The sequence below is a fragment of the Momordica charantia genome (genome assembly GCF_013281855.1).
Source record: "Momordica charantia cultivar OHB3-1 chromosome 8 unlocalized genomic scaffold, Mcharantia_2.0 BLBB01000008.1, whole genome shotgun sequence".
NCBI lineage: Eukaryota > Viridiplantae > Streptophyta > Magnoliopsida > Cucurbitales > Cucurbitaceae > Momordica > Momordica charantia.
This window is the reverse complement of record NW_028275166.1, coordinates 13,099,382-13,208,557: the sequence shown is the minus strand read 5'-3', so window position 1 is coordinate 13,208,557 and position 109,176 is coordinate 13,099,382. Positions and strand designations below refer to the sequence as shown.

At 38.1% G+C, this 109,176-nt stretch overlaps 5 protein-coding genes, 2 long non-coding RNA genes and 1 pseudogene across 7 annotated transcripts; 4 read left to right on the top strand and 4 right to left on the bottom strand.

The window, feature by feature from the left end:
* Positions 1–13,629: 13,629 nt before the first annotated feature.
* On the top strand, positions 13,630–16,758 carry LOC111019966 (mitochondrial outer membrane protein porin of 34 kDa). The gene is made up of 6 exons (XM_022296494.2): positions 13,630–13,821; positions 13,913–13,980; positions 14,622–14,732; positions 15,648–15,734; positions 15,902–16,110; positions 16,209–16,758. Exons 1-6 carry the CDS (start codon positions 13,773–13,775, stop codon positions 16,513–16,515), a joined length of 831 nt encoding a protein of 276 aa, XP_022152186.1. The 5' UTR covers positions 13,630–13,772; the 3' UTR covers positions 16,516–16,758.
* A 12,881-nt stretch (positions 16,759–29,639) lies between these two features.
* TRX2 (thioredoxin 2) lies at positions 29,640–31,140 on the top strand. Its single transcript, XM_022301968.2, has 3 exons — positions 29,640–29,876; positions 30,011–30,133; positions 30,826–31,140. Exons 1-3 carry the CDS (start codon positions 29,712–29,714, stop codon positions 30,955–30,957), a joined length of 420 nt encoding a protein of 139 aa, XP_022157660.1. The 5' UTR covers positions 29,640–29,711; the 3' UTR covers positions 30,958–31,140.
* Positions 31,141–34,596: 3,456 nt separating this feature from the next.
* Positions 34,597–41,022, bottom strand: LOC111024325 (uncharacterized). Its single transcript, XM_088127792.1, has 4 exons — positions 40,334–41,022; positions 36,664–37,248; positions 35,988–36,273; positions 34,597–34,904 (listed from the first exon to the last, which is right to left on the bottom strand). The coding sequence occupies exons 1-4, from the start codon at positions 40,937–40,939 to the stop codon at positions 34,879–34,881; spliced, it is 1,503 nt and encodes a 500-aa protein (XP_087983918.1). The 5' UTR covers positions 40,940–41,022; the 3' UTR covers positions 34,597–34,878.
* Positions 41,023–55,886: 14,864 nt separating this feature from the next.
* LOC148209558 (uncharacterized) lies at positions 55,887–57,622 on the top strand. Its single transcript, XR_015792988.1, has 2 exons — positions 55,887–56,427; positions 57,297–57,622. It is a non-coding gene; the product is annotated as an uncharacterized LOC148209558 (long non-coding RNA).
* Positions 57,623–62,148: 4,526 nt separating this feature from the next.
* LOC148209557 (uncharacterized) lies at positions 62,149–64,876 on the bottom strand. Its single transcript, XR_015792977.1, has 3 exons — positions 64,135–64,876; positions 63,991–64,047; positions 62,149–62,491 (listed from the first exon to the last, which is right to left on the bottom strand). It is a non-coding gene; the product is annotated as an uncharacterized LOC148209557 (long non-coding RNA).
* A 753-nt stretch (positions 64,877–65,629) lies between these two features.
* LOC148209556 (uncharacterized) lies at positions 65,630–66,237 on the bottom strand (annotated as a pseudogene).
* A 14,800-nt stretch (positions 66,238–81,037) lies between these two features.
* LOC111024318 (Tetratricopeptide repeat (TPR)-like superfamily protein) lies at positions 81,038–92,244 on the top strand. The gene is made up of 2 exons (XM_022301969.2): positions 81,038–83,326; positions 92,051–92,244. Exon 1 carries the CDS (start codon positions 81,248–81,250, stop codon positions 83,300–83,302), a length of 2,055 nt encoding a protein of 684 aa, XP_022157661.1. The 5' UTR covers positions 81,038–81,247; the 3' UTR covers positions 83,303–83,326; positions 92,051–92,244.
* On the bottom strand, positions 88,531–90,867 carry LOC148209555 (uncharacterized). Its single transcript, XM_088126910.1, has 3 exons — positions 90,775–90,867; positions 90,520–90,675; positions 88,531–90,354 (listed from the first exon to the last, which is right to left on the bottom strand). Exons 1-3 carry the CDS (start codon positions 90,865–90,867, stop codon positions 88,531–88,533), a joined length of 2,073 nt encoding a protein of 690 aa, XP_087983036.1.
* Positions 92,245–109,176: the final 16,932 nt, after the last annotated feature.

Below are 109,176 nucleotides of genomic sequence, written 5' to 3'. Positions count from 1 at the left end.
TTCGTTTATAAGCAATCTTCAGCATAGTTTTTTTACTTGGTACTTTTGAAACCTCAATTTATAAAATTCCAACTTTATTCTCCTTCATAATTCTGTTCTTTGTTAAGTGAGACTTGTGATCGTGCATAATTATGGAATAAAACGAGTTTTGCTCCCTTCAGCTCGAAAGACAAAGGGTAATGTTCGTTCGGATTACACTTCTCATTTACATCTTGTTCTTCAATTGTTCTTTCTCAAATCATGTTTCCTTTTTGCAAAATATTTATATTTTGGTTTTACTTCAAAATTATCTCATGTTTTTACTTTCAATACCGTTTTGGAGGTTAGGGATAGTGTTATCTCAATGATATGATGATGCTTACGTTCAACAATACCATTTTGTTAAGGTATGTAAGCACAAGATTTTTTATATAAGATGCCATGAGAAATAAATAGAGAATTGAATTTATCATTTACAAACTCTCCCTCATCTCCAGAATATAATGACCTTTGAGGATAAGAGATTTTCAACTAAAGGCTAGACTTGACAAATATATGATACATATCAAATTTATGATTAAGATAAAAAAAACCAAGTATAGCGAGCCAAATCATCCACAAAAGAAACAACGTATATTTATAGTCATTAATGTAAATTTCAAGGGCAAGGTCCCATACGTCAGAATTAACAATATGGAGAAACAACAGTATAAACAAATATAGAGAAAGGTAATTTTTTTCATTTTACCATTTAAACAATGTCCACAAAAACATTTATTTAAAGTAGAGCATGTAAACTATGAAACATGGACACACATTCTTTTTAAGTATTTATGTCGGATACAGATACGTCCGGACACGTGCTATACACGTGTCCGACATGCAATTTTGCATATTTGATTTTTTAAAAAATTAATTTGAACACAGGTGGATACTGTTTGGATACTAGAAAAGACACGTGAGTTGTGTGTTGTTTCCTAAGCCCAAAATAACAAGCCCGATCTGAAGCCCATAAACAATTTTAAAAGAAAAAACTTAAAAATTCATTGAATAAAAAACAAAATAAACCCTAATCCCCACCCATTTCAATCGTGACCACACAAAAACCTGTCAATGCAAAAACCCATCAAATGAGAAAAAGTTGTCGCTGCCATCCTTTGCCACTATCGTTGCTGTCATTGCTTGCCTTTGCCGTTATCGCCCTTACTGTCGTCGATAACTTTGGAGTCATAACAAGAGGTTTGAGACCTCTCTATTTGTGTGAGGTATAAAAACTTTAATCCAACTTATTTTTTCTTAAAATTGCTAATGGGCTTCAGAGTGGGTCAATCAAATTTGGAGGCTTAATTTTTAACGATGATGTCATGAGGATGTTATGGAAATTTGAGAGGATAGCTTTAGTCGTTAATGTTTCTTTGCATTGGTCCTTTTGAACTTTGTTTGTAACTTTTGTTGAAGGTTAGATAATGTGTTTGTAATTGACTTGATATTTATGCATTTTAGTTGAGTACATTTTAGCATTTTTTATGTTAAATTATATATCGTAAAGATATATATATATATATATATATAACGTATCCCTCACGTGTTCGTGAGCCGTGTCCCGTGTCCATGTCTGTGCTTCTTAGATGGTAAACGTGGAAAACGAATAACATAATGCAGCACATCAAAACAAGGTTGACCTAGCCTATTATGCTACAAGGAAGACAAGAAAATCGTACTAACATGAGAAATGGGCCACTGGTTGCAAGTGAAGTTTTGGAACAGAGTGATGAGCTTGTTGAAGGTGGAATGGGGTACAATCCATTCACACTAGGTCTTTGGAAAAACATGTGGCCTGAAGTTTTGTCTTGGATGAAGAAGTGATCAAAGTCGAAAACTATAATGCAATTATTGTCAATGCAAAGTCTATGGATAGATAACAAATTTTCAAAATGGTAGGAACAAAAAATAAGTTAGAAAGAGAAAAATTAGAAGATAAAGTGCGGAGAATGCCACAACCTGACTCAAATTGGAAATAACATGAGCATTACAACCTGAATTTGTAAGCCACGCAGCAGAAGAAACACCGGAGATAAATTGTTTATTTTGATAGGTGGCAAGCTGCATGCGTAGATGGATATCGACCTTGGTAATCGAAATTCATCCTATTGTAACAATCTATGACAGAATGACCTGGGCGATTACATATTTGATGAAAAGTTTGTCCATGAGTAGATGAATATTAAAGAGGACTAAACTGAGAACCATTGGAGATACGCCCACGACGTTGATTACTAGAAAAATATCTGTTGGCTTTTTGGCCTTAATCTCAAATTAATTAATTTTAATTAATTAATTGATTAATGTTTTGATGATAACAAACTTAATTTTATTTATTGACATTTTTTTGTATTTTAAAGTATCCACAGTGTAGAGTTCGTTACAACGATTCCAACGACTGTTAGATCATCCAAATCAGAGCTCAAACGGAGAAGTTACGATCGAAACAAATTGAAATGAAAAATACCCGAGAAGATGACGTGGGCAGTTCGTAAGCTGACAAGTGACAAGCTTCTTTTTAAAGTATATATATATATATTGAAAAAAAAAGAAAAAGATTAAAAAAAAAAGTCAAAAGTTACCATCGATAACTTTGTTAAAAAAAAAATTGAAAACTTTACCGTTTTCACACACACACATATATATATATTATTATTATATATATAATTAAAATAACTTGTCACATCTCTTTATATATATATAATATATATATATCTATATTTTATCATTATTATATATATATTATTCTTAATTTATTTTTTTTCAAAATTATCTCAACCCTTCATTTTTAATGATTAAGATCTAATGGTTCAAAATTAAACTTGATTTTTTTACCATTTTCTTCGCTCTATTTAAACTAAACTTCTTATTCAAAATTATACAACAATTCTTTTATTCTCAATCCTCCATAACTTCAAAATTCTCATTTTGCTAATCTCTCCAAGTTCTCAATTTTTCTTTCCATCTTATTTGTGAGAGAAATTTTATTGTTGTGAGGATTGAAATTTTTGTGAGCTCAAATTTGTATATTTACTCTATTTGAGAGTTTGTAAGTGTGTGTTTCAAAATCTCCAACTCATTGTAACGGTGTGATCCTCACCGTGGAGAGGATCGTCTTTGCTCTTGTGAAGAGCAGTGTACCGGTTTGACTCCTACCGTGAAAAGAGTCAGAATTTCAATTTACAACCCAAGAGGTGCTTGGGAAGTGGAGTAGGACAGTTGTGCCGAGCCACTATAAAAATTCCCGTTGTCAAATTTCTCTAACCCTCTCTCTTATTTATTTTTGCAATTAATCTTAGAATTTTATTGTTTGCTTTAAATTTCTCTTGTTTTCCTTAGAATTTATTTTATCTTACTTTGTTAAAATTGTATATTTCAAAAAGTGTATTATTTTTGTTTAAATTGGGCCTATTTATTAAAAAGTTTATATTTTGTTAATTAAACCCTATTCACCCCTCTAGGGTTGCCATACCGATCCAACAATATCTACCACGATGGCCTTGAATGCTAGAAAAATACCGACCATGACCATTACTAGAAGTAGATGACTTGCCTCGTGTAACATTAGTTACGCTATTGTGAATTTTGAGATGAGGAAAAGACTCATCGGGTTTGTACTGTTTACTGATGGCTGATTCTTGGAAGAGGAGTAGGATATGTGTAATTCTTTAAAGGAGATCAGTTGAGATCAAGTTCGAATTGATGTGTAGAAGTTGTTATATTCGACAAAAAGAGCCATTTCGGGCATAAATCAATAGGTCCTCATTGTTAACAACTACGAATACATTTGGAAGCTTATCCTTTATTTCTTTAATTCGTTTGATATAACCACTAATAGACGCATCTAATTTTTTGGAAATCGATTGGAGATTTGTCTTGAGATTGACCACGTTAGTGCTACTGCTCGAGAAGTAATGTTTCTCAAGAACTTTCCAGACCTGCTTCAAGGTATTACTTCCAACAACAAAGACTAAAGTAGTCAGTGAGAGTGTGACATGGATCAATATCATAAGAGCTTAATCTTTGACAATCCAGTTATTGAATAGTGGATTCACTTGAGAAGAATTTCAGATGAAGATTCTACTGAAGTAGTATAGAAATGTTCTAGTTGCACCACAGATCCATCAATAATCTCGAAGAGTTTATATGTCTTCAAGCTTGTTATGAGTTGAAACTTCCAGAGGATGTAATTCGACGAATCCAGTCGAATTGAAATCAAAATACAGATGTTTGATAGCAAGAAAATTGGCAAATGTAGATCTCCAACTGAAGAATTCGTAATCTGTGAAGAGGTACCACGAGACGAAGACAATGCCATTGAAGAACGAAGAAGATATGTGGAAGAATTTTTTTTTTTTATAAGATCAATTTGACACATGTCTTGAAGTCTCATACCATATGACAATTTACAACAAGTGAATCTAATATAATTGATAATTAGAGTTTTACGTTACAATCTATTTATAATAAGGCTATTAATACTAACTATACAAAGAATAACTCTTTGTAACAACCTATCAACAGAATAATTAACAATACTAACTATTTTGGACAAAAGAGAAGATAAACAATTTGCAGTAAGATGTTTTGTAAAGAGATCGATAAGTTGAGACTCTGTAGGAACAAAACGAAGAGAGATGTCACCATGAACAACATGCACTCAAATAAAATGATAATCAATCTCGATATGTTTCGTACGCACATGAAAAAATGGATTATTGGCAAGATGTATAGACGTGACATGAAAGGTTTATTTGTTAATTTAAATATTTTTTATAAATTTTTATTTTTTAATTTTTTTATAAATATTCATTGACAATAACATTTTATCGTCAACTTTTTTATCGATATTGAATCTCGATATTTTTATCACATCGCATTTAAAACTTTAATTTTAGTCTCCAGGTAAAAAAGTATTTTAATTTAGTCAATTTAGTAATTTATATATTAACATCTTTTAATTTGGTATTTTTGAGAATGTTAAAATTTCCTGATTATAGACTTACATTATATAATAATTAGTTGAGTGGTATAAATTTATTATAAATTTAGAGAGAGAAAAAAAGTTATATAACAGATAAAAATTTCTAACTTGTTTTCCAAATTTCTTAAGAAATTGGTAGATCCGTTGAGTGTTTTTTCTCCAACTTTTTTTCTTTAAATTTATCAATATTGAAATATTAAAAAATAAGAAATTAAATATTAAATTTATCAATAGCAATAAGGAGTAAATTGAAAAAAAAATCTCAAATATTATGGACTAAATTATATATGGTTTAAATATTATTTTGTCTGTACACATTTGATTTTAGTTCATTTTGGTCGTTGTACATGTAATTTTTGTTCATATTAGTCCATGTATTTTCAAAACACCCATTTTGGTTCCTGTATTTTTTAAAAGTGATCATTTTGATTCCTATTTGCATAATTTTAATACAAATTTTATACATAATGGAAACCTTTTAATACAAAATACATGGTTGCATTCCAAAAAGTTATTGAGGGAAGTCTCATCTAAAACTATATTGAAAAAAATGAGATAAAAAGGAAAATGAGTGGATCAAAATGGTCACTAGGGACTAGAATGCAATTATTTGAATATTTTTATTTGGAGATTTTTCTCCCTCCAAAAAAATGTATAGTTTTCTTAAATGTTAAATATCTAATTTTTAAGTTTTTGTTTTATATAATGATAGTTGTAATTTCTTGATGCATATAGATAACAACTAAAATGCAATTATAATATTTTAAATTAAATAAAAAAATATTTCATTATTTAAAATAAAGTTACAAATAAAGAAGAATACATGTAAATGGATAATAAATAAAATCTAATTATAAAAAAGATGACAAAATAATCTATCAAAATGGTTGATCAATAAAATCAAGTTATGATAATAAAAAATAATTATTTAATTATTTCAAATAAATTTCTAAATAAAAATAAAATATCAATTGTTTGGGGAAGGGAATACCCTGGACACGTGGATGACCCCTATTGGTGCTCCAAGATGGCTCATGAGTCATGCCCAGCTCGGATAGCCGAGGTGGCCGCCACTAACGTCGACAAATGCTAAGTATGAGGGCCGAGGTGAATCTGGCCCAGGTCTGACCTACCAGGGAGCTCGGTAGGGGCCGATGTGAGCAACTGTCTGCGGCGTGATTATCGGGCGTAACCGTCGGTCCCGAGATTACCGGGTGTAAACGGCCTTACCGGGTACTGCCGGGATGATTCCTGCCGACTTCCGGACAAGGAATGACTAAACTTGGCAACCGGGATGAGTCTTGCCGCTTACCGGGCCAAGACTAGCTTTTTCTCACTTACCGGGTGCCCACCGGTACTTTAGGATGTCACCCCGAGCGTCGGGATGTCATCGGGCTTCACTGCTCACTTGGGCACGCATACCGAGAACCGACCCATGTGCTTGTCTTAATGATCGGGACCTTCCGGACATCCAGCCATCCGGACACTATCGTGGCACGACGACTCTTGCGCTCGTACCGTGTCGTTTGAGCATACCGTACCGCATAGGGACCCCCGTGGTGCAACCTCCGACACATGGACCGAGGCGCAATGCCGGCACACCCGTGCCGCCCGACACTGTCCTCGAGTTTTCTATCCTCGACGAAAGTCGCCCAAGACACTCGTATTGTACACGCTCGCCCTCGCCATGACACACGCATGTGCCATGGGGTGGCTCACTTAGGCCCTGAAATGGCCCAGGGGTGGTGGAGAGCCAACACCATGCCTCCCCCTAAGGTACATTCTAAGGCAAACTTGACTTGGCAGGCATGAACGTCGAAAGTGGCGAGGAATCACTCGCCAACGTAGAGTGCACGTTTGAACTCCGATTGACACGAAACTTGGCGTGCTTACATATCTCACTAATATGCATCTAACTTTAAAGCCGCTCGTCCAAACTCTTGACGGAACCCCAACTTCTAGCGTCGTAGCCCGGGGCCCCAACTGGCCCCCGTTGAGCTTGTCACCGACACCACTGACGTCGCCTTCGCTTTGCATTCTGCATATGCCTTCTCTAGGCATTCTTGAGCACATCCATATGGTGTGATAGGTGATGCACCATCCTCCTTGGTCGCATCACAGCACTTCACTCTCGGCCCTTGACATGGCCCGATGGGCGACATATGCTTGTCGCTGACACTTGCACACTACGTGGGCGTCACAACCTACTCTCTACTAGTATGGTTGTGACACGGAGCCGGGGTCCTATTGCTCGGACCAGGGGGCGAGCGATTTGAGTATGTCTTGCGGTTCGGCTTCCGGACTTCTAACAACGAGGCTGAGTATGAAGCATTTATTGCCGGCCTGCGAATCGCTCGAGCATTGGGGGCCTCTTGTGTTAAGGTCCTCAGTGACTCCCAGCTAGTTGTGAGCCAGATCAAGGACGAGTACCAAGCCAAAGACACCCGAATGGAGAAGTATTTGGGCAAGGTCAGATCGCACCTCGCCCAGTTTCGAACTTACGAAGTAAGCCGGATTCCGCGAGCAGAAAATTCTAATGCTGACGCCTTGGCCAAGTTAGCATCGGCGTACGAGACCGACCTGGCCAGGTCGGTCCCCGTCGAGATCCTCGATAATCCCTCGATCTTAGAGCCAAATCTGATGGAAATCGGCGCTCCAGAATCCTCATGGATGGACCCGATCGTGGACTTCATTAGGGGCAACTCACCACAAGACCCCAAGGAGCGCAGAAAATTGGCAAGGCGGGCAGCTCGGTTCGTGGTCCGAGATGGGGCATTGTACCGACGTGGCTTTTCCCTGCCTCTATTGAGATGCCTAACCCCTGAAGAGGGCCTGTACGTCCTCAGAGAGATCCACGAAGGAGTGTGTGGCAATCACTCGGGCGCCCGGTCGCTGTCAGCCAAAGTGATCCGACAAGGATACTATTGGCCGACCCTCAGCCAAGACGCCAAGAAGTTCCTTAGAACTTGCGACAATTGCCAACGCTACGGAACCATAATCCACCAACCTCCCGAGCTGCTCACCCCCATCTCGGCCCCGTGGCCATTCGCGCAGTGGGGGGTAGATATCATTGGTCCTTTCCCTTTGGGCAAGGGCCAGACCAAGTTCGCTGTGGTTGCTGTGGATTACTTCACCAAGTGGGCCGAGGCCGACGCGCTCTCCCACATAACGGAATCCAGGGTCACGTCCTTCGTATGGACGAATATCATATGTCGCTTTGGTATACCGCAGGCCATAGTGACAGACAATGGGAAGCAGTTTGACAACGCCAAGTTCAAAGACTTTTGCAGCAAACTTGGCATAAGTCATCTTAGCTCGTCCCCCGCACATCCGCAAGCAAATGGCAGATGGAGGCAGTCAACAAGATCATCAAGCGAGGCATCAAACTTAGACTGGACTCCAAGAAAGGCAGGTGGGCCGAGGAGCTACCAGAGGTTTTATGGTCGTACCGGACCACCCAACGAGAGTCGACGGGTGAGACCCCGTTCTCCCTGGCCTTCGGCTCCGAAGCTGTAGTCCCGGTTGAGATTGGCATGCCATCTGACAGAGTAGAGCATTACGAGCCTACGACAAATGAGGAAGAGCTGCTCCTCAACCTCGACTTGTTGGAAGAAAGAAGAGCAATGGCCCAGCTACGCCTGGCGGAATATCAGGGCAGAATGGCCAGACATTACAATGCCCGCGTTCGACCTCGGGCCTTTCAGGTCGGACATCTGGTCTTAAGAAGGGTCCAAACGCATGTGGGTGCCCTTGATCCGGCCTGGGAGGGCCCATTTGAGATCAAGGGCATAGTCCGACCTGGGACGTACATATTGGCCGATCTGAAAGGAGACGTCCTCGCGTACCCGTGGAACGCGGAGCACCTGAAGCGTTATTATCCTTGAAATGCCAAAAGGAGTTTCAATGAATCTGTAAAGACTGTTCCAAAAGAATTATGATCGGAATAAATGTGATGATTTAATTTCATGCTTCCGAGTTTGACCAGAAATTAAATGGGGGCCACGGACTCCCACGCGATCACATTCCAGCAGTTGGTTCAAATTCAATCCTCCGAAGCCTAAGGGTATGAGGTGCGATGCCAAAACCACTGACGAACTTAAAATTCAAACCTTCAAGGCAAAGGGGCGATGTGAAAAGTTCAAAATGATCAAGCCTCCGAACTTGGGGGTACGAGGAACGATATGAAGAATAGCTACGGACTTACAATTTTAGCCTTTTAACCTTTTTTAAGTTAAGGGTGAAATGTTAAAAATCCAGAGTTGGTGCAATGTATTGAACATTAAAAGATTCAAACTCAAACTTACAACTATTTTAACTGAAGGCGCGACCTCAAAGGTAAGAGGTGCGAGGTGACATTGGCTGCAGTTCAGGGAAAAGGCAAAGAAATGAAAGATGTTGCCGACACCAAAGTGAAATCGAACAAAGCTTCTTCATTAATGGAGAGCAGAGCCAAGGCTTATAGACCTTGCAGCTCTGCCCTGACAAGCAGAAAACAAAAGAAAAGGGAAGAAGGACAGCGAAAAGCCTCGTGAAGGGTGGTCGCCTAAGAGCCTGCTTGAGGAGCGCCCTCTTGAGTGGCGCCGACCTGGTCCTCTTCGAGATCGGAGTAGTCAGAGTCCAGATCTCTGAAATACTGATCCACCAACGCTTGGGGGCCAGACGTGCCGCCAGGCCCAGACGCCCACTTCTCGGCATACCTCCTTTTCAGACCGCTGAGATCGATCTGAAGGTCGGGCATGTCGGAAGCAATGCCCTTCATGAGGAACTTGAAGCCCGCGTCAGAAAAGTCTTTGGCAAATCCATCGAAGTCAGGATGTTGCCTAAACGATTCCTCCAATAGGACTCCATTGCTGAGGCGCTCCTTCGCCGTCTCCAGCTCGGCAGTCGCATGCTCCAGCTCCTTATCCTTCGCTTCAAGCGCCTGGAGCATGTCGTCCTTCTCCTTCAGGAGCTGGATCTTCTCCTTCTCTAAGCCCCTGGTGATAGCGTGGGCAGCTTGGAGTTGGGCCTTGCGCCTGTCCTCTTCCTTCTTCAGCAGCTCGGCCTGGGACTCCACCTCGGCCTTCAAAATCTCCACCTCAGAGTGAGCCTTCAGCAGCTCATCCTTCATGGTGGAGGAAGCAGCCTCCAAGGCAGTAGAGAACTCCTCTTTCTCCCTCGCTGCCAGAACTTCCCTCCCATCCAGCTCGGCCTTTACAGCCAGAGCCGATTGAATGGAAGCAACGAACGCCTGAGAAACGGTACAAGGAAAAAGTTAGACCGAACTACCTGTTGGGCGAAATTAAGCAAAAATGGGGACACTAGTCTTACCTCGGTGGCGTAATCGATGGTCCTCTGCAGAACGGACCCAGGGTCGCTCACAAATTTGGACGCCCTCCTTAGGCAGCGGTCCAAACTTGCGCTGAGATGCGGGACACCTGGTCCCTCACCCCGGAACTTGACGGCTCAACTCTGAACCGTGCCGTCACGTCGGACGTCCTGCCCATTCTGGCTGCAGGATCGTCCACCCGATCTGCGAAACTTGCAGGTAAGACCCTGCAAGCTCCGACCTCCGAGGGGGAGATCGCCTTCTTTTTCTTCCTTCTTCGCTTCAGAGGGGCTTCCTCCCTCACCTCCTCGCCCAAAGGCGGGGCGTCCACCGCCTCGATCTGATCCCTGGGGCGCTTCTCCCTCGAGGGACCCCCAGAAGACTCCAGCTCGATCACTGGCTGGATCTTCCGAGGCAGGCCCTGCCACGGCAGGGGTGGTAGGTTTCGAACTCTGGGCGGCCTCAAGAGCATGGGCTCAGCCCTTGGACTTGCGCTTCACGCTGCTTGCAAACCCGCAAACCATGGCTGCAAAATAAAAATAGGGGTCATCACAAGGTTAGAGGAAAAAGGGGTGAGGCAAGCTCGGCATACCAAGTTCAGAGTTCGGCCTTGAGGATTCAATGGGACGAACTGCAGGGTTGTAATCTAGCAGCCCGGACTCAAGCAGCAGCTCGTCGGTCACCAGGGTTCCGACCTTCCTACTCCTCGGAAAGCGCTCCTTGTAGTATTTCAGCGTGTCGAAGGAGGCTTGCGTAAGCTCGGGGACTGGTCGGATTGAAACTGCACGAAGACAAAATCCGAGTTAGACCTGAATGACAGAAGAAAATTACGAAAAGCAAGAACTACTCCGTACCTAGGTTCCCAAACCTAGTGGGGACGTCAAAGAAGGAACGACCTGACTCGTCCTTTGCGAGCCATTCCCCGGAAGCGTAGAACCACTTCCTCACCCATCCCTTGATGGAGGTCGGCCCCTTAACTATACCGCCTGCACCTTTCCTTGCGCACATATAGAACCGACCGGGCTTCTTAGCTATCCTCTTCGCTTCGAAGCACGCGAGGAGCTGGTCTACGTCCAACAGCTCGGCCTCCTCACTATCCCAAGCTCGTAGCCAAAAAAGGATGGCCAAAGCGAAAATGACACCCCACCCATTGGGGGCCACTTGAGCCGGAGCCAATCCAGTCCGGAAGAGAAATTCTTGGACAAAAGGGTGAAGGGGAAGTCTGAGGCCGTACTCAAACATTTTGAAGTAGAGAGTGACCCATCCCTCTGGAGGATTGTCAGCTCTCTCCCCCTCCTCCGGAAGCCTGAGGAGGATGTTCTCAGGGATAGCGAACCCCCTACGAAGGGATCCGAGGTAGTGCTCAGGTATCCTAGAAGGGTATTCCAAACCCTGACCTGAAGTGGAGGCGTCCCTATCCTCCCCGTCATCGGAGAATCTAAAGTTTTCTACCTCCTCGAGCTCGGACTCTAACCTACGAGCTAAATCGGATCCTAAGTTGCTGCTAAAAGAGGACGACATGGCAACTACGTTCGAAAGAGAGAGGGAAGAGACCGACCTACCAAGGGTTCGAGCTGCCTTCAGATCGAACTCCAAGAATTCAGGGAACGTAAGGTATGATCTGAAGGATTGGGGCATTTATAGCCCGTCGGAAGAATTTCCCCACCGTACACGTGTAATCAACGAGCGGCTAGGATCCTCCCTGAGATCCGAAGCGTCGGAATATTTGAATATTCTGACGATAAATCTTCAGCGACGGTTGTATTTTCCCACGAATAGGAAGTCGCCACGTGTCCAAAGCAAGTCGAATGAACTTCTCTGCCAGGTCGAGATCGGACCAGACAGAGAGGGGGCCAACGTTTGGGGAAGGGAATACCCTGGGCACGTGGAGGACCCCTATTGGTGCTCCAAGATGGCTCATGAGTCATGCCCAGCTCGGATAGCCGAGGTGGCCGCCACTAACGTCGACAAATGCTAAGTATGAGGGCCGAGGTGAACCTGGTCCAGGTCTGACCTACCGGGGAGCTCGGTAGGGGCCGATGTGAGCAACTGTCTGCGGCGTGATTATCGGGCGTAACCGTCGGTCCCAAGATTACCGGGTGTAACCGACGGTCCCGAGATTACCGAATGTAACCGTCGCGAGATTAGCGGGACTACCACCCATAAGTAGAGGACCTCACTCCCCGATCAGGTACGATGATTTCTGGCCTCGAACTAAACTGGGAATCCGACCTATACTGACTTGATCGTCGGAGTGCTCACCTTTTTGTGCAGGTCCGCCCAAGTGTTCAGGTCGGTCCGGAGTCCGAGTTCGAGCTGCAATCTGGAACACACTGTTGTGCATATCTTTGCATAAACATCAATAATGAACTCTAAACTATAAATATTCTCTAAACTAAAAGAACCAACAAATTTAGTATGGAGAGAGAAAAATATACAAATGAATGGAGATGTAGAGAGAAATATAAAATTGTCGTATAAAAAGAATAAGAGAGAGAATGTATTGGGGGGGGGGGAGTTGTACGTTAGTTTTTTCTTTTATAATCACAACTAATGGTCAAATTAACTTATACTTTTTTTTTTAAAAAAAGGTCAAATTAACTTATCATTTTAAATCTCACAGCTAACGTTGCATTTGACATTTGGAATTGAACAGAAATGATTTCAAATTTCAAGATTTCAAAAGATGGAAATAATTTTGAATTCTTAATTGCGTTTGGAACCAAATTAATTTGAAATCATTGAAATTAAAATTTATTATTTGGATGTGTACGAGAAATGAAAATGAAAATTTAAGAATGTGATCTGCCAAAGCGAGCATAATTCAACCGTAATTGATATATATTTTCAACAAAGAGATTGTGAGTTCGATCCTCCACCACACATATTATACTAAAAAAAATTTTAGGAATGTGTCCAAATTGAAAATTTTATACTCAACAATATAATAAAATAATTTAGTTTAAATATATAAGTTGTTCTCATTTTTTGTTAATTTCACGTACTGTATTGATTATTATTACATCATTTTTGCAATTTTCCCTCGCCTTTCCAAATTTGCCTGAAAATTGCAAATGAAAAATAAAACAAAAAGTATAAATATTATCCGAATTATTTAATAAAAAAAATATTATCCGAATTAATTACATCATTTATTTCGACAAAATATTATCATTATATCTCTCGAAGAAATAAAAAGAAATCAACGGTCAGAAAGGCTCCGTGGAGTCCCATCACTCACAAATCCAACGGTCACAACATATCTTCCACATTCACCGAAGAAAATCAACTGACCCAAACAAAAAAAAGAAAAGGAAAAAAGGGGGATGAAATTAGGGTTTCGAAGGTGTATATGAGAGCCACCGAATGTTCCACCCATTTTCAGCTGCTTTGGGGAAGAGGACTATCGTTTTCCTTTCGGAATTTTCATTTTGAATCTTTCATTTTCCATTTGAAATCATGGGAAAGGGTCCCGGTCTCTACTCTGATATCGGCAAAAGAGCCAGAGGTTATTGATTTCTTCATCTTCGTTGAATCTTTCTTTCATTTTGGTTGATTTTTCTTTGAATCTTGTTGTGTTCTTCTGTCTTCTTTGGCAGATCTTTTGTACAAAGACTACCAGAGCGACCACAAGTTCACCATCACCACCTACTCCCCCACTGGAGTTGTGAGTTCATCTTTCCACTCGCTATCTTTAATTTCTGGATCTGTGTTGAGGTCGAAGTTACTGCGGTGCATATAATTTCCATCGGTCGATGAATCGTAAAGAAAGAAAAAGGAAGAATAAAAATAAGTGAAAATAAGCTTCTTAATTCAACTTTTTCGTCACTGTTCTTATAATGATTTCGAAGGTGCTATAAGAACTTATTATAGCCTGCTTTTTTTTTTTAATTTTATATTTGGGTTGGGTTTTGATTCTTTGAGGCAACGAATGTAGGATTTTCTTTCATTTTGATGGTCATTCACAAATGCACTTGCACTGCCACTCTATTTTTGGTGTATTTTTAGAAATTGTAACTGCCCTAATTTTTTGGGACATGTTAAAGCCTGAAGGGTGAATGATGAGATTGCTTTGCATTTTATTGTGTTGCGTGCCCTAATCATTATCGACAGTGATTCTGAATTCTTTTGCACCAGAGTTTGTTTGAATTAATTTAATCTTCCATACACATATTCCAGAAGTTCCATTTCCGACTTGCTAGCTTAATAGATATTTATACCAAGTATTTTAGGAAGCAACTTGGATAATTTTTTCCTCTCCTGTTACATGCTTTTGCTTATTACTTGTTTATGTCTTTCTATCTGCAGGCTATAACATCTTCTGGAACGAAGAAGGGTGACCTATTTTTAGCTGATGTTAATACTCAGCTGAAGAACAAGAATATCACAACTGATATCAAAGTTGACACAAGCTCCAATGTAATCAATTTTTATTGAACTTTTATACTTTACTGCATCCCTCTACTTTATATTTTTTTTACTTATCTATCGTACTTGTATGTCTCTCTCTCTCTCTCTTCCTCCATCTCTCCATTACTTCTTCAACTTCCGTAGTTTTTTCCACTAGCCTGTCAAGAAATTTAGAAGATTTACTAGGTGTTGTATCATTGTTGTTTCATGTTTATATCTGGATATCTAGGATTTTCATAATTCAAGAAAGTCCTCTGAAATGTCTGAATGGACTATTGAAAGAGCATGTGAATTGTTCACAATCAAGAATTGTATGAACATGTATAGCTCTTTGAACCAGAAGAGTATATCAATTAAAATATCCAACATAGAATATAATATCTGAAGCAAGTGTTTGTCTTGCTTCCTTGTTTGTCTTGCTTCCTTTTGGGGAAGCTAGACAATTGTTTTTTATCCTTTTTGGCTCGTTCCGTCCCTTTGCGCTTTTATTGAATAGAATAAGCTATCATCATTCCTCATAGGTTGGTCCATTTTGATGTGGAATGCAAGACTACCTAGCTTTGTAGCTCTTGTTGTGTTGACGATCTGAGAAATGCCCTTCTGCTTCTATATATTGTTTGAGGCTGTTCCTACTGGATGTAGTAATGATATTTATTTGGGACTGAAAGCTTATTGGGCTTGTGTTGTTTGTAATTAGGGAGAAAAAGAGTACCCCTGCTGTAATTGCTTCCCTCCAACCCCACCTCCACCCACCCACACAATAATTTTGATAAATATGAAATTCTATGATTCTATCTGAAGGTAAGATTGTGAATGCCTTTTTTAATCACTGGTATTTGGTGGTGAAGTTTTATGTTCCTTATGTATTATTTGTCATTTTTTCTTTTGTGCAATTGGGGTGACTTGTGTTCTGAAATTTTGTAGCTTGTCACAACTATTACTGTTGATGAACCTGCTCCTGGATTGAAGGCAATATTTAGTTTCAAGGTTCCTGATCAAAGGTCTGGTAAGGTGAGTGATCAATAATGTGTTTTAGTATCAGGATATTGTTTTTTGATGGAGTTGTACGTTTTCCTTTTGGTTCTGAGCTGAAGAATGTTCTAAAATAGTTATAAAACAGGTAGATAAGCATCACCCATCTGATTTCTGATTTCTGTTTTCTGTTTTTGGTGAAATAGGTGGAACTGCAATATTTGCATGATTATGCAGGAATCAGCACAAGTATTGGGTTGACAGCCAATCCTATTGTCAACTTTTCTGGTGTTGTTGGAACGAATCTTCTTTCCCTTGGTACCGATCTTTCATTTGACACCAAAACTGGAAACTTCACCAAAGTTAATACCGGACTGAGCTTCTCCAACGCAGACCTAATTGCTTCCCTGACCTTGTAAGTTTTTCAGTTCTCTCTCTTAAAGGGTGCATCATGTGTTGATTTTTGCTCTTTTGGTGCAATACTAAAGGCATTGTGTCCAATTCATGACTCAGGAATGACAAGGGTGATACATTGAGTGCATCATACTACCATTTGGTGAACCCTTTGACTAGCACGGCTGTCGGTGCGGAGGTTGCTCATAGCTTTTCCTCCAACGAGAATACCATAACGGTTGGAACCGTACATGCACTAGATCCGCTGACCACGGTGAAGGCTCGGGTGAACAACTTCGGCAAGGCAAGTGCTCTTATCCAGCACGAGTGGCGTCCGAAATCATTCTTCACTGTATCTGGGGAGGTAGACACCAAAGCAATTGAGAAGAGTGCAAAGGTTGGACTAGCTTTGGCCCTCAAGCCATGATAGGACATTTTAGTCGCTATGGCCGGAGGAATTAAGGTAGGGCTTCTGGTACGTAGCCAACTTGTTTGTCTAAACTTTTGATGATACGATGTTGATGTCACTCCAGTTGTTTCGGGTTGTAGAAATAAATGTTAAGATGATGGTGTCATAGACAACCTATTTGGTACCCTTTTTTTGGCACTCTGAATCAGGGCCCTTTTGAAACCAAGGCAGATGAAACTTGTTGAGGAGATTTACCATTGAGATATTGTTCCAATTTTTTTTAATGCCTCTGTATTCCATTCAAGCCCCCACCCGCAAAAAAAGAAAAAGAATAGAGAATAAACGTTCTACCACTGTACTGCTGGTTTTTCCAACAGTTGGATTTTGATGCCTTTTGTAATTGCTTTAACAGAAAGCTCATATTCATTATATCTTGGAATAGGGGGGTTCAATTAACCTGACAATCCAAACATTAAACCTAATCCTTGAAAAGATTTGGTTTGGTTTGGTTTGGGTTGGTTTTTGGAAGGATAGAAAAATTGGTAAGTTGGGTTGGGAGAATTTTTGGTTGGTTTAGTTTGAACCGACCTATATAGTAATAAAGAAAATAAATGATTTGGGTTGTTCGCTCCTTCCTCCCTCCCCCGGTCTCCCTTTTGCTCGTCTCCCCTTCTCTCCATGGCTAACTTCTTCGTCACAGTAGAGAATGATTCAATTGAAATTACTCTCCCTAAAATAATGATTCAATTGAAATTACTCTCCCTAAAATGATTTTAAAATGAATATATTATTTTTCCTTTTTAATTCTTGTATTACTTTTATAATTCCTCAAGTCCATCAAACCCAATACTTCAAGCCCAATATGAAAACTCTACTTCAAAATCAAACCTCTACCTTAATTTTATTTATATGGTATAATTTGAATGGTTGGATTAAAGTTTGATTCTTAATTAAAGATTCATTGGATTGAAAAAACTAACACATCTAAAATATCGTAATTGTATTTAATTAAAATTTATACTATTCTATAAAACAAAAAATTTATATTTTTATTAAGAATTAAAAATATATTAATAAATTAAAGGTCGAGGACGGGTGGTTACCCACAAGAACCCCATCCCGTCCTATCCTGACCTGTTGCCAACCTTAGGTCCGACCAACTTGAATTTTTAGGTTGATTCAAAATATATCTCTAACCCGATTCCACACAACTAGTGTACTCTCGTAGCTGTCCCTACAAAGAGATAGCATTACTCGTATTTCTTTGGTTGGTTAGGCCTTACACAATGGTTTCTTCTTTATTTTTTACTCTAATGAATATCAACGAATGCGGTTAAATAAAGCTTTTAAACATAAGTAAAATAAAAATATATGCGGACATTGTAAATATAATGAGAGAAAACATAGAAATATTGGGTTATCCATTTTAATAAAATTACATTTTTCCACAATTATTAAAAATTTCATATTTTGTATAATACAATAGAATAAAAATATTAACCATGTTGGATGCGAATTTGGACCTGCCATGTGTCACGGTAAGAGAGGTAAGCCGATTTGACGTAAATTCCTAAGGATTGTTCAGGTCAGCGGTTACGGACCGAACTAAGAGGACGAGCCGACCTGAACGAAGTCCGTAAACATGTCTCTTCCGAACCCGACAACACGCCGTATTTTTAGGGTGTGTCAGATTTCCTGTCGGGCACAGTTTCTATAAATAGAAACCTTAGCCTTAAATGCAAGGTACGCAATCCTAGATATACTCGGCAAGTTAGCTCGGACCAGAACTGACTTGCTCGTCGGAGTGCTAACTTTGTTTTGCAGGTCTCAAGAGTGTTCGGAGGGGATGCTGAGCAGCTGGCCGTAGTTCGTCCTGACCGTTCCGATCTACTTCGTACCTGAGCTCACCAATTTTGAGCTCAAACAAACCACATCCCAAAGACCACGAGTTTCGATATTTTTTTTAACATTTTTTTTGTAATGAAAGAAGAAAAGGTTCTTCCCCATATTTTTTAATGGATAGGTCATCGTCGGACGTCCAGTCCAACATTCTTTAGAAAGCTTTCTTTTAACAGAGATATTTGTCAAATAAATTTCCAACTAGAGTTGCTTCTGGGCATCATCACCTCATCCATAGAGGGTGTTGTCTTTTTTGACCCATTGTTTCCGCCTTACATCCTTCCCCACTCGATGTTTAGAAAATGCCTTCACATATCTATGATCTAAGAGGGAGCAATTTGGGTTGCCAATCAAACCGATACATTGGTATTGTTTATGCAAAGATGTGCACAACAGTGTGTTCCTGGTTGTAGCTCGAACCCGGCCTCCGGACCGACCTGACCACTTGGGCGGACCTGCACAAAAAGGTGAGCACTCCGACGATCAAGTCAGTATAGGTCGGATTCCAAGTCTAGTTCGAAGCCAGAAATCATCGTACCTGATCGGGGAGTGAGGTCCCCTACTTATGGGTGGTGGTCCCGCTAATCTAGCGACTGTTACATTCGGTAATCTCGGGACCGTCGGTTATATCCGGTAATCTCGGGACCGACGGTTACGCCCGATAATCACGCCGCAGACAGTTGCGCATCTCGGCCCATACCGAGCTCCCCGGTGGGTCGGACCTGGGCCAGGCTCACCTCGGCCCTCACACTTGGCATTTGTCGGCGTTGGTGGCGGCCATCTCGGCCTTCCGAGCTGGGCATGATTCATGAGTCATCTTGGAGCACCAATAGGGGTCTTCCACGTGTCCAGAGTATTCCCTTCTCCAAACATTGGCCCCCTCTCTGTCTGGTCCGATCTCGACCCGGCAGAGAAGTTCATTCGACTCGCTTTGGACACGTGGAGACTTCCTATTCGTGGGAAAATACAACCGTCGCGGAAGATTTATCATCGGAATATTCAAATATTCCGACGCTTCGGATCTCAGAGAGGATCCCAGCCGCTCGTTGATTACACGTGTACGGTGGCCAAATTCTTCCGACGGGCTATAAATGTCCCCAATCCTTCAGATCATACCTTACGTTCCTTGAATTCTTGGAGTTCGATCTGAAGGCAGCTCGAACCCTTGGTAGGTCGGTCTCTTCCCTCTCTCTTTCGAACATAATTGCCATGTCGTCCTCTATTAGCAGCAACCTAGGATCCGATTTAGCTCGTAGGTTAGAGTCCGAGCTCGAGGAGATAGAGAACTTTAGAATCTCCGATGACGGGGAGGATAGCAACGCCTCCACTTCAGGTCAGGGTTTGGAATACCCTTCTAGGATACCTGAGCACTACCTCGGATCCCTTCGTAGGGGTTTCGCTATCCCTGAGAACATCCTCCTCAGGCTTTCGGAGGAGGGGGAGAGAGCTGACCATCCTCCAGAGGGATGGGTCACTCTCTACTTCAAAATGTTTGAGTACGGCCTCAGACTTCCTCTTCACCCTTTTATCCAAGAATTTCTCTTCCGGACTGGGTTGGCTCCGGCTCAAGTGGCCCCCAATGGGTGGGGTGTCATTTTCGCTTTGGCCATCCTCTTTTGGCTTCGAGCTCGGGATAGTGAGAAGGTCGAGCTGTTGGACGTAGACCAGCTCCTCGCGTGCTTCGAGGCGAAAAGGATAGCTAAGAAGCCTGGTCGGTTCTATATGTGCGCAAGGAAAGGCGCAGGCGGTATAGTTAAGGGGCCGACCTCCATCAAGGGATGGGTGAGGAAGTGGTTCTACGCTTCGGGGGAATGGCTCGCAAAGGACGAGTCAGGTCGTTCCTTCTTTGACATCCCCACTAGGTTTGGGAACCTAGGTACGGAGTAGTTCTTACTTTTCGTAATTTTCTTGTCATTCAGGTCTAACTCGAATTTTGTCTTCGTGCAGTTTCAATCCGACCAGTCCTCTAGCTTACGCAGGCCTCCTTCGATACTCTGAAATACTACAAGGAGCGCTTTCCGAGGGGTAGGAAGGTCGGAACCCTGGTGACTGACGAACTGCTGCTTGAGTCCGGGCTGCTAGATTACAACCCTGCAGTTCGTCCCATCGAATCCTCAAGGCGGAACTCTGAACTTGGTATGCCGAATTTGCCTTCCCCCTTTTTCCTCTAACCTTGTGTTGACCCTTGTTTTTATCTTGTAGCCATGGTTTGCGGATTTGCAAGCGGCGTGAAGCGCAAGTCTAAGGGCCGAGCCCATGCTCTTGAGGCTGCCCAGAGTTCGAAACCTCCCACCCCTGCCGTGGTAGGGCCTGCCTCGGAAGATCCAGCCCCGGTGATCGAGCTGGAGTCTTCTGGGGGTCCCTCGAGGGAGAAGCGCCCTAGAGATCAGACCGAGGCGGTGGACGCCCAGACCGAGGCGGCGGACGCCCCGCCTTTGGGCGAGGAGGCGAGGAGGCGAGGGAGGAAGCCCCTCTAAAGCGAAGAAGGAAGAAAAAGAAGGTGATCTCTCCCTCGGAGGTCGAAGCTTGCAGGGTTTTGCCTGCAGGTTGGGCTGATCGGGTGGACGATCCTGCGGCCAGGATGGGCGGGACGTCCGATGTGACGGCGCGGTTCAAAATTGAGCCGTCAAGTCTCGGGGTGAGGGAGCAGGTGACCCGCATCTCAGCTGCGAGTTTGGACCGCTGCCTAAGGAGGGCGTCCAAATTTGTGAGCGCCCCTGGGTCCGTTCTGCAGAGGACCATTGACTACGCCGCTGAGGTAAGACTAGTGCCCCATTTTTTGCTTGATTTCGCCCAACAGGTAGTTCGATCTAACTTTTTCCTTGTACCATTTCTCAGGCGTTTGTTGCTTCCATTCAATCGGCTCTGGTTATAAAGGCCGAGCTGGATGGAAGGGAAGCTTTGGCAGCGAGGGAGAAAGAGGAATTCTCCGCTGCCTTGGAGGCTGCTTCCTCCACCATGAAGGATGAGCTGCTGAAGGCTCACTCCGAGGTGGAGACTTTGAAGGCCGAGGTGGAGTCTCAGGCCGAGCTACTGAAGAAGGAGGAGGACAGGCGCAAGGCTCAACTCCGAGCTGCCCACGCCATCACCAGGGGCTTGGAGAGGGAGAAGTTCCAGCTTCTGAAGGAGAAGGACGACATGCTCCAGGCGCTCGAAGCGAAGGATAAGGAGTTGGAGCATGCGACTGCCGAGCTGGAGACGGCGAAGGAGCGCCTCAGCAATGGAGTCCTGCTGGAGGAATCGTTTAGGCAACATCCTGACTTCGATGGATTTGCCAAAGACTTTTCTGACGCGGGCTTCAAGTTCCTCATGAAGGGCATTGCTTCCGACATGCCCGACCTTCAGATCGATTTCAGTGGTCTGAAAAGGAGGTATGCCGAGAAGTGGGCGTCTGGGCCTAGCGGCACCCCTGGCCCCCAAGCGTTGGTGGATCAGTATGTCAGGGATCTGGACTCTGACTACTCCGATCCCGAAGAGGACCAGGTCGACTCCATTCAGGAGGGCGCTCCCCCAGCAGGCTCTTAGGCGACCACCCTTCACGAGGCTCTTCGCTGTTCTCCCTCCCTTTTCTTTTTGTTTGTAAGTGTCAGGGCAGAGCTGCAAGGTCTATAAGCCTTGGCTCTGCTCTTCATTCAATAAAGAGACTCCCATTCGCTTCTACTTTGTTGTTAGTGACCTCTTTTCTTTGCTTTTCCTTTGAACTGCAGCTAATGTCATCTCGCACCTCTTTACTTTTGAGGTCGCGCCTTTAATTAAAATAATTTGAAAGTTTGAGTTTGAATCTCTTAATGTTCAACACATTGCACCAACTCTGGATTTTTAACATTTCACCCTTAACTTAAAAAGGTAAAAAGGCTAAAATCCGTAGCTATTCTTCATATCGTTCCTCGTATCCTTAGGCTTCGAAGGATTGAATTTGAACCAACTGCTGGAATGCGATCGCGTGGGAGTCCGTGGCCCCCATTTAATTTCTGGTCGAACTCGGAAGCATGAAATTAAATCATCACATTTATTCCGATCATAATGCTTTTGGAACAGTCGTTACAAATTCATTGAAAACCCTTTTGGCATTTCAAGGATAATAACGCTTCAGGTGTTCCGCGTTCCACGGGTGCGCGAGGACATCTCCTTTCAGATTGGCCAATACATACGTCCCAGGTCGGACTATGCCCTTGATCTCAAATGGGCCGTCCCAGGCCGGATCAAGGGCACCCACATGCGTTTGGACCCTCCTTAAGACCAGATGTCCGACCTGAAAGGCCCGAGGTCGAACGTGGGCATTGTAATGTGTGGCCATCCTGCCCTGATATTCCGCCAGGCGTAGCTAGGCCATTGCTCTTCTTTCTTCCAACAAGTCGAGGTTGAGGAGCAACTCTTCCTCATTTGTCGAAGGCTCGTAATGCTCTACTCTGTCAGATGGCATGCCGATCTCAACCGGGACTACAGCTTCGGAGCCAAAGGCCAGGGAGAACGGGGTCTCACCCGTCGACCCCCGTTGGGTGGTCCGGTACGACCATAGAACTTCTGGTAGCTCCTCGGGCCACCTGCCTTTCTTGGAGTCCAGTCTAAGTTTAATGCCTCGCTTGATGATCTTGTTGACCGCCTCCACCTGCCCATTTGCTTGCGGATGTGCGGGGGACGAGCTGAGATGACTTATGCCAAGTTTGCTGCAAAAGTCTTTGAACTTGGCGTTGTCAAACTGCTTCCCATTGTCTGTCACTATGGCCTGTGGTATACCAAAGCGACATATGATATTCGTCCATACGAAGGACGTGACCCTGGATTCCGTTATGTGGGAGAGCGCTTCGGCCTCGGCCCACTTGGTGAAGTAATCCACAGCAACCACAGCGAACTTGGTCTGGCCCTTGCCCAAAGGGAAAGGACCAATGATATCTACCCCCCACTGCGCGAATGGCCACGGGGCCGAGATGGGGGTGAGCAGCTCGGGAGGTTGGTGGATTATGGTTCCGTAGCGTTGGCAATTGTCGCAAGTTCTAACGAACTTCTTGGCGTCCTGGCTGAGGGTCGGCCAATAGTATCCTTGTCGGATCACTTTGGCTGACAGCGACCGGGCGCCTGAGTGATTGCCGCACACTCCTTCGTGGATCTCTCTGAGGACGTACAGGCCCTCTTCAGGGGTTAGGCATCTCAACAGAGGCAGGGAAAAGCCACGTCGGTACAATGCCCCATCTCGGACCACGAACCGAGCTGCCCGTCTTGCCAACTTTCTGCGCTCCTTGGGGTCTTGTGGTGAGTTGCCCCTAATGAAGTCCGCGATCGGGTCCATCCATGAGGGTTCTGGAGCGCCGATATCCATCAGATCTGGCTCTAAGATCGAGGGATTATCTAGGATCTCGACGGGGACCGACCTGGCCAGGTCGGTCTCGTACGCCGATGCTAACTTGGCCAAGGCGTCAGCATTAGAATTTTTTGCCTGCGGAATCCGGCTTACTTCGTAGGTTTGAAACTGGGCGAGGTATGATCTGACCTTGCCCAAATACTTCTCCATTCAGGTGTCTTTGGCTTGGTATTCGTCCTTGATCTGGCTCACAACCAGCTGGGAGTCACTGAAGACCTTAACACAAGAGGCCCCCAATGCTTGAACGACGGCCGGCAATAAATGCTTCATACTCAGCCTCGTTGTTAGAAGTCCGGAAGCTGAACCGCAAGGCATACTCAAATCGTTCACCCCCTGGTCCGAGCAAGAGGACCTCGGCTCCGCACCCCTTCTCATTGGAGGATCCGTCGACATAGACTATCCAAGGCAGGTCGAACCCGCTCAGCTCGGAAGGTGGTGTGAGCTCGGCTATGAAATCTGCCGCTGCTTGCCCTTTCAACGCAGTTCTGGGTTCGAACTGGATGTCGTACTCACTTAGCTCTATTGCCCACTTCATTAGGCGTCCGGAAGCTTCCGGCTTGTGGAAGATGCTTTTAAGAGGCGAGTTAGTGAGCACCACCACCGTATGGGCTTGGAAGTATGGTCTAAGTCGTCGGGCCGAGGTGACCAAAGCGAGAGCCAACTTCTCCATCTGAGGGTATCTAGTCTCGGCTTCGGTCATAGCCTTGCTTGTGTAGTAGACCGGGTTTTGCCGCGCTTCCTCTTACCTGATTAGGGCCGAGCTGACGGCACTGTCAGACACTGCTAGGTACAATTGGAGCTTGTCCCCCGACATAGGCTTGGCAAGCAAGGGTGCCGAACAGAGGTAGTTCTTCAATTGCTGAAACGCTTGCTCGCACTCCGCCGTCCATTCAAACGGCCCTTTCTTTCGTAAGACCTTGAAGAAAGGGAGGCACTTGTCCGTTGACCTTGAAACAAACCGGTTCAGGGCCGCAATCCTGCCATTGAGGCACTGAAGCTGTTTCAGCGTTTTAGGTGCCTCCATCTCGATAACGGCTTTAATCTTTTCGGGGTTCGCCTCGATTCCCCGGTTGTTTACCATGAAGCCAAGGAATTTTCCCGAGGAGACTCCAAAGGTACACTTAGCAGGGTTGAGCTTCATTTGATATGTCCTCAGAACCTCGAAGGCTTCGGCCAGGTCGGAGAGATGCGACTTAGACTGCTTGCTCTTGACAAGCATGTCGTCCACATACACTTCCATATTCCGGCCGATCTGCTTGGCGAACATTTTGTTCACCATTCTCTGGTAGGTCGCTCCTGCGTTCTTTAACCCGAAGGGCATGACCTTGTAGCAGTACAGACCTTGGTCTGTTATGAAAGCGGTATGACCTTCATCTGGGACATGCATCTTGATTTGGTTGTACCCAGAGTAGGCGTCCATGAAAGTGAGCAGTTCGTGCCCGGCTGTGGCGTCCACGAGCTGATCGATCTTCGGCAGTGGGAAGCAATCTTTCGGGCATGCCTTATTTAAATTCGTAAAATCTACGCACATTCTCCACTTGCCGTTAGATTTTTTAACTAATACAACATTGGAGAGCCACTCGGGATACAAAATTTCTCTTATGTATTCAGCTTTCAAAAGCTTGTTAACTTCCTCAACAATTACATCACTCCTCTCCTTGTTTATAGGTCTTCTCTTTTGTTTCACAGGTCGGAATGATGGATCTATGCTGAGGCGATGAGTCATAATTCGCGGGTCAATGCCAAGCATGTCCTCATGGGACCACGCAAAGACGTCCGAGTTGGATCTGAGGAAGTGGATTAGCTCCTCTCTGTCGGTGGCCCCCAGCTTGGTTCCTATGCTTACCTGCTTCTCGGGACTAAGCAGAGGAACAAGCTCGAGCTCCTCAGTGGGCGCGGCAAACTCCTTCCTCGGGAGGTCGGCCTCGAACTCGAGCGTCCCATCCCTGAGAGTTTCGAGGGCACAGACCGATGGGCCTTTGAGTGCGGCGGCATAGCACTCCCTCGAAGCGGTCTGTTCCCCTCGGACTGTGCCCACGCCATTGGGGGTGGGATACTTCAAAATTTGATGAAGTGTTTAGGGAATGGCCCGAAATGAGTGGATGATGGGTCTCCCAAAGATGGCATTATAGGCCGATCTACCGTCAACTACCACGAACTCGGCCATTTGAGTGACCCGAGTTTGGTCCTGCCCCAGCGTGACCGGCAAGTCGATGCAACCCTCTGGGATGACCGATTCTCCAGAGAACCCAGCCAGCGGCGTCGGGCTTCTCTTCAACTGCGACCTCGTCCAGCCCAAGGCGAGGTAGGTCGGTAAGGACAGGATGTTAGCGGATGCGCCCCCGTCTACCAGCACTCTCCTGATCACCACATGATCAATCAAGGGAGCAATCACAAGGGCATCATTGTGGGGCAGGTGGACCTCCTTCAAGTCTGCTCCGTCGAAGGTGATTGGACAGGTCGGCCCCTGCTCCCCGACTATGCACACCTCGCGCCTGGCTGCACGGGCTAACTACTTTCTTTTATGTCCGGATTGACCCCCGCTTGGCCCTCCAAAAATGGTATTGATGACCGCAGGTCGGTCGGTGCGCCGAGGTGGCGTCCTTGAACGCTTTCGCTCCTCCTTTTTCTCTGCTGAGCTGGTCCCGGGTTTTCCCACAAACTTCTTGAAGTAGCCGTCTTGAATTAGATCTTCAATTTGGCGCTTCAATTCCCAGCAGTCCGACGTGTTGTGGCCGTGCTCCCGATGGAAGCGGCAATACTTGTCCTTGCTACGCCTCTCCGGGGCTCCCCGAAGTTTCTCCGGACGCTTGAGTAGTTTTTCCATTCCAGAATCCTCGATGTTCGTTAGGATCTCGGAAATTGGAATCGTGGTTGGGGTGAAGCGCTCGTAAGGTCGGCTCCTGGTAGGTCCGTTCTCCGCCCTTCGATACTCAGCTCGGCCGCTGGAGAAGGATCTTTTGTCCTTGGACTTGGGATCTACCCTTTCATCTTTTCCACTTCTGCCCCGGCTGATCTTTCGTTCAGGTCGGCCGGTTTTGGTTCGGAGGAGCTCCTGTCCATCGATGACTTTCTTCGCCTTCTGGAGCACCTCGGCGAAGGTGGCCGGGGCCTCCTCTCCAAGTTTCACCATGAGGGCCTCATCGGCTAGACCGGTGAGGAAATAGCACATGGCCGAGTCATCGGAGCAGTGTGCGACCTTCAACTGCTCCTCCTAGAATCTGGTGACATACTCCCGCAGCGTCTCACCCTCCTTCTGCCTGATGGTGGCGAGATGAGTCGCTGTCTTTTTGTCATAGTGCCGAGAAGAGAACTGGGCGAGGAACTCCCTTCTCAGCTGAGAGTAGGTCGAGATCGACCTGGCTGGCAGTCTCCGGTACCACAATCGCGCGCTGCCGGTAAGCGCGATCTGAAAGGCGTGGCATTTGATGGCGTCTGATGCCGCTTGGAAGTCCATGAGGCCTTCAAAGACCTCAACATAGTCCTTGGGGTCCTTCATCCCGTCATAAGGCTTCACGGTAGGAGCTTTGAACTTCGGAGGGATTGGTGCTTCCAAAACGTCCGAGGTGAAAGGCGATTCTCCCAAGTCGCCATCGTTCAGTGAATCGTCTTTCTGCTCACATTTGGCCTTTAAGGCCTCCACTTGAGCATCGAGCTCCCCCCTCAGCTGGTCGAACTCCTCCCTTGTGATTATCCCTGCGGGGTTGTGAGAGGATTCAGCCTGCTGGTTGGAGCTCCTGTGGGAGCGGGACGGCGACTGCCCTTTTCGGAGAGATGAGCCTCTCTTTCTGTTGAGATGCTCGCGGAGGTCTCCCCTCTGGCGAGTGTACCCCTCACTCTCGTTGTCTTCGGGACGTTCCTCCTCGGCTGGGCCGAGGTGGGAACCCCTTTGCTCGCGTACGTCCATGCGCGTCGCCCGATTTTCAGATCGGGACCCTGCGCCTGCAGCTAGCACCATTTCGTTATACATTGCCTCCATGGAGCGCATTTGTGTGCGCATTGCCTCCATCTCTCTCTAGAGCGCATCAAAATTCTCGCTTGTTGGAGCCGGGGCTGGACCCCGGGCGCCCTTCTTAGAGGTCCCACCTCGACCACGGGTGGCCTTGGACGTCCTCGGGTGTGCATGCGGTAGGGCAGGCGCGGTGATTCGTGCCGACCTGCGGAGGGGTTCCGCTGCTAGGCCGTCGTGACCTTGCCCCTCTACCGCCGCTGCTCCGACCTCCCTCTGGTGGGCATCGCTGGCAGCTAGAGTCCTTCGATCCGTCGTATTGGTCGAATTCGCTGGTTGAACCATGTTCGCTCGCGTGTTGGTTTAAAGGAATTGGGATGACTTAGATTGTCAGTCGCTCCCCACAGACGGCGCCAAATGTTTATGCAAAGATGTGCACAACAGTGTGTTCCTGGTTGTAGCTCGAACCCGGCCTTCGGACCGACCTGACCACTTGGGCGGACCTGCACAAAAAGGTGAGCACTCCGACGATCAAGTCAGTATAGGTCGGATTCCAAGTCTAGTTCGAAGCCAGAAATCATCGTACCTGATCGGGGAGTGAGGTCCCCTACTTATGGGTGGTGGTCCCGCTAATCTAGCGACTGTTACATTCGGTAATCTTGGGACCGTCGGTTACATCCGGTAATCTCGGGACCGACGGTTACGCCCGATAATCACGCCGCAGACAGTTGCGCATCTCGGCCCATACCGAGCTCCCCGGTGGGTCGGACTTGGGCCAGGCTCACCTCGGCCCTCACACTTGGCATTTGTCGGCGTTGGTGGCGGCCATCTCGGCCTTCCGAGCTGGGCATGATTCATGAGTCATCTTGGAGCACCAATAGGGGTCTTCCACGTGTCCAGAGTATTCCCTTCTCCAAACAGGTATGAAGTGGAAGTACGATACGTTCCCGGGATTAAGTAGTTGACTTGCTCGTCAAAGGATATGCAACTCAAAATTCAAATATCTCCACTCCAAACTCCGACTTGTTGACTTCTCTTATTTACAGAGGTCAAGAGTGTGGAGTAAAATTAAGATGGTCATATCAATGCAACCATATTCAGAACGATAGATAATTTGAGTCCTTGTCTTTCATTACGTTCACTAATTGCATTGGTTATGAACAACGTTTGTGGCTTGACGTCAATAACTTGCTAAAAAATAGTATTTTGAATCGTGTGTTCGATAACTATTAATTACACATTGTTTTGTGATTCCTCTCATTAAAGTCATGGATCTTGGCTAAACTTTTACTTCAATGCAATTCTTCCTAATTCAAATATTTAAACTTAGCTCATGCTGTAGTATAAGTAAAATGGCTTTCACTTCTATAGCTTTGTGTGACAATATGAAAATAAGTTGCACATCTTCCATTTAGAATCTCATTTTCGTCTAGATGGGTGTCGTCTTTGTTTCCATTTTCAATTTTCTCTTGGTACATCCTTTCGATTTTAAATTCTATATTTCTATAACGCCTATTTTAGTTGTTTACCTTCAATTTCTGTTCATTTTAGCCATTGTACTTTCGTTTTGGTCCTTGTACTTTTAAAAAGTGACTATTTTTTGTCTCTTCATTTTCATTTTTATTTCATTTATTTTTACAAAAAATTTAGCATGAGACATCACTTACTAAATTTCTTAAAATTTAACAATGAATTTGTATTTAAAAGGTTTTCATCGTGTATAAAGTTCTATAAATATAGACCAAAATGATCACTTTTTAAAAGTATAGAGACAAAATAAACGTTTTGAGAGTATAAAAACTAAAACGAACCAAATTGCAAAATGAACCTGATAGATATTTTGATAATAGACCAAAAAAAAAGGTCTTTGAACTAATTATTACTATTTTATTTAGTTGATGGGCCACGAGGATAAAAGCCATGGCCCATTTGCATTTGAAACTCCATTTTCTTGGGCGAGAGAGAGAGAGAGAGAGAGAGAGAGAGAGAGAGAGAGAGAAACAAAGAATGGGAGCTTTTCTATCGAAGATCGGAGCTTTTCTATCAAGCTTGTACGGCCCCCCGGCGGCGAGCGACGATGCTGCGTCGTCGGAACCATCGTCGGTGCTGTCTTTCCACTCTTCCGCCAGATGGCAACTCCACTTCAATTCTGCGCAGGATTCCTCCAAGCTCGTAAGTGTCAATTTTACTTTTTCCAATTGCATGTGATTCACTGAAGGGAATTTTTTCTAGGGTTACTGTTTTCAGTTCGATCGGTGATCTGATTGTTCTTTATTCGTTGAATTTTATGAACTGTGCGAGGATAGATGGTGATTGATTTCTCCGCGACTTGGTGTGGACCCTGTAGGCTCATGGAGCCGTCCTTCAACGCCATGGCCAACAAATACACCGATGTCGAGTTCGTCAAAATTGATGTCGATGAGTTATCTGTATGGCTTCTTCTTTCTCCCAATTTTGAGTCCCCTTGGTTCTGTATCAGGTTTTGAACTCCAATTATTTGAAAATTTTGAAATATACTTTTTCTTAGGTTAGAATTGACTGATATTAAGTTTTAACCATATAAGTTGGTAGGAATGTAGCAGAGAAATTAGTCCAGAAAAGTTTAAATTTCTGCCAATTTCTTAAAAATTTTGGAGGAATAAGAAACTTTGGCAAATTCCTTCTCCAGATTTCTGCCAACTCACTCATCATATGACACTGTGTAAGTTTATCATCGGTCCATTGTTGAGATTTCTGCCAATTTCTTAGAAATTTGGAGTGGGGCTCGGTCAAGTGATCCAATTTTTTCCCTAGATTTGTATAGTATGATGTCATGTAAGTTTATTATGACCAATTTTAGCATTGACCCTAGATTTCTGCACTCACTGAATTTGATATCAGGTAAGTTTATCCTCACTCAGTTGGACCTAGATTTCTCCAAGTCACTAAATATGATATCAAGCACCGATAGAAAGGTTATAATTGAAAAATATTATAACACAAGGGACTAAAGTAAAAGTTTTTTGAACAACAAGGACTAAATTGAAAACAAAAATCCTCCGAACACTGGAGCCTAAAATATATACCTAGTCAGAATCTAATCCAAAGACTAACAATTTAACGCACTGGTTTGTTGAATCAGGATGTAGCACAAGATTTTGGAGTTCAAGCGATGCCAACATTTGTGTTGCTGAGGAGAGGGAAGGTAGTGGATACAGTGGTTGGAGCCCGTAAGGAAGAGCTGGAGAAGAAGATTCAGAGGCACCGATCTTAAATTCAAAAAAACTCAGTAATAAGTTCTCTCCTTTTCACTCTTCTTCCATTTTTTTTCTTGTGTAAACACATGAAAATTATCTACACTCTAACTTGGTCACTGACTTGAATTAACATATGTTTCATAAGCTCCAACCTTGTTCTTCTTTGATGAGCTCAATCTATCTTCTCTTCTCTTATGATATACCCATTGATCGGTTTTATTTTGTGGGATGATTTTTTCATTCCTCCATCTGCAGGGTGCTTGAAAAACCCAACAGTTTTTTGGCTGTTTTCTTGCAAATAGCTTAAGTTTTGAAGTTGAGTTGAAATATTGATATCTATGTCACACAAATCTTGGTACTGTAGTGCTTAGTTAGTTAGTTAAGACAATATGATCAACAAACTTTGTTCTCCATTTTCTTTTATCTTTTGTTGGAGCGTTCCTCTCTAGGATGTAAAATTCTTTAGTTGTGACTTGGAGAGAAAAAGTTCAAATCTCTTCAAAAGGGGTTGGTTGACTTGTTTTAAAAAATTGTTTTTTGGTTTTTATTTCTATATAAAAGTTGAGTGAAAGTGGATTTGAATAATATGCTTTCTGATCTTTTTGCTTTGTTATCATGAGTGACTTTTGGCTTTCTCTATGAACAAAAAAATGTTCTCTTTAGAAATCATTGGCCTTCCATTTATAAGCCACTCGATCGCCTTTTTGATTCTATTTCTTATATCTTTGAGTGTGCATAATCTCACAGGAACTATTGCTTGATCCTACAAGATTTAGCTTTCAAGAAACTCTAGAATTTTTACATCTTAGATAGGAGTTTGACACTTTTCGAATGTCGCGTTTACCTTTTTCCTTGGCCCTTGCCTCAACATCACTAGATCGAGATCTATTGAAGTTACTCTATCACATTTTTTAAAAACTAATTTAAGATGTCAAAATATAACACATTGAGGGATCATACTTTGAGAATTGCAACTTTCATAGACTGTGTGGTGCGAGTACACTTTCTCCATCTATAAATCGAATGGATGAAAATATCTATTTTTCTTTTTCTTATGTATATCTTCAAAAATCTAATTGTAATTGTGTTCAATACATTTGTTTTCTTTTTGAGTTTTGTGTTTGATTTTATTATGTTTTTGATAAAATATTAAGTTTTGCTTGTTATAAGGAACAAATTGGTCCTTTTCTCTTTGTATTCTTCCACCAAAATTGATGCATTGCGGAGGCAACCATAAAAAATAAAATAAAGTTGGTTAAATCATAAATTTATTCTTGATGATTGTATTTATTTAGTTTTAAAAATTTCAATTACGTTTTCGAATTTTTTATTTTAATTTCAATGTATTTATCATGTTGTTGTAGTTAAATAATTGTATATCACGTTTTTTAGATTAACAAGTATAATTTGAAAATAGGGAAATATGTCATTTAATTGTGAAATTCAAGCGAAATTTATTTTAAATCGATTTTTGTTTTGCATGTAAACAGCGAAAAACTAGTGTGTGAAATTTAAGTTGATATATTTAATTGAGATCTATTAAGATTTAGAGATTAAATAAATTCGTTTAAATTTACAATATAACCTAAGTGTTTTTTTTTATTGTGACAATGTTTTTTTCCCCCCCTTTTTGTAGTTGTAGCTCATACTTTTGGCTATTTCACTCATATCATGGTCCTCTAGATTACACACCTAAATATTACAACCACATCAAACAAATTCTTCATCCCTTTTAACCATTTTTGTTATTATCATCAAATGGAATTCTAAATTTGAATATGATGAGATTAATATATTTAAAGCTAAATTAGAAAATTGTCTATAAAAAAAACCCAATAAATCACATTGAATCCCAAAAAGGAGGGGAAAAAAAATAAAAAAAAAAGAAACTCAAGCCATAGAAATGTATACCATGTAAATATCACAAAATCAAGTAGGTAGAGTTTTTTCAATAAAATTGAAAAATTAATATGTGCGGAACAAGTCGGATAATTTAGTTGGGTGGCTAAAATTGGTCACCCATCTTAAAAAAATGCCCAATAGTATCACATTTAGTTAAGGTTAGATTTGAACCCGCCTCTCATTTTCTTATATTTAAGGGATTTAATTGATTTAATTTTATATCTCCACCCTTTAAATTTTGGTCTCGGTGATCTCCCATTCTTCCAATCTTTCCCCTTTGCAACGACCAATTTTGATTGATAATATTGCTCAAGGTGGATGAACTCTCAATCTTCCAAGGTCTAGTAACAACGATGGATTAAGTCTCATCCCCTCAGGTTCTCCCCTCAACAATAGAATAGTGAATTCTGTATTAATCACATTTCTATATAATGGTAGTTGAAACCAAAACAAATCACTCAGACCACGACTAGATATATACAGTGTGCATATATTACTAAAGCGATTGTTTGGTAAGACAATTTCATGTGATAAGTTATATTTGATTTTATTTGATTTCATAATTGTCTGGACCCATTAAATATATCTACTCCCCACCTAGAAACTTTAGATTTTAGAGTTAGTCAAATTTGAATAATTTTTTATTTATACTTTCAATTTTTAAATTAGATTTTAGTTGTTTAAAATTTGATTATTTAGAGTTGATTTTACAATTAGGATGCGTTGTTTTTTTGCGAGTTGTTGTACCAAATAAAATCCGTAAAATTAAATTCATATTGTTATAGGGTATATTTGTCTAAAATAATATTTAGGATCGTAAAAAAATGTCAATTAGCCATTTATACAATATTCAATATGTTTGGCCATTTTTTAAAACGCTTTATTTATTTCTTTCTTTGGAGTTCGAAGTTCAAATCTGACTAATTATTATTGAAGATGAATTCCACCAATTTATTTAAGTTTAGAGCTCAATCTAATAGAATTTAAAGTTTGTAAAAAAAAATAAATTTCATAAACTCCCTTGTTTTAAAATTATCTAGAGCATAACCCAACTAATTAAGAAGGGCCAATATGACATACCACACTAGTTAACTAGAAGTTGGAGGTTCAATCTCAATCTTCACATTTGTTGTAATTAAAAAACTAGTGAAGAGGTATATATGTTTTGTGGAGTTCGAATCGTCACTCGACAAGTCACAAGCTTTTTTACTAAAAGAAAAATCTTAAATAGCAAAATCGTATTTTTATAAAACAATTCTACAAATTTTAGGCTAAATGTATATTTTGATCCCAATGTTTGAGGTTTTTTTTTTATTTTTAATTTTTTCACTTTGATCCTTAATCTTGAATAGTTTCAATTTTGTTTCTTCTGCATTGATTTTTGTTTTTTATTTTTTATAAATTAAATCCTGAATTCAAAAGTAGTAATTTTTATAAGTTTGAGACTGAAAAAAATTTTAATGAGTCAAATTTTTTTTTATAAGAATGAAAATTTTCAAATCAAATATGTCATTACATATTAAGTTATATGAATGATTAACTAGTTATTTTGTCATTAATTTTAACGTTTAGTGATAAATAAGAACTTTATCGAGAAACCAAACACATCGGAATGAAATCGAAACTTTTAAAAGATTAGAGACGAAATTGAAGAAAGCACCCTAAACATCACAGAATTAACTACCCCAACCCCATTTTTGCGATATTAGTAATTGTTTGCTAGCTACATAGAATACATAATAAAAATATTACAATCAATGCAACCAAAATGGAATTTTATACATTACAATTGATACAAAAATTTGAAAACAAAAGTTACAAAATGAGAATTAACAAGAACATAGGTACTAAAAACCAAACAATTCATTGGAGCTGATGAGATTGAATTTTGCAGAAAAAAAGAGGGAGAGATTTCACATTAAAAAATCTTCGTCTCTTTCTCTTCCAACTTTTAACACATTAACAACTCTGAGTTTTTGGTCAATTTTTGGAGGTGAAAACTTTCCTAGAAAACCTTGTGGTTTGATGTTTCTGCTCTATGGACTCTGAGGCGTTTCTCGGTCTGAAATAAACAGTAAAAGATTTTGCAATCAGATCATAATAAATGTGTTTAATTCAACTTTAAAAGAGTTGTTCGACAAATAGGTTATTCTCGAATCTATATTCGATGCATCATTTGTGTATCTAGGGTTTGTCAATCCCGCAATTTATATAAACTTAGACATTACAAATGTTTCACCTTTTATAATGTTGTATATTAATTAATATTTACAAATCGTAAGCATACTATATAATCAAATGTAGGGGCTAAATAGAAACTATGTATAAATTAGAAAGACCAAATTTATTATTTAACCAAAACCTTAAAAGGTTTGCCACAAATATTTTAAGTTTATGTAATTGGAACTTAATCATTCGAATCTATATTTGATGTGTGGTTTGTCAATCTAGGGTTTACAAATTCACCTTTTATCTTGGATATTAATTAATATTTACAAATCATAGACATATTCAAATTAAACAAGGACTAAATTTAAACTATGTATAAACTGGAAAGACTAGATTCATTATTTAACTAAGTTTTAAAAACCACATGAACCTAATTAAATTTTTAGGTTAAATTGTTTAGTTTCTGAACTTTGATTTATGTCTAATAAAGTCTTTAAACTTTCAATATAATCTTGTGCCTAATAGTTTGAACCCATCAAGTATTTATTTATTTATTTTTTTAAATCCATGAAATCTATTAGATAAAGAAATTGAAAGTTTAGAAGTCTAAAAGACATCGAGTTCAATTTTATGTTAAAAAAATTTGAATAAGGCAGAAAATTTATTCGAGTGACACGTTATTGAATAGTTTAAATATCAAAGTTAAAAAGAGACCTATTTAGACAACACATTTCTATAACTTAATTGGCTAAAACAAAACAAATTCCAGTAGCTATCTCTAAAGTATAATTAGTTTTTACTAGATATCCACTTTTTTCAAGTTCTACTTAATTAGATCCTAGCTGCATAATTAGTTTCTAATTTCCATTTAGCAAAGATTATCAATCGTGTCTAGGAACTAAAACTTGTAATTTAACTTATCTAAAAGATGAAACTGAAGAAAAAGTCAAAGAGATCAGAGTGTTAGAAGAATGACCTTGATCAGAAGAAGGTACGACGACGAGGTGCATGTCGGAGTTGTTGGGCGGAAGATGGAGGCGAAGGGGGTAGAGCTTGCCGTTGAGAGGGTTCCGAGAGCAGACCACGATGTCATGGAGACCCGTCTTATGTCTTAGCATCTCCTTCAACTGCTCCACTTGAGTTCCTTTGAACGTGAAGCTCACCTCTTGTTGTCCTGCCTTCACGTCCCCCTTCTCGTCAGCCACTTGGTAATGAATCACCCTCCCCTCTCCTTTCATGTCTAGCGACGCCTGATCCTTCCACTGCATTATTCGTCCTATTGTTAGATCGTAATTATTATGCCTCAAAAGCTCAAGCTAATACGCTCGTCGTCACTTTAACAATAAAGTCACGCAACCATCACATGCTTAAATCATTATTCCCCCTTCGACTCCGTTTGGGACTAATTTTAACCGTTGTTTAAACATATTTGATAGAGTTGTCATGAATAATACTTTATTGATTAGTACCCATCTTTTACTGATCACTCTTAAATTTTTGACAAATTGGAGAGAGGAATGTTTTCATATTTTATTTTAAAAAAATAAAGAACTGTTAAATTTTAGAGACCATTGACAGGAAGATGAGTGTTAACGGACAAGCAACAAAGAGTATTGTTCGATATTTGGTTAAAATCAGATGAGAGTAGTGACCTCCAGTTTTGTACGATGATGATCATCCGACGACAAGGGCGGCGGCGGCGGCGGGGGCATGGCCTTGGGCAGCGGCGGGGAATCGGGCGGGCTATCAGCGGGCGGTGGCGGCCTCTTAACCGGTGAGTGGGGGCGAATCTCGATCACATCGACGTCCCACAGAACCCAATCCTGAGTGGCGGTTCTGTGAGGAATGTCATGAGTGATGGAATTCCTCCAGGGGGGAACGCCGCCGTTGGCCCGGAGGAACTGGCCGTAGCGGGTCTTGAGCCTGACCTGGAACCCCTCGCGGACGGGCTCCCACTCGACGGAGGAATCGAGGCGCGGCGGCAGAGTTTGGAGAACTTTCTTTCCGGTCATGCCGAAGAAGAAGGGGATGTTGGACGCCGTCAGGTACTTGCCGTAGCAGCTCTTGAAGCGGAGGACGGCGGAGTGGTCGACGAACTCGACCGTCCACTTGGCGTTCTTGACGGAGCCGTTACGGTCCTGGCACACGGATTCCTCGTCGTCCTCCGCCAGCAAATACTTGTCGTGGTGGCTCCGGAGGCGTACGGCCTTCGCCTTCTGGAACAGCTCCATGCCGCTCTGTCAAACAAAATTCGCCAAATTCAGAATTGGGAACAGAATTCTTGAGGAAATGGGATCGGACCCAGAAACCCAATAGAAATTTTTTGAGTTATTTCAGTAATCGATTCAGCGGTAAAAGCAGAGGAAGGAAGAAAATGAGGCAGAAAACAGAGTAAGCTTTGTTTTTGGTTTTGGTTGAAAATGAGAAAATGGGGTTGGGGATTACGAGTGGGAGCCGCGAAGAACAAAACAGTAATCTGCTAATTTCAGTATATCAATGTTTGTGGTTCATACTTTTACACTTTTCTTTTTTCCTCTTTTCTTTATTAATTTGTGTAGATAGATATGAAGTTGTTTAGAATCGTTTACTAATGTTTTCGATTATATTTTCTCATCGGAATTGAATGCTCCCACCGATATAATATGATTTTTATTTAAAAAATTGATAACGAAACATTAGAATTATTCCTAATTTGTATATAATTTAAAAAAGGCAGGTAAATACTTGTTAAATGTTAGATTTCATAAAGTCCAAGATAAGGGAGAGTCAAAATTTCTACCACTTTTTACAAAATTCAAACTTTTCTTAGGTCGTCTAATTTTTATCATGCAGTTTCTCATCAATCAAGTTTAGAATTAAGTATAAAAAAATATAATTACAAATGTTAAAAAATAACGAATTATATTAAAATATTTAAACAATATATTAAATTGAAAAAAAAACTCAAATATTAGGGATGATTTAGTACATATATTTAGCCTACTCTGCAAGATAAAGCTTTGCACAAGAAAAAAGAAAGTTAAATTATATCTTTGATTCCTGACGATCCCGAACTTTCAAAGTTCTATTATATATCGTTTTTAAATTTCTAATTAGATTACTAAATCATTTAATTTTAAGAAGTTTTAGATGATAGGTGACGTAAACATTAAAATAAACATAGCTAGCAAAAAATGTACATTTAAAATATTTTTTAAAGTAAAATAGACACAAATTTTTAAAGTTCACGAAACTATTAAAAACGTTTTAAAGTACACCAACTAAATAGACACAATTAGACCAAAGGTATAATTTAACTAGAAAAAAATGGTAAATGTATTAGAGATTAATTTTTAAAAATTTTGAAATTATATAATCAAAAGTAAAATATTGAGGTTGACAGGGCCATTTGATAGCGATTTTCATTTTCATTTTTTGGTTTTTTGGTTTTCTGTTTTTGAAAAACAAAAATGATATATATGTTTGATAATTGTTTTTTTTTCTTTGAAAAATTGAAAACCAAAGATTGATAACTATTTTTTAGTTTTTTTTTATGTTAGAAAATTGAAAATATATAGCAGAGATAGAAAAATCTATGTAAAATAGAAAAAAACAATGATGTGAGATATAGGAGTCGGGATGCCCTCCTCTATGAATATTTTTAATTCTCACCTCTAACTCTTTCTATAATTTCAGGAATCAAGGTACAAATTAAACAATCTTCACCAGAAAAATGATTTGTTTAATAATTAATTTTAATTTACTAAAAAATTATTATTTACTAGTATAAACAATTAGTTTAAAAAATATTTAACATTTATTTATAATTTAGTAAAACATTCAATAAAATATATATTAATTATTTTTAAAAAATAGAATCGGTTACATGATGAGAAATGCATTCTCTATTTTTAGAGCAGGGACTCAACCTTACGTGAATTTTTTTTCGTCTCTAACAGAGAGATATAAAAATAAAAATTTAGTGAGATAAAAAAGCATTTGAAAGATAAATTTTTAAGAGAGTAAATTTTACAGAGTCATAAGACTTTAAAAAAAAATAGCGAGATAAAATTTAAAGTAAAAAAAAGATTCTAGAAAAAAAAAGTTGAGAACAGAAAACATGTTCAAAGAAAGAAAAAATAGAAAAAAAATAAAAGAAAAAGTAGAGTGAGAACACAATTTGGACAATAGTACATAAAATAAATAAGTAAAAAGAAAAAATAAAAATTATAAGGGAAAGAAAAGTTCTAAAATGTGAAATTCATGAGAAACTTGGAAAATATTAAATTTTTAAAAAAATAAAAAATAAAATGATGTGTTAGAATTGAAAAAAGAAATATAAATATATACGAATGAAATTTTTTTAGAGAGGTGAGGGAGAGAAATAAAGTTTTTAGAGACAGAAATTTAGGTGGAAAAATATTTCAGATTGAGAAAAATAATTATTAGAAAGAAATATGTCAAGGACATCAGCAGAAAACAATGAAATTTAAAATAACAGAAACCTGTTTATGAGAACATTTTCTACTTTTGAAATTTATGTAACTATTTAGAAAATAATTGAAATTTTACACAATTTAATAATGCCACCATCACCTTAGCCTTAGCTGGATAAGCGAGTGGTCAACGTCGTGGAATTGGTCAAAGTTGACAGATTCGAATCATGCAGTCTTACACTGCCCTAACTCTTTATTTTCTCTCCTCAAAAAAAAAAAAAAACTCTTTATTTTCATTTCTTATTTAATAAAAAATCATTTTTTTATTGAATTTAACATATATATATATATATATATATATATTGAATTTTTAAAAGAAAGAATAAATTTTAATTTCCCAACACCCTTATCCTTTGTTCGAACTTAAAAAAAAAGTAAAAATAAATTAATGTTAGATTCTTAAACTTAAAAGATTTTTAATAAATCCTTGAATTTATAAGTATTAGTTTAAAACTTTAAATTTGATATATAATTGATTTTTGTTATGGTTGGATTAGTTAAACGTTTAAATGAAAAGTTGATTATATTACTTAAAGTTGATAATTTATTTTTCTAATAATTTCGAATATAAAACGTTAAACTAACGAGGTAAATAAATAATAATTTATTAAACACAAAATTGATTTTTTCTAAAACTTATTTAAAATTATATAGACTAAATAATGAAAGCTCCAAGAGTTGAGCAAACAACCTATAGTTTAAAGATGAAATTAGGAGGCAAAAATATATTATTTTGACTTTAGATAAAATATTTTATTTATTAAAAAATTGGAAAAGAAAAATCAAAGAAAAAGAAAATTAAAAAATTAAAGAAAAAAGAAAGCGGTTAAAATACGGAGAAACGTACCAGATCACTGCCGGTGAAGTAGCCGGAGCCTGAGCCCGAGATGGACATTGACGGAGACCGGGTTTCCAAATCGTAATCCGAAGTACTCGAAAACGACGAAAAGCTAGAGAAGCTAGCCGCCGGCAAGATACAGCCGGCCGGCGAATCCTCAACAGCCGTGATATCAACAATATCCACGCTCCAAAGCACCCAGTCCTGAGTCGACGTCCGGCGGGGGACGTCGTGGGTGACGGAGTTTCTCCACGGCGGCGCTCCGCCGTTTGCCCGGAGGAACTTCCCGAGTCTCGTCCTCAGCTTCACGTAAAACCCATCCTTCCTCGGCTCCCATTCGACGGAGCCGTCGGCGGCGGCGGCGGCGGACTGGAAGACCTTTTTTCCGGCAGTGCCGAGGATGAAGGGCTCGTCGGAGGCGGCGAGGTACTTGCCGAAGCAGCTCTTGAGGCGGACGACGTGGGGTTTTCCGGCGACGAGCTCCACCGTCCAGCGGACGTGGGGGGAGGCGCCGTTCCGGGTCTGGCGGACGGAATCTTGGTCGTCGGCGGCTTGGAGGTACTTGGCGAGATGGCTCTGGAGGCGAACAACTTTGGCGCCACTGAAAAACTCCATAATTTGAGGCACCAAGCTAATTTTGGTGGATTAAGGGAGCAAGAATTTCAGGAAGAATTTCAGGAAGAAGAGGGGATTTGGGAGAGGTTTTTAATTGTAGAAAATTAAAGGGGTTGACCAAGAACCAAAGACCCAAGAGGCCCCTATTTGCAATTTATTTATTTTTTGGCTACATATACCCTAATCTTTGAGCTTTTTCAATTTGGTCTCTAAAAATTTTAAAACTTTTAATCTTACCTTAAATCAAATTTTAAAGGTCAATACCATGGAAATGTAGATGTTCCAATTTTACGGAAATGTTAGACGGGTATTCTAGAAACTTTATAAAAATCAAAAACTCAAAACAATATTTTAATTAACAAATTAGCATTTCATCCCTTTTAAATAAGTTAAAAATGAGTAATATTAAGATTATGTTTATATTAGTGATATTTTGTTAATATCTTTTTTCTATATTTTATTGGATTTTTTTTGTGATACTATCAAAGTGTCGTTTTACCTTTCATGTCAATATTGAACTCATGGACATGTGGAAATGTGAACGTGAATATTTAATACCTTTCTCTAAATATATTAAAAGTTTTTAAATAAGTTCGTACCTAAAAAAATTGTTTCAGTTTGTTAATAAAAAACTAATATGTCATAAAATTATTATTTTATTAACATAATTAAACATGCGGGTAGGCAACTTGGAAAAAGAAAAATAATTTTATTAATCTTTAGGTTAAGTTTTTCTGATGCCCAGGCTAGGTTTTAAGTGTCCAACAACATCTAAACTAGTTTAAATAAAACTATAATTGATTTATATCTTTTTGTTAACAAATTTTAAAAAATTATTTGAGGAAGGACTTAGTAGAGAATTTTTAATACATTAAGGATAAAATTAAAAGATTTTAAAGATTTGAGGGCTAAATTGTAAACTGACTAAAGGAAAGGGACCTTCATGTATATTTATTTATTATTTTTTGTTTTAACATGAGATGCGTGTAGTACATGATTGGGTTTTGAAAGGGGTTTTGTTTTAACTCACTTAAATTACAGATTTTAGTTAAAAGCATATATGTAATTTAAATAAAATAACTATTTTTTTATTTTAATAATAACTTTGTAACTAAAGTACATATTCATAAAATTAAAAAACATATGTAATTAAAATTCATTACATGCACGTGCCATGCAAGTGCAAATTTTCTAGTTTTGACAAAAAGGAAACATAAAAAAATTCCCAAAAAATTTACTAGTTTCATTTTAAACTCAAACATTGCAAGCCGGATCAATATATAAAATAAGTCTCCTCATGAACTAATAATTTTTAGAAAAAAATTAACTCTAATGCTTCTTTGTTAAAGCCCTATTAATTTTGTATTAAGTCCATGTTTTATTATTGATTTGCCATTGAACACCGCGAGATGTGTTTTTATTTTATTTTACCAATTCTTCTATTAGAAGGGAAAAGTTACCGCAATTATGTTTTAAATTTGAGGTAAAAATTATACTATTTATCCAAGTCTAATGTTTGATGCACCTTGAAAAGTTTTCAAGTAAAAATTGATTTGAAAACTCAAACCTTGTTGCTATTTTGCTTCTAACTTTTTTGCCATATCTCAGGTCGTCCCTTTTAAAAGTTCTACACAATTTAGAAAACGTTTCTTAAAAAATGAGAAACTTAAAATTATAGGTATAATCGCGAAACGGGCTTATGTGACTCCAAAAGGTGAGTAAAGAAAGATAATATAAAAGGTGAGTTGATTTCCTTTGAAAAAAAAAAGTAAAGTAAAATAAATGAGATTTTCTTAGTGAAATAAGAAAGAAGAGAAGGGAGAGGTGAGCAATTAATGTGTGGAAAATGAATTAACTATTGTACAACTGACAAGACGAGAGGGAAAATAGAAATGAAATAATGAATCCACTCTCGAGTTGAGACGTGAGATTAAGCAATTTGAAAGAAATAATGGCTTATCTTAATGGTGTAATGTAAAACATTGATTGATGAGAATTAGTTATGTTAATTTGAATGAAATAATTTATGTTAATTAGCTTTCTATGGAGCGCTGCAGGGACTCTAAAATTTGAAGGAAGAAGAGGGGATTGAAAAGTGGTTTTTAATTGTAGAAAATGAAAGGGGTTGACCAACAACCAAAGACCCAAGAAGGCGCTATTTAGAATTAAATATTTAAATTAACAAATCCGCATTTCATCCTTTTTCAAATGAGTTAAAAGTTAGTAATATTAAGATTATGTTTATAGTAGTTATATTTTGTTGATAATTTTGTATATTTTGTCGATACTCTAGAAATATTGATTCACCTTTTATGTCAATATCAAACTCATGGGCACACTACAAGTTTAGAGACATATTAACAACAATGTCACTAAAATATGCTTTCAGCGACATTGTCAACATATGATGTCGCTAAATCTTATTTTCAGCGACATGTTGAAATATATGTCGCTTTGTCGCTGAAACTGTTTGCAGCGACGCCCTCAACCGTATGTCGCTGAAAGTCTATTTTCAGCGACACCGTTAACAAACTGTCGCTGAAAGTACACTTTCAGTGACGACATCAATTGACGGCATCGCTGAAAATAGTTTCAGCGACACATAAGTTGTATGTGTCGCTAAAAATCTCTGATTTTTATCCCAAATCAGATCGCGATTTCACAAACCCTCGCAGCCAACGCAATTTCTTTTCCCATCCGACGCCGCGCCGTCGATTTCAACACCTCCCCTATCCGTTCATCTCCTCCGATTGCCGGTATCGAGGTGTGGTGGTTGCCGTCGCCCATAGATTGTTCAACAAATTCAACCAAGACATGTGTGGGATATTCCGGAGGCTGAAAATAATGAAACCGAAGAAGTAGTGGCGGATGAAAGCATTCGCACATGTTACCCAGAAGTTGATGATAACTTAGATTCACAAACCTTCAATAGAGAAGATGTTGAGCCGATGCCTATTGAAGATTCAGTATATATAGATAGTGACGAGAAAACAACTAGTGATGAAGAAGAGTTTGATTTTGAGTATTCTAGTGATGATTCTGGAAGCATAGATTCCAATATGTTATTAGACGATGAAGAGAGCGATAGTGACATATAAACTTATTTGTAAGTCGATAAATATGCATGTAATATTTCGTCTTATATTTTCACTATTTTTCTATTTCGACCTATAATTAATTACAGTTTGATTTTGTCCATTATTATGTTACATGATGTCGTCTTCAAATCTTGGACCAGGAACCGATGGAGTTACACAAGCAATGTCGATAGAATAGAAAGCACTCAACTAGGAGAGGCTAATCAAACAACACAGAGTATGATATTTAAATAGAAATCTTTTTTTTATTCCAAGTTAAACTTGAATATATAAATATATGATATCTTTCGTGTAGGTTCTGGCACGGCTGAAAGAAAAGGTAGCCACAACACTAGAGGGCTGAATGTTGATAAACATGTCCAAAATCATGGTCTGATAGAAATTAATATCGAAGAAGAAGATGTCAAGCCAGTTTGTAGCCATAGTTCGAAACTGGTCTCTCAAATTGGGGTATGGGTGCGGTCAATCGTTCCTCTGAATTGTGAACATTGGTCAGATGTCAACCAAGACGATAAAAACAGTATCATAGATAACTTAGCGTAAGTTTCATTTAGTGACACTTTTTAAAATGTTGTTATATTGTGATTATCATTAACACGTCGTCTTTTTGTTGTTTATTGTTAGAACCAATTCATTCTCGATCTCAATGATCCAATTGTTTATCGTTATCTGGAGCATGAGATGAGTAGTAGGCATAAGAATTTTCGGTACAGGTTGCATAAGCATTACATGCAATATTCTCGAGAAGAAGCATGACATCACAAAAACAAAGACATTGCACTAGAGGAAGATTGGCATTGCTTATGCGATTGCTGGGAAACAAAGAAGTTTAAGGTATGTATTGTAGATATGAATTAGTTTTATTCTAAGTATTTTGCTACTAACTATTATATATATGTTAGAAAATTTCTTAAACAAACACTAGTGCTCGAACGTCTGTACCGTACGGTCATACAGCATGAACGATCGCATTTTTACGTCACAGAGAAAACATTGTATGTATCTCTTTTCTTGTTATAACTTAGAAAATATTTCACTACTCATAACCTTGTTTTAATTATGTAGAAAAACAAAGAGGGACGAGAGGTAGATGACATTGAATTGTTTGAAGTAACACACAAAAGGATGAACGACGAGTGGGTGAGCCCAGTGGCTGGTCAAAAACATGTAGGTAAAACTATTTTTTTTTTATTTTTGTGTTATTTGATATGTACTAATATTATTTATATATGGACATTTTAGGAACAAATGGTTGAACTGAAAAATGCACCAGTGGGAGAAGGTGTAGAACCTCCTTCAGCTCGACAAATCAGTGTTCAAGTACTAGGCAGGCGAGGTGCACTTGGATGGGGACCACCGTCGGCGACGACTCAGAATGAACGAAGTTCTCAAAGAAATAGAGAGTCAACAAAGCCTGCTTGAATCAGCAATGACGCAATTAAGTCAGTTACAAGAAACTGTAAACAGGCTAAGCAATGCTGGAGAAGGATCGTCACAACGAGCTAATTCTCAACCGTCGAATGATGCTTAAAAAGGTACTCATACATATTGTCCTTAGTAGATGAGTATTTAAGTAGATGATACTTTATAATAGATATTGGACTTGATGTGACTTGAAGTGTTGTGACTATCCTGCAGTTATGGTAGTCAAGACTTATGTTATATCGAAATGAATTTGTTAGTATATTCACATGTTAGGAGCATTTGAGCTGCTCATGATATTAATAGAAGTGTAGCTACATATTTGATGCATGTACTTATATGAAATACTGGTTTTGACGTAGCTTGGTGTTGTGGCTATCCTGCAATTATGGTAGTCATAGTTTATATAATATCTAATATAGGTATAGGTTTATGGTAGTCATAACATATATTATGTCTAATATAAGTTTGTTAGTAAATTAAAGTATTAGGAGCATTTGAGTTGCTCATGGTGTTAATAGAAGTGTAGCTACATATTTGATGATGCATGTACACTTATGAAATACTGGTTTTGACGTAGCTAAGTGTTGTGACTATTATGCAGTTATGGTAGTCATAACTTATATTTTATGTCTAATATAGGTTTATGATGTTAATAGAAGCATAACAACGATCGTTTGATGCATATACTTATAAATATTAGTTTTGATGTAGTTGAAATGTCGTGATGATCTTACCATTATGATAGTCATCACTTGTGTTGTATATATATACAAATGAGTTTATTAGTATTTTATGAAGTTATGAACATTTTGGGTTGTTTATAGTTATTGATATAACATGGTTATTTCTCTTGTAGTGTTGCAATTTTGTTTGTTTTAGAAATGTTTTAATAGTTGTTTGGATTATAAAATATGATTTTGGAGTTCTAATAAATTACTTTTTGTTGATTGGTTTAGTGTTGTTCACTAGGTTTTTCATTATTTAGTAAGTTGGTGTGGATATAGATATATATATATATATGTTGGTTTAGTAGGTCAAAAAACTTTTTTGATTATATTTTCATGTTAAATAAGTTGTGTTGTTAATTTTTTACAGGATACTATGTCATCAAAAGCTGCGGTACTGGATCATTCAGAAGAACTTCGTGAAAAACAACATGTTTTCTTTTGTTATAGGTAAGAATCACATATTAGACAAATTGTTATTTGTAGCTAAAAATTACTTTTTTGTTATAATAGGATGTTACACATTTGAAGAATCTACCTTACATATTTTTTAATATTAAAAATACTTTTCAGCGACGTTTTATATATGTGTCGTTTTAAAGCACAGAAATTGAACAAAATTGAAGGCGAAATTGGAAAGAAAAGATGCCTATTTTGTAACTGGTTTTCAGTGACAGATGAAGATGTCGCTGAAACGTATTTTCAGCGACAGACCAATATGTCGCTGAAATATATTTTCAGCGACAGAACAATATGTCGCCGAAAGACATTTTCAGCAACAAAAGACGATGTCGTTGAAAATTTCTTTCAGCGACAACGGAGGATGTCGCTGAAAATGTCATTCAGCGACATCCTAGTCTGTCGCTGAAAATGTGTTTCAGCGACACAAAAAAATATAAGTCGCTGAAAACGCTTTTCAGTGACAAGAAAAGATGTCGTTGAAAATTAGTTTCAGCGATAAATGACGATGTCGCTGAAACTTTAAACGACGTATTATCTGCGACGTCCTTAGCGTCGAACAAGGTGTCGTCGTTGAAACTTTTAGCGACAAAATTGGGTTTTCAACGACATTTTTCACGTGTCTCTGAAACTCATTTTTCTTGTAGTGGCATGTGGAAATGTGAACTTGTCAACGAAAATTTATTACCATGCCCTAACTATGTTAAAAGTTTTTAAATTAGTCCATAACCCTAACCCCTTTAAATCAATGAGCTGTTGGATTTTTAATAATCTGGGAGCACACATGTATTAATTTAATGTGATTTTTGCAATTTAAATTAAACCAAATGAACTGATCCAATTATGTATATGTTTTTGTACAAAAGAAGTAATTATAAATTGTCCATGGATAAAATGTATAGATACACAAAATAGTTTCTAAATTTAATGAGGGGTCAAATTGGAAATATTTAAATCTTGTAGCTCACCAGTAGTTATTTGGTCAGTTATAGAGGGGTTATGGTCCCCAAGTAAGACACATCACAATTATTCTTCTCTTATCCCATCAGAGAGAGAAAAGGAAAACACCTTCTTCTTTGTAGGGTTGAAATCCATCAATCGATAAAGGCTAATTTGTGATTCTCTAGACTTAGAAGATCAAGCCCACCACTCAACAACATTCAATTATGGATCACAGTACGCTTCCGCTTCTTTGGTATTAATTCTCTTGAATTGAAATGAGAAATCGATCCATGACTTTTAAGTTTTGAGTTTTAATTTTCCCAACGCACTCATTATGATTTATTAAATCATTATTGTATTAACATAATTAAACACCGTATGCCACTTGAAAAAAAAAGAATTTTGTTAATCTTTAGGTGAAGTTTTTATTAGGTTGAAGCTAAATTTCAAGTGTCAAATAACATTTAAGCCCCATGTTTACCGGCTAAATATGTTAATAAAACTATAATGATTTGTATATTTTTGTTGACAAATTTTATAAAATTATTTGGGAAAGGATCGAGGATTAAAAGATTTTAAAGATCCAGGATTAGATTGCAATTTGAAAGGGGGATTTTTTTTAGTACGAAAGGGGATTAATTTTAACTCACTTAAATTACAAAATTTAGTTACACACATATGTTATTTTATAAAATAACTATTTTTTTTTATTTTAACAATAAGCTAGTAATTAAAGTATATATTAATAAAATTTAAAAACATATGTAATTAAAATTCATTACTTGCACGTGCCATGCAAGTGCAAATTTTCTAAGAAACATATAAATTTTCCCAAAAGATTTAGTTGTTTCATTTTAAAGTCGAACATTGCAAGCCCTATTTAGAAAAAATTAATTCTAATGCTGTGTATTTATTAAATCCTTATTAATTTTGTATTAAGTCCGTGTTTTATAATTGATTGAACACCACGAGGGAATAATTTCTTTTCTTTACCAATTCTATTAGAAGGTAAATATTACCATGACTATATTTTATCTTTGAGATAAAAACTGTACTATTTATCGAAGTCCAAATATTCAATTTTATGAAATTGAAAGTTGAATAGTGAAGTTTAGAAGTCAAAATTGATTTTTTTAATAATTATAGTAAAAAATAAATTAGAGAGAAAAGATGAGGAAACAAAAAAAGAGAGAGAGTAGGCAAGAGAAGTAGAGAAAGAGAAGCTCTCTATTATGTGAAAAAATCGTAATGTAGAATAGGATATTAAATTTTCATCCAAAATTTCAACATGTTTATGATTTGATATGGACAGAAGAGATGAATCAACATTTCTGTTGTATCACAAAACAATCGATAAAATATACGAAATATCAACAAATGTAAGCTTTCTATAGAGTTTTGACTAAGAAAAGGATAGGGTAGTACAATAACTAAAGTTGAAAGGTTAATTTTCTAAAAAAAAAAAAGAACTTGAAAGGTTAATATATGTATATCTTGGTTTACTCTTATCTAGAAATAACATAAAAGGCAAAGGGAAAAAGAAGAAAAAAAAAGGCTCAAATCTCCCCAAGGTGAAACTTTGGGTACTCTCTAGAGGTAACGTTTGAGAGTGATTTTGACATAGTTAGAATCAATTTCACCAATATTAAAATCATATTAATTTTAAATACGCATGTTTTCCAAAATCATTTTTAAGTGATTTCAAGTCAACCACTTGAGAAGTGATTTCTTTTTATAAAAAATTAATAGAAAATTAGTTTTAGAAATGGTTAGGGTTTTAAATTTTAAATTTATATTTCTATTTCACCTTAAAATTTGAGAAAATTTATTTTATTTTTCTTTCTAAAAATTTTCTCTTTTTACTTTATTCGTCTTTAATTTTTGTAACATCTACTCATATTTCTAAGTTGATTTTTCTCTTTCAAATTTTTGTCAACCACTCTTTAAAATTTCCCTTTAATATTTTTTTCCTCTCTAACTTTTTTTCTCTCTCTAAAATTTTTGTCAATCTCTCCCATTAAACTTAAAATATTAATATTTTAGAATCACTTATAATATTAAAAGTGACTTCAAACAATTACATAAAAATCACTTTCACAAAATTATTATCATTCATCTCTTTTGCTAAAATCACTTATTCTAAAATTATTCCCTAATCGACTCTTAGTGTCATTAAAAGTGTTCCTCTGTGACTTTTTTTCTCTCTTTACAATTTTTGTCAAATTCTCTCTTTAAACGTAAAATATTAATAATTTAGAATCACTTTTAATTATATAAAAGTCACTTCAAAAACTGTGTAAGCAAATGTTAAAACAATTATATAAAAATCACTTTCACGAAATTATTATCATTAATCTCTTTGGCTAAAATCACTTGTTCTAAAATAATTCCCAAACCGACTCTTAGTGTCATAAAAAATGTTCCTCTCTAACTTTTTCTCTCTCTCTCAAATTGTTGTCAAAATATTAATCCTTTAGAATCTATTTTTATTATATAAAAATCACTTAAAAAGACGTGTAAGCAAACGTTAAAACAATTATATAAAAACCACTTTCACAAAGTTATTATCATTAATCTCTTTTGCTAAAATCACTTATTCTAAAATCATTCCCGAACCGGCCCTTAGTGTATAAAAGTTTAACTAATTAGGTTGAAGTACATTCTCTCTTCACATGAGCGATAATTTTATTTGCAACAAGAAAAATGAGACGAGTTGTCAACATGAGCATAGTCTAGTGATAAAGTAATATAATTTCTTCCTTTGAGATGAGAGGTTTAAATCTCCACACTCTATGCCAACATGAGCCCTAACTTAGTGATAATTGATACTTATCTTTGACCACTAGGTCATGAGTTCGAATCTCTCCACCCCCATTTGTTGTACTTAAAAAAAAAAAAAAAATTCTCCATACTCCATATTTGTTCCTACTAAAAAATAAAAATGGAAATTAGGATACTTGTTTTTGTTATTTTTTATTGAAAAAAGAAACAAACGTGTTTTGGAACTCGTTCTCTAAAATTTTAATACGAAAATTAAATTTTATAATTAAATATTAATGTTTTTTTCTTCAAATTATTTTTTTAATATTTATTATATTTAATAAGTCAAGAATGATAAATAATGTTTTTATTTATGTTTTAAAAATAAATGGAGAGGGAAACAAGGAAAAAAAACATGATTTTGTTGTTTCTAAAATTTTCACACAATTTAGGAAACACTTCTTCAAGATGAGAAACTAGAAATATGAATAATTATCTATGCTTATATCTCTAAAAAAAACTAGAAATAAAAAGTAAAAAATGAAGTGAGAAACATCAAGAAATGTAATATAAAAGCCGAAATTTTTAAACGTATCATAATAAATAAAAAAGGTAAACCAAAATCAATTTAAACCTATCTTAATTAGTTAAGAAACAAAATAAAAAGCCAGAAGTTCAATTTCCACTCATGCCACACTCACACATCGTAAATTTACTTAAAAAATAAAATAAAATAAAAGAGATTTTCTTAGTGAAATGAATAAAGGGGGAGGTGTTGTTTTCCATGGGTGGTGGTAAGGCTGGTTTCCCGTAGGCTTCTTTAAGGCGGCTTGGAGTATTGTGGGCGATACGTTTGCAAGGCGGTGTTGCATTTCTTTGATTCTTCCTTTTTGCCTTCTGGGATGAATGCTACGTCGATTACTTTGATCCCTAAGATCCCCAATCCTTCGGGGCTAGGGGATTTTCGCCCTATCTCTTGTTGTAATGTGCTGTATAAGTGCATTACGAAGCTTTTGGCAAATCGATTGAAAGTCTGGCTTCCATATTTATTAGTCATAATCAATTTGCTTTTGTGCCCAGACGTCGTATTGTGGATAATACTTTGCTTTGTAGGAGCTCGTTGGGGGGTATCATCTTAATAAGGGTCTCCTTCGCTGTGTGCTGAAAGTGGACCTTCAGAAGGCGTATGATTCAGTGCATTGAGATTTTTTATTTGGTTTGTTACTGGCCATTGGGACCCTGCCTTGGTTTGTGAATTGGATTAGAGCTTGTGTTATGTCCCCTATGTTTTCCATTTGTCTGAATGGTTCGCTTGAGGGTTATTTTCCAGGTCGGCGTGGTTTACGTCAAGGAGATCCTCTTTCCCCTTATTTTTTTGTTATGGCTATAGAGATTGTAAGCCTTTGTTGGAGAAGATTGTTGCTCGTACTCGGAGTTGGTCGGCCCGTGTGCTTTCTTTTGCTGGTCGTTTACAGCTAATTCGCTAGGTGCTTCAGAGTTTTCAAGTTTATTGGACCAGTGTGTTTGTTCTTCTGTCCCGGGTGGTTTATGAGGTGGAGTGAATCCTTCGCTCGTTCTTATGGAAGGGCTGTGAGAGTGGGTCCTCTAGGGCGAAGGTAGCTTGATCTGAGGTTTGTCTCCTTCCTCAGGAGGAGGTGGGTTGGGTGTCCGTTCCTTGGCCTCATGGAATTGTGCTGCTATTATGAAGCTGTTTTGGCTTCTTATCACGCTGGCTGGTTCTTTGTGGGTTGCTTAGGTGGAGGCTTATGCTCTGCAGGGAGCTTGCATCTGGACTGTCTGCCCCTCGCCTCGGTTTTCCTGGTGTTGGAGGGATATTCTGGGTGTTCGTGATTCTTTCCGTCCTCTGATGCATACTGTTATTGGTGATGGTTGGCTCAGTTTTGTGTGGCATGATTCCTGGCTGTCGAGGGGTCCAATTTACCCTAGGTGTGGTGATAGGGTCATTTATGATGCTGCTAGCTCTGCTATGGCTAAGGTTGTTGGCTTTTTGCCTCTTGATGGTTCTTGGTGGTGGCCTCGTGTTTCGGTGGATCTTCTTGAGCTACTCTCGGAGGTGATGTCAGCGCGAGTCGTGGTTGGTCGGGAGGATAGACTTGTTTGGCTTCCCACATTGCGGGGTCCTTCGTGTCCTCGTTGTCCTCTGATCCCTTATTTTCCCTTGTTATGGTTTGGTGGGAATATCTCCAAACACTCTTATATTTCTTGGTTGGCAATTCGTGATCGCCTATCTACGCGTGATTGTCTTTGCCAGTGGGATGCGTTGGTGCTTGCTACTTGTGTTTTTTTGTGTTGGTTTGGAGTATAAGGATCATTTTTTTTACTGTCTTTATAGTAGGGAGGTTTGGGCTGGTATGATCGTGGGCTGGTTCGTCCCATCAGGTTTTCTACTGGCCTACTGAGCTTACTTGGGTTTGTCATGTTAGTGCTAGGTTGTCGTCTCGTTGTCGTGTGTGGCGGTTAGCTTGGATATCGACTGTTTTTTGCTTTGGAGGGAGTGAAATTCGCAGATTCATGGTGGTCGGGGTCGCTCGTCGTCTGTGCTTCTTCGAACCGTTAAGGCTGAGGTGTATTTTCGTTGCACTACTTGGCTTGGGAGCTGTTGTAAGAGCTCTGAGCCTATTCTTATCTCTACGTGAGACTTATTTTCGTGATTTTGTTTGTTTTGTTTGCCTTTGTAGTTTTTTTGTGCGTTGATCTCTTGAGATTCTCTTTATGTTATTTCTTGTTTAATATATTTTAATTTACCTTTGTAAAAGTAAGAAGAAAGGGAGAGGTGACCTATAATTAATGCGAAAAAAGAAATGTTGTATAACTGACAAGAGAATAAGGGAAAGAGATGGAAGGGAAATTTTCCAATAAAAATAAATGAAATGATAGATCCACGAGAGAGAGACTTTGAAATGAAATAATGAAATAATGAATCCCACCCAATAAAATTAAAGCAAATTTATGACATTCTTAAAAGAGGGAGAGACTTTGGAGTTGAGACTAGAGATTAAGCAATTTTCACATGGACAGAAAAACTTTTAAAGAAACAAATTATCTCAATGGTAGAGCGTACGAACATTTATCGATGAAAGTTGACCAGAGTTGATTAGAGCGTTTTTAAATAATAATTGTCGCAACGCCATCGCGACGCGGAGCGGCCGACGTCATCCCCTGAAAAATCTCTTTCGAGATAAGGATTTGGAGTCGCCACCAATCATTTACGAGGTGTGATTGGTCACCTAAAAATAAAGACAAGGTCTGCGAAAATAGATTGTTGGTTCGAGAGTCGACTGAGCATAGGAAAGTGTTAGCACCCTACGACACCCGTTCGAAAACGGTACCACATTTTGTGATAAAAAATAATAAATAAAAAATAATTATAATTTTAGGGACCATGTACATTAAAAAACTAAATCTCTTACCAGTATTCCAACATCCTGAGATGTAAACATTGAATTCTTTTAAAAAACAAAAGTTTTCATTTATTTTTTTAAACTAAAAAAAACTTATGAATTTTGTTAAATTAAAACAAAAAATAAATAACTTGTATTTTTTTATTTTGAATTAAGATTCTTTTCAAAACCATAACCACCAAACCATTAAAAGAAATTAAAAAAAAAAGAGATTTTATTCTAAAAGACTTTGTTTTTATCTCTCATTTTTGTAAAATCCTGCTTTAATTAAAAAATAAAACAAAGTTGACACAAAAAAAGTAAACCTGTTAAAAAAAAATTGCTTTTAAATAAAAACTATCTCTTAAACTTTTGAATCCAATTTTTTTTAAACAAAAAAAATTTGATAAAACTCCTATTTTTTCAACGTATTTTAACCAAAATTTTAAAGTAAAATCTTTTATTAAAATAAAATTATGTTTAATATTTATTTCCTTAAAAAAAATTCTTTCTTTATTAGAAAAAGAAAAACCTTTTTATTTTAAAACAAATTTTAAAATATCAAAATCCTTATTTTATTTTCAAAAACTTATTTAAAATTAATTTAGAAGATTTTTTTGTATCATAAAAAAATGGTTTCTTATTAAAAGCATTTTGTTTTAAAAAAAGTAAAAAACTTAAAAAAAAAAAAACATTTTTTCTAAAAAAAAATTCGAAACAAAAAATCTGTTTCAAATTAAAAGCATGTTTTCCAAAGCCAATTTTCTCTTATTTAAAAAAAAAATTCTTTCCAACGTATTTTATATACTTAGTTAAAACGCACCATCGGGAGGGAGATTGTCGGAGTGCTGGCGGGCTTGGAAGAAGCTGTGAAGAAGGTTGTTGTTGCTATGTCGTTCACGCCGCTCGCTTGCGTCGTCGGAGGTCGTAGGTATGAAGGAGAAAAGGTGGTGATGGTGGGATAAGAAAGCAGAAGAGATTAATCGGTGGTTATTGAGGAAAAAAAATGAGTTTTAGAGATGGAGAGGAGAAGATATGGTGATAAGTTTCTAACTCTCTACCATGTATGGTTTTCTGTGTGTTGTGTGCCCTTTAAATACAAAAAAAAAAAACAGTAACATGCATGAGTTGAGTAAAAACACAGAGAAAAAAGAGAAAAGAAAGCATAGGAGACACCACGTGGCTGTAACTTCGATGAGGAAAAGATCAATTCCCTTAAAAATCAACTCATTTGTTTAACATAAAATCTTTTTTTTTTAATTCTTATTATTAATAAAATTAACCAATAATAAAGTAATCTTTTTTTAAAATAATAAATAAAAATAATTAAAAAAGTTAGCTGGAAGAATAACGGTGTCTACAATAATAGAAAAAAGATTTCGAAGAAGGTATAAAGTTGGTGACATTCTTAGAAGATGAGAGATTCTTGAGTTGAGACTCGAGATAAAAAAAAACTTTTACATTGGAAAAAAAAATTAAAAGAAACGGTTTATCGTTAATGAGACAATGGAATGTACTATGTTGGTTGATGATAGTTGGTAAAAGTAGTGCAAGTTTCACTAGAAATGATACAAAGTGATTGACATTCTTAAAAGATGAGAGACTCTTTGAGTGGAGACTTGGATTAAGAAATTCTCGCGTGAACGAAAGGAAAATTGGAAAGAAATAGTTTAGGTTAATAAAAAATGATCATTTGCCTTGTAGGGACTTGCCTAAACAGGGAAATCCCCTTTTAAATTTTCACGGGTAGGGATGGTAAAAGTTTTTTCCTTGTCACCTAAAGAGGGACGGGAGGGGGACCGGGAATACACTCCCTGTCCAGCTCGTTCTCCGTTCCCCGCCTCGCCTCACTTTTTTTTTTTAAAAGAGAAATATATACATGTACTAAAAAAATCTTATTCTTCTCTATATATGCATATAATTAAAAGAACATTATTTTTCTTTACCTGCCACGAGTATTAAACCATGTAAATGAAGTTTTATTATTGAAAATTAAGTTATTAATTAGAAATTTTCTTAGAAAATTATATTTAATTGAGAAACAATTTTAAAATAAAAGAATAAACGGAGAAAAGCACTATAACAAATTTGGGTTTTAATGTACACAAAAAATAAACACGGAGGAAACCATGGAAGAAATAATGACCGACAAAGTAAAAAGCACTAAAATTTAAAAAAATAAAATTTCAGTTTCAATGTCGGGCTTACCCCGACATTAAAATGTACACAATGTTTCACTCCCAAAGTTTCACTCCAAAAATTATTGCCTCCTTTCTATTGCCGCACCGCAAGCGCATGTCTTTCTTTCTCTCTCAAACATGCGACCGACGTTCCAACGCCTCCGTCGAATCATTCTCGCCATTCTGTTGTGCCTCCAACAATTCTCAAAGTAGCAACAAGTATCCCTCGAGGAGCAATGGCGGATCTTCAGCAGCGATGGATCTCCAGATCTCAATGTCTCGGTTCTCCATATCTCGCAGGATTCTACTTCGAGCAACGGTGGAATTGAATGGTAGAGTGAATATAGTCGTCCTCTTCTTCATTTATTTCACCATCTTCATCCACCCATCTGCACTGCAAACAGCCAAAGAAAGCGACCGTACCAGCCATGGGTGGAGCCCAAGCAATCAAGAGGATCCCTCAAATCAAGTTTCCCAAACGCCATCCCAACCCCTCTGGTTTGCCTCCACCTTTTTCTTACTTTTCTTTCTTCTTATTATTATGATGAATCGATGATCGTTCTCAAGGAAAGCTAATCTTCTCTACCTGAATCGAAATCGCTAAGCGTTCTCCCTAGCTGTCGTTCCGTTCTTGATTTTTGACTTGTTCTTCATGGATGATTTCTCTTTGGAAAATCCTTGACATGACCTGTATTTGTGGCTGTGGTTCTGTGTTCGTCCGTTTGGTTTTAATTTGATTGCTTAGAGTTGGGATTTTTTTTTTTGTCTCTTGCGTGGTTAGATGTTTGCTTTTATGGTAATGAGTTCTATTTAAATTCTAGCCTGTTTTAGCTTGATGATGGAGATCCTGATGCATTTATGTGGACCGCCATGGTGATTAAAGAATACAAGAGTGTGCTATTAGTTTATTATCTCCTAGCTATGCTGGCTTAACTTTGATTTTTCTACTTTTGGATAGCATTTTTAACTTGGATTTTGAAATCTAATGACACAGATGAGTAAAATAGAATGAAACTTAATTCAGAGAAGAGAGGGGAGAGAGAGAGAGATTGGGTTTTGTGAGAATTTCAATTTGATCCATAGGTTTCCAATGTTTGTATGAGAGAGAAATTGACTTTTATGCCTGTTTCCACTTCTATTAGTACCTCATTATCTAAGAACTGCATTTGGAATGCTTAGAATCAAGGTTCATTCAATTACTAGCTATTATTGTTCGATGTAAAAGCCTTTTTCGATATCATTTGCCCATACAGGAACTCTGGTGAAATATTACCAATAATGGTTCATCTGTAGTTCTAAGTTCTAACTCATGATCTTTCCTTGTCATTTTATCTAACTGAAGCTCTTTCAAATTGTTTTCACAACAGGCTAGTGGTTAAGACAACCCAATTTGGAGGGTGAGAAAATGTATTAAGAAGCAGAAGTCTATAAACTTACGGAGGCAACCATCAGGTGTTCTTGTATAGAATTATATAAGTGTATTTGTGAAAACTCTTGTGGACTTTATTGTGTAGTTCAATAGTTTTAGTTGTTCCATATGCTGCTACAAAGAGAACTCACAAGGTTTTCATTTGCTTCATTGGAATTTAAACTTGTCTGTAAATTGTTCCCCAACTTCAGAGACATGTATGTATGCTTCAAAACTTGGTATCTTTCTACTCTTCGGTGTCTACATAAAAAATCCTTATAACTAGGTTCTGGACTGCATTCTGATAATTATTTTTTAATCCTTATAACTAGGTTGAGGTAAATTTGAGTTTTAATTATTTTTAATCATATTGACGTTGGGTCATAATTAGTAGTTCAAGTAAGTATACTGAGATATTCTTAAAAAAAAAGAAAGTAAGTATAATAAGAATGGATTCTATGGTTGTATTTATCTATAGTTTTTGATTGGAAAAAGGGATAAATATACGGTTGAAATATTTGTGCTATTCGATGAAGGCTTTTAATGTCTTTAAATGGATTCCAATATTAATGGTCTTCCATAGTTCTTCAGTGAAATATTAAGATCAATCACTTATTGAGTTCTGATGTGTTGTTTAACTTGTGTTTGAAAACTTTACCCGACGTTATTTAACTTCTGTTTATTACCTATTCGATGGGATATCACCATTAAAGTTAGCTAATCTCTTTTGAACTCAAGGTCATAGAGGTACAATGGGTAAAATAGATGTTGTTCAAGTAAGGAAGTAAATTAGTCTTAGGCATTATAATTTGGTATTCTTCTCAATGATTTTGCTTCAATATTATCTTGTGCAAGATCTATTTTGGATATTTATATTTTTCTAATTAGCTACAACATATTTCTATGTCTTTCTAAAAAAAGTAAATAAAGATAAAAAGAAGGAAAAAGAAGGAAAATTTTGTTAACCACACAATTTTACTCATGCAGTGTCGAAATTTAGAGCTTGGTACGGATCTATTTGCAATTCTCTACACGTATTGATGACATTTGAAGGTGAAATCAGACAGTGGGGTAGTTGAAATCAGACAGTGATTAGGGAAAAGAATTCATAATTGCATCATAATAGCAATATCTCCTACTAATGAAGACAACAACAACAAAAGTACTTTTGACAAGTATTCTCCCTTTGTAGGTTCATTTCATTTTTTTCCCTTCTATTTCTTTTTTTGGTTGATACTATAAATTATATACTTATACGAGCCTGAGATTGTTGCGTCTGGTTTTTCTAATTTGAATATGGGCCCATACTCTTGGGGTGTTGACACTGAGCCTTGATAGATAATTAAAGGAACTAATACTATGATGTAAGTTATCATCCTACTTTTGGATTTTATTAAGCCTTGTTAAGATCAGTTCTAGCAGCAATATATAAACATCAATTGGATAACTTTTTAAATCGTTGAAATATTCTAGGTCAATAGTCTTGTATGTTTAAATCTGGATGGTTTTGAAAGTTTTATCTTGGTTGGTAGTACTATCTAGTTCTTTTAGTTTAGCACAAAGTATGTGATATCTATGATAGTTTTTATTGTTCTTTGTCTTGCTTTGTAAAAACGTTGAGGAAGTTTTTTGTAGTGTTGTAGTGTTGTCAAATGGGAGAAACTAATTAGAAGATAATATTGAGATATTATTTTGTGAATAGCTAGGTCCGAAGGAGACATGGTTGGTTAGTTTGAGTTGCAATATTGAGATATTAGTTTGTGTGAATAGGTTGGAAGAAGATAATATGGTTGGTTAGTTTTAAGTTGCAATATTGAAATATTATTTTGTGTGAATCGGTTGGAAGCATATTATATGGTTGGATAGTTTTGAGTTATTCTAAAGTAGAGACTAGAGAGATCATGTTGAAATTTGTACTTGTTTGTCTTTGTTTAATTGTGTTTTTGAGTTTAAAGTTAGTTTTTTAGTTAAAGTATTAGAATAGATTATGATGTTGAAATTCGTTTTAGTTACAAATATTAGTTTTTTTTTTTAAATATTGAGATATTATTTTGTAAATAGGTTGGAAGGAAATATGATTGGTTAGTTTTGAGTTATTCTAAAGAAGAGGTCGTGATGAAATTTGTTTTTTTTTTTTAAATACTTTTGATTAAATGAGTTTTGAATATATAATCTTAGGTTAGTTTATGAGTTATATTGTTTTAGAATGGATGACTGTGTTTAAAGTTTTAGTGGCATATTAATTAGCTAATTTTGACTGCAATATTGAGATATTATTTTGTCAATAGGTTTCAAGGATATATGGTTGGTTAGTCATGTTATTGGCAGCCAACTATTTTTTTAATTCAATTATGCATGAAATAATGACGGTCAATATTCGTCATTAAATATAGTCATTTCGTGACGTACAAACGATGACGAACATACAATGACACACAAACAATGACGTACAAACAATGACGTACAAACGATGACGAACATACAATGACGCACAAACAATGACGTACATACAATGACGAGTTATAACCGTCATGAAAAATGAAAAGAAACAATGACAATCATAAAGATGTCGGTCATTGTCCGTCATGGTTACCCTTTCATGATGGACATGTTCGTAATGAAAAAAAATCTTTTCATGACGGACATTTGTCATTAAAATTGTCCATCATTAAAAAAGAAACAACGACACTCGAATAGATGACGGTTACTTGACCGTTATTGTTTACTTTTAATGCTGTATTCTTAAAAGTCGATTCCCTTATTTGTTGTAGTGTACTATTAAGTCGATTCCCTTCAAATTTCGTGAAAAATTTTGTGGTAATGAAAAGTTAAATGAGGTGGGAGCGACAGATCAATAGTCATATTCTTAATAGTGGAAAGTGCATTATGGTTCACAAGAGTTAATAAGAGAATAATTTTCTTTAGTACAACAAGAGAGTATATTTAATTATTATGATCAGAATTTTTGAATTTTTTATTATTTGAAATAAGTGATTCATTGTGTAATGGTGGAATCTACAATGGTTAGCAAGTGAGAGTTGATGAAGAGATAATATATTTAATTATATGATGGAAATTAGCTTGGATTCTCTAGAATTTGGTATTAATATATGAGTGGCTTATAGGAAGAGAATTAAGATTATTGGAAATTATGCTTTAATTTTCTCATTAAATATTAATTTATGTTATATTTTAGAAATGAAGGAGGTTATTTTATAAAATTATTTTCATTATTATAGCAATTTGTGTGCTTTTTGGATTTGAAAGGGTTGTTTACGTTTATGAAGTGAAGTGATGAGTTTGGTTACATTGGATTAACTATTTAACCCGTTTATAATACATCAAGTTTTCACATTTTCAATAATCTTTCCGATTTAAGAAACTTCCAAAATCTCATTTTGGATAATTTATGATTATAATGTAGTAATGGTAGTCATGGGCGGCTTATTGGTCAAAAGGGACTAGAGTTAATTAAGAGAGAATGAGTTCTCAAACCCATGATGGCCACCTACCTTAGGAATTAGTAATCATTATGTGTTTTCCGGCACCAAATGTTGTAGAGTCATGTGGCTGCCCCACGAGATTAGTCGAGGTGCGCATAAGCTAGTCCGGACACTCACAGTTACGGATATAAAAAAAAAGTGTAATGGTAGTGGATTATTGAATTATGGTTTTAAATTTATACGTAATAATTATATTGAGTATGGAAGATGATGGTTTTAGTATTGTTCGAAAAACTATGTGGACTATTTTGTAGAGATTGTTTTTAAACCACTAGCAATATAATATTATTATCTTTGTTGGAAATATTGTCTCACATTGGAAAAGTACAAGGGAGGAATGTGCTCCACGTGCTAGAAATTGTCCCACTTTGAAAAAGTATAAGGAGCTCAGGGTTCTTTTGTCTAATTGGAGATGGAGAGAGAAAATTGTGTGATTTTATAATAATCTTAAATTTTTGAGATTGCATTGTGGTTGTAGATTGAGTATAGTGATGATTGACACGGAGAAATTTGTTGGAAGGAGGAAGGATCAATTTTGGCTTGTGGCAAGTGCAAGTCAAGGATGTGATGATACAATTAAGGTGCTTCTAAAAAGCTAAGCGACCGGTGATGGCGATGAAACATTTAATTTTGTGTCATAATGTACCAAAATGTACCAGAATTTTCATTTAATTTTTGCTTTATACGGCGTGATGAAACATGCAAGGTTTCATTATCAAAAGGAACATTACCAAGCATATATAAATTATCAATCAATGAACCAATACCAATAATATTTGAATTATGCAAAAGACTTATTTTGTTATTTTCAAATTAACAAGAATAACCAAATTTGTCCAATAAGAAACAGAAATTAAATTCCATCTAAATGACGGAACAACAAAAGTCTCAAACAAATCCAAATGAAAATCAGTTCCTAATTAAATATAATCTAAATGTTCCTATTGCTTCTACTTTTTCCCTATTGCCATCAGCCACGTAGATGAATGTAACGCCCCCGAATTTTGATAACTTACATGGGAACATTACTAAACCTATGTGCTCCAAACTTCGTCCCAAAGCATAAAGGCAACTAAACGAACCTAGAAATTTTAGCTTTTCATTTGCTCAAGTTAGACCTGTGAACACTTTACTTTTCAAATGGACTAAACAACTTGTCCTTCATGGACAAACGACACCTAACTTTTCCGTTTAAGTCAAGCAGAGCCAAAATAAGTAAATAACGATAGACAAACAACCTATCCAACAGAAGCATAACCCTACAAGATAAATAACAAATCAACTAAGTAAATAAAAAAGAACACCACTCTTCCATCGCGCCACTCTAATAATAACACCAAAACCAAAACTATTAATCCATGCTTCAATGTTAAAAAGTTAGTGAATCCAACAGCATTAAACATACTCCCTAAGCTTCTCAATGAAGTCAATGACATAATCTTTACAGGAGTCCATACTTAAAAGAAAAGTCATCTAAAACATTATACCAACCCCTGAACTGTACACAAGTCGATACTCAAAATATAAGAAATAAACTAAACCATCAAGACTTCTAATGACCTATTTTATACAAGTTAAAACTAAACGGAAGCTAGTAATGGTCTTTCTTCTCGAGTCTCTACCACACCATCACCATGAACCTGATTTTCACCTAAAAACAATAATTGTAGGGGGGGGGGGGGGGGGTGAGTATTAAGAATACTCCGTAAGTAGCCCTCTCTAACCATACACAAGCAACATGCTCAGCACACGATATTCATTACGAAATATTACCCTGGCATCCATGCATCAATAAATCATAACACTCATCAATCCACACATTACAATCCAAGTAACCCAAACCACAAATGCCCGCTAGTAGCCCTCACTAACTATACACAAATCAACATGCTCGTAATCACATCAATCATCAAAATGCGATAACTAGGAATCATGCATCGCTAGGTCATAACAATTAGTCGACACACACACAAGCATCTAAAATATCAAGACTTTCGTAACTTCGTCCTCAAGTCCCACCGGTCTCTAGCTCCTTCAAGCTACTTCTACCCATCCCACTATGTTAGTCCTCCAAGTCTAACTCTTCGAATCATATCGGTCCTTGACATTTATCCCCAAGGTCCCGACACTCACTTACAGAAGCTTGGTGTTCGACCTTGTCATTTATCCCCAAGACCTTCAACTATGACTTCTAACACATCACACCATGTTAGTCCTCCAAGTCTAACTTCGAATGTATCGACCCTTGCTATTTATCCCCAAGGTCCCGACACTCCTCTACAGAAGCTTGGTGTTCAACCTTGACATTTATCCCCAAGGTTACGAACTATGCATCGATCCTTGACATTTATTCCCAAGGTCTCGATGACTACTTAGCATATTGGTCCTTGACCGCCGCCACGTCAAGACCCAATACTCATCATCAAATAGACTCATCATGCCGACCCCCGACCTTTTGCACTCGGAGCCTCGACACCCAGTAGTGACGTACCAGCCCCGACCATTTGCCACCAAGGCTATGTATTTCTCCATTCACTTTCCGTTTCAGGATAACCACACATTCAGCTCTCAGCCTCCTGCTAAGATTCTATCCCGTGACTTTCTATCCATGTATCATATGGTGTCCTAGTAACGAAATCATTAGTCTTGTCTACCACTTCAAACAACTCACAACAAACAAAACAACCAGTCTGTCCTATCACTTCAGATAAACCACAACTAATCTCTTTAGGGCATCGACAAGTCATTTGCACTTCTATTCGCAACACCATTTTTAATATGCTTTTCATTCATACAAGGAGAGAAATAAATTCACAGTTCTCAAACTAGAAAGTAAATGTCTCCTAACTCAACAATTGCCATGTTCCAGTAATCATAAAGCTAGCACATACATCTAGATTCAGAACATGCATTCGAGCACCCAACATAACCACTTCCAACCATTTTTAATCAGAAACCACCAACTACATCCAACGATCATGACTCAACACATTTACATAATATATTGGAACACAGAAAGATGCAAAGCCAACCGTATCTATCAGAATTTCTCCAACTATGATCCACAACTATAAATATAAATGACACATGATTCATATTAGAATGTAACAATAAATCATTCCAATAACACAGCACAACGCACATACACACCTCTGGTACTACTTACAAATAAAGTCCCAAACGGCTACTAAGCTCGTCGAAGGGTTCCTAAATCCAAAAGCAAACAAAACTTGATTAGAGTTCATGATAGAAACACTTAGTTTGCATCGAAACTAAGTTTAGGTGGTCCGTTACCTATTATCTCACCATAAAATCTCTTGGGTGAGGAGTGGGTCGACGCCGAGGATGTTCTGGCTCCAAAATTCGACTTCGAATGGCCTTAGGCCTGTTGAACAGATGTCAAACAATTATGGGTAACGTTGATTTCAGTCCAATTAAAGGTGGGTCAACGCCGAACCAATGCCGAAAAGAGTGGGTATCCTGGATGAAGCTCCAATCATGTGTAGGTAACTGTACAACGTCGCCGGAAGGGAGCAAACGCTATAGATCGGAGCTGTTCGCCGCAGGCTGCCGTGGATCTGGTTTTGGAGGGAGGAACGACACCGTGGGACACTGAAACACGAAAACATCGTCCTGTTGGATGTCGCACCGCCGCATAGGAAGGGAGAACTCCACGGGTCTATCGAAATTCGTCATGAAAGGCCACAATACCGCTGTAAATCTCACCACGAATCGCCACTCATGTCGCACCCAAACTGCCGTCGTTGCTGCTCCAAATCCTCACCAAAAAGCCGCCAGTCCTACTGCAAATCGACGCCTGACGTCACTACTGCTTCTCGAGATACCGCGCCGCCACGAAATCGTTGGATGTTGGAGTTGTCGTCTCGTCGCCGATCGTGAAGTCGGCGGAGGGAGGAGAGGTGTGGTGTGGTGGCTGCCAAATCTGAACCAGAAGAGGGGGTGGGTCGACGGCAGCACAAAGAAAGGGAGCAAGGGAAGGAGAAAAATATGTTCTTAAGGTTTTCTATTACTTATTATTTTTTTATTTACAACCTTTTTGTTTTAATCCCTTTTTCTTCATTTTGTTTTAAAACTAAAAGCCCAAACCCTTATTCTTAAAGGAGACCCAACTAAATAACACAATGACCCAAAACAATAAGCCCAATAATCATACCTTAGAAATCAAATGAAGCCCACAACAACCCGAAATAAAGTAGTTAACTGAAACTATAAAACCCAAGAATAATAATCCAAACAAAAAGTTGAATTTAGGAAAAAAAATCCTAAAAACCGTGAATTTAAGATTTAGCTAAAAATCTCCTACAAAGGTCGAGAACTTAAATTATCTTAATCCAATGAAATTGAACTTAATTCTTATTTAGCCAAAAATTAGAATTTCAAAATTATAAAATCCAAGAATTAAAGTTATCAGCTTAGGGAAAAATCCAAAGATACTATTTATCTCTTAAAATAAACGAGTCAGAGAACGCGGGGCGTTACATGAAAGTCTCAGCATCACTTGGCGGTCGGCTTCAAATGCAACCCTGCATAGATACACTTATGTGAGTAGTAGCACCTGAATCTACCCATCACATATGCATAGGTACAGAAGCTAGATTAATCTCAGAACAAACAAGGGAGAGAAACATACCCTTCTTCAATAGCCATGCAGAATATTTGACACACTGTTTTTCCATGTGCCCAGTCTTCTTACATAAGAAATAAGCAAGTCCTGAATCTTGTTTCTTTTCCTTTTTCTGCTTAGAAGATTCCGCAACATTATTCACTCTTAGGTAGAAGCCATGTGAACACTTTCTGTCTTCTCTTGCTGCATCCTCTCTTCCTCTTGAACATAGTGAGAGATTAGCTCATTCAGGGACCATTTATCCTTCTGAGTGTTGTAACTCACCCTGAAGTGGCTATACTCTACTGGAAGAGAGTTCAAAACCAAATGCACTAAAAAGTCTTCAGAAACTTCCAACTTCAGTGCCTTAAGATTTGTTGCAACATTTGACATTTGCATTATGTAATTCCCTTATGTTTCCTTTACCAACGTATCTTGAAGAGGTGAGTTTTACCATAAGGGTACTCGCCTCTGCCTTATCGTTTTTGGTAAAGTATTGCTCCATTTCCTTTAGAAAGTCTTTGGCATTCGTTCTCAACAATAGAGCCTCTAAATGTTTCTGGAATTGAGCGCTTCATGATCATTAGACACATGCGATTAGACCTATCTCACTTCTCAATTTCAACCTTATTAGGATTTTCCTCAGTTGAAGTAGGACGGTCTATCCTTAATGCAAGGTCTAAATCCATACACCCAAGAACTATCTGGATGTCTTCTTTCCAGTCCTTAAAATTAGCCTTGTTCAGTCTAGGAATGTTGTTGATTTGAGTGGACATATTATCAAAATTAGCAACCTTAACGGTATAAAGAACACATGCTCAATATAGTAAGTAATGTCACACAAATATATATAAATATTAATGACATTCTAAATAAACTTTATGAGGACAAGTGAGATACCTAATGAAACATCTACATTCTGGACAAAAATGTTAATTTGCTAGTGATACTCTCACTATAATAATAAAACATTAATAACTAATCCCTTTTAGATGATAACCTTCCTTTGGGCCGACTAAAAACTTCAAGGACACAACCTTATGTTATCCATATTTATTATTACATGTGTATTTGTTGTCGGCCCAAATTGCAAACTTCCTTTAGGCCGACACAATCCGCATAAGCAACAAATACACTACATTTAAGAACTTTAAATGCTCCAATTTATAAAATAGAGACAACTTTGGTAGCATATTTCACGCATCAAAAAATTTAAAGAAATTAGACAAATTGTGCTACCAATAAATTAAATATAAATTTATTCACCGTAATAGTCAACATTTAATTAGCACAATAAAAAAAATACTAAAAAACTGTCCTCCATACTTTTATGCCCAAAAATTTATTACATATTATAAATATGAAGAATACTTATAAAAATAAATCAGGAAAAGGAAAAAAAAAAGAAAAAAAATATCACTTTAGATTGCAATGGGCTATCTTTATGTGCTATGGTGTACAGCAGCCTCATGCGGCACTCTCGCAACCTTTTTTTTTTTTTTAAATTGAATCAATCCAGGTGGCGCAATCTTTAAAAAAAATTCTTTTTTTCTTTATTAAACTGAATCTTCACGTGGTGGTGGGTGACGCCATCTTTGATTTTTTTTTTTAAACAGTAACTGAATTGATTATAATACGATGGGGAGAACGTATATATCAAACTTCATCAAATCAATCAACAATAAATTTAGACGACTTTCAAATTAAATTATTCAAAATTGTCCAATAACTAATCAATCCAAATAGTTCTGTTTAATAATAAATTTGACTATAGGGAAAACCAACAAATTTATTCATAAACAAAAATCAAATATTTAGCAAACAACCATGCAAATTAGGCTCTTATACCACTTGTTAGATTGTGGTTTGGGTCTTCCTCAACTATGCAGCCTTAGACCAAAGATGGGCAATACTAATATGAGACTAAATAAGCATGGTATATTGAGACCATAACCCTGTATTTATAGGTTGATTCTAGGATTTCCATAATCCCCTAGAATCAACGGGTTGATACCACATATGGAAGTTTATGAGCCCTAATTAGACCAATTATTTTTCCCATGAATAGTAGTATATTTAATTTATCATAAATTGTTACTCGGAATTAATTTAATTAATTCCAACAAATAATCCTTCATTTTTTTGTTTTGGCTTTTTTTTCCTGAAAATGTAATTATTAATTTCTTCTTGCAATATATCGATTTATTTTCAATGCTGAAGGTTTTGTTGAATGTTACTCGACTGAAATTAATTGTAATATTCATTCCATGCTAAAAATTAATTAAATATAGTAAACACAACAAAGGATAAGAAAAAAAGTATATTAAACACAAAATCATACGTGTCAGATACATTTTAAAAAAAAAATAAATAAATAACTTGTAAAATTTACTTTCACAAAATTAGGTGGCCAAAAAAAATCGAAAATTTCAACAAGGACCAATATAATAAATAAAGAAAAAAAATGTAAAACTCAACTAATTAAGATACTTATCACCAATCAAAAGATGGTGAGTTCGAATCTTCATAACACATGTTATATTAAAAATATATATATATATATATAGCAAAGTTTTAGGATGCTAGATATAAAAAAGAATCTCTAAAAAAAATAATCTCCTGTTCTAAAAGAATATGAAAATATAATCTGTAATTATAATTTTATGTGTAGATGGTGTTATAGGTTTAACAAGATTAGAGTTTAAAATCAAATCAGATCAAATAAATATATTTGAGAATCTAAAGAATTTAAACATACAAAATAATAAAAAGATTTGAATTTATTAGAGTAACATATTAGGAAAGAATCTATAATATTTCAAAATGGTATAAAAGATTGTCAAAAAAAAAAAGTATAAAAGGAAAAAAAAACTATTCAAATAATTGAAAAGAATATATATGTAAATATTTGATAATTAATGATAGATTTGTAAATATTCTCTCTAAGGTAGTATACTTTTGACAATTTCTGAATTTGTTTTAAAAAATCATATCGTCCTCCTCTTATTGAGTATATTTTATTTCTTGCCATTAATATATTATTATGAATGCATGTTAATGTATTATATAAAGAGAATTTCAAAGGCTAAAATGGCGTATATGAAAGAGAAATAGTGAAAAAGATGACTTTGTACAAGTTTCTCGTGGCGTCTCTCACAACCATGACTTTGCTTTCTCTTCTAGTCTCCTCCGGTATGTACTTCCTATTTGTTTATTTTCTTTGTTTCTTTTGAATTCGATAGAAATGAGACGAAAAGTTATCAACTTTTTGGATAAGTAATATGTGTCTTATTTATCGAGTTATGTTCAAATTGTCTCTATTTTATTTGAAATAAGTCAGGATTGATTAACTTATATAAATTGTCGTTTTGACTTGATACATAGATGTGGAAGTGAAGGAAGCAATAGATCCATTTTGCTACGCAGTTTGTCCCGACACTAGTGAAGCTTCGGATTTAGAATGCTTACCATTATGTATTAGAAGGAGCTTTGGAAATGGAGGGTGCATGAAAAACCAAGGTGGTGTTGGAGAAATCTTATGTTGTTGTAATCCTTAGGTTATGTTATTTGAATTAGATTTCTATTTTCTATTTAAATAATTTGAATTTATGTCTTATTGTCTATTGGATACCTCGGTATTTTAATTATATTTTATTAGTAGAAACATTGAAATATGAATATTTTATATATCAAAGGTTTGATGAGGAATAAAAATCCATCTTTCTTTTCTAGTGCCATCCATAATTTCTAAGATTTTGTTCACATTTTCTCAAAATTTTTAATTGGTTCTGATCTTTCTGATCTCTCTTAAAAAATGTTGGTATTCTTCCCTCTTATAACCCTACAAATACAATCAATGTCAATTATGTATTTATGAAAGAACCATAACTTTTATTTTACATACATTAAAAAAAGAAGGAAAAAAAAAAGAAGAAAAAAAGAAGAAAAGAACTATTATTTTATCCTTTCACCATTCCTCTCTAATTATTTTTTGTTCTTTCTTTTTTATTGAATAAAGAAAATAGAAAAGTTTTGGTATCAATTTATATTCTTTTAACTTTAATATTATTTACAAAATATTATATCATTCATTTTGAGTTTATATATATATATATATATATATATATATATATATATATATATATTATTTATGATCCACTTTATAAGTAAAAGTTAGATAAAAAGCTTCAAATTTTCCTCAAAATGTGTACATAATTTTAAACAAGAAATACAAATACAGAAAGTTTAAACCAAAAATAGAAAATAGAAGATTATTATTTCCAACCGTATGTGTTAAAATAAAAAATATTTTACAAAAATAGAATAATAGGGCTTAAAGATAATTAATTAATCAATATGCATTTTGACATCAAGTTTTAGTTTGTACGTTTTCATGAAATGAGATTACACAAGGTAAAGAAATAAATCTATAAAAGAATTCCCCTCACTCTACGTTAGGGAATTATTTCTTTTTTACTTGGTAGTAAAATTATATACTTTTCATTTTTTTTTTCTTTTTGGAAGACAAACAAACACAACAAAACAAAGTAGGTACCAGCTAGCCCTGTCGAAGACTATCGACAGCATAAAGATGATCAGTGATCATCTCGTGACACTCAGATGCCATGGCCAACTGAGCAAGACGATAAGCAGTCGAATTCCCCTCTATTGACAAAGCTGAACAACTCCCAGACATTGTGATTGTGTAGAGGTTGCTTAGGGTACGTCTGGGAGTGATTTTGACATGGTCAAAAATCATTTTTGCAATTGTCAAAATCACTTTCATTTCCATTGATCATGTTTAGTAAATTAAAAAATTATTTTAGGAAAGTCTTAAATTGATTTTTAAAGTACGGACAGTTATTTTAGAAAATGAATTATAATTAAATCTATTTTTTCAAAATCACTAATTTTACCATCACCCCAAACACATCTCTAATGTGCAAAATTAGGACACAAGCTATTAAGACAGCTCATTAGTTACCTAATGTGGTTAGATATTTACTGTTATTAGTTACATTTGCTAAATTTAGTTTTTGTTAAATGAGTGAGTATTAACTAATAATTGATTTTTCTATTATTCATATTGTGATCATTATTGTGCATCGGATTCATTGAGAGTCTCTTTTAATGACGTCTCTCAGGATCCAAAATCAACTAAAATAGAATTGGTCATGTTAGAATCCATATAAATGAATTGAATTTATCCAACCCATTAGCTTAAGCTTTTGGATTGAGTGGTGGTTTATTCATTCTTAAGAGATCGATCGATTGAGTTATAAAAATGAAGAAATAAAAATCGTCGATTCTGATACCAAACCATGGTTTTTCTTTTTATTAGTACAACCGATGATCACTAGTTCTACAGGGTACTTCCAAAGAATCTCAAAAGAATTGAATTTGGTTTTCACATTTGTCCCTAAGTAAATATTTTATGTACTACAGAAAATAATAAATTTTAATTTTAAAAAAATAGACCAGATCAAAAAGGGATATTGATATTTACAAATATTACTTTTGCAAAGTCGATCACATTTTCTTAAAAAAAAAAAAGAAAGAAAAAGAAAGTAGATGGATGTAAATTGGAAATAAATTAGAAAATTGAAGGACGTAATTGTCAAAATAAAAAATATATGGTCTAATAAATAAAAAAGCACTTCTTTCTATAACCATTTTCTTAGAGAATTCATTACTAATTTAGATTGTGATTATAGTTTTTGAGTACAACATGTTCGGGTGGGGATCAAACTCACAACCTTTTGGTTGGAGGTTTATGTCGATTACCGCTTAGCTATGCTCACTTTGACGGATTGTCTTTAGAGTTTAGTATATAGATGTTTGAGTGTTTTTATTGACTTTTTTGCGGATGCGTAGATTCTCCGTGAATCAATCTTTCAGCCTCTTTCCCCAATTCCAAATCAGAACCAAAAGTGGCTCGTGGCTAATTTCATTACTCCTTCTATGAGTTGGAGGAAACTATAAAAAGATATGGTAGAGAACTGTTGGGTTTGTAAATAGAGAGTACAAACAAAGTCTCACATTGGCTAGAGAAGGAAATAATCATGGATATATAAAAGAGAACAATTATCTATATTGGTATGAGTCCTTTTGGATGGAACCCACTCAAGGTACCTTTGTCCTCAACGAGAAGTTGTGGATGCAGTGAAGATTTTCGCAATCCGAGAGGGAGTTCGTTTAGCTGAGAGATTGGAGTTGCAAAGCTAAAATAACACAAACAAGAAAAAAAACCCTAGCAACATACCACTGGAGAAGAGAACAAAATAAATAAAGTCAAAAAGGTAAACTCAACTATAATTAAGAGACTAAAAACAACAATTAAAACTAAATTAAATAGATGGTCTACACAAAGCGTGGTCTTTGAGTCTAGTTCCTTAAAAACGGTTCAATTGATCAATGATGATCTTCTAGGGCAAAACGAAATAAGTAGTTGGATTCGAGACATTAAGGATACGAATAACTCTTTCAAGTCAATTACGTACCTTCGTGTATGTGTGTAGAGAGACGAATGCAGTTGTCCACCGTATTGCAGGAGAGACGTTTATGCGAGATTTACCATTGCTATGGACAAATAACTTCCTCAATTGGTTTGTTCATCTTGGGAGTTGAGAAATTTTCATATATAGCCTTAATGGCGTCTTTCGATGTTTTAATGAAGCAATTTAAAAAAATCATATTGGTATAAAAACACTTTTGGAATAAAACTACGAACCAACTTTAGGAAAATCGTGAACCTCATTCATTTCAACACAATTAAATTTTTTTTATCGAAGGATCAGAAAATATATATATATATATATATATATATATATATATATATATATATATATATATATATATATGGGTCTGAACCTCCCTTCCATTCCATGGATAGATAGAGAGGGAGGATCGAGCTTTTTTTGGTTTTTTCGTGTTGTCAAAGAGTTTTTTTTTCTTTTGAAACAATGTTGTCAAAGAGTTTAACAATGAAAATAGATGGCGAGTGTCTAATTGAATTGATCGAGTTATGTAGGAACTGTTGGGATAAACACTCAACAAAATTATCCCCTCTGTGAACCTAATAGGAAATAGCAAGTAAAAATAATAATCCAAACAAGCACAGGACATAAATAATTTTAACGTGGAAAAAAACCCTCAATGGGAGTAAAAAACCACGGACCAAAGTCAAAATCTCCACTATAATCAATAATGGGTACACCAAGTTCTCCCTAGCAACAACTAGAGGCATACAATAATAATATCTTGAGACAATAAATCTCGGCAAACAAAGGGAATAAACAGGGGAAGAAAATTAGAAAGATCTCAATTAGAAAGTGGCACCAACTACCCACTATATCTTACTGTAGGCAGCTCTAAAAAATCTCCACTGTCCAGATTGAAGACCCTCGTGTTACGAACACGCTGTCAAGATTTCACCTCGACCGGACTACGGATCGACCTCCGATTGTGCAAAAAACATTACTGTACGGAATGAATTTCTTTTCCCTTTTTTCTTTTCTGTTTTCTTTCCTCGATCTGTGTGCATAGACTTTCCTTCTCTATCCTCAATTTTAAAATTGTTGGGCTTTCACACATGTGAAACATATCCAATAGGAACAAGTTCAAATCTACCGATCTGTTAGTATGCGTCAAAAGTACTTATAATAAAGTTTTCCCGTGATCCAATTTTTTGAACACTTCTAATTAATTGAATTATTACTTTTTTACAAATCTCAAGTCTTTTTCTCTTATTTATATTGAATATTAACTCTACAAGTTTCACCATGTGGAATAAATTATCAATTTTGATGTTTTATATTTGTCAACTACTAAATTAACTTATATTAAAGAAAAAAAAAGTAAATCATTTAACATTGAGCAATCTAAAAAGTTTTTAATATTGAATATTGAGAGGTTCTATCAAAAAGCAACAATCTTAATTTTTTAAGAATAATATGATTGATCCTTGAGCTATAGAAAATAAAATACGATGCAAAAGATCTCATTTTATTAAATGAAGTATACAAGTTAATAATTAGATAAACACTTGAATATTAATAATTACATTATTTAGATATCAGATTGATTTTTTATATTAGTATTTAAATCTGCTCATTGTTTAACATATACTGTTTCATGCAAAAATCTGCCACTGGAGGGCGACCCGGCTGGTCGTCCGCGAGGTCGTCAGGCTTCACTTGAGAGTAATTCGAATGTACCTACAAGGAGGTAAGTCACTCCAACGTCCAAGTTAGTATATAATTCGAGCTCAACAGATCAACGTCAGACAGATTTCGTACCTGAGCTAGCGGTGTGGTGGTGTATTTATAGCGGTCAATGGGGTAGTTAGCCGTCCCATTGGGGTTTTCCCTACTTGCGTTGGGCTGTCTCGAATGACCGTCAGTCCTGACTATTGACTGATCCATTCTCTATCACGCTAGGTGAGATTCAACGCTTTTCTTTTTCTACAAAGAACAAGTCGGTCCTTTTGACTTTGTTTGAACAGGTCGACTGTATGATGTTCGACTCCCAACATATATCAATAACTTTATCAATTTAAATTAATAATTATTAAAAGCACAATATGATTGGAAAAAGGGTGGAAGGGAAACAAATGTTGGATTTTGGAGTCTAATCATCAAAAATAGACTTATGGAAAGTCGAATAAAAATAGAAGACAAGTTCCTAATGCATCACAAATTCTTGTCCTTGGAGAAAAGGAAACTGTGTAATAGGATGTCTATTATCTTCAAAATATGACCCTTGAAAAGGAGATACAACTGAGTGAGAGGATGTAACAAGAGTTCAAGCAAAGATCATCAAAATTTTGGAACTTGAGATAAAAGAAAAAATGACAAGGTTTATCGTTTTCTTAGTGTAATCTTCATGGCATGGTTGAATGTGTAGAGTCTTATCGAATATAAGGTGTAGAGTCTAAATTTATAGTGTTTTTTCTCTCTACTTTTCTTCTATAATTTTTTTCCCCTAATCATAAGGCTTATTGGAAGAGATAATTTAGGATCCTCTAAAACTGTGGACGTCACATTAGGTAAACTATTTTGATATAAATAAAATAAATTATTTTGAATAAATTAACATTCAGTGTTTTATTGCTACTAAGCTACTAGATGTGTTTAAAACTATATAGGTATATAATGAACATTTATAAATGTTGGGTTTGTAAGGTGATTGCAAACAAAGTCCCACATTGGCTAGGGAAGGGAATGATCATGGGTATATAAGAGAGAACAATTATCTCCATTGGTATGAGACCTTTTGGGTGAAACCAAAAGCAAAGCCGTGAGGGCTATGCCCAAAGCGAACAATATCATACCATTGTGGAGTACCATCAAACCAGAAATCAGCCTTTACAGGGTATTTGCAGCAGACTCAAATTGAAGAATACCCTTCTCACTGGAATTCTCTCAACCCCTTTTCTCACATACCCGACCCTCAACTCACTCCCTCTGTTTGTTGCACTTACATAAAATTGCAGAGCCCACGTCAGTACAAATAAGGAAGTGACTACAAACATACAGATGCATGCATTTTCAAGTGTGCTAATTTTCTCCAACTTAATCAAACCTTCACTGAGTATATCCCTCAAAAAATGGTAGCGAACATCAATATGTTTTGTTCGCTCGTGGTATGTTTGATTCTTAGACAAATAAACAGCACTTTGGCTATCACAAAATACAATCACTGTACTATCAGTTTTCTTCAGCTCGTTCGTTATCTTTCTCAACCATAAAGCTTCCTTGATTGCCTCAGTAGCCGCCATGTATTCTGCCTCTGTAGTTGACAGGGTAACAACTGATTGAAGAGTTGACTTCCAACTTACAGTATTACTCAAATAAGTAAAAACTAACCCAGATAATGATCTTCTTCTGTCACAGTCTGTGGCATAGTCAGCATCCACATAGCCAACCAAATGATTTTCAGAATTATACTTACTTGTGTAAGTTAGCCCATATGAACGTGTCCCTTTTACATATCGCATAATCCATTTTACTGCCAACCAGTGTTGTTTCCCTGGGTTCGCCATGTATCGACTCACGACACTCATGCAATGTGCCAAATCTGGTCTTGTACATACCATTAAGTACATTAAACTGCCAACTGCACTTGCGTAAGGGACACTTGACATATTCTCCTTCTCTTTATCAGTTTGAGGTGATTGAAGCAAGGTTAGTTTAAGATGTTTTGCAAGGGGTACAGATACAGCCTTACATTGATCCATCTTGAACTTTTCCAACATTCTAGTTGCATAATGTTCTTGAGATAGTTTTAAGATTCCTGCTTCTCTATCTCTCAAAATATCGATTCCTAAAATCCGTTTGGCAGCACCCAGTTCCTTCATGTCAAAATTCTTTTTCAGCTGATTCTTCAACTTATCAATTTCCCGGATATCTCTACTGGCTATTAGCATATCATCTACGTATAAAACCAAGTAGATGGAAGCTCTACAATCAAAGTGTTTATAATAGACACAATGATCTAATTTACTCCTAGAGAATCCACAAGATAGTATGAAAGAATCGAACTTAAGATACCACTGCCTATTTGATTGTTTAAGGCCATAGAGTGATTTTTTCAAAAGGCATACCTTATTTTCTGATTCTTTGGTAATAAAACCTGTAGGTTGATGCATATAAATGGTTTCCTCCAAATCTCCATGTAAGAAGGCTGTTTTTACATCAAGTTGTTCTAACTCGAGGTCATATGCAACTGTAAGAGACATCAGAATCCTAATAGATGTATGTCGAACAATTGGTGAAAAAATCTCTGAATAATCAACTCCCTCAGTTTGTGTAAATCCCTTGGCAACCAATCTAGCTTTATATCTTATTGGTTCATTTGGATCTACTGTTTCTTTCAATTTGTAGATCCATTTACAACCAACTAATTTTTTATTTAATGGTCTATCTACCAGCTCCCAGGTACCATTTTTGTGCAATGACTCCATCTCTTCATTCATGGCTTTCAACCATTTTTCACTGTCAGAAGAATTTATTGCAGCAACATAATCCATGGGTTCATTATCTTAATGGTTAACTTCAGTATTCAGAGCATAATAAACCAAATCTGCATTTCCATATCTGGATGGGGGCCTAATTTCCCTCATCTGTCTATCTCTTGCAAGTCTATAATTTTGAAGATCAATGGGTTGTGGGTTAAGTGTTGAAGTTTGTGCATCATGGTCAGCAGCTCCACCATCATTGGTGTTCACACCAATGTTCTCAACTTCAGCATCTAAGTCTTCTTCACCTGAATTATCTAATCCATTCAAGTTATCAATTCCAGAATTATTAGGAATTGGAAGATCCAACTCCATTTCGAACGTGATTTTTCCTGGTGCTTCCACAGATGAGTTTCTTGAGACATTATTATTCATTGCAATTTTTGTCTCATCAAAAATAACATCTCTACTAATAAAACATCTTTCCTCACCTTTTTCTAAACACCACAATCTATAGCCCTTTACACCTTGGGGGTAGCCCAGAAATAGACACTTTTTAGCTCTATGGTCAAGCTTTCCTTCTTTAGAGTGAGCATAGGCTAAACACCTAAATATTCTTAAACCAGAAAGGTCAGGGGGACTTCCGGTCCACATTTCCATGGGAGTTTTATTGTTTATGGCCGAAGAAGGACACCTATTGATTAGGTATGCAGCCGTCACTACTGCCTCTCCCCAAAACCGTTTATTTAGGTTTGCATTAGACAAAAGACATCTAACTCTCTCAAGTAAGGTTCTGTTCATTCTTTCAGCAAGACCGTTCTCGTGTGGAGTTCCTCTCACAGTGAAGTGTCTTTCAATTCCTTCTTTAGAGCACATGTTTTTGAACTCTCGACTAAGGAATTCAAGCCCATTGTCTGTTCTCAAACATTTAAGCCTCTTACTTGTTTTCTTTTCAACTAAAACTCTCCACTCTTCAAATTTTCTAAAGGTTTCATCCTTTGTTTTGAGAGGATATACCCACACACGTCTTGAGTAATCATCAACAATGGAGAGGAAATACCTTGCTCCACCAAGTGTGGGTGTTTTTTCGAGGCCTCATAGGTCAGCATGTATATAATCTAAAATTGACTTAGATATATGCTTTCCTTTGCCAAAAGAGACCCTTGTTGCTTTGCCATATATACAATGTTCACAAGTTCCAAGTGATCCAATAGGTGAAGATCCAAGTAAACCTTGTTTCTTTAATTCAACAAGTCCTTTCTCACTTACATGCCCCATCCGTTTATGCCATAAATTGGCTTTATCCTGTTCATTCTGTGATGCCACAGCTGCTGTACCAAGGATAGTGGTTCCTTCAAGAACATATAGTCCACTAACCAACTTTCCTTTCAATTTTACCATTGCTCCTTTGATAACTTTCATGGTGCCTCTTTCTGTTTTACATGTATACCCAGCTTTATCAAACACTCCCAATGACAATAGACTTCTTTTCAAATCTGGGACATACCTTACATCTGAGAGAACTCTGGTTTGATTGTCAAACGTTTTGACTTGTATAGAACCAATCCCTTTTATACTGCATTCTTGATGGTTCCCCAATAAGACTTTTCCTTCTATAAGAGACTCAAAGTCTTGAAACCAGTGGCGGTTTGGTGTCATATGAAACAAACACCCAGAGTCAAGGATCCATTCTGAATCAAAAGATCCTTCAGAAACTGTTAGAACTTCCGCTGAGGCATATCCTTCAGTAATGTTTGCATTACTTGCCTCCTCTGGCTTCTTATTTTCTGATTTCCTTTTATTCTTCAGTTCTAAACAGTTTCTACGAATATGTCCCTCCTTGTGACAGTAGTAACATCTTTTTACTTTACCTTGAGACTTAGACCTTCCCCTGTTGACTTCTGATCTCCCTCTACTGCTGCTTGCTTTGAAATTTTTCTTATCTGATCTACCCCTAGTGAAATGTGCTTCACCCTCCTTTGAATTTGTCTTTTTCATTTCTAATTCTCGTGACCTTAGAGCATTGATAACAATATCAAGCGTCAAGCTATCCCTGCCATACTTAATAGCAGTTTTAACTTCATTATACGATTCCGGAAGTGAATTTAAGAGAATTATAGCTTTATTCTCATCCTCAAGTTTCTCACCAATATTAACCATATCAATGATAATTCTATTAAATTCATCAAGATTCTGCTCTAAATCCTTAGTCACATCCATCTTGAATCCAAAGAACTTTTCCTTAAGGTACAACTTATTAGAAAGAGATTTTGTAAGATAAATTTTATCTAATTTAGACCATACCTCTTTTGCCGTAGATTGTTCATTAACTTTCCTCAAAACATTGTCTGCCAGGTAGAGAATTATCGAGCTGTAGGCGATTTCCTTCGTTTCCTTAAATTGTTTATCAGTCATATCCTCGGGCTTATCATCAGACTGATCGAGGGCTATTGCAACCTTCTGCTGTACAAGGAGCGCCTTCATTTTCTTCTTCCATAAGGAGAAACCTCCTTTGCCGTCGAATTTATCTACCTCAAACTTAGCTGCCATCACAGACAATTCTGATAATCTCTTATTTCAACGTTCGCGTGAGATTTCTAGGCTCTGATACCACTTTGTAATTCAAAATCGTTTCAACAATGAACAAAATGACCAAATCCAATCAGATTTCAGAAACACTCACATTCAAAGCAGTAAAGCAAAATTAAAACAATAAGAGAAGAATGAGAGAGTAAGAACAACAAACAATTTATAGTGGTTCGATCCAAAATTTGATCTACATCCACTGAGTCACTTCCATTGATATTTGTTTCAGCAAGGTCTCTATTACAATAAATGATCTAATTTAAGAGTGGCAAATTAACTAGTATATAAGACATGGATAGGGTTGAAGGAGTTATATCCTGATGACACTGTTGATACGGTTTGTTGATGTTGAATTTTGCTAAACTGAATTGATTGGCCTACTACACAAGGAGTGACCTGGACAGAGGGAACAAATACTCTAGCTCAAGTAAGTAGGGGTTTGAGCTATGATAGGTCATGGTCAGACATAGTTGCGTACCTGCGTCTGAAGTATGATGTCGAAGGGGGGACCAGTCTGTTGAGAACGCTTCAACAGGAGGTTGGGGCGGTTACGGACTGTTGGGCCTGAGGTCGGTTGTTCGGCTTGAAGTCGATATCCTCAAGTTGGTTGAAGAGAACTTAAATGATTTTCCAGTTCGTTTGACCTTTAGCTCAGTCCTAGAAATAGATCAGTCCTTTCCCTTGGGTTGATTAAGCAGATTTGGCCTTCCCGAGCTAAGCTAATTTGTCATGTTGAATTTTACCCTCCAAAACGGTTCACTTTGTAATTGTTACAAATGAGCCTATTTGGATCATATATGTGGTGACATGTGAGTGTAGGTATCATATACAATGAGAGATTGCATAATACTAGATCGTGATATATCTTACAGTTTCTCGTAAGATTGTTAAAGAAAATGTTGACACGTCACAAGGATGATCATATGCTTATTTCATCTTAATCTTGAGTGTGATATGAACTCTTGCCTATGTGAGTGTGTTATTTGATTCATGTGGGTGATGGTGACACGAACGTACCAATAAACGTTCTGTTTTGGGGGAAAACATTCAAGTGAGGAGCTGGAAACATTTCTACACAAAATAGAGTTCTCAACTGCTCAATAGTGGCAGATGCAAAGTGGCATTTCAGCTTATTGAATATGTATATTCCTAAAGTGTTGGTTGGGGTTTGTATAATAGGGTACCCGTCTTCTTGATACCCTAAGAAGAATTTTAGGGTGATGAGATCATATAAGACTATTGATGGAGCAATAGGTGAAATTAGGGACAAAACAGTAATTTGGTTTAGATTGAACCATGGATTACTTTGTGAATGATCAAATAAACGATTATGGTTATATCGACATAACTCATCTATAATGCATAAGATTGTAGCTCTTGGTCTATAGGACACCACCTTGAGTTTGTGATGAGATTGATCCACAAAGTCTAGCTCAATGACCCGATAGTAAATACTAAGTTGAGAGAAAATTAAATAATATTGAAGATTTAATTTAGCTCTTAATAATAAATTAGATGTACAATTATTATTATTTTATTTTATTAATGAAGGATGTCATTATAAATTAAATACTATTAGAATCTCAATCCTTGAAACAATAGACATAAATGAAAAATATTTATTTTCAGACATTTTATATTATGGGTCTAAAACGGAGTAATTGTTATAAAATAAAATAAAATAAAATATATATATAATACACACACCTTTTAACTTAAAAAAAAAAAAAAACTCAACAAAAATATTTATTTTCAGACAATTTTATATTATGGATCTAAAACGGAGTAATTGTTATAAAAGAATATAATATATATATATATAATAAGACACCTTTTAACTTTAAAGAAAAAATTTAAAAATAAATAACCCTCAACAAAAATTATTTGAAATGACGCAAAATTGAAATCATTCAAATTTATGTGATACCAAAAGAATTCATTCTAAATACAAATTTGAGATCACTCGAAATTCTTGGTAAACAAACAAACCAAAAAGTTGGCTTTAATCCGAAAGCCTGGATGAGTGTACTAATGGGCCGGGCCTAAGTTTATGAATCTTGGGCTTGCCACATCAGCTTCCGCCGAGCCCAGGCCATAAGATGAAGTGGCAGCCACTGGAATTTCAACTGGATTGAACTGAATATCTCCATTGCCGGCGCCGGAGATGGAGCTGGGAAGAAATCTCTGCTTCCTCTTCTCTCCACTGCTCAAAATTATGAACTAAAATCCTCTTAATCGAAATGCGTAGCTCTTCAATCTCATCTTCTTCAATGCAATTAGAATCAACTTCACCCTTTTCTTCCGCCATCCCCTTGTTTCTTCTGGGAACCAGAAATCACGCCCCAATACGCCTCAACAAGATCAAACGAAAGCCCACAACTCCAATTATAATCCTCAGAGCCTCAGCTTCTTCGAAATCAAAAGATGTATGGAGAAGAAGAACCCCGTCTGGAGATTCAACGGCATCGCCATTTCCCCAAAAGTACCAACGCAGCGCGAGAAGGCAGCGAGAGCCCCCGCATTTGGACCACAGCGTCGACATGGACGAGCTTTTATCGTCAATTGGGCAGACGAAGAACGAACAGGAGCTGTACTCGGTGCTGTCCCCGTATAAAGGGCGCCAGCTTTCGATCCGGTTCATGGTATCGCTTCTGTCGCGCGAACCGGACTGGCAACGGTCGCTCGCGATTCTTGATTGGGTCAACGAAGAGGCTCTTTACACGCCCTCGGTGTTCGCTTACAATGTTGTTATCCGCAATGTACTGCGCGCGAAGCAGTGGGAGATTGCACACGGCCTGTTCGACGAAATGCGCCAGAGAGCTCTTGCGGCTGATAGGTATACTTATTCCACTCTCATCACTTGTTTTGGGAAAGAGGGGTTGTTTGATGCTGCCCTCTATTGGCTTCAGCAAATGGAGCAAGATCGGGTCTCAGGGGACCTTGTTTTGTACAGTAATTTGATTGAGCTTTCTCGTAAACTCTGTGATTATTCAAAGGCCATTTCCATTTTTTCAAGATTAAAGAGATCCGGGATTACTCCAGATATTGTAGCCTATAATTCCATGATAAATGTGTTTGGAAAAGCTAAGCTTTTCAGAGAGGCTCGTTTTTTGTTGAAGGAGATGAGGGCTGTGGGTGTTGTGCCGGATACTGTTAGCTACTCGACTTTACTCAGTATGTTTGTTGAGAATGAGAAGTTTTTGGAGGCTCTGTCTGTGTATTCTGAGATGATGGAGGTCAACTGCCCGCTTGATCTTACTACTTGTAATGTTATGATTGATGTTTATGGTCAGCTGGATATGGTGAAGGAGGCTGACCGGCTGTTTTGGAGCATGAGGAAGATGGGAATTGAGCCGAATGTTGTGAGTTATAATACCATTTTGAGGGTTTATGGTGAGGCTGAGCTTTTCGGGGAAGCGATACACCTTTTCCGCTTGATGCAGAGGAAGGAGATTGAGCAGAATGTGGTGACATATAACACCATGATCAAGATATATGGGAAGTCTCTGGAGCATGAAAAGGCAACGAATCTTGTGCAAGAGATGCAAAATAGAGGGATTGAACCGAACGCGATTACATACTCGACAATAATTTCGATATGGGGGAAAGCAGGAAAGTTGGAGAGAGCTGCAATGCTGTTTCAGAAGCTGAGAAGCTCTGGGGCTGAGATTGATCAGGTTCTTTACCAGACCATGATTGTGGCCTATGAGAGGGCAGGCTTGGTTGCTCACGCCAAGCGTTTGCTTCACGAGCTGAAGCAACCAGACAACATTCCGAGGAAGACAGCAATTACCATTCTCGCTAGAGCTGGTCGAATCGAAGAAGCGACATGGGTTTTTCGACAGGCGTTCGATGCAGGAGAGTTGAAGGACATATCCATTTTTGGGTGCATGATTGATCTGTTTTCGAGGAACAAGAAGCACAAAAATGTTGTGGAGGTATTTGAGAAGATGAGAAGTGTGGGACATTTCCCCAACTCTAATGTCATTGCCCTTGTCCTAAATGCTTATGGGAAGTTGAGGGATTTTGACAAGGCTGATGCTGTGTACATGGAGATGCAGGAAGAGGGCTGTGTTTTTTCCGACGAAGTACACTTCCAGATGCTCGGTCTCTACGGCGCAAGAAAGGATTACAAGAGATTGGACTCGTTGTTCGAAAGGCTCGACTCTGATCCCAATATAAATAAGAAGGAATTGCATCTCGTTGTTGCGAGCATTTACGAAAGGGCTAACAGACTTAACGATGCATCTCGGATTATGAGCAGGATGAACGAAATGGCAATCTCGAGATCATGACTCTGCATTCTACATTCCTGTACAGTATGTTTTACTAACACATTAATGAATTCTTTACTTCTTGAACATCATTGTATAATATGTATATTGCCACACCAAAAAAAAAAAAAAAAAAAAACCACCCTGGTCAATGATGCAAAGTTGCTGCTGCTTGAAAACTCTTAGACATTTATTGCTCAAGATCTCAACCAACTAAAGTATCTGAAATCCATTTTTGTGTATCATAAATGGGGTTTTAAATTTTGATGGACATTTCTCATATGTCCATAAGTTCAAGACATAAACGGGGAATTGACATTTTCATAATATCCTAGAAAAATCAACAAAATATCATTAATGTAGATTAATTAAAAAACCCACTTATTTAAAAAGGATAAAATTGTTTATTTGTCAATTTAAATATTTTTTATGTTTTTAAAAATATCATCGATATCGACATTTTACTAATATTTTCATTTATATTAAGATTTCAACATTTTCATCGGAATCAAAATTTAAGACATGGATGATATCAAGACAATTTTGTGGAACATTGATGTATTTTATTACAAAGAGTTTACTATTTGTACAATTCTAAAAGCATGTTTACTCCTTATCTAAAAAAAATTGGATATTTACTCGTATGTATAATTTTTAAACCTTACCATTAATGATTATTTTTAAACTTTAAAATAATTTTACAATGCTAGAGAGTATTAACTAGTCTTAATAGCAGCCTAGTTAGATTCGTTAAGACATCTATTTCTTATAAAAATATCGTGTTTAGTCTTTGAGCTTGAGAATAAATGTCTAATCAATGTCGAGATTTCTCCTCACCGACTACCGGAACGAAGGAGGATTCAAGGGAAATTGGGGTTTTTGACCCCACCAATAGATCAAATTGGATAAATGAACCCCTTTTAAAAAAACCTAATTTTTTACCCCACCTCTACTTAATTTTGAACCTCTCCCCAAGCCAATTTACCATGGTACCCTCATGTTTAAAAATGAAGGGAACTCCCTCCAAGTAAATAAGTAAAATCATAAACCCCATCTCGGACGTTTCCTGGCCCAACGAAAATTTTCACCTTTTCTCGAACGTTTCATTTGTCCTAAAGCCCTAAAACCCATCCCGGATTGAACGTTATCTCGGACAAAGGACGTTGGACGATTCATCCATCCCGGACCTTACGAAGTTATCTCGGACGTTTCTCTTCCATTGTTTCGCCCTACGAAGCCATCGATCGCAATGTTAGTGGTCGGGTAGATTATAACAAATTTTTTAGAAACGTTTGTTGTTCTGATTTCATTATTGGCGCTATCTGAAGCAGCCATGTAGATCTAGGGTCATTTTCATGTTGTGCTTGCAGGACTGAGAAATTTGGGGAAAAAATCAATCTCTGATGCAACCCCGTATTCAATCCCAGATGATTTTGGTCTGGGATAGAGTCTGGGATTGAATCCGGGATCGAATTCGAAGTGGCTGCATAAGCCTTCCATCCCAGACCTTATCCCGGACCATTTCGCCTCCGGGATGAAAGGCAGAAAATGAAACCATATTCTCTGCCTTTCATCCCGGAACGAAACGGTCCGGGATAAGGTCCGGGATGGAAGGCAGAATGCATTATGTTTGGAAAGCCTTCCATCACGAACCTTATCCCGGACCGTTTCGTTCCGGGATGAAAGGCGAATTTTTTTTTTTAAGTTGGTCTGCACTGAACGTTTTTTTTAATTTCCTTGCATTAGCCTTTATGTAATTTTTTTTTTTACCTTTGTATAGGTCATATAATGGATTTGAGACTAATTCTAAACTGTGATGACTGGTTTCCGACCACGTTGATCAACCTTGCCCATGTAGATAAAACCACTTCTAGGCTGAAGGGTAGGTTAACCCTAACCCAGTTAGACATGTTTAGGCAAACGTGTTTCAGTCCCATTTTGGACATGGACGTAGTTTTTAATGATCCATTAATACATCATCTATTGTTGAGAGAGGTTGAAGAGCCTAGGCAGGACATCATTAGTTTCGACCTGTTTGGGAAAAGGGTCTCCTTTGGTAAGCGGGAGTTTGACCTAATCATCAGCCTCTGTCATAGGATGATTAGGGTAGATAACGATATTCCTGGCCGACGACTTCGAGCATGTTACTTTAAGGATAGTGTCAGGGTTAAGTGTAGTGAGTTAGAGAAGATTTTTATGGAGGCAGTTTTTGACGATGATGAGGATGCTGTCAAGGTTGGCATAGTTTACTTCGTCGAGCTTGCCATGATGGGGAAGGAGAGGAAGCAGTTAATAGGTACGACCCTTTTAGGGGTTGTGGATAGGTGGGAGCTGTTCTGCAATCACGACTGGAGTTCGTTGATTTTCGAAAGAACACTTTGGAGCCTGAAGAATGCCCTGAAGGATAAACTACCAGCGTACCAACAGAAGGCGAGAAATGACCCCACACACCAAGAGACTTATAGTCTCTACGGGTTCCATACGCATTTCAGGTTAGCGAGCTTTAAGTCAACTATATAATCGTATATATTATTTAAATGCATTATTTATTTGACTTCACTGGATTTTAGGTATGGGTTACGAGATGATATCGACGTTGAGTCTGCGCGTAGCCACGAGGCTGAGCGACGACACCATTCCTCGACTCCTTAGGTGGTCGTGCACTTATTCTCGTGGGTTTCTTACTCTGTAGAGAGACGTGTTCGATAACACGATGGTAAGTAATTATCTTGACCCCGTGCGATTCAAATTTATTTTTTCATTTGGGTCTAATCATAAGTTTTTTGCAGTCCAAGGTTAAGGAATACTTGGTTTCGACTAATGCTGAGGCAGAACACATGGTCCGTATCATGCGTCCACCGGAAGCTCGCACTATACCTGCCCCGCCGGCTGTACTTGACCCGCCTGCAGTACCTGACCCGGCTGTTGTAACTGCCCCGGCTGCAGTACGTAACCCGCCTGCAGATTTGGAAAGGGGTACTGAGGAAAGAAGGGTGAAGGACAAAGGAAAGAACATCATAGAGGATCCGGTAGAAGAGGCCGAGACATTGGACGATGATGCATTACAGGGTCCTGCATTAGACGATGTTGGACCCAGTGGAAATGGCAGCGAAGCCCTACAGAAGAGGTCGAAACGGAAAAAATTCAAAAATAAGATCAGTAGACGGTTGAAGAGGCTCGATGACTGAGTTGGTGCTATCGAGGCCACACTGACTGGATTCGAGGCCACACTGACTGGCTTCGGGGTCGCCCTGAAAGGTATCCAGAGATATCTTAAGAAAATGTCGAAGGTACGCATTTTATATGTATATAACATTAGGTATGCTTAGTTATTAATTATGATTAGTTGGGTCCGAGATAACGCTCATTGGTCCGTACTTTTCGTGCAGGGTAAATTCTCTGATCCGACCAAATATTTTGGACGTGGGGGTGGGCCCGATGATGATGATCCATCAGATCAAAGGCCTGATGAGGCCCCAACACGAGGTCCGAAGAGTATGGACGAGGACCGGAGGCTGGAAGAGGTCCCTAAGACTGACGAGTATCGGACCATGGACGATAATCCGAAGAGTATGGACGAGGATCCGAAGAATATGGACGAGGATCCGATGTTTATGGTTGAAGACCAGGGTACGATAACGGAGCGGGACGATGCATCGGATGCTTACCCTGATCGTCCTGTTGGTTTGTTTCAGGTAAGTCCTATTTCTATAACGCTAGTATACGTTTGTGCTTCCATATACCAATATAATTAATATTGGTTGTATATTAGGACGCCACTGTTGGAATGCAAGAGCCGGACGTTGCGTCAGATACGCGACCCGTCAGCCGACGCGTTAGGCGTCCCTATAAGGACTGGGCACCGGACGCAGTCATTAAGGTAAACTGTCATTACATATACATATTAGCTGTCAGCTGTCATTACACGAACTCACATGTGTATTGTGTTTTAGGTTGAACCTTACCTTGACCAGGACGAATATGACCTTCAGCAGGCCCCAATTGGGCATGGGCTACGCAAGAGGCATTACTCGTGGAAGCTGAAGGATATATACACACCAACCGGTCAGCGTGGGATCACCGTGGATAGATACGACCCAGTATGTCCCATTCCACCGCAGTTGGACGATAAGTTCCAGAGATGGATGGATGACCCGAAGACGGACAGAAGATTGCGGTCCACTGCAACTGGTTTCCAAAAGAAGGAATGATATCGCGATCTATTGAACCCTAGTGTTGAATTGAAGGACGAAGTAAGTACATGTTACTATATTCGTAGTACTATATTCGTCAATATGTTTGATTACATCAATGTGAATTGGTTAAATGTAACAGGTACTTGATGGTCTCGTCCTGTTTACAGCGAAAAAGTTGGAGAAGTGTCTCCATCTATGTCGCAAGAAGTTTGCGATAGGCGACGTACTTCTTTCGGTAATTACTTTTTACTTCTTCCGGTTCGAACTAATAAATGCTGTTTTGAACAATTCTTTAACTAATGAATTACTTTTTAACTGCTATACAGACTCTGCTGAATCGGACAGACGGTCCACTAGGATCAACTACCCCTGGCGCGAAGAGAATACAATCTGGCGATATGTCCACGGTAGGCAGTCGGACCACAATGTGCCCTAGAGTGATGCAGACATCGTGTACACCCCCATGAACGTAGGCGGGAACCACTGGGTGATGCTCGACATCGACCTTGTACAGGGCGACATAACCGTATGGGATTCACTCCAAACGGTCACTCCACTGGATGAACTTGAGAAGGAGTTGAAGCCCATGTGTACAATCCTACCTACGCTGCTGCATCATGGCGGGATATTTTCAGTTCGACCCGACTTGCCAATGGTGTCGTGGAGGGTACGTCGGGTTCGCGTACCACAGCAGAGTAGTGCGGCTGATTGCGAGATTTTCTGTGTCGGGTATTTCGAGTACGATGCCACCGGGTCAAATATGGACACTTTAACCAAAGATAATATTGTATATTTTAGGCGTCAGTACGCTGTACAGATGTGGGCGCGTCGTCCCATTTTTTGAATAGTATGCATTTTCGATATTTTTTCTATGTCATGGTTCATTATTCTAGCATCATACATGAATGACACATTCAAATACAGTCTCCCATTAATAATGATAATAATAATATAACACATAGGGTTACCAATGCATGCATGCATGGTTGGTTGCTTGGGGTACACGTTACCATACAAATTTATGAAAAAACAAGTTACCAATATATCATACATTCACGCTGTGTTAAGGGGTTCATTACATGTTTTGCGATTGTGCCCCGATGTACCACACCGACCGCACTTACGTGTTTGGCGCACCTCGCCCGTGAAAGGAATCCTAACTGTCAGCCTCCTGCCAACTCTAGGAACCATATCTGTTGCTTCTACCGGTGTATCGACAAAATCTGGAGAACTGTTCCACGTTGAGACGTGGCCAATTGGAAATATTGGTTCTGCATAAGCCATTACCCAGGAGTTCGTCGTGTATGCCTCGTCACACAGAGTGTACGGATTTATGTTTCGCATCATTGCCCCGGCAATAGCATGAGAGCATGAAATTTTAAAATAATCAAACTCCCGACAACTACATGTCCTAGAGTTGAAATCAACAATCCCGTCAAGGTTACCATCACGTACCTGGACATGAAACTGGTCGATGTTCACTACAACGTGTCTCCTGGCATTGTCCGAGTATTCAGCAAGCTTATTTTCTGCGTAGTCGGACAATGTGGTTGATCGGGAAGAGGCAAGCGTCTGTCGATCGTAGAACCAAGTCTGTAACAGACCTCTGATATGGTCCAATAACGCAGTTACTGGCAACCTACGCGCGTGTCTAAAGAGGGCATTCACGGACTCCGCATTATTACTGGTCATCTGTATGTACCTCAATTTTGTTTGGAAACAACGAGCCCAACGCTCCTTTTCAATGTCATCCAGATACTCCCTCACACCAGGGTACGCACCAAGTTGAGCCCAGATTGAGTTGAAATAAGACTCTCGATATGCTTTCGCAACTTTTAAAAATAGTTCATCGAGTGCCTTTGCATCGACTTTAAATTTTGCTAACAAGTTCATCTTAATATGTTGTATACAAAAGCAATGAAATGCAGTGGGAAGTACCTTGTCAATTGCCTTACAAATGGTGTGATGTCTATCGGAAACGAAAACCAAATTGTTCACTACGCCGAGCGCACCTTTTAATTGAGTCATAAACCATACCCATGATGCTACAGTCTCACCGTCGACAATAGCAAATGCAACAGGGTAAATCTGGTTATTCGCATCCGCACCAGAAGCTGTTAACAATACCCCTCTGAACTTCCCTTTTAGGTGGGCCCCGTCGACAACCAACACTGGTCGAATACAAGCCAGAAACCCTCTAATCGATTGACCCAAAGCCATAAAGACATATTTGAAATATTTTTCATCTTTGAGTTCCAATTCGAAAATAGTACCTTGGTTCATGATTTTTAATGCTTCACCATAAGCTGGTAGTAGACCGTATGACGATGCTGGATCCCCTCTAATAAGTCGAAGTGCTTCTTCACTGGACCACCAAGCTTTGTCATAACTTAAATTCACACCATACTTCTTCCTCATGTCTTGTATTATGTCCTTCGGTCTATACATGCAGGAGACGTCTGTAAACTTCGCTTGGACAAGATGTCCGACCACCCAACTCTTGGCTTGCCTATGATCCTGTTTCAAAACTCCACCGTTGCATGTATGGATGCTATAGTATTTTTTTATCTTGAACAGATTGCAGTCCCTCAACTTTGTAGCTCGAAGTCTCCAGGTGCAACTAGTATCAACGCAGCATAGTATATATAGTTCCGGTGTCGACTTTTTTACTTTAAACTGAAAATTCAGCCGCATTGCAACTAAATGCATTCTCAAACTCAACTCCTTCTTCGTATCAAATACTTCGCTCACCTTAACATCATTTGTTCCAGAAGACTGTACTATGAGTTGCAAATTCTCATCATTAGGCTGTCTAGTGAGACCATCACACCCCATTTGTTGGACCGCTGCTTCATCCTTACGAATCTCAGCATGTACCTATTCCACATCGGGCTCAAACTCTTCATCAAGTGCATCGTCATAGTCATCATTCACAAATTCTGCTTCATAGTCTCCTTCTTCTGACCCTCCCAACGGGTCTTATGATTCATCACTTTCATCTTGATTATCATTCCATAATCCCAGCACATTCCAATCACATACCCTGTCATCTCCTAGGTTACATGGAACAACATCTGATTCCAATGGTGTTAAACCCGCTATATCATGACCTAAATGCCCGTAAAAGGGGTGTGGTTGTTGGGAAGAAGAGGGGTTCGATGATGAGGAATGAAATGAATGTATCGAATCTGTGGGTCTCTGGAATGGGGGAATACAAGCTGTGGGCATACAACTCGATGACACGTTTTGGCCTACATGATATGGGAAAGAAGGCATGTACGTTTCATTCTCATGTACCTGCTTTAGCGTAGTAGATATGTATATAGGCAATTCAGAAACATCTTCACCAGTTAAAAAAAAATTCAGGTCATCGTCATCAGTTATCTCCATTACACAAACTTTAGTTTTAAAATGATATACGCGTCTAATTATAATATCGAACTGAAGGGGGTTTATATTACTCAATCTATACACGTGACCTAGAAATTCTCTGTACGTGGTTGTACTATCCACTGTCAATCCTCTCGTGCGACCACCAACGTAATCTTTTTCACTATTGTTCCATTCTCCACCAAATGTTATGAAAACACGAGGCATCCTGCAAATAGATAAAATCAAGTGGGATAAGAATATTGTCCAAAAAAAAGTGGTAAAAAAATAACAAAATACATGTCATCCCGGACCGTCCCGGACCAGTCTTGGTCCGAGACATATCCCGAACCGGTCTTGGTCCGAGACATATCCCGGACCACAGTGCTTCGAGATTGGTCCGGGATGTATCCCGGTTCACTCCCGAACCATCTTTCGATCCGGGATTGAACATGATTTGTCCGGGATTGAATCTCGAAGCTTCAATCTCGGAACAATACTTGGTCCGGGATACTGACTGCATTTCTTTTCTTTTTCCAAGAAGCCAAGTGAAAATGTATGAATGGAAAATATTTCAAATCATTTCAGAAATTTTTATGTTAACGTACCTCTAACTCTTCAAATGTGAAAATGTGGGGACAACGATTTTAGATAGTGTGGGGACAATGATCAAACACGTGGCAATGTTTCTTTCCCGGATTTTAAAAAACGTGATCTGTGAGGAGTTTGGATGGTGTGAAAATTTTAGATTGTTTCAAACTCAAAACATAAGTAAAATATGAGGTTAAAAGTTTGGTGAAATGGTTGGGTGGAAGTTAATGGGAAAGTTATCGTATCATAAATAAGGGTATATTTGTCTTTTCACTAAAGGTGAGTTCAAAATTAAGTAGAGGTGTTGTCAAAAATTAGGTTTTTTTAAAAGGGATTCATTTATCCAATTTGAACTATTGGTGGGGTCAAAAACCCCAGTTTTCCAGGATTCAAGGAGCCTCCCCTCTCCATAAGTTTATTGTCCGTCAAGTATCTGAAAAAGCCAGTAGGTCAAAATGGAGAGGTAATAATGAGCAATTGGTAAAATTCCACCAAAATTCAACCTCATTAACTTATATTGTCAAAATTTTCAATATCTTGCTGATAATTTTTTTTTTATTCTCTCTTTGTGAAATTTAGTGCAAAATGAGATTTTTTATCCTCTTTGTTCCAGTCGCCGAACAGGGGAGAGCTCCCTCTCTCTCCCTCGTTCCACTCTCTCCAGCGAGGGCGACGGTGCGACAGTTGGCGGTGGACGAGGACGATCAACAGCTAAGCAGCAATGTTTCATGGGAGAAGGGAGGAGGGGGAGGAAGAAAAAGGGAAAATAAAACTCCACATATGATATAAAAGGTTAAAAATATTATTTTGGTCCATAAACTTTGAGTTTTAGTTCATTTTAGTTCTGTCCTTAAAAGGTTCATTTTGGTCCATATTTTAGTAACTATACTTTCAATGTTCGTTTGGTCTCTCCACTTTTAAAAAGTGACCATTTTGGTCCCAATTTATAACATTTTAAAAGAAATTCTACATAACGAAAAACTTTAATATAAAATTATGGTTACATTTTAATAAATATATTGAGTATAATGTCGTGTTAAAATTGTAGTGGAAAATATGAGATTAAAAGTAAAATTAAATGACCAAAATAGTCACTTTTTAAAAAGTACAGGGATCAAATTAACATTTTGAAAGTACCTAAACTAAAATGTGAACATATAGGGAGCAAAATGGTCACTTTTTAGGTACATGGATCAAAATGAACATTTTAAAAGTAAAAGTAGTTAGACTAAAATGACCCAAAGTTGAAAGTAAATGATCAAAATTAACCAAAGCTCAAAGAAAGGGATCAAAATAGTATTTTAACCCCTATAAACTTAATTTATTTTGTCAAATCAATAATTTAACTATCACATTATTTTAAGGTTAGTCAACTTATGGTCAAAGGAGTTATCAAGGACATTTAGAACTAGATTTTAAACATCAATGACCACGGTGTCTATTTTGAAACTTTAATGACCAAAAGTGTTCATTTTGAAAGGGACCAAATAGATATCTACATTAAATTTCATGGACAAAAATTGTATTTTTCTCGAATTAATATACAATTTATCTTGAAATGCCAACTCAACTTGTCCCAAAAGACCCAGAGCTTTCATTCAATGATACGGTACCATGAATTTTTGAAGATTTTCATCTTGAAATGCCAACTCAAACGTTTTTTTCTTCTTTTTGAAATATGTGTAGCGTTTTAATCTTTGAGTCAATTCAATAATTGTTTGGTGGATAAGGTATTTCCTGTCATTTTTAAGGTTGATAGTTCGATCTTCTATTCCATGAGTGTTAAACTAAAAAAACGAAAAAGAAAAAGAAAAGAATAGATTTCTTCTTCGAGAATTATACTGTTTTTATGTCTTTTTATTTATTTTTTTTAACTTTCTTTATTATTATTATTTTTTAACTGAAATAACCTATAAATAGATTCAAATTGGATTCGAGATGGAGAAGCTCAATTCATGGAATCCAACAAAGAAATCAAGGCCCAACGCATAGAAAACAATGACTCACATCGCCCAAAACCGACCTGGTGTATCCTACTATGAGCCGACCACCCCTCAATTCGACATCCGGCCCACAACAAGGTGCCCAAAGCCCAAAAAGGGGTGCGTTTCTTAAGAGCATCAACATTGAACCTCTATAAATAGAAAAGCAAGCTAAACTCTAAAGATACGCTTAAAATCATATTCTCAATACTCAACAAACTTCTGATTCTAACTTAGACATTGGAGCCTGTATAGCTAGCACCGCACTAGTGTCCAATGCTATTTATTTTGTAGGTCAACGTCTGTTCTTGATTTCATTATTAATAATGGGTGTAAATTCGACGGAGTCTTGAGGAGCCTAAATTATGCATCAACCCACTTCATTTAAGAAATTCATGGGCTACAAAAGTTGAAAAGTCGTTTTTCACCCTACGAACGAGTCAACCATCACAAAAATGAACGTCTATCCCAATAGACTCCCTTGCTATCTGGCGAGCAACCGGCCTATTTGATTCTCCTATAGACATGCAAAATGGAGATTGAAATTGAATCCTGATTGCTAATTCATTTTGACACTCCAATTCTTCATTGATTAGCTTGATGGCATCCAAATAATATTCAAGTGGTGCCAACCCCAATCTCTTTGCTAGACTTGTTCCTTCTCCCTTTTGAATCTCTCTTTAATAATTCAAAGAAAGATGGAATATTTTAATATAGTTAATCTAGTTGATGAAGATTGGATCCATCACCATGAATAAATAATTCATTTTTCAAACTAAAAAGCCTTCTAATTGGTGATTTGGTGTCATTTAAACCTATAATACTAACAAATTGAAACAAATGTGCAATTTGATAAGGGAGAAGGTCTAACATTTTTATCTAGGTTACTTTATTTTTATCCACTCTTAAATTCTAAAATAATTTTTAATTAATCGGCATAACTCAATAAATAAGTCATTTAAATTACCATTTCAAAGGATGATGGTTCAATCTAAAGATGGTAAAAATTCCTATAGGACCCAATCTCCTCAGCGTACCCAATCTAGTAGGATCAGAAAATTTTCAGTTTGATTAGGACGGGATCAAACTAAGGATCCTAATCGAAGTCTTGGTGGGGATACAGGGGGAGGTCTCCCCACCCCATTTAATATTTTAGTAATTTTTTATATTTATATATATAATAATATTAATATTTATTAATTGGTATAAATACTTTTTTAATGTTAAAAAAATTTCCAAGCCCAATAGTCCATTTAGCCACTTTTTCTTTCCTTAAAAGAAAAGGATTATATTTTTTAAAGAATTAAAATTTTTATAAATCTTTCTAAAAAGAAATAATTATATATATATATATATATATATATATATATATCGGGGAATCCCCGCCCCTAAAGTTTCAGGGTCGAGGACAAGGGCGGGGATGGGATGACTTTCTAGCCCTGCCTCACCCGTTGTCATCTCTAATTCAATCTTCTACCTCGTAGTTTGTTGAACCAAAAAAAAATGTAGTTTATTATTATTATAATTATCAAAACATCTTCAAAAGCTAGATTAATAATCATTCTCCCAGAAACACTCTTTCTCTTTCGGACCATCCAATATTTAAGATCTTAATGACAATTTAAAAACTATAAATACGTCATTTATCAAATATTCAGATCTAATGATATGAACCACAGCAAGCCTACTATCACATCCCATTGAAGATACAAACTTACGATGAAGTTAATTTCGTTTTAGTTAGAGGTGGGTCAATTAAGCCTTAGTTTTTTTATTTTAGGTCAAGTATAGGACTTAATATTATTTAATTATTTTAGTTAGTTATTTTATGTATTTATTTAATTTTACCAAAATAAATTAGGATTAGTATTTGATGCCACCTAAATTATTTTTATCGGTAAATCATATATAAGCTTATTATTTAGGTCGTAAGCAGTTTAGTTTTTAATTGAAATTTGTGCCTTTTGAGTCATTTCTTTCAACTTCTTATGGAGTGTTCAACCTCGAGGAGGGGAGTAGTTCTCCTTGTCTCAATCAACAAGGTAATCCTTCATCGAATCCTTCCTTGGGAGTTTGATTTCTCCTTTGGTGGAAAGGCTATTATTTGTAATTTTCTATGATTTCATATCCTCTAATAAATTATTAAATTAACCATAATCTATTAGCTTAAATTATTAGATTAATTGATAATTTAAAACAGTATTGTTATTTCTCCGTATTTATATTAATTTTAAATTGATGGGTGATTTACGTATTTAAAATTCCAAGTCTCTCTAGTCTCACATCAACTACGAATAAAAAGGATCTAAACTAAAATAAATGTGAATTTGTCTTATATATTGTATAACTCAGCTCTTTATTGCTTTATCCTATTAAAATTTTTTTAAAAAAAAGCACTCAGCTTTTATTGAATGCCATTGCCATTGCCATTGCCAAGGTACCACGAATTATTGAAAATATTGTACTGTGTTTAGAGTTCTAATCTTTAAAAGTTATGCTATCTATTATCTATTCTTAATTTCTCTAATTTTCAAATTTTCAAATTTTCCCCCTAAATCCTTGAATAATTCAATGAAAGATGGAATTTTAATAATATAGGTTATCTAATTGGTACATCACTATGTTTGAATAAATATTACAAATTTTAAAATTAAAAGGCTTTGTCATTGGTCATTTGGTGTAAATGTCAATTTGCTTATGTTGGGTGAAGCTACCTAATTTAGGCCAAATTGGACAATTATATTAATATTAAATCAACGTCATCTATTATTATTATTATTATTATTATTATTATTATTATTATTTTGAGTACAACATATTAAATTAAATATATTTCCTTTGAATATGTTATTAATGTTGTAAAACTTTCAAGTTCTACTTTAATTTTTTGGTCAAGTGATTTTAATAGCTTGTTTTTTTAGTATAATATGTAGAGGTGAGGATCAGACTTACAATCTCTTGATTGAAGATATATGTCAATTATTGCATATGCTAATTCTACATTATCCTAATATGAACAGAAGGTTTAAATTTAATTTGGATCATGAAGTTATGTGTTTATTTCATTTTAGTCCTTATATTTTTTAATGTTCTATTTTAAGTTTTAAGTTGTAAATTTTGTATAATTTATTTAAAAAGTTATTTGGTTGGTTTTAAAGTTTGATTTTTTTTTTCAACAAATTTTTTTTTTAATTTGAAATCTACCTAAACTCTAAAGTTTCAAAAATCACTATTTAGTCCATAAAATTTGAAAAATAGTTTACGGTATAGGAAAAATGAGGGGATTAGAGATAAACTATAAAATCTAAAATATTTTTTATCATATAAAAATTTAGTTATTGTAATTTATAAATGCATTTGCTCCGTTACCAATTTATCAATTTACTAAGAAACTTAACAAAAAAAAAAGTTCACGACAAGGACTAAATCATTACAAACTTTAAACTACATAGACTAAATTGTTACCTACTAATGGTTAAAGACTAAATTCTTACCAATTTGAAAGTAAAAGACCTAAAATGTTATAAATTAAAGTTGAGTGACTTAATCGACCTCACGCGAATGGTCAAACAGGTCTGGAGAACCATTAAAAATCCTAACCTTTTGGTTTCAAAAGTTTTTGAAAGGATGATACGTTGGAGACTCGTGAATTATTGATATTAAACTTTGATCTCGGGCTGCTTATTTTTCGAAAAGTTTTTTTGTGAAAGAGACATCTTAAGGAAGGGAGTGAGGGAAAAAGTGGATGAATTCCTGGAGGATCGACTTATACATGGATTGTTGCCTGTATTAATTTTATGGTTGCAGATTTTACACTACCCAATGGTACATGGGATGTGAACAACTTAGAATACAATACTATGTAATGAGGCTTAATAAAAAGAAAACCGACTAAAATATATATATTTGGGGGAAAGAATACCCTGGACACGTGGAGGACAGCTATTGGTGCCCCAAGGTGACCATGAGTCATGTCCCAGCTCGGACCGTCGAGATCACCACCACTAGCGTTGACAGATACTAAGTATGAGGGCTGAGGTGAACCTGGCCGAGGTCCGACCTACCGGGAAGCTCGGTGGGGGCCGATGTGAGCTACTGTCAGCGGCGTGATTATCAGGTGTAACCGACGGTCCCGAGATTACCGGGTGTAACCGTCGCGAGATTAGCGGGACTACCACCTATAAGTAGAGGACTTCACTCCACGATCAGGTACGATGATTTCTGACCTCGAACTAAACTGGGAATCCGACCTATACTGACTTGATCGTCGGAGTGCTCACCTTTTTGTGCAGGTCCGCCCAAGTATTCAGATCGGTCCGGAGGCCGAGTTCGAGCTGCAATCTGAAATACACTGTTGTGCATATCCTTGCATAAACAATATATAAACAAAAAGAAAAAAAAATAGGACAATTGACCCCTCCTTTCTTATTAGGCTCTGCCCACTCCTAGTTGAGCTGAAACACATAGTTTATTAATGTTTTTTTTTCCCTACGTGATATTAGTCAGCACCTATCGTTTTTTTCCTACGTGATAATACTTGGCTCTTTAATGCTGAGGAGTAAATTTTGTCTTCATCACTATTGAAAATTTGAAAACTCGTTATTTTTTAAAAAAAAGTTCATGTTTTTGCATTTCTCTCTTTTAGTTGACAATCATTTAATTGTAGTAAGCACAACGTTGCTCATTATCGTTAAGGAGTTAAATATTTTCCTTTTTCTCCTCCCTTGAGTAAACACTACTAAATATTGTCCTCTCCTACGAATGCACCTTGTCGTCACTGCCGTCCTTCCTCTCCACTCGTTGCCATATGGACCACCAACCATTATTGCCCTCCCCTACCTACCAACCATCGTTCCCTTCACATCTAAAGGAAAAATAAAACATTCTTTGATCTAGAATGAAGGACGAAGGGTCATTCTTCTAGATCTAAGACAAACTCACTGAACTCAGTGATTGAGTGGTGGTGAGCAGAAAGAGAAGACGAAGACAATGGCAAATTAATTTTGTTTGAGGAAAAGGAGAAAGATATGAGGAACAAGATATAGGAACCAATCAACCTTCTCAAATCAAATTATATGATGTAACTATTGTTTTTTCTCAACTCAAATTTCGAATATGTTTGCTTATCAGAGTTGGTTGGTTGCGTTTCCGTTACAAAGACGCAGTAAAACTTGGACATGACAAGACTTGATGATAAGGGAGGCAGCGATCGAGTTCCCGATGAACAATAGCTAAAAGCAACTAAGTCAAAGCTTATATGTTTGGGATCTACTGGCTTGAACATACAGTTGATGAGTGGCTACGACTATCATATCATGTCATAAAGTGATTTTCTAGCCTTCTCAACTCATATCATTTGTATTAACCATCATTTTATCTCAAGCAATTTTCTTGATCCAAGTAGTTCAGCTACTCCCATAATTAAATATTCTTTGAGGTCCAATATAACGCTAATCAACAACCTCTTTATATTACTAATTTGAGCCTAGTTTAACGGATTAAAGTATATATCTCGGATCAAAAATTTGTAAGTTCGAAATCACACCTCCACATGTGTAGTTGAAAATACAACCATTGTGATTTGCACCAATCCAATAAATGATATTAATTTTATTTAATGTAAACATATAATTTTTTAGGACAACTAATATAATTATATTTTGATGTGGTGTGATATGATTTTATTATTATTTTTTATAATCTATAAATTTTCTCAAGCAACACCAATCTAACTAAGCAGGTGAGGTATCTACCTCTTTAGATAAGGTACAAATTCCTATTCATATTCTAAATACATAAATAAATAAATAAATAAATAAATATATATATATATATATATATATATATATATCAGTGTTCGAAATGTCGATGTTGTTGTCCACTGATTGTGCTACCAATTCTTCTATGTGCAAGTATACACAATCGTCGTAGGAAGTAATAAAAGTTTGAATCCACAGAGACTAAATGCTTAAAGACTCGATATTCACTCAAGAAAGTACTACAACAAGATATGATATTTTCTTTCAAATAATACTAAATAGTGATGAGATGAAAACCTTGAAATAAGTATCTTAATGCAAACACACGGTATAAGTTCGTTAAAAGTACCAAGCATATACAATCACTCAATATTATCTTGTAAAATAAGGGCGCAAGGGGGAGAGTAAGTCGACTCTTCTGGGCCACCCTAACTATGCTGTAGCATTAATGGAGTAAGTGCAGTGGTCAAACAGACAAGATGCTTTTCCAAACACCCCAGATTTTCTACTACTAAAATTCATAGACAAACATTAATAGCATATACACACAGTTTTTATGACCAAGCTAGGTGATGTTTATCCCTAAGTCACCACACGCTAAACTTAAGTAGAGTCTAGCCCGAGATGAAGGGTTTCGCTCCTTAACACATTTTTCCAAACATTATCAAAGAGGTGTTTCAAAATGGTAATCAAGCACATTGAAACAAGAATGATAAACAACTTCAACTCAAAGCACACTTCCATTAAAACAAACAGCACGTTTACAACCCAGAAAACAAGTCTAGAACATCTCCCCCTTACACAAGTCGTTAGCTATTCAAAGCCATAAGGAGAGTTAAGCAAAATGTAAGAGTGAAAATAATACAAAGATGAGAAAATGAAGAAAAAGGAGCTAAAGATTAGCTCCAAACTGCCACTGAAGAGTCTTCTTCTACTCTTTGCTTGCTTTGCGGTTCTACGAGAGAGTTCCTTGGAGTAAGAGTGGACTTCTTCCAAGAATGAGTGAAGGGGAATGTTTCTTGAGGTGTGTGTCCTCGGAGGCTCCTCCTCTTGGTTGTATTTATACCCCCTTCAGATACTAGGGCAACAACGCGGACCTTGAGCTCAGCTTTCACTTTTGGGTAAAACCTCCAATTACTGTAGTAAATCCCATTGTGTAGTCCTTTCACTGTCAACTTGTCGTTTTCTGCTGCTCTCTAAATCTGGATCTTGATGCTGCAACATCGTCAAAGCTGCAGGAAAATGCACCAAAATTAGTTCCATTGCAATTGACAATACTACAATGTAGAGAGCTGGTGCTTATGACCTTTTTAGCACAAAAAACAGGGAATAGGGGTGTAAATGATGCTATCTTTAGCTAATTTATACCAACATTACATCCAAATAACTCTCTATTTGGAGAGTTATCAGATGTCGATGAAAATATCGAGGTCCCGATTTTACAGATATGTCAATGGACATGTCGATGTCGATGGATATTTCGGGGAAAATAATGAAAATTGTGGAAATTGATAGGAATTGATGGGAATTTTTTGAATTAGAAAATAAAACTTGAATTGTAGTTTAATTAGCATATAATTGATCAACTTTAACCCTTAAATGTAAGAATATGACAATTTTACCTATGAAAATATCAACGTCGATTGAAATATCCAAAAAAAGATTTTTTTTCTTTAATGAAGGTTGATAGAAATTATTTGAATAAGTAAAATAAACTTTAATTGTAAACTTTTGACTACGTTTTTAGTGTCTTTCATAGTAGGGATTCATTTGGAAATGAGATAATTACCGATTGGGTTTCCAAACACATTTCTAAATTCTAATTAAAATTTCTATGATTAATTCAATCTTTATATATGTCAATATTTCACATATATTGTTCAATTGTGTAGCTAAGAACTAGATTAGATTAGAAATTATCGATAAAGCAAATTTCGAATCTTTTTAATTATACTTTATACGGTATTAAAATGCGAATGTTGCATTGAACAGACTAAGATTACAATCATCAAGATTGTGATAAATTATAGATTGTAGTTGCATGATAAGAAGATGACAGTGTGAGTCGACATTTCGTAAAAAAAAAAATATGTCGACATTTGAGTCGGCATGTCGACGACATGGAAAAAAAGACTTTTCCTCCTCATGTCGATGTCGAGCATGCCTGTCGACGTGTCGCTCGATGTTTTGAACCATGATATATATATATATATATTATCAATTTTATATATGAATTTGAGTAACAATATATATGAATTTAAATATTAAATTTGTTCCCTTATGATTTAAGTCGAATTTTAATTTAGTTGATGTGATTTTATAAATTTTAATTTGGTCACTGTGATTCAATCTAAACCTCAACAAATCATCTCTACCATTTTATACAACTTTTCACTAACCGTATTAGTTAATTATATTAAAATTTAAGACTATAACTTAAAAATCAAAGACAATAAGTCTATTTTTTCGAGTAACACAATTTAGGAATAAATTTGTTAAGTTGAACCCAGTTAGAAGGACCAAACTAAAACTAAGTCCAAATTGTAAAAACCCACCCGAAACTTCTTCAATCACTGAAACCAAATTAAAACTATTCTTTCACCAACCAAGTCTAAATTGAGGATTTTGAGTAATAATTAAGTGCTTTTTTCTTAATTGGTCGGTTAAGCTTACACCCAAAACATATTTCCTAATTTTAGAAGTTGGGTCAATATTTCAAAAATATATTTTTAATAAAAAAGAAAGTTGAAATTATATTTTTATTGTTGACCTTCATATATATTTCATTTTAATTTTTGTAATTTTAAATTTGTCTTTTTAGTCTGTTTAAATTCTCTATTTTAATCACTATATTTTGCATTAAAATTTGTTCTGATAATTTCCATTAATTTCTCATTAAACATCAAACAAAAATTCAAATATCTTTTGAAACACTTACTTATAATACTGATTTCAAATACTTATTCTTAGTCAAAATTTATTGGTCAAGTAAATAAACATAAAAGAAGTATGGTATTAAGTTTATACAAATAAATTAGATAATTTTTCATACGAAACTTAAGAATTAAAACAACAGTGTATTTCTGATTGCAACTCGAACTCGGCCTCCGGACCGATCTGAATACTTGGGCGGACCTGCACAAAAAGGTGAGCACTCCGACGATCAAGTCAGTATAGGTCGGATTCCCAGTTTAGTTCGAGGTCAGAAATCATCGTACCTGATCGTGGAGTGAGGTCCTCTACTTATGGGTGGTAGTCCCGCTAATCTCGCGACGGTTACACTCGGTAATCTCGGGACCGTCGGTTACACCCGGTAATCTCGGGACCGACGGTTACACCCGATAATCACGCCGCTGATAGTAGCTCACCTCGGCCCCTACCGAGCTTCCCGGTAGGTCGGACCTCGGCCAGGTTCATCTCGGCCCTCACACTTAGCATTTGTCGACGCTAGTGGTGGTGATCTCGGCGGTCCGAGCTGGGCATGACTCATGAGTCATCTTGGAGCACCAATAGGGGTCCTCCACGTGTCCAGGGTATTCTCTTCCCCAAACATTGGCCCCCTCTCTGTCTGGTCCGATCTCGACCTAGCAGAGAAGTTCATTCGATTTGCTTTGGACACGTGGCGACTTCCTATTCGTGGGAAAATATAACCGTTGAGGTAGATTTATCGTCGGAATATTCAAATATTCTGACGCTTCGGATCTTAGGGAGGATCCTAGCCGCTCGTTGATTACACGTGTACGATGGGGAAATTTTTCCGACGGGCTATAAATGCCCCCAATCCTTCAGGTCATACCTTACGTTCCCTGAATTCTTGGAGTTCGATCTGAAGGCAGCTCGAACCCTTGGTAGGTCGGTCTCTTCCCTCACTTTCTCTTTCGAACATAGTTGCCATGTCGTCCTCTTTTAGCAGCAACTTAGGATCCGATGAGGATTTAGCTCGTAGGTTAGAGTCCGAGCTCGAGGAGATAGAAAACTTTAGATTCTCCGATGACGGGGAGGATAGTGACGCCTCCACCTCAGGTCAGGATTTGGAATACCCCTCTAGGATACCTAAGCACTACCTCGGATCCCTTCGTAGGGGGTTCGCTATCCCTGAGAACATCCTCCTCAGGCTTCCGGAGGAGGGGGAGAGAGCTAACAATCCTCCAGAGGGATGGGTCACTCTCTACTTCAAAATGTTTGAGTACGGCTTCAGACTTCCTCTTCACCCTTTTGTCCAAGAATTTCTCTTCCGGACTGGGTTGGCTCCGGCTCAAGTGGCCCCCAATGGGTGGGGTGTCATTTTCGCTTTGGCCATCCTTTTTTGGCTACGAGCTCGGGATAGTGAAGAGGCCGAGCTGTTGGACGTAGACCAGCTCCTCGCGTGCTTCGAAGCGAAAAGTATAGCTAAGAAGCCTGGTCGGTTCTATATGTGCGCAAGGAAAGGCACAGGCGGTATAGTTAAGGGGCCGACCTCCATCAAGGGATGGGTGAGGAAGTGGTTCTACGCTTCTGGGGAATGACTTGCAAAGGACGAGTCAGGTCGTTCCTTCTTTGACGTCCCCACTAGGTTTGGGAACCTAGGTACGGAGTAGTTCTTGCTTTTTGTAATTTTCTTTTTGTCATTCAGGTCTAACTCGGATTTTGTCTTCGTGCAGTTTCAATCCGACCAGTCCCCGAGCTTACGCAAGCCTCCTTCGACACGTTGAAATATTACAAGGAGCGCTTTCCGAGGGGTAGGAAGGTCGGAACCCTGGTGACCGACGAGCTGCTGCTTGAGTCCGGGCTGCTAGATTACAACCCCGCAGTTCGTCCCATCGAATCCTCAAGGCCGAACTCCGAACTTGGTATGCCGAGCTTGCCTTCCCCCTTTTTCCTCTAACCTTGTGTTGACCCCTGTTTTTATTTTGCAGCCATGGTTTGCGGATTTGCAAGCAGCGTGAAGCGCAAGTCCAAGGGCCGAGCCCATGCTCTTGAGGCCGCCCAGAGTTCGAAACCTGCCACTCCTACTGTGGTAGGGCCTGCCTCGGAAGATCCAGCCCCGGTGATCGAGCTAGAGTCTTCTGGGGGTCCTTCGAGGGAGAAGCGCCCCAGGGATCAGACCGAGGCGGTGGACATCTTGCCCTTGGGCGAGGAGGTGAGGGAGGAAGTCCCTCTGAAGCGAAGGAAGAAGAAGAACAAGACGACCTCCCCCTTGGAGGTCGGAGCTCGTGGGGTCTTGCCTGCGAGCTTCGCAGATCGGGTGGACGATCCTGAGGCCAGGATAGGCGGGACGTCCGACGTGACGGCACGGTTCAGAGTCCAGCCGTCAAGTTCTGGGGTGAGGGACCAGGTGTCCCGCATCTCGGCCGCAAGTTTGGACCGCTGCCTAAGGAGGGCGTCCAAATTTGTGAGCGACCCAGGGTCCGTTCTGCAGAGGACTTTCGACTACGCCGCTGAGGTAAGATTGGTGTTTTTGCTCGATTTACCTAACAGGTGGCTCGGTCTAACTTCTTTTTTGTACCTTTCCTCAGGCGTTCGTTGCTTCCGTTCAATCGGCTCTGGCCGTGAAGGCCGAGCTGGATGGGAGGGAAGTTCTGGCAGCGAAGGAGAAAGAGGAGTTCTCTGCTGCCTTGGAGGCTGCTTCCTCCACCATGAAGGATGAGCTGCTGAAGGCTCACTCTGAGGTGGAAATTTTGAAGACCGAGGTGGAGACCCAGACCGAGCTGCTGAAGAAGGAAGAGGACAGACGCAAGGCCCAGCTCCGAGCTGCCCACGCTATCACCAGGGGCTTGGAGAAGGAGAAGTTCCAACTCCTGAAAGAGAAGGACGACATGCTCCAGGCGCTTGAAGCGAAGGATAAGGAGCTGGAGCGTGCGACTGCCGAGCTGGAGACGACGAAGGAGCGCCTCAGCAATGGAGTCCTACTGGAGGAGTCGTTTAGGCAGCATCCTGACTTCGATGGATTTGCCAAGGATTTCTCTGACGCGGGCTTCAAGTTCCTCATGAAGGGCATTGCTGCCGACATGCCTGACCTTCAGATCGATCTCAGCGGTCTGAAAAAGAGGTATGCCGAGAAGTGGGCGTCTAGGCCTGGCGGCACCCCTGGCCCACAAGCATTGGTGGATCAGTATGTCAGAGATCTGGACTCTGACTACTCTGATCTCGAAGAGGACCAGGTCGGCACCGCACAGGAGGGTGCTCCTAGGCGGATTCTTAGGCGATCATCCTTCATGAGGCTTTTCTCTGTCTCTCTTCTCTTCCTTTCTTGTTTGTAAGTGTCAGGGCAGAGCTGCAAGGTCTATAAGCCTTGGCTCTACTCTCCATTCAATAAAGAGGCTCCCATTTGTTTCTACTTTGTTGTCGGCAACGTCTTTTCTTTGCTTTTTCTTTGAACTATCACCTCGCACCTCTTACTTTTGAGGTCGCGCCTTTAATTAAAATAATTGCAAGTTTGAGTTTGAATCTCTTAGTGTTCAATACATTGCACCAACTCTGGATTTTTTAACATCGCGCCCTTAACTTAAAAACGTTAAAAGGCTAAAATCCTAAGTCCGTAGCCATTCTTCATATCGCACCTCGTACCCTCAAGTTCGGAGGCTTGATCATTTTGAACTTTTCACATCGCCCCTTTACCTTGAAGGTTTGAATTTTAAGTTCGTCAGTGGTTTTGGCATCGCACCTCGTACCCTTAGGTTTTTGAGGATTGGATTCTAACCGACTGCTGGAATGTGATCGCTTGGGAGTCCGTGGCCCCTATTTAATTTCTGGTCGAACTCGGAAGCATGAAATTAAATCATCACATTTATTCCGATCATAACGCTTTTGAAACAGTCTTTACAGGTCCATTGAAAATCCTTTTGGCATTTCAAGGATAATAACGCTTCAGGTGCTCCGCGTTCCACGGGTGCGCGAGGACGTCTCCTTTCAGATCGGCCAATATGTACGTCCCAGGTCGGACTATGCCCTTGACCTCAAACGGGCCCTCCCAGGCCGGATCAAGGGCACCCACATGGGTTTGGACCCTCCTTAAGACCAAATGTCCGACCTGAAAGGTCCGAGGTCGAACGCGGGCGTTGTAATGTCTGGCCATTCTGCCCTGATATTCCGCCAGGCGTAGCTGGGCCATTGCTCTTCTTTCTTCCAACAAGTCGAGGTTGAGGAGCAGCTCTGCCTCATTTGTCGTAGGCTCGTAATGCTCTACTCTGTCAGATGGCATGCCGATCTCAACCGGGACTACAGCTTCGGAGCCGAAGGCCAGGGAGAACGGGGTCTCACCCGTTGATTCTCTTTGGGTGGTCCGGTACGACCATAGAACCTCTGGTAGCTCCTCGGCCCACCGGCCTTTCTTGAAGTCCAGTCTAAGTTTGATGCCTCGCTTGATGATCTTGTTGACTGCCTCCACCTGCCCATTTGCTTGCGGATGTGCGGGGGACGAGCTAAGGTGACTTATGCCAAGCTTGCTGCAAAAGTCTTTGAACTTGGCGTTGTCGAACTGCTTCCCATTGTCTGTCACAATGGCCTGCGGTATACCAAAGCGACATATGATATTTGTCCATATGAAGGACGTGACTCTGGATTCCGTTATGTGGGAGAGCGCCTCGGCCTCGGCCCACTTGGTGAAGTAATCCACAGCAACCACAGCGAACTTGGTATGGCCCTTGCCCAAAGGGAAAGGACCAATGATATCTACCCCCCACTGCGCGAATGGCCACGGGGCCGAGATGGGGGTGAGCAGCTCGGGAGGTTGGTGGATTATGGTTCCGTAGCGTTGGCAATTGTCGCAAGTTCTAACGAACTTCTTAGCGTCCTGGCTGAGGGTCGACCAATAGTATCCTTGTCGGATCACTTTGGCTGACAGGGACCGGGCGCTTGAGTGATTGCCGCACACTCCTTCGTGGATCTCTCTGAGGACGTACAGGCCCTCTTCAGGGTTTAGGCATCTCAATAGGGGCAGGGAAAAGCCGCGTCGGTACAATGCTCCACCTCGGACCACGAACCGAGCTGCTCGCCTTGCCAACTTTCTACGCTCCTTGGGGTCTTGTGGTGAGTTGCCCCTAATGAAGTCTGCAATCGGGTCCATCCATGAGGATTCTGGAGCGCCGATCTCCATCAGATCTGGCTCTGAGATCGAGGGATTATCTAAGATCTCGACGGGGACCGACCTGGCCAGGTCGGTCTCGTACGCCGATGCTAACTTGGCCAAGGCGTCTGCATTAGAATTTTCTGCTCGCGGAATCCGGCTTACTTCGTAAGTTCGAAACTGGGCGAGGTACGATCTGACCTTGCCCAAATACTTCTCCATTCGGGAGTCTTTGGCTTGGTACTCTTCCTTGATCTGGCTCACAACCAGCTGGGAGTCACTGAAGACCTTAACATTAGAGGCCCCCAATGCTCTAGCGATTCGCAGGCCGGCAATAAATGCTTCATAATCAGCCTTGTTGTTGGAAGTCCGGAAGCCGTACCGCAAGGCATACTCAAATCGCTCGCCTCCTGGTCCGAGCAAGAGGACCCCGGCTCCGTAACCCTTCTCATTCGAGGATCCGTCGACATAGATTGCCCATGGTAGGTCGGACTCGCTCAGCTCGGAAGGTGGTGTGAGCTCGGCTATGAAATCTGCCGCTGCTTGTCCTTTCAACGCAGTTCTAGGTTCGAACTGGATGTCGTACTCACTTAGCTCCATTGCCCACTTCATCAGGCGTCCAGAAGCTTCTGGCTTATGGAAGATGCTCTTTAAGGGCAAGTTAGTGAGCACCACCACCGTATGGGCTTGGAAGTATGGTCTAAGCCGTCGGGCCGAGGTGACTAAAGCGAGAGCCAACTTTTCCATCTGAGGGTATCTAGTCTCAGCTTCGGTCATAGCCTTGCTTGTGTAGTAGACCGGGTTTTGCCGCGCTTCCTCTTGCCTGATTAGGGCCGAGCTGACGGCACTGTCAGACACTGCTAAGTATAATTGGAGCTTGTCCCCCGGCATGGGCTTGGGGAGCAAAGGTGCCGAACAGAGGTAGCTCTTCAATTGCTGAAATGCTTTTTCGCACTCCGCTGTCCATTCAAACGGCCCTTTCTTTCGTAGGACTTTGAAGAAAGGAAGGCACTTATCTGTCGATCTTGAAACAAACCGGTTCAGGGCCGCAATCCTGCCATTGAGGCACTGAAGCTGCTTCAGCGTCTTAGGTGCCTCCATCTCGATCACAGCTTTAATCTTTTCGGGGTTGGCCTCAATTCCCCGGTTGTTCACCATGAAGCCAAGGAATTTTCCCGAAGAGACTCCGAAGGCACATTTAGCTGGGTTGAGCTTCATTTGATATGCCCTCAGAACCTCGAAGGCTTCGGTCAGATCGGAGAGATGCGACTTAGACTGCTTGCTCTTGACAAGCATGTCGTCCACATACACTTCCATATTCCGGCCGATCTGCTTGGCGAACATTTTGTTCACCATTCTCTGGTAGGTCGCTCCTGCGTTCTTTAACCCGAAGGGCATGACCTTGTAACAGTACAGACCTTGGTCTGTTATGAAAGCGGTATGACCTTGATCTGGGACATGTATCTTGATTTGGTTGTACCCAGAGTAGGCGTCCATGAAGGTGAGCAGTTCGTGCCCGGCCGTGGCGTCCACGAGCTGATCAATCCTCGGCAGTGGGAAGCAATCTTTCGGGCATGCCTTATTTAAGTTCGTAAAATCTACGCACATTCTCCACTTGCCGTTAGATTTTTTAACTAATACAACATTGGAGAGCCACTCGGGATACGAAATTTCTCTTATGTATTCAGCTTTCAAAAGTTTGCTAACTTCCTCAACAATTACATCACTCATCTACTTGTCTATAGGTCTTCTCCTTTGTTTCACAAGTCGGAATGATGGATCTATGCTGAGGCGATGCGTCATAATTCGCGGGTCAATGCCAGGCATGTCCTCATGGGACCACGCAAAGACGTCCGAGTTGGATCTGAGGAAGTGGATTAGCTCCTCTCTGTCGGTGGCCCCCAGCTTGGTTCCTATGCTTACCTGCTTCTCGGGACTAAGCAGAGGAACAAGC

Bases quoted from the DNA above. Each gene is read 5' to 3' on its own strand.
- TRX2 (XM_022301968.2), top strand. From the start codon at position 29,712: ATGGGAGCTTTTCTATCGAAGATCGGAGCTTTTCTATCAAGCTTGTAC. The intron at 29,877-30,010 runs GTAAGTGTCAAT...GTGCGAGGATAG, and splicing joins CGCAGGATTCCTCCAAGCTC to ATGGTGATTGATTTCTCCGC. The intron at 30,134-30,825 runs GTATGGCTTCTT...TTGTTGAATCAG, and splicing joins TTGATGTCGATGAGTTATCT to GATGTAGCACAAGATTTTGG.
- LOC148209555 (XM_088126910.1), bottom strand. From the start codon at position 90,867: ATGGAGATAACTGATGACGATGACCTGAATTTTTTTTTAACTGGTGAA. The intron at 90,676-90,774 runs GTACATGAGAAT...CCCCCATTCCAG, and splicing joins TATCTACTACGCTAAAGCAG to AGACCCACAGATTCGATACA. The intron at 90,355-90,519 runs GTATGTGATTGG...GATGTGGAATAG, and splicing joins GTAACCTAGGAGATGACAGG to GTACATGCTGAGATTCGTAA.
- LOC111024318 (XM_022301969.2), top strand. From the start codon at position 81,248: ATGCGTAGCTCTTCAATCTCATCTTCTTCAATGCAATTAGAATCAACT.
- LOC111019966 (XM_022296494.2), top strand. From the start codon at position 13,773: ATGGGAAAGGGTCCCGGTCTCTACTCTGATATCGGCAAAAGAGCCAGA. The intron at 13,822-13,912 runs GTTATTGATTTC...CTTCTTTGGCAG, and splicing joins TATCGGCAAAAGAGCCAGAG to ATCTTTTGTACAAAGACTAC. The intron at 13,981-14,621 runs GTGAGTTCATCT...TTCTATCTGCAG, and splicing joins CCTACTCCCCCACTGGAGTT to GCTATAACATCTTCTGGAAC.
- LOC111024325 (XM_088127792.1), bottom strand. From the start codon at position 40,939: ATGGAGTTTTTCAGTGGCGCCAAAGTTGTTCGCCTCCAGAGCCATCTC. The intron at 36,274-36,663 runs GTCACTACTCTC...CGAATAATGCAG, and splicing joins ATCATCGTACAAAACTGGAG to TGGAAGGATCAGGCGTCGCT. The intron at 34,905-35,987 runs GTCATTCTTCTA...TGTTTATTTCAG, and splicing joins CGTACCTTCTTCTGATCAAG to ACCGAGAAACGCCTCAGAGT.